Source organism: Zeugodacus cucurbitae, chromosome 2, assembly GCF_028554725.1.
Source record: "Zeugodacus cucurbitae isolate PBARC_wt_2022May chromosome 2, idZeuCucr1.2, whole genome shotgun sequence".
NCBI classification, from domain to species: domain Eukaryota; kingdom Metazoa; phylum Arthropoda; class Insecta; order Diptera; family Tephritidae; genus Zeugodacus; species Zeugodacus cucurbitae.
In genome coordinates, this window is record NC_071667.1 from 963,164 (window position 1) to 1,104,433 (window position 141,270).

At 38.5% G+C, this 141,270-nt stretch overlaps 14 protein-coding genes and 2 long non-coding RNA genes across 31 annotated transcripts; 5 read left to right on the plus strand and 11 right to left on the minus strand.

Annotated features, from left to right (window-relative positions):
* Positions 1-215: 215 nt before the first annotated feature.
* Positions 216-2,291, minus strand: LOC105208356 (uncharacterized). Its single transcript, XM_011178115.3, has 3 exons — positions 1,569-2,291; positions 1,344-1,504; positions 216-732 (listed from the first exon to the last, which is right to left on the minus strand). Exons 1-3 carry the CDS (start codon positions 2,117-2,119, stop codon positions 575-577), a joined length of 870 nt encoding a protein of 289 aa, XP_011176417.2. The 5' UTR covers positions 2,120-2,291; the 3' UTR covers positions 216-574.
* A 424-nt stretch (positions 2,292-2,715) lies between these two features.
* LOC105208357 (protein D3) lies at positions 2,716-3,627 on the plus strand. Its single transcript, XM_011178116.3, has 3 exons — positions 2,716-2,874; positions 2,937-3,274; positions 3,393-3,627. Exons 1-3 carry the CDS (start codon positions 2,827-2,829, stop codon positions 3,535-3,537), a joined length of 531 nt encoding a protein of 176 aa, XP_011176418.1. The 5' UTR covers positions 2,716-2,826; the 3' UTR covers positions 3,538-3,627.
* Positions 3,628-6,644: 3,017 nt separating this feature from the next.
* On the plus strand, positions 6,645-7,309 carry LOC128924129 (uncharacterized). The gene is made up of 2 exons (XR_008472814.1): positions 6,645-6,928; positions 7,055-7,309. It is a non-coding gene; the product is annotated as an uncharacterized LOC128924129 (long non-coding RNA).
* Positions 7,310-11,411: 4,102 nt separating this feature from the next.
* On the minus strand, positions 11,412-14,691 carry LOC105208358 (sodium-coupled monocarboxylate transporter 1). 2 transcript variants are annotated; one of them, XM_054225405.1, is made up of 9 exons: positions 14,086-14,691; positions 13,396-13,461; positions 13,218-13,337; positions 13,001-13,155; positions 12,693-12,942; positions 12,257-12,637; positions 12,001-12,194; positions 11,757-11,946; positions 11,412-11,682 (listed from the first exon to the last, which is right to left on the minus strand). In XM_054225405.1, exons 1-9 carry the CDS (start codon positions 14,443-14,445, stop codon positions 11,620-11,622), a joined length of 1,779 nt encoding a protein of 592 aa, XP_054081380.1. In that variant the 5' UTR covers positions 14,446-14,691; the 3' UTR covers positions 11,412-11,619. The 2 variants fall into 2 exon arrangements, with proteins under 2 accessions (XP_054081380.1, XP_011176419.2); XM_011178117.3 differs by having other exon boundaries at positions 11,413-11,682; positions 11,757-11,940; positions 14,086-14,688.
* A 1,304-nt stretch (positions 14,692-15,995) lies between these two features.
* LOC105208359 (neither inactivation nor afterpotential protein G) lies at positions 15,996-18,450 on the minus strand. Its single transcript, XM_011178119.3, has 6 exons — positions 18,311-18,450; positions 18,111-18,242; positions 17,844-18,049; positions 16,569-17,782; positions 16,415-16,501; positions 15,996-16,319 (listed from the first exon to the last, which is right to left on the minus strand). Exons 1-6 carry the CDS (start codon positions 18,321-18,323, stop codon positions 16,175-16,177), a joined length of 1,797 nt encoding a protein of 598 aa, XP_011176421.2. The 5' UTR covers positions 18,324-18,450; the 3' UTR covers positions 15,996-16,174.
* Positions 18,451-18,650: 200 nt separating this feature from the next.
* On the minus strand, positions 18,651-19,529 carry LOC105208360 (probable ribosome biogenesis protein RLP24). Its single transcript, XM_011178120.3, has 2 exons — positions 19,351-19,529; positions 18,651-19,248 (listed from the first exon to the last, which is right to left on the minus strand). The coding sequence occupies exons 1-2, from the start codon at positions 19,429-19,431 to the stop codon at positions 18,754-18,756; spliced, it is 576 nt and encodes a 191-aa protein (XP_011176422.1). The 5' UTR covers positions 19,432-19,529; the 3' UTR covers positions 18,651-18,753.
* A 906-nt stretch (positions 19,530-20,435) lies between these two features.
* On the plus strand, positions 20,436-22,343 carry LOC105221692 (apyrase). The gene is made up of 3 exons (XM_011198853.3): positions 20,436-20,602; positions 20,695-21,888; positions 21,950-22,343. The coding sequence occupies exons 2-3, from the start codon at positions 20,816-20,818 to the stop codon at positions 22,245-22,247; spliced, it is 1,371 nt and encodes a 456-aa protein (XP_011197155.2). The 5' UTR covers positions 20,436-20,602; positions 20,695-20,815; the 3' UTR covers positions 22,248-22,343.
* A 201-nt stretch (positions 22,344-22,544) lies between these two features.
* Positions 22,545-25,150, minus strand: LOC105221693 (exonuclease 3'-5' domain-containing protein 2). Its single transcript, XM_011178114.3, is given in 8 exon segments — positions 22,545-22,864; positions 22,925-23,092; positions 23,152-23,301; positions 23,370-23,538; positions 23,774-24,214; positions 24,217-24,245; positions 24,307-24,783; positions 24,843-25,150. Coding segments are annotated over 8 exon segments (1,743 nt in total). The 5' UTR covers positions 25,052-25,150; the 3' UTR covers positions 22,545-22,764.
* On the plus strand, positions 25,151-26,279 carry LOC128919868 (uncharacterized). Its single transcript, XR_008470004.1, has 2 exons — positions 25,151-25,402; positions 26,014-26,279. It is a non-coding gene; the product is annotated as an uncharacterized LOC128919868 (long non-coding RNA).
* LOC105221691 (solute carrier family 35 member G1) lies at positions 25,837-27,711 on the minus strand. 2 transcript variants are annotated; one of them, XM_029037902.2, is made up of 4 exons: positions 27,279-27,711; positions 26,901-27,216; positions 26,570-26,816; positions 25,837-26,485 (listed from the first exon to the last, which is right to left on the minus strand). In XM_029037902.2, the coding sequence occupies exons 2-4, from the start codon at positions 27,107-27,109 to the stop codon at positions 25,979-25,981; spliced, it is 963 nt and encodes a 320-aa protein (XP_028893735.1). In that variant the 5' UTR covers positions 27,110-27,216; positions 27,279-27,711; the 3' UTR covers positions 25,837-25,978. The 2 variants fall into 2 exon arrangements, with proteins under 2 accessions (XP_028893735.1, XP_011197152.1); XM_011198850.3 differs by having other exon boundaries at positions 25,837-26,816; positions 27,279-27,706.
* A 500-nt stretch (positions 27,712-28,211) lies between these two features.
* Positions 28,212-92,607, plus strand: LOC105221690 (trichoplein keratin filament-binding protein). 3 transcript variants are annotated; one of them, XM_029037848.2, is made up of 4 exons: positions 28,503-28,518; positions 28,656-28,769; positions 63,095-63,156; positions 90,764-92,607. In XM_029037848.2, the coding sequence occupies exon 4, from the start codon at positions 90,815-90,817 to the stop codon at positions 92,444-92,446; it is 1,632 nt and encodes a 543-aa protein (XP_028893681.1). In that variant the 5' UTR covers positions 28,503-28,518; positions 28,656-28,769; positions 63,095-63,156; positions 90,764-90,814; the 3' UTR covers positions 92,447-92,607. The 3 variants fall into 3 exon arrangements, with proteins under 3 accessions (XP_054081381.1, XP_028893681.1, XP_054081382.1); XM_054225406.1 differs by lacking the exon at positions 63,095-63,156 and having other exon boundaries at positions 28,212-28,769; XM_054225407.1 differs by lacking the exons at positions 28,503-28,518; positions 28,656-28,769; positions 63,095-63,156 and adding an exon at positions 90,539-90,652.
* Positions 28,732-46,682, minus strand: LOC105221685 (glutamic acid-rich protein). Of its 11 annotated transcripts, none has more exons than XM_011198834.3 (11): positions 44,396-44,515; positions 40,758-42,062; positions 31,279-31,405; positions 31,094-31,183; positions 30,741-30,984; positions 30,171-30,680; positions 29,860-29,994; positions 29,522-29,784; positions 29,358-29,457; positions 29,185-29,298; positions 28,732-29,119 (listed from the first exon to the last, which is right to left on the minus strand). In XM_011198834.3, the coding sequence occupies exons 2-11, from the start codon at positions 41,854-41,856 to the stop codon at positions 28,919-28,921; spliced, it is 2,883 nt and encodes a 960-aa protein (XP_011197136.2). In that variant the 5' UTR covers positions 41,857-42,062; positions 44,396-44,515; the 3' UTR covers positions 28,732-28,918. The 11 variants fall into 11 exon arrangements, with proteins under 11 accessions (XP_011197136.2, XP_054081377.1, XP_011197135.2 ...); XM_054225402.1 differs by having other exon boundaries at positions 44,382-44,512; XM_011198833.3 differs by having other exon boundaries at positions 44,365-44,503.
* On the minus strand, positions 53,098-67,195 carry LOC105221686 (peptidoglycan-recognition protein LB). Of its 2 annotated transcripts, none has more exons than XM_011198842.3 (3): positions 66,626-67,195; positions 53,968-54,315; positions 53,098-53,870 (listed from the first exon to the last, which is right to left on the minus strand). In XM_011198842.3, exons 1-3 carry the CDS (start codon positions 66,660-66,662, stop codon positions 53,659-53,661), a joined length of 597 nt encoding a protein of 198 aa, XP_011197144.1. In that variant the 5' UTR covers positions 66,663-67,195; the 3' UTR covers positions 53,098-53,658. The 2 variants fall into 2 exon arrangements, with proteins under 2 accessions (XP_011197144.1, XP_011197143.2); XM_011198841.3 differs by lacking the exon at positions 66,626-67,195 and adding an exon at positions 57,137-57,440.
* Positions 70,791-72,154, minus strand: LOC105221687 (peptidoglycan-recognition protein LB). The gene is made up of 3 exons (XM_011198843.3): positions 71,854-72,154; positions 71,167-71,571; positions 70,791-71,090 (listed from the first exon to the last, which is right to left on the minus strand). The coding sequence occupies exons 1-3, from the start codon at positions 71,951-71,953 to the stop codon at positions 70,906-70,908; spliced, it is 690 nt and encodes a 229-aa protein (XP_011197145.2). The 5' UTR covers positions 71,954-72,154; the 3' UTR covers positions 70,791-70,905.
* LOC105221688 (peptidoglycan-recognition protein LB-like) lies at positions 72,847-73,907 on the minus strand. Its single transcript, XM_029037849.2, has 3 exons — positions 73,734-73,907; positions 73,252-73,596; positions 72,847-73,168 (listed from the first exon to the last, which is right to left on the minus strand). The coding sequence occupies exons 1-3, from the start codon at positions 73,816-73,818 to the stop codon at positions 72,963-72,965; spliced, it is 636 nt and encodes a 211-aa protein (XP_028893682.2). The 5' UTR covers positions 73,819-73,907; the 3' UTR covers positions 72,847-72,962.
* Positions 84,154-86,497, minus strand: LOC105221689 (peptidoglycan-recognition protein LB-like). Its single transcript, XM_011198846.3, has 3 exons — positions 86,326-86,497; positions 84,930-85,385; positions 84,154-84,605 (listed from the first exon to the last, which is right to left on the minus strand). The coding sequence occupies exons 1-3, from the start codon at positions 86,405-86,407 to the stop codon at positions 84,418-84,420; spliced, it is 726 nt and encodes a 241-aa protein (XP_011197148.2). The 5' UTR covers positions 86,408-86,497; the 3' UTR covers positions 84,154-84,417.
* Positions 92,608-141,270: the final 48,663 nt, after the last annotated feature.

Consider the following 141,270-nt stretch of genomic DNA (forward strand, 5'->3'; position numbering starts at 1 on the left):
CAACGATCGGCTGTGCGTGAGATGCTGCACAAAGCTCGTTCTCTACTTATTTATGACAGATAATTGCTGATATTAATCATAACCGCTTAACGAATATTGTTTTCATGTAGAGTTGCTGAATCGTGCTAAATGCATTCGAATTTATTGGAGTCATCAATGCAAAATTATTTGAAATACTTCAGTAGTTCATGTAAAAAACTGAAAATACATATGGCTTTGTTTGAATTTTTGCAATTTTTATTTTTCCAACAGAAATTTTAAACAATTTATCCGTTTCAGTGTCCATACTTGCATACTCTTTAGGAAAATGCATATGGCAACTGAATTAGCATAAAGTTTTAAGAAATAAATTCAAAGCACAAAAAATACAAAATCGCTTGATGATTTAAAAAAAATGTCAAAATAATAAAGAACTAAGATTTGGACTCATCAGATCCGCCACTAATTCATCGTGCTTCCACCAGATATGATTTCACTGACTTTTCAATTGTACAAAAAAGTTTACACTGCATGGGTGTCTGATTATTTTCTGGCATTCTTGAAATGACTTCGCTTCCACAATCGCTGGGCGCCATTAGTTGCGTGTTTCTTGAGCGGACGCCGCTTGTTGCTGAAACTCGTTGAGTATGCGACTCTGTGGGATGTCCGTCTCGACGCGACTGCCTACTACGTCGGTGGCGGATACTGGCTGGTGCTCCTGATCGAAAAATATATCGATTATAATGCGGACACCTGTAACGAGACATTTTTGGAACAGTAAACCTTGGTATTTTATGATTCTTTCAAGGTAGTTTATGGGAGATGAGGTAGAGTCGCAATATATATACTAGAGGGAAGGCAACAAATTATGGTTGAACCGTTATACGCTTATCTGTCGTCATGCTTGCTTGCAAATATTACTAGAAATTTTATCTATTTATTAGCAATAAATTTCGGCAAATAAAAATCAAACTCATTTATAGCCAGGAGATAATAGATTGTGCATTTATTTCCAGAAAGTGTTTAAATAGCTATTATTATTATTATCTTTTCAGATAGCAAGCGGCAACGTTAGAAAGCATCATATGGTAATATCACACTGGTTCGCTCAAAGGTCAACTATTCAGAGCACTACGCTGAATCATAATCAATGACATAATATTGAAATCAAAGGTTTGTCACTCATTATCGGCATACAGTGCTTTTAGAAATTGTGGGCTTAACAATATGTGTTAATATTATTATTATTGCTGATTATTTAGTAATTAATTTTTGCCAAAAAATTTTCTTAATTCCTGAATGTAATTAGTCAAAATCGTCATGGGTATGAGCAAATTATGTATATACAAATTGGAACCACTCACCACCGGCAGTCTTTGCAATTGTCGTTTTACTCTGATAAGAAGTCTCCATCGGCTGAAAATTCGCCTCCTCAATACTTTCAGTGACAACCGGTCTATCCTTGGCATCTGTCGCAATCTCCTCTAAACCGACTGAAGTATCATTGATTTCGCGAACCGGTGACCTTTTGAATTTGATATTCATGCTAATATATGTGCCATAAATGTACTCAATATCCCCGTACTAACCTTGAAGTACGCCTGGTGTGATCGGCAACATAGATAGTCTCGCCATCGCTCAAAGAGACGTGCCGTTCTCGAACGAAACAAGAGTCATCCATTGCATCCGTATTATTCTTGTTAGGCTCACGTATGTTTTTATTTTTGGGGCTGTAACTGTCGTCAATACCACGGTTTGTTTGCGTCGATTTACTGCCCTTATCCTCATCTTTCTTATGTGTCACAAAGTGGCGCGACGGATACCGATGCGAAAGCTTATGGGTGCCGAAATTGTTCACACCGAAATATGCGGACTTCATGGCAGGCAAACTGTATTGCTGCTGCTGCAGACCGCGTCCACCACCTTTGGTGCCCAACTTGGCCACCGTGTCGTATCGTTTAATCATGTCTCGCACGCTGACCGGAGAATGCGATTCCGAGTCGGAGGCGGCCGTTAGCAGCACGTTGAAGGAGCTCAAGGAGTTGTTGCTCACATTGTCGTCATCGTCGACGCTCGCCGAACGCCTCTGCGGCGTGCGACTTTGCAGCGAATTTCGCTTCGAGTTGTTGGTCAGATCCATGTTTCGGGAATCGCTCGTAACAAATGTGCAGATTAAATATGAATATAAAAATATTAAAATTTTTCTACAAAATTAAATGATAATTTTTTTTAACAAAATTTTCTAATTTCCAATGAAAATCGGTGCGACACTATGTACACTCTATGTAAAATAATTGTTTATTTTGCGTTTGTGTTTTTTTTTCGTTTTCTAAAGTGTCATTGTAGAATACGTTTGCTTTCTATACTATCTTCTTCGAATATCTCAATATTTTCATTCGATATTTTGAGTTAAGTTTTTTCATTGCTTTATTTTTTCTTAGCGAAATAAAAAATACCCATTGGGTCCTGAACAGTTCAATTTGAGTATATATTATATTTATACATATAGTATTCTATATGGTACTTATGTAACAGTACAACATACAAGTCCCACAATTTTCAGTGTCATTATTGTTAGTAAATGCATTCTACGGCTTACTTGCTTCAGTCTTCATATAAATGTTGCTTATCACATTTATCACACTACTTTGTTGAATCATTGATAATGCCAAAAAATATAGATAAAATACTAAATCGCCAAATCATATACAGATATCAAATGTCTGTGAGGTAAGTCTGGTAGTATAAAAAGCATGGTTCTTATCAAATGCAAGTCAGTTTTGCTTGCAACTGTAAGTACGCCGTACGTCCCGGTATATCACTTTGACATAGAAATAATTACAAAAGATGGCTGAAACATTGGAACAACTCATGGAAGTCACGCCTGCTATTGAAGTACAAAAAAAGATATTCGAGGGACAAGAGAAAGTATCATTATGTTTTCCGTTTACTTGAAGGTTGTTTATGCAGCGGGTGCGAAAGTGGAAAGAGGCAATGAACTCACACCAACGCAGGTCAAGGAGCAGCCCACCAGTGTCAGCTGGCCGGTAGAAGACGGTGCATTCTACACGCTCCTGTTTCTCTGCCCCGACTCGCCGACGAGGACTGACCGCCAATATGCCGATGTGTGGCACTGGCTGGTGGTGAACATCCCCGGCAACAATCTGGCGGAAGGTCACACGGTTGCCGAGTACGTGGGCGCGGCACCAGCTGAGGACGCAGGGTTGAAACGTTACATATACCTCGTCTTCAAACAGCAGGGAAAATCCGAAACCGACAAAGTTATTTCAAAATCGTAAGTAAGCAAAATCGCAAAGCGCGATGTGCAAGAAAATTAAGTCGAGGGTTAGATTAAGATTTTATTCCAGGAATGATACGTATTTTTTGTTAATGTATACTTCTTCACATTACAGTAACATGGACGGTCGCATAAAGCGTAAAACCAAGGAAGTAGTGGAAAAATATAATTTAGGAAAACCGGTTGCTGCTGGCTATTTTCAGGCTAAATATGATGACTATGTGGCCCAACTGAGAGCGCAGCTGCCAAAACCGGAATGAGAAACATAATTGAAAAATGTATCTTCTAAAATAATGTAAAGAACTATGTGCTATTTTGAAAATAAAAAGAACAATTACATCAAACTTAAATATTTCTTTGCTTGAAATCTTATATTATAACGTTATCAATGCAAAAACAATTTGAAGTTCGAAGAAATGTTCCCCCTCTATTTTTGATAGTTACCTTGACTTTGCAATTTCGCTACTCTGCATGTGAAGATAAGCCGGCAGATAACGTTCCTTATCTAACTTCATTCCACTATCTTTGATTAATCATTACTGGTTCTAAGTTCGCATAAAACTCACCGCCGTAATCTACGATAATTTTTTTTATAATCATTACTTTCACAAAATCGCGTATAAAAGCGAGCACATAAGCCGATATTCTCGGCAATAACATGGTCGCACTATCGCGGAATATTTTAACGCTGCTCCAGCCGGATGCGGGGCTGAACGACTATATATACTGCGGAGGGTCACATCAAGCTCAATACCAGAGGAATTGTGGAGAAATGCAGTCTAGGCAAGCTATGTTGCTGCCGGTTACTTCCGATCAAAATATGATGACCATGTGCCAGTACTCCGAGCGCAGTTTTCAAAACCGCAGTAAGGAATGACACGGCAACTGTGAATCAAAAATTATTCAGTTTTAAAAGGGCGTTTGAACATTAACATAAGAAGCCATACAGAAGCATCATTTTATCATTTGAGGAGGATACTATATACAAATGGGCAGCCATAAGTAACTCACATGAATTGAGATTTCTTGACATCTAGACTACGCAGAATCGGAATCAAAAAACTTTTCTTAAATTTTGGAAATGCTCTTACGTTCGACCGTGAAACTAAAAACAAATTCAAATTTAAATATCAATAACTCGGGCCAGAGACAAGCAATACAACCTAACCATTAACACGCTCAAGTAGTAAACAAATATTTCAAAAACGCTACGCGTATGCGTTACAAATTCAAATTAAATATGTTTTTCACCAATGTATACAAACGTACATGTATTTGGCACTTGGTCTAAGTATACACCATCGATACATGTAGGCCGGCGTCTTGCCGATTGAAGGTGATATTTTGGCCTGTGGAGCATCCAAATGAATATCTGAGTATGAGTACGAGTGTCTAAGTACTTTGTCGATGAAAAAATAAACCACAAAAATCAAATTAATAACAATAATGCCATGGAAATAACAACAACGCATTTTACGCCAAATTATTTTGCATGCAACTGAAACCGTCGAGGCTCATCAACGGGATGACTTGCGGTTTGTGCGATCTTGTACTTGTAGAAAAATACAAGAACTCGTTTTTGCGGTTAAATGATGCTGATACCAATGCTTAAGCGACCATGCCCACATCCTATATAGACTGAAGGATTTGCTAGTAAATAGTTTGATAAATCCCTCCTAGAATGAACTTTACAGCTGAATATGTATTAATATTCGAAATAACCATCATTTGACAATCGCAACAACAGCTTCACTTATTTCTCAACCGAATAATCGCGAGTCAAGCAAGATGCCGCGTTCGTTTCGGTCACACCGAGCGAAGTAATGACTATATAAGTACACACATGGGTCTCACTGCTGCTGCACGGTTGTAATGCGAGGTATCTTATGTCACTGCGGTGGGATGGTGCTATTTTCAGAAGCCAGACTCGTTTGTTTGAAGCTTGCTTGCCACCCGCATAAACTCTCACACCCTAATATTATTACCTCCGCTTTTCTTATTGTTATGTGTCTGTTAAATGCATTATTAAGGAATTACAATTACAATTAGATTTCACAAGCACTTAAGTGAGGGTTTCCATTTAATCTTGGCATTCAATTTGAGCGTAAAGTGCTAAGATTCACACACCAGAAGCCGGCAGTCGTACCAACTACATAATATAAGAAAACCAATGTGATCTCTCAGTTAGTCTGTGCATGTTTGGTATTAGAATGTCCGACAACAGAGAAAAGTCTGGGCAAATCGCTCGCTTTGGTTGTGTTGTGACTGCAGTCAAGTGACCTTGAACTGCTAGTGCGCTGCAAGAAGTAATTTACATCTATTTAGTGTGGACTGGTTTGTTTAATCGACAAAAGTTCTATACATGTTCACTTTATATCTTATATACCATCTAATAAATAGCCATTCTGCGAATGGTTAACAATAATACATCCGTTCCCACGATAGTCGGGCCTACGTAACCAGAACGGAGCCGGACTTTCCTTCGCACGTATACTTTAATCTTATGGACAAACAAATTTAACTCCCCTTACTTATACTATATTAGTTTCTCTTCTGATTTTATTTCGTTGCACCAGCAATGCATTTGCACAACTAAATGACTTTGAGCATTGAAATAATGATGGCAAGACGAGATCATAGTACAAGTATACAATACATATGTGCGTTTTATTATGGGTACTGCATTTGGGGTCACTAGATATTAATGCGTCAAGTTGTCGTCATTAACTCCACCAACGAATTCAATCTGCATACAAATATACAAACATTTACAAACGCATCTGTATGCTTAGGAGCTTAGGAGCTTAGGAGCTTAGGAATATGTAATAGGCAAACTGTGAATAAATGTTATATAAAAACAAGTACCATATGTGATGAGACTGCGAACAATTGAGGCGGCTTAAAGATGCGAAACTAATCAAAGCACTCGCAGACACTTGATCGAGCATAGATATACGTAGAGCTCTTCGCGCTCTTATGGAAAAGACAAAGATGGAAGGCAAACAGCATTGCAATTGAACAGACGCGGGCAGCGTGTGCGGCCCATTGCCGCACGGGGGCAGCAATAGCAGCAGCAATGCGACATCCAAGAGCCCATAGCTACGTGCTTGCACTGTTCTTTGTTTCGGCGTTACGTGCTTAGGTGCGCCTGTGAAGCGGCGGAGCGTCGCAACGGTGAACCGCGAACCGCACAGCATCGCAACGAAGGTCGATTTTCATGTGACTTGCTGCCGCATCGGTATGCCGCTCTTGATGTCGTCGTGCAATATTACACATGTACGAATGTATTACAAATTCTGTGTGACACGGGGTTTTTCTCATTAAGACAACTACGCTACTATTGCACTTGATAGCGTTCGTGGGTAAATGGATCAGGTTTGGTATAAACACATGAACATGCATAAAAGTTGTTTACGATGAAATAGAATCGGGCGCAGTTACATCAGAGTATTTAGATGATATTGAATGACTCTGTACAATTCTAATTGCCGCCGCATCTTTGATACGTTCCTATAGGGAAATGAAATAAATATTATTAAAAAATATTTTTTACAGGAATTTTTCGATCCGAAACACCGAAACATTGACACAAAGTCAAAAGAAATCTGCCCGCACGTCTCTCCACAAAATTTAAACACACCTGACGTCAAGGTACTACTTATATTGTAAACAGATTTGTTATGAGAGGAATCATGCAGAGGGGGGATGCATGATCCCTCTCATTACAAATCTGGCCAAGGTTAATGACCTTTGGCTGAGCTTTGTTTATTTTTGAAGGATTCACATATGTTTTTCGAAGTCAAAGCGGAGATCGGGAATAGTCAAGATGTAAGCTGGAAGGTGAATGTAAGGTTCAGGATTGATGAGGCTAGTTATCAAGGGAGGATATATGTTTAAGCCGTTTTATAATGTCAAGGGAGAGCGGATTGTAAGCTGGCAATATCTAAAATGACTCGTTATTCGAGCCGCTAATGGATTGCAATCATATTTGATTCATGTTAACTTATAATAAATTCACTTAGTTTCAACCGATATGTGAACAAAACTATTATACTCAGAGCAACATATTGCAATAGTACAAAACACTTAAGAAAATGTTTACAAATTTCTCACAGTGAATTAAGCGTCACTTCCTCTTACCAGCTATGCTACCTACCGCAATCCGAAATTTTGGCACAGTTTAAATGACATTAAATGTAAATTAAAAGTATTAAGACACCACCGATAAAACAACGTTGAAGGTCGCTAGGCAGGTTAATTCTTAATGTATCTTCATTCAAAAATAATCTCTAGAATAGATCTGCGAATGTCTTCAGGAACAAATGGGTGCAGATGTGCTGGGTTGAGCGGCATACACCAGACTGTGGCTTGGATGACACGCCACATAGCAGAGCACAAATGCCGATTGTTTATATGCATCGATCGACGATCCCCATAAATCACGGTTTGCAAATGCAACGGTCGCTAAAGTCGAATGCATGAGTGCGTGACTAACACTAAATGCGTCGTGGTTTCGAATCCAATTCAATTACCAACAATATCAATCAGGATATCGCAAATAGGACAATAGGCTCTGCCAAACAGTTAGAAGCAGTGTAAGCGCCTATCACGAATAAAAAGTATTGAAGAGGCAGACATTGAAGCTACGCATAATTATAAATTAATTAATTTGCGTTTAATAATTGCGATAAGGCGTTTGTGAAACGAAACTAACGAGGCAACAACGAACGTTTGCGAAATGCGTTTAATTTACAAATTAAGAGAGTGTTGAAAAAAATAAAAATTATGTTCATATTATTTATTAACCGATGTGTGAGAGAATTCGCACACGTTTTCAATGCTTCTGTTCTTGAATCTTATCTATAAATGATAAATAATTACTCTTCAAACTAAAAGAAACACTGATCAGTTGATGCATTAATAATAGCTTTAAGGTTGTAATAAACAAAAAAAACATAGGAAATTTTATGTTTTAAGGCTGCCACATAAAAGTTATTGAATGACTTTGTCGAAAACTTTTACTACTTCCATGCAATATATGGGTACATCCAATAATTCGCCTCCGATTTTGAAATTCGCTCTAATCTACGGATTGAAGCTGACCACTGTCTTCGCGACCTTTGGGGCTGCTTTGTTGGCAGAGTCCGCGCTGGTTGATCTCGTGATTAATGCCGCCGCAAGTGCCACTGTGCTCCAGGTAATATTTACGGTTAACAGTTGCGCTTGAATTGGAGTAGCGAGAGCGTAAAACAAAAACCAAAACAAATACATCTTTCTTAGCAAAAATTTGTTTGAAATGTAAACAAATCAAAACATGAGCTCGCAAGGTCAACAGAGAGGCATTGAATGTGCAACTACTCCACATATAATACATGCGTGCGGCCACTGAAGTGGGCCATTGTTTGTGTGAGTGTGGTGTCCACACTAGGCGTCCGTGAGTGTGAAGATCAAAGCAAACAAATATGCGTCAGGAATTAGCGCTGGCTCATCCGCAACCGCAACAATGGCCAACACGCTCCGCTGCGATGACACTGAACTGTTTTTTTTTTCACTTGCATATGAAATACCCGAGACATAAATCGTGCGCTCCGTAGACCGTAAAAGCAGCGTCCATGCACTTGTAAATTATTTGCTCAATAAGATATTAATGACCACTTTGCATGTAAAACAATTGTCATTTGCCCGCATTCATGCCGTCGCCAGTCGTCGCTTTGGTGCCGGGTGTGTGCGACAAGGCGAAGTGCGGCTCATGCACTGTAAGTGGCATCGCCAAAGGTTAAAGCTATAAATTTATGCTTACATTAATTTTCAGCTAGCTCGAGTTCGAGTATTGTATTGTCACTTGGCAGCGGCAAAGCTGTGGAAGAGAGGAGAACCCGAGAATTCTTGTGCACGATAAAGAACCACGCGCTGGCTGAGGTGAATCATCGGTGTTGGTTTAAGTGGCTTTAAAAGGGTAATGAGGTTAATGCGGAATAACGAAATCAAATAAGGGAAACTAGACTAAATCGCCAAGCGCTCAAGCGAAATTGATGCAGCGCTGATAAAGCGTTTTGAGTGACAATTGTTAAGTGATCGGGATTGATAAGCTACTAGCGCTGGAATGACCTCAACTTGCAAGTTTAGACCAGGTACACTAACGACCGGAGTTTGACATAATTCACACTCCAACACAAATCAATTAAATTCGGTATTTCAGCCATTTACAATGTGAAATTTCTGGTAATTTATGTCATCACGCGATAATCCGTGGCAGCGACCTTCAGCGGTCTTGAAATTCCAACAATGATATCTTGACACATCGGGAATTCCAACCTGGGCGAATCATTCTCTTGCTGATGAGTACTTGTAATCGCTTAATAAGGCAAACACAGAACAGTCAATCAACAATTGGTGTGGCAAACAAAGCGTATTCAACACAACCGCATCAACGGAGAAGTTCGTGGCTTGAGTCTTTCGTTTAATGTTACAACAACATTGCGAGGCTCGAATGCACTCAAAGGTGCATATGTGTGTGCTTCATTGTTTATTGTGTTGTGTTGTTGTGGTGGAAAACGCCTTGAAATCGTGATTAAATCATGTTCGCACAATCCGAAGTCGCTACGCATGCAGTCGATAATTTCGGTTTCGGTTTGTTCGTTCGCACAAGTTCACAAGCTTCGTGTTTCCAGTGCAAAACAATATCAACTCTTCGCTTCATCCGCACAATGCATTCCTATTTCAGGCGTATGCTTCTTAAACGCTTTATTCGCCCGCTTTTAGTTGCGTGATTTGCTTTGATCACCGGAGGATTAACACATCATTTGCTAATGAGTTCATTATACTTTAAGTACGAGAAATCAAAGTTGTTTCGCTTTGCCTGCACTGTACACATAATGAAGTTTTTCCCGACTTATCGTGTTGTCTTTGTTTTCATTTAATCAGCTTTGCCTTTTGTTCTACCAACAAAATAGATGTTGCCTTTTGTGTTGTCCGCGGAAGCAATTTTTCCAAACCCACTGTAGAGTAGCGAAGCAGGGCGGGAGAGGTTTAAACACTGTTGTGTGTTCGAATTGGTGGAATTTGAAACTGACAGCAAATATGTAGTATGACATGACCGTGAGAAAAAAATAATGTTTGTGATGCTACGAAATAAAAGGGAGGAATATTAATCAGAAACATTTGATGAAACTATTGAAGCTTTTATGTGAGCCCTCAGTTGTTTATAGAGCCCCTTATATAATAGCTCAAAAATACTTGGTACTGACCTACCCGTATGTATGTATGTACATATGTATATATTCAAATATTTCCTAAGAAATTATTATTTATATGAGTATTATTTACAACAGATGGTTTTTTAATAATAGCTGAAGAAAGATGGACCCAACTATTTCACATCTTCAAACGCTGGGGCATGTCTGAGCAAACAATTATTCACTTATAATATCCACCAAGACATACTATATACGCTTTTAGATACCTGACTGTGTTTGCACAGTTTACATAGAGTTTCGTTCGTACTCTACCATTTGTGAGCATTTCAATTGTAAAACAAAGTCTAAGTGCCAATCAAGCATACCCGCTTAATTATAACATATGCGCATTGCATCAATGACGGCTTGCCACAACAACTGACAACAGCAGATGCCATATGAATAAGAACAACAATGAGCAAGTGTAGCAACAAACGTCAAACGTCACTGACGTCACTAAGGGTACATGAACAGCGTTCCAGTTGGCATTGTCAAATCGCTTTTTTGTTTTTGATTGTCTCCCCACTTTACATCAAATTCCTCTAGTTGTAGTATATGTTGTTGCTGGTATTAATGCATGTTGCAATGTACTATAGTGGCAGCAAGTTGAAGATTATGTCTGAGTTAAGTGTCAACACCCACACCTCATCAAAACGCCCTCCAGCGCAGAACTTGTGCGCAGCTCCACCAATTTAGGTAAATGGTGAACGGCAGTGAGGCTGCGCGCCGTCAGAAGCTGATTAAGTGAATTGTAAAGTGCTGATAATGCAATTGTTGTAGATGTTTTACCAAGATGTTTAATTATAATGCATTTCAAAAATTTACATTTGAATTCACTTTGATTCAGCCCACAGATTTTTTTTTGTAAATTGTAGACAATAACAATAAAAATGCCCAAATATTGTATTATTAACACTTAGGGTATATTTCTGGATTTATTTCTTACTTGACTCTCTTATCCGTTATTTTTTCAAAATCGTGTTGAAACAACCACACACGATATTCTTATTTCACCTCAACTTATAAATTCACCTCAATAAACAGTAATTGATCATTTGATTATTTCTATTCTAAGGATAACACTTTCAAACGGGTTTAAAAATTAACCTATAAGGCCACCTCGTCTGCGGCAAGTCGCACCTTCAACGGGACTTCATTTTTATGTGCGTTCTGAAAATAAGTACCGTTATTATTATTATTATTCGATCAAATCAAATATAAAAACTAGTTCAATCGACACTTGCTTTCATATAATCGCCTCTGTTCCGCATATATTTTCTAATGCAAGGTGTCAAAAGCTCAGGGTCCACCGCCTTGAAGTTGCGACCACCAGCTATGCTCGAATAAAGAACCGCAATGAAAATTGTAATCAAGGCGCCCAGGCAAGTAAACCACATGTAGGAAATCCGGTACAAAGGGAATATTTCGCTGCGACTACAAACATGTGTCAGATAATTGAATTGACCAAGGTGAGAAGTATATATTTACTCTGCCGCCGCATTCAAAGCGGTCATATTGGATGGGCTCAATGATAGGCCGGTTCGTTCAAACTGATAGTCGCATTGATCAACAGTGATGAGCTTCGTTTCATATCTAATGGCGCCCGAAGCTATAGCCCATTGTGCCTTCAAGCTTATCCACGACATGGCAATTACGCCCACCACACCGCCAGTTAAAGCGCTCTGTGGATGTTCCAAAAGCGTATTACTATATATATAAAAATAGTTCTATAATGTTCGCTTACGTTGCCGCTTATCCACGGCATAAAGATGCCAATAGTAAATATTCCGAAGAGCGGTCCATTGGTGATGGCTTCTAAGCTCATAGTCAACTGGAGCACAGTTCCCATGTGTTCAACAACGTAGACCAGGCAGACGCAAAGGACACCCATCCCCACCACAACCGATCTCATTATCCAATTTATCGCCGAGTCGGATAACGGTCGTTTCACAAAGGGTTTGACAAAATCCTCCAGCACCACAGCGGACATTGAGTTCAAGCATGTGGAAAGCGAGCTCAGCGCGGCACTAAAAACTCCAGCAATGAATAGCCCCGTGAGCCCGGGATAATCCCCCAATGTATCCATTACGAATAGAGGCAGTAGTTGATCCCGTGCCTTAGCCAGCTGTAGAGAAATCCATTTAATAATATTGTTACTTATATAAAGCCCAATATCGCACCTTTGTGGTGAGCGGATCACAATTTTTGTACGTAGCGTATATTAGCAAACCATTGTAGCCACAAAGCGCCATCATGATCAGCACGCCAGTGCAGAAGATGAATAAAGCTATGCGAGCGGCACGCAAGGTGGGTAACGAAAGATAGCGCTGAATCATATTCTGTGAAACCGCATTCGTCTGGGTCCAATAGAACACGCCCCCGATGAGTTGGGACCACAGCGTATGGCGCACAGTGGGGTTTATACTCAAGCTGTTACAATGAAAGGATAGTGTTAGTAAATGAATTCTTAAATTGCACATATACGAACTCGGGCCCTTCGATGCGGTCCGTTTCCCAAGCGTTTCTCAGCACCACCCCTGCGCCGCCAATGTCGTGACTTCCTTTGACGGCTACCAGTATTAGAGCGCCCACCATCGACACGGTCTGCACCACATCTGTCCAGACGACAGCTCTAATGCCGCCCTAAAAGAAATGAGCCACTCTTTATCAACATACAAATACTTCGAACTAGTTCTAATGCTCACCAAACTGGTATAGAAGATGCAGATAATGCAAACGATGGGCGTGATGGTGTGCACGGCAACTCCTGTCACCTGATTGAAGGCTAAAGCCGGCACGTAGATTACAATTGGCAAATAAGCGACCTAAGCGAATGAACGAATGTAATTGTTCTTAATTACCTTTAGTGATTACATTACTTACATTCATAATAGCAAACATTACGGATCCATACATTCGTAGACGGCGATCGAAGCGGCTCTCCAGATACTGCAAATTAGAGGTTATGAATATTTTCGAAAAGAAGAATATTTTCGATGAAGATAAATATTTGATGACTTATCAGTCTAGAACGATTCATAACCTTTAGCTTTGGTTTACAATGAAAGAGAGTGCCAAGTGTATAGAGATTATTGTCAGTGATGTATTTGGAGCAAACATGATTTGTCGAGAGAGAGACGAGCATCAAATCTAAGAGAAACATTTACAGAGCTTAGTTGAGATTTGGGGTTGTGATCTATCATAGCGTGTAATACTCATAAATTAGAGTACTTCGTTCTGGGGAGTCAAAAGTTAGCACACGAGAGCTAATATTCGACACACACGTGCTTCAACATGTTGCACTACTTTTCATTCATAAACCGACAAAAGTTCAATTAGCGTTCAGAGCAATTACACTTCGTGTATGCTGAGGTATTTATAGACACTGTACCATTCCTATGACGCACAGATTTATATGATCTTTGTTTACCCAAACACATGCCAAGCCGTGTGTGTCAAATGGTTTAATTGAATTAAATCTCTAGCTCAATGCCTTTCACATACATACATACATATGTGTCGAGAGGGTGTATGTGGAGTAGTCTTCTACGATATTCCAACAAAATCACTCACCTCATATGTCGATGTGATGTTCAACTGATGAAAGACGGGCAGGTAAAATACGCCCATCACTACTCCCATTGCCATTACGCCCAAGGAGACGTACAAATATTGGACGCCGTAGGAGTATACCTCCGTCGGTAAGCCCAGCAAGGTGATGCCGGAAATGAAGCTCGCCACCAGAGAGAGTGCAATGGGCAAGACCAGCATGTTGCGACCGCCCATTAGATAGTCGGACTCTGAAAGGCTGCGATTCATGAAGCCAAAATAGATGCCGATCATTATGCAGATCACAAACATGGCTATGAAGACACCATAGTCCGGCCACGAGAAGCGCTGTAGCTTCGCGATAATATCTTCAATGTCGGTCATTGTGGTTGCACGGAAATTTTGTCAGTTCCACAAGGAGCACTCTTCTTGAAGGATCGAAAAGTAGTTGTCAATCGGTTCAAAGTTTTCGCTTCAAGTTGTGCAATATATCAATTGAAATTATAAATTTGGCCGCGCAACATTACTTCACTCTAAAACCGAACCCTGATTTTAAGCGCACTAATCCGCGTTCGTCCGCACCAATCACAGCTTTAATGCTTACTGAGATTGCCACGGGCGCCTTTCTATTATCATTTAAGCTTCATCATTGATGAGTGAGTGATTTCAGTGAAAATTCCCTTCATCAGCGACATTGTAAGACCAATTTGGATAAATCTCCGTCTCACTACAACGAGTGCGAATGCGCATCCATTAGGGGCGCTCTTCCACACAAGCAGCGTTAGAGCGCAGAATTGCACCCAAATTCATTAAGTTATAGTATAATGTATATATAGGTATGTGCTGCTGTCACTAACACTAACAAAACTAGGTTTATAAATAAATAGCGGAATACTGAAGTCTTTTTTATATGCGACGCCTTTAATATGATCATGATGAGATTTAAGCGCACCGGAGTGATTCAAAAATTTAGGAGCTGTTGTTGTCTTGGTTCCAAATTTGGCAATTTTGTGTAACTACAAAATAGGTGGTTCAATACCGATATTTCCCAGAAAAAGAATTAAATTGTTGAACCGACTCCATGGACCTAATTCCTCCACAGTGACCCTAAAGTTTCCCTAGGATGAGAAGGTTTTCAAACCTGAAAAAAATTGTTAAAAAGCGTTTAAAAACGTTGGCTTCTGTGGGGTCTTTTTTCAAACCCTCCGATATAGCAGCCCACCGGTGGGTAATCTTATATGTAATAGTTGAGGCGTTTTGTGCCTTATTTAACGCTATTTTTCGAGAAATGTTTTTCCTTCACCTAGAACGCAGTGTAAAATTGTCCGTTCACTCTCAGTTCATAAAATGTAAATCGGTGGCGCGTCGCATTACTGCTGCAATGCATGGGCGCATCGTTAATTCGTTGATTGCTTATGATTTGTAGAAATTTACTTGAGCAATAAAAGATTTCTTGAATAAATGGGCTGTCTTTAGTTGCACTTGAACTTTATCCTTCGATCTCAAGGTGAATAAAATGGTGAACGCTCGTACATAAATCTCTTATCCCCACATTAGATTTACATACATATTTATTATGGCTAAGTGAGGACTAGATGCAGTACCCGCTGGTGGAAGCCGAGGAAGAGGGAGACCTCCACTCCGGTGGAAGGACCAGGTGGAGAAGTACCTGTCTTCACTTGGTATTACCAATTGGCGCCAAACCGCCAAAAGGAGAGATGCGTGGCGCACTGTTGTGGACTCGGCTATAACCGCGTAAGCGGTTTCTACGCCAGTTAGGAAGTGAGGACTAGTAAATGAGCCCAATTCAGGCTTATTCTCAGCGGGAAATGAATGATACCGCGCACTTCTACCAAAAGAACATAGAACATTTTACCGAACTGATATTTATATATACCCATGTATGTATCAAGAACAATATGTCATAGTCATTGCGGAACCTATTGAAACCAAAAGAAATACTCAACGGTTAAACAGAAACACGGAAATTCTTCGCTTAAACAATTCAATCCGAACATTTACTATATTTCAGTAACTAAGTTAAATAAGCACTTATTAACAACAAATATTTATTCTTATTGCATTATATGTAAGTGTGGGATGCCACGCATCCTTATTTCTTTTTAATTTTTTCCCTTTGTAGAATTATTGTGGCGCCTCGAATCGCCATGCCAATTATTACGGAATTGGGATTGCCTGAAATGGGCTTGGGCAATACACTTGCATCAATTACACGCAGATTATCGACTCCGTGGACCCTAAAAGAGATGTTCGGATAATCATATAATTCAAATGCTCAAATTGAAAGGCTCAAAACATCGCAAACGTTTATATAATATGTATTAAAACCCACTTGAACTGCGAATTCACGACACTGTTATTTGCTGATGTGCCCATTACACAAGTTCCGCCAGGATGATGAGAGCCCAGTCCCACATGTCTGTGCGAAAGCAAAATAATGTAGGTGATATATCTTTTCATAATGTATTCCACTGTATTCAGGATACCTTATCACACACTCCAAATATCGATCAGCAGGCATATTTTCATCAAAGTCCCTCTCCGTTGGTCCATATTGTTTGCACTCATCAATCTTGGGCCAATGAATGCGCGGATGTAGTGAAGCGAAGCTTTCAGATTTCACGACCTCCACTGCAGCCCGTATAGCCCGGATCGTACAATCAATGTCAGCGGCCTCCCGCAGATAGTTCGGGTCTATAATTGGTTTCCAACGAGTGTTGGGTACCCTGATAGTAACAGTGCCGCGAGATTTGGGCTGAAGACATGTGGATATCAGCACGAACCCCTCCTGTGAACTGTTGTAATAACGCGGGAAGAGCGCGCGAAAATACTCCTGTTTGAAATTGGAGATTGACATTAAAGCGCTTTCATCCACAGCTCCAACACCAAAGAAAGTCAGACCAAAGCTATCTTCGTAGCTGGAATCGATGTGACCCAAAACGCCGAAATTACCTAAGTGACCATAGCCGTTTATCAAATAATTCAATATTTGGATGGGGTTAAGTATGGAGCGTTGATTTAATGTTGGTCCCACAGTGTCAATGGATATGAAGAGTGGTAGATTAAGATGATCGTGTAGATTTTCGCCCACCAATGGCAATTGTAACTGTTGCCGCATGTCTAAATTCTCAAACAGCGTGGCATCGCCAATACCAGACGCCAGTAGTATTTGTGGAGATTGATAAGCGCCAGCGCAAAGTATCACCTCACATCGCACATCCACACTGAAAACGTACTCCTCATGATTTTTCTCATCCATCACACCAACTAAAATAGTCTGCACCTCACTCCTTTCTTCGTCGATGTAATCGAGGTTCAATCGTTTTAGATATGCATTGGTAAGCGTGAAGAGATTGCGGCGCTTGAGTGACGGTAGCAAAAATTGATGGAATACATTGTAACGGAGCCCATTTCTAATTGTATACCGGGCACGACGAAATCGCCAATTTTTTCTCGAAAATTCCTTTTTCAAATTGTGTAAAGCCTCCGTTATTTTCGAATAGTCCGATGATATTTCGAATAGGGAATGAGTCTGTGTACGAACCGCGGTAAGGAAAGGTCGTATGTCCTTCCAACTCCAATCAGTTAAGTTGTGTCTACTTCTCCAACTTTCAAAATCACGAGGTTCGCCGTCGAAATGCAGCATATAATTTAACATGGAAGAACCACCAAGTCCTTTACCACGAGGCAAGTATTGACGCTATGATTGATTCAGTCATGTATATTAAATAATCGACAAAAACAATAATCGTAGCATTTACCTGTTCCCCAAGTCCTCGCGAAGAATAAACCTGTGGTTCGGATAGAAATCCCCAATCGTTGATACCTTTTTGCTGAAATGTGGTCAACAAAGGTATTTTACTTAAAAAACCAAAAGAATCGCCAGCTTCAATGAGGAGCACCGTTGAGGTTGGACTATGCTTGGCAAGCAAGGAAGCTACCACTGAACCAGCGGTTCCAGCACCAACTAATTTTTTTAAACGATTCAATGCTAAGGTATTTTCCTTTTTTTTATGTACAACACTCACCTACTATATAATCGAAGGCGTAGCCCGCCTGAGGGTTAAGCTCATTTGATGCATTATCGCCAAACAACGAGTCAAATACAAACCACAAAAAAGCCAAAAAGGCGATAGCAATGGCACCGAGGAACAATATTTCTTTAAGTAAAACGAAACAATTTTTAATTGAGGCATATATTTTTCTCGAAATAAGTTTTTATACATACGCTGGAAATGCATTTTATGATTTCTGCAATTGTTTACTTCTACCACAAATTTCTATTTTACAACTAATAGAAAACACACCATACATTAAGACTATCGCTGCGAGAACCAGTAGATATGCGAAATGGTTGCGGGGAAAAACTGCTGTAATCCAATTACTAATCGCTTTCTTTTCTTTTTCTTTATAGGGTCGCAATTGAGAATATTTTACTCGCTGGGTCACTACTAAGGGGTGGAAAATGTGTGAATTGATAAAAACTAGCATCTCAGTTTTTAGTTTTAGTTACTTTGAAATCCTCGGTTCTATTCAAATCCATTCCATATATTGAAACTTTTACTCACTTTTGTTATACATTTTAATGAAATCATAGAAATATTCTTAGAAATGAAAACAGGGTAATATACGACTTATAACTAGACCCCCATAACACTCTTTGTCCCCAACTTAAGCTTTCATCATCTCAATATCCTCCATAGTTGCGCCTTCTTCCAGTTTCTTTTCAAGCTCGCGAGCATCAACGTATGTAATTTCTTCTTCGGGCAAATCTTCATCCATAAGTGCAGCTTCTTGTGCTTCTTCCTTCGCGCGACGTTCTTTAAGACCAGCTGCTGGAGAACGAATTAATGATATGTTGCGCTGTACGTCTTTCACGTCCATCTGTATTTCGACTTCACGACCCTTGCGCAAACGTTGCAAGACAAAGTTGTCTTGTCGACGTTCCTTAATTTCAGTAACCTTCTTAATAGCATCGAGTGTTTTCTGCCAGGCCTCGCGACTGTATTTAACTGGGACATTACGGCGTTTCTCAAATTCGAAACTGGGGTCGATGGCAAGCTCCTTACCAGCTGCCTTTCGGTAGGCCTTTGTCCAGCGTACTTTACGTGGGTTCTTCTTTCGTTTGAATGCTCTATGACATTTACTTCTGCAAAATCTGAAAATCTAAAACAAGATTACTGTAGTACACTATATAAATATTTCTTTTATTTTGTGCAAATGTGGCGATGGTTTCAAAACAAAAACAATAACAACAATAACACTTACTTTGCAATCGTTTCGCACAAATTGTATCCCATGTCCAGGATAAATTTTGCTGGAGCAAAAGTAACACGTTTCTATACGCATATTTGCTGAATTTTATCAATATTGTAAAAAATTCAACAAATTTTGAAATTGCGCACACACGTGTTGTTTTTGCCAGGGATAAAGGGATGTCCAACTTATTCCAGTGTGAGAGCACCTCAAAATTTGCGTTTTTTATAACATTTTGCAATATTGCCAGATCAGACAAAATACTAATTTTTGGGCATTTAAATAAAAATACCCAACATTTATTATGGTTAAAAATTATTATATACTGAATGTTTAATATAAAATAACTTATTTCAATTTCATTTAGCGATAAAATGGTATATTAAAATAGCCGGTTTTCGAAGTTTCAGTAATAAATATGGTCAATTATTAAGTGTCAACTGAAAATAAATCAATTTCTTTTATAATTTTCCATGAAAAATTAGTTTCTCGATGCTGCAATTCACAAAAATATTCTTTAACCACTTTTAAATTACGCGTTTTCATTGATATTTATTGTTTTAAGTTCTTATTAGTGATCTTGCAAGGCGGCTAAAAATGTCTCCATCGCATTATTTTTTTGGCAACATTTCAATCTGGCCTTTCCAGTTTCCCAATTGCGAAACGTCAAAACCTCCTCATCTCGACAAACTGTCAAAGTTTAGGTGGTTTTGACGTTTACAATTGCGCTCTCACTTCCAGTGATATGAGAGTTGTACATCTCTTTATCTCTGGTTTTTGCTGGTAGGTAAACTTGGAAAGAAAAGAGAAAAAACAGAGCGAAAAGAAACTGTAAAAATTTCGAAAATCGAATCTCGAACATTATTTGCTTTTCGACCATAGTTGCCACTTACTTTTAATTACTACATTGGATTTCTTAATTTATGTGAACATTTTGTAATGAAAATCACTGAAAATAATATTATACTCAGATTTAAACAAATACTTTTTTTTAATTTTGCATTTTATAAATGTAAGTAATGAGTACAAATATTTGTAAACATATTGGGTCAGAAATTATAAGTTTGAGAGCTACTTCGTTTAACAGCTGATTGTTAATTTCTGAGTGAAGTTTCGTAGAAATGTTGATTAACCAACGTCACTTGTTCATTAAAGTAATTAAGAAAGTAAGAAATGCTGAAAATAATATTTTAACAAATACATTATAAAATTGCCAGTCTCAACACACATCTTTAGCGCCACATCTACATCGCAGCGTACCAAGGTCGGTAGATGGAAAGCGTTTAATATCTGAAGTTCTCTTTCTATGTGAAATGTGCCACATAAGTATAATATCTAAAACCTATCCGATTTTAGTAATGTTTAACACAATTGTATAATTGCTGAGGCGGTTGATTGTACATTTCTGCAATGATGGTGCGCGTTTCTTAATATTTAAGGAAGTAAGCTCGATTTGTAAGCCCAATACAGTGCACAAATGAATTTTCTGGGGCGCACTGACCACACACATTCTAACCCAAGTCACAGTACAGCCACGCCAATCCACAACACGAATTACGAATATCGACAGCTTGAGAGCACCCCGCGCACATCACATCACTCAAATACAACTCATTCAAGATCCGTGATGTATACACGCGATTGGCGTTCGGCGCTACGTACACCACCAACATACAGAATTGGAAATCGCACATTACGATTCAATTATCACTTCGCGCTACTGGTCATCTGCGTAATTGTATTATGCTTCCTATTTGCTTACGTTCGTACGGGATCACAATCTTCTTCGGACGCAGCATGGCTCAAAACTTATAGTAGTTCCACACGCAGTAGCTCATCTGTAAAAACACCAAACAATGGCGATGGTGCTGTTTACAACGCTAAATATCCACTCACCTCACCACTTATTGGACATGCCAGCGAGATAACATATCGGATAGCAATAGTAGCCGACATGGACACCAACTCGAAAGTTATCAAAAAAGATGGAAGTACTGTATGGCAAAGCCACCTGAAAAAGGGATATTTATCATATCGAATGTCAAAGCAAGAAATCACAATTAAATGGGACGTAGGTGCTCCTGTAACATTAGAATCAAGCTTTTCTCTGAAAGGACGTGGCATGGAATTATCGGAGCTCGTAACATTTAATGGAAAATTACTTAGTTTCGACGATCGAACTGGTTTAATTTACGATATTACTAATGATATCCCCATACCATGGATTATATTACTCGATGGAAACGGGAAAAATTCTAAAGGCTTCAAAGCGGAATGGGCTACTGTGAAAGATCAACAGTTATATGTTGGTTCGATGGGCAAAGAATGGACTACAAGTTCAGGAGAATTTGAGAACGAAAATCCAATGTATGTGAAGGTTATATCCCCTAGTGGTGAAGTACATTCGCTGGACTGGGCATTCAATTTTAAAATGTTGCGTCAAGAATCAATGCAAATAAATTGGCCTGGTTATATGATACACGAGAGTGGGGTGTGGTCACCAATCCATAAAAAATGGTATTTCCTTCCGAGGCGCTGTTCACGGGAAAAGTAATTTGCTACATTATTAAAAATAAGAAAATTTCGAAATTAAAGCTCATTTTCTTTCTAGATACAACGAAACGCGGGATGAACATATGGGGTGTAACTTGCTCATATCAGCAGATGAGCACTTTACGAATATCCACACTGTTAGTATGGATGCTAAAACGGCAATTCCAACACATGGATTTTCCAGTTTCAAATTCATGCCAAACACCGATGATAAAATAATAGTAGCCATTAAAAGCGAAGAGTTAGACGGCAAGACATCGACATTTATTACAGCATTTGATATTGAAGGGCACACGATATTACCGGAGCAACGCATCGATACCGATTTGAAGTATGAAGGCATCGAATTTATCTAAATTGTGGAGTGAAAACGTGCTGCTGGATAAAATTGTAATGTTGTAACACACAGCCAAACGTCAAATAAAATACTGCGCCGAAAAATGTATATAACATACGCCCAGCTGTATAAATACTATATTTAAAAAAAATATTTAGATTATTTATTTTAGCTTATACCTTTTGTTTACCTAAGAGAGCACTTAATTTTATTCCTAAGCATTGTACTACGTGTCCCCCTCTTTAAGTCATATCTTTCAATATGACAATTGTTGCTTGTGTGTAAGATTTCTCAGATAAATAAGTAAAAAATGTGATTTATCTTTACCATCTAATGCATTATCTTGTAAATATTACAACTAAGTAAAGCGTTAAGTAAGATCTGAATTGCTTCAATAATACATACAGTGAGCAATTTCGGAAATAGCAAATAGAAAGGGTATATGCAATAACTCTAGGCACAGCGAATTTTAGATACAAATTTTTAAATAAAAAAATAAGCTTTCAAAAATAATCAATCTTATTGAAACGTATTTTTCAACTGTTCACTACACTGTCCGTAACTTCAACTGGATCGAGGCCAGCAACAATCAAATCTTCCTTATCAACACGCCCCTCTTGTGCTCGGATCTCCAACCTAGTTAAGAATAAGGAATACAAAATGTTTAACGTTTTAAAGCATTTGCGTTGCGCTTACCTATTTGCATTGTGGTTGACATTCCAAAGCTCTGGAAGATATTTAGGTTTCATAGAGCTTAGGAAATGTTGGCGCCACAGCTTTTCGAGTTCACAGAGCCCACCGAATTCATTTTGATACATATGCACGACCTGTTCTCCGTGATGACAATAGTTTTCATTGTTTCGGCTAAAAGAGGGAAATTTGACTTCATAAAAGTACTTTTACAAATCTTGTTTGCGAATTACGTTGTATCAATTTTTGCCGCCTCTCTAATTATTTCATTCGTTAGATCTTCCTTGTAATGATTCAATAAAATTCGCATTAGTTCCCCGCGCCGCTCTTCAGGTATTTCATTTTGACTTTGCAACAACGCTCGCGCAGCCGATTTAACTTGCCTATAAACGAACAAAAGGTACATGTGAAATATATAATTTTTTATTTTATTTTTTAGTTTAATAAATACTTTAGCTCTGGTAGCTCGATGTATTTCACAGCCGAGTCTCCTCTAGAGAACGGTGCGTTGCATTGTTCTGCCAGTTTTGTGCGCATTTTCAGGTCGAAAATATTACTTAGCTGATGACATTCAGGGCACAGTAGGAGCACGTCGTGAGATGTATGCGATTTCATAACCACTGAAAATTATATCATAGATTAGTTATAAATACTAAACATTTAATGCTTCACTATTGCTGTATTAAATTAAGTTTCTCATATAAAGCAAATTCATTTCCGTTAAAGATATTTCCCACACATTCTAATATTATAATAATGCTATGTCTCCGTAGGATGTTTTGCAAGCCTTATAGGTTTTATCTACAAGCATTTTTGCCTGAGGAAGAATATAGACAGTATATTTAGAATTATTACCTGGGAAATGTTTTCTATATTCGCGAGGTACAACATTTTTGCGTGATAAGGGATCCCTTCGACCGCATACTACACAACGGTTTTCCTTTGGATTCTGGTAGTATCGCCCCACTTCACCAACGGCTCGTCCCGAAGGCTCGAAATTCAAGCGCACGGTTAATGGTGTTTGCGATATGATTTCGCCCAAACTCTGATCTACATACCATTGAGCCTTCTTCGCATCGATAGTACAGAGCAGTTCACCATCAGGTGCTTGTAAGTTGCAGTTATCATACAATGCTCTAGTGCGTGTGCTGATGCTACGAGTTTGCAGAGGTTTTATTCTTGACTTTCTCCCTGTGGTTGAGATAGCTTTACTCTTGTCGCTGTTCGCAAAGTTGTTTAAAAATCCTTCCCTGAAGCGAAGATCATAAAAAGGTTCTAAGCGCTCTTGAATATTCAACTTTTCAACTTTTTTAGATCCCAAAATGGCCTATAATATAAATTTGCTTTAGTATTATTTTATTTGATAAAGTTTATACAACTGAACCAACTTTGGCTCCAACTTCTTCACGAGCTGGTCAAATATTTTCACTGCTACCAATGCATCGTTAGCTGCGTACTGCAACTGCTTTTCGTTTAGTACTTTGGCTTCCCAATCTGAACATGAGAGCCTCCAATTTTTATCCAGGTGCACATTTAACAGACTCTTTGCCATTTTAGCTAACCCTTCTGGTTTGTGATCAACCAAGGCAGCCAAATATCGTAAGTCTAATGTGCTCGCCACACCCACACCATAGTCAAATGAAAGTTTGTGCGCATCATCTTGTGGAGCTACACCCACCTTTATAACTTTATCATCTTCGAGAATATCACGGAGTCCTTTTGGTATTTGTTGTAAGTTACAAAGGCGGAACAGCGCGCATAGTCCTTTCTGTGAAGATAACTGGAGCAGTGCTACAGGACGTCGCTTACCTCCTACCGTGACCCACTCGCAATCAAAGCCAAGAACTTTATATTCATGACAGTGGCTGGGAAAAATGACATTGAAAGAAATAATAATTGTGGAAGTATTTTTATTAATACCTACCGCTTTAATGTTTCTAAAACATGTTGACATTCATCAAGTGTTTCAATAACGGTTATTTGTTTTTCTCCCAATGGGTTTCTGTAGTTGCGTATGCAGGATATTATACGACTTCTTTGACGAACCACAAAGCAAAGCAAACCAATACCAGCTGCTGTGGCCAGAAAAGCGGTTTTTGTAGTGAATATGCTCCGTTTTTGTAAATCACCCATTATATTTTGTAAAGAGGGCAAATACCTGGAATTTAGAATTTTTTGACGAAACTGTGGGCAGCGTATGCAGAGAACTGTCAAATTGTTTATCTTCTTAACAGCTGATCAACAAGCAAAGTTGTTTCGTTCACAATTTAGAGTTTAATATTTAAAATATAAAGGAATGTTGACTTTTAGGGATATATGTACATATAATAATATACATATCTTGTGGGATATATCAATTATAATATCCGAAGGAAGTAAAGATACATCCTGAATCGAAAAATTCGAGGTGAAAGGTCATTGTATCATTATGCGATTCAAATTATTGGAATAATAATATATAATCCAGTGGGTAGTGATAATCATGTAAGTTTTGTGGCTCCCTCTATATATGTACATAGCTTATAATTAAAATAAAAAAAATATACTAATTATAATCGAAGTTAGTTTAATAAATAATAAATACTCTGAAATAAAATATTATTCGCTTACAAACGCAGTTCGTTCAATAACGGTATTTAATATACTCAACTTATCTGCATTAACGACGAACATTAAACAAAATAATGTATTGTTCATGAACAGGATCAATATTAAACATAACACGCAAAATAATTTATTGATAGAGTTTTTAGTCATGTTATGGTGAGTACATGATTTATGGAGTTTTGAATTTTCAATTTTTGTTTCATATTTTAATGATTTTACTTATATATTTATTTAAATGCCAGCCTCATTTGAATTAATTACAATATAAAGTGTAGTTTCATTAGTTTTTCTAACGTATATTAGTTGATTCGTTTCTTAATTGTTAATTTTAATATATTATTTACTACGAAGATGCAATATTATAATTATCATCCTATGAGAGAAACCACAATGCGCTTCTATTATTAACGTCGTAATATTCGTATGCTCCATTAAGAATAATATTATATGCTCTTAATTTAATAATAAATATCGTAATCGTTTTCTAGCCGTGGATTCCCGTGGGAGAGATAATGCCCATTTTTTAAGGGCTGTCAAGATAACAGAACTTACTACCAATAAGGCGCCCAAGAGGGAAAATCCTGTTGGAGTTTCCCCAAAAAACATGATTTGCCATATAAATGCGAATACAATATCTGCACATCGTGCAATGGCAACTGGTCCAGCTTGTTCCATTTGCAGTGATAATGTGAGTAATATTTGACCCAAAAAACTAAATATACCCAACACCACCACAAGCCAACGATCTCGTCCACATGCTGGCCAGCACAATGCACCAATAGAACCGCACACAATAAATGTATAGACCAAAGCGAAAGCACCAAAATTGGTCATGATGACGGAGAAATGTAGACCTTTAAGTGCTCTAAGCAATATATACACATTGGCACCAAATAATGTGGATGATATGGCAGCAACTGGGCCCCAAATGTCGTAGGTTTTCCCTGAAAAGCGTTCAGTCTCCATTGAAGGGGCATCGTCACCAAAAACAAAAGGTGGTCGGGTTATTAGAACTACGCCAACTAGAGTAAGTAAGATAGTTACGATATTAAAGAGGCTGCAATGCTCCTTGAGAAACACACGCGCAAATATGGCAACAAATACTGGGGTAGAAAAAATTATAACACTAGCATCGGCGAGAGGCATATGACGAAAAGCGTAAAAACTTAACATTAGCCCAGTTGTGCCCATAAAGCAGCGTAGCAGTAATATCACACGTTTGCCCTCGGGAAACACCGGGTGTCGATTGTAGACAACGATGGGTATTGCAGGAAGCAGTACACCAATAAACCTGCGAACGAAAAGTAAGTCTCAATAAAAAGTGAATAATACTCTAAATATGTACATACTGAAGAAATCAGTACATTTTACTCACCGGAATGAAGCAAGCTCCATAGGATTTACGTCCACAAGACCCTTAACTATAACCGAGCATAGCGAGAAAAAAAGCGAGGAGAGAGTAGCTAGTATAATACCCAAATAAGGGCAGTTAAGTGCTGCTTTGAGGCGCGTAAGTAGTCTGTGTGAAGTTTCGCCATGACGAAAACCGTCGACAAACTGATGCAGTTCTAAATTTTCAGGCATCGTTCAATAATTGTGATATTCGCTTAGCAAGCTAAGAGTAGATTTGATGGACTCCAGCAGTGACGTATTAAGAAAGGCATACTAACTTTATGATTTTCACAATTAATCTGTATTTAAAGCACAATGTTTGTTAATTTAATTTATATAAAATGTATCATTAGTACACCACCTGGTTACTTTCAGAAGGGGTTGTTGGTGTAGATGGAAAAATCGATTTCTCTAGTACCGTTCGACTCAGATTTGTAATTGCGCACAGGAACACCTTAGGTTATTTTACTCAATATTGCACCTTCGGTAACAGTAGCAGACAATTTGTGAACTTTATTAAGTTTATTAACATGTTTATAATGTTGTGAATAATATTATCTTTAACACAACATAAATTTGTATGACTTCCGCATCCTTAACTGAATTTGCCATCGAGATGTAAACAATTATGGCTTAAAACCGGTTACAAATTTATAAATAGTGCTGAACCGGTTAATGATTTATTATGATTGCTTGAATTTTGTATTTCCATTGAATATATTTGTAAAAGAATTTCGTCAAAACTTCAAAAAAATATTTTATTATGCAATACTCAACACCAAAATAGTTCATTTTTCTCTATAATTTTAAAAAATAAAGTGATATTCTAAAAAAAATATTTAGATATTTGACGTGATTTGATATATATAGAACATTGACGAACGATATTAATATATATATATATATATATAATATAATAATAAATGTTTAGTTTTAAATTAAAATTAATAAATTTTCAATAATTATTTCGCTATTTGGTATTTCCCGAATATTGAACATTGATATGGTCTCTGCGTTGCCACTCGTGAACAAAATATTAACAAATAAATATAATTAAATAAATAACATATGTAACTATAACCTAAACATTTAAATTTGGGGATTCATAAATACTTTGAACAATATTTTATAATATACGAAAATATGAAAATAAAATGGAGTAAAGAAAGAAAATTTACTTAAAGGGGCAACTTCTCAACGTTCTTCAAACTTTTAGTTCAGTAAGTCTGAGTTTACACGATAAAGCTTTCGTTGTGGCTACCGGCCGTTTTCAAAAAAGGGATCGGCGTAGAAGGGAGCCAGTAAGCCAGTTCAAATAACTTACTTGGGTTCTTGTTCGTGATCCTTATTCGTGAACGGTAACAGTCAAAAACACAAGACATAACGTTCAGAACACACTCCTACACAGAGTACGAGTTGCCGATCTAAAAGTCTTATCGTTTGCACATAGCCTTAAACCTAATGCGTTTGTTAAAGAACAATAGAAACGGAGCAACTCTGTATTTGTTTGCCCTCAGCTGTTTGCTATGGCAACAATTACAATTTGAAAAGCACTGACCACGAAGCATTTAAATTACAAGTTCAAAACAATAGTTAACATAGTAAATATCATAATTACGAGTATTACAATACGAACTTTTCTGTGTTGATAGTCTGACAATAATATCATATAACATCATTAAAGTGTAATTTTACCCATAAATACAATAACAAATAGTTTGCATTGGATTAATTATAGCTAGAAAAGGTGACATAGAAGCAAGTATTCTGACCATGACTTCAATATAGTACCTAAGATTGAAAAAAGAACCACATTTCAAAAAGCGCAAAGCATTCACATTTATTTCATAAGGTAAGTTTTATTAGAAAAAGTTCTAGTTACTCGCAATAAAAGCTATAAATACCGCAATACAATAATGAACGGACGACCAATAACGGAGCTAGCATTCACTTGTATATTTGTATATATTCACTTCTCAATATAATGTATGCTGAAATTGTTTAGAAGCCCAGATCGGCCAATACTGCATCTAATTCGGCTTGTAAATTCGCTGCCTTTGCACGAATTTGTGTAATCTCATCCTGTAAATTGTCAACATTGGCCTGCAATAGCACATTGCATTTCTTCATCGCTAAAAGGCGACTTTCGTGTTTCTTTACTCGAGGTTCTAGATTACTCTTCTTATCGGCATTGCTAGCGTCCTGATACAAAATATGTCGCATTACATTTTCATATATACAGTTTTCGAATATTAGTGATTTATTACCTCGCCTTCGGACTCGCTTTCAGTTTCTGCTTCACTTTCTTCTGATTCTGATTCTTCGGACTCTTCTTCTTCCTCAGACTCGTCTTCATCCTCCTCATCTTCTGCTTCTTCGTCCTGAACAAGCAAATGAATTCACAGTTAATAAAAACGAAAATGTATTTTGTGTATATTACCTTTTCATCATCACCTTCCTCGTCTTCCTCGTCGTCTTTCATGGAAGCAGCCATCTTTTGAACCTCTTTCTCTAATTTTTTAAACTTCTTATTTTCCTCTCTAAAGATATAAAACAGTAAATATTTACTTTGTAGGCTTAGATTGGTTAAATTGTTCTACTTACTTGAGTATGAGATGATTCTTCTTCATAGCTTGCTTCAATGCTAATTTTTCCTTTTTAGCTGCTTCACGTTTAACCTTTACCTTTGTTAGTTTAGTACGAAGCACTTTCACTTCCTTGGCGATGCGACGATCGCGCCGTTCCAATTTCTTCTCTTCCGGTTCATCTGGATCACTCTCGCTCACATCTAATTCTAATTCGGGAGAACTATCGCGTCCACCATGCACGTCGCTCGGACGTCGGGATCCGTTCAAAGAACTACCTCCCTATTAGTTAGAAAATATTTCAGTACATATTTCCACTGCCACATCATTATCATCTTAAGCGTCATGACATGTTACCTTGTTAGTATAGCCGTTAGCAAAATTTTCAAAGCCATAATATGATTCGCCATCATCTGGATCATCATATGAATAAAAATATTTAGCTTGTTGTCTTTTAGCGCATATGGGGCATGGCATGCTTGTTTCTTCAACCTTTTTGCGGTTTTTATGGTATTACGTTAATAGCGATTGGAAATAAAAAGCTTGCAAGTGTTAGAATTCAAGTAAGCGCTTAAAATCTATATTATTTAGCAAAAGCAATTTTTCTTTTATTTTTTAAGTCAGTTTTTGATTATTTTGCTTGCAGAGCCACTGTTCATACAACTCACCTGCAATGCCTGCGCTAATTTTCGCTCTAGCATCTGTATCGTTCGTTTTTGTTCTTCAATCTCACTCTTAGCTTGATCTAATAATTCTCCTGTATCTAGATATTTTGTCTCCAGGTCTTTCGCTGATTTGCGAGCGTCATCTGCTTCTTGTTTAAGTGAATTCAAGTATGCCTCCTCGCTGGCCGGTGTGGGATCCATGGTTGCTACAATAATACGAGAACCATATTCCAGATTCTTTTCGCGTGATTTTTCGCGCTCCAACTCCGCTTCTAGTGTGGCTATTTGTGCAAGCAATTTCTTATTTTCACGGTCCTGCGCTTCACGATTGCGTAGTTCCAGTGCCAACATTTGCTTCGTGCTTTGAAGATCATCACGTATTTTGTCAATGTCGTCAAGTTCATCACCACTAGGATCATCAATCGAGAGGGCAGCCACAATACTATTTGTGATAGCGACCGGGTCAGTGGTGCCGGAAGAGCCTACAGTGGCGCCAACAGCAGCTGTAGCAGCCTATAAGGGACGCCACACGATATATTAGTAACGAAAGAGGTTCAAATGACTCGAATTTACCTCCGCTAACAGGTTAATCTTCGACTGGGACTTCTGTATCTGTTCCTCTATGGTCATCTGCTTGCGGAACTTCCGTAATCCCCCAATGAACGGTTTACTACGATCGTTCGTTTGTGTGGGCTTTAGTTTGATGCCACCCTGAATTTGTTTAAGCAACTTATTGTGTGAGTTATCCTTTTCGGTTTCGTATATAAACTTATTATCCACTTTCGTCATCGATTTGCATGTAAGAATCGGCTGAGATCTGTAAATGGAAGATGTCATAAGTAGTTACACCATGACAGTTGCAAATTAATGATTCTTCTATTGATCTCATTACTCACATTTATTAACATATCTTATTTTCTACTCACCTGTCATTGCATTCCACATGGCGCAATTTCCGGCCGGACTCTACCTCCTTCATCATTTCTGACCAGTCTGGACGCCTGCGCGGCCGCGTCCTAGCAACACATTCAGAAAGAAAAAAATAGTTTTTCACAATTAAGTCATATTTTATGCAAATAAGTAATGCCTTAAGCAAATGTATTCAACTTACTTAAGTTTTTCTAAGGCGGCCTTTTGTGTTTCACTTAGATTTCGTTTCTCGCCGGGAGCGCCCAATGGTGGTGGCGGTGGTGGGGGTGCTTTGGGCACCAGTGAAGGCAGCGGCGGTGGCGCGGGAACTGCACATTAAAGCCATTTTTAGTCCATAAAGGAAGAAACACCGTTGCACAGAGAAAGGACATTAAGAGGATTTTTAATTTATTAAAAAGCATAAGTCGAAAGTAAATTGCGATGGTAAGAAATGAAATATTTAATGAGGTTACGATTTCGTGGTTGCAGTGCAGTAATTTGATTCGGCGCTGGCGTAAGCTAAGGTACGTTTTCCTAACTACTTTCATTGCAATCTACTCCCCTATTTCCAAGCAAATTCCTGCATTTGTGCCAGTGCAACGCTTGCGAGTTAGCTTGACACACAACAAGCAGTGCCATTACTCTGGAGGCAGCAGTGAAGAATGACCGGCACATCCGGTTAGTTAGGGTGGGAGTAGTAATTATGTACTGTGGCTTGAAGTCTTCGCATATTTTGCTTTTGACACGGTATCACCTTGAGTCTATTAGAAGTAGAGAGCGCCATCTTATTCAGTAGCTTGTGCGCAAAAGTTTGTTAGCATGGAGTGAAAGTTTGCAAAGCTAATCAGCTTAAGTTGGTTGACTACTTCTAGTTGGCGAAAACATCTGAATTGTTAATAAAATTCTCAACTATTCTGTACATTTTTTGATCAAATAAAAAATCGCTTACAATAATTGTGTAAACAAATGAAATTAATGGCATCAAACTAAATTAAGCAATAGGACATAATTTCATATTCAACGTATTTCTTCCCATTCTCTCTTCCTCTTTGTAGTCATTATTTATTATATATATTCTTCTTTAGGTTCAAAAGACTTCTGACTTCAATTACTCTGGCACCTTGGCATCATCTGTTGTGATTTGTTTACTTTTATTTCCGGTGGCTTCATGGCACGCGGTAATTAAATTTTTACTATATTGAAATATACTAAAAATAAATAAAAATCGAAAATTCTGCAATTTTATAAATATGAGGGGCAAATATTAGCGATGGAATGCCGAGTCCTTGCCACTTCCTATTATAAAGTGATCAACTTAATGAAGCATATCAGCTCTAATTATGATCAAGGCCATCACATGTTTTAAAAACCATGGCTTCAACATCTTTCTCAACAGAGAAATTGATTTGAAAATAACGGGGATGGGGCCCTGAGATAATTAAATTATCTTTAATTCGTGTCAGTGCGTTCATTCAAGTGTTTATGTTTTTTAGTTGTGTTTACAGCTTTTCATGCTTGCAAAATGTCAATTTCACAGAGAGCGCCTAAAAGGCCGCTAATTAGCCTTATTCGAAAAGCAATCAAACAATGGCAGATTATTCCGTTTTCAACGCTTTCAGTGACTTTCACAATTATTTTGTTATTGTTGCTTTTCGTCTGACAAAATGAGTCATACTTTGTGTATGTTCGTGTTCTTGTGCTGGTGATACGAGTCTTCCAGCGCTCCCGCTGTGAGGCTGCGTTATGACATTAGGCTCAGTTGTGTTTAACTTTACAAAAGTCTTTTGTTGTTGCATAGGCGCCTGTGGCGAAAACAACGCCTTCGTCATCCGCCCCCCAGCTATTGCAATAAGCATCACTTAAGCGAATGCCGCTTTGATCGCTCACATACAGCACAACACTACATGGCGATAGCGACTGCCGACCTTGTTATCTTATGCGGGTTGTGCTAGGCGCATTATTATGTGGTGGGATCTTTGAATTTTTATTTCAAGTTTCCTTAATTTCAGCTAAAGCCAACAAAGTGCGGAAGTTTTTTTTGTTTATTTTGTCGGAAGTTTCTCTCACTGACGTTCTCGTTGGTGTTCACATTTCGAGCTTTTTGTTCAATTCTTTACGATATTTGTGTTGAGGGCGCGCCTTGAACAAGAACAAGTCTTTGCGTTTTTCTTTGTTCGTTTATATTTGTGTACTTTTCTTTTTCGGAGTGGAGTGCAGCTCAAAGCATCTCTTGCGGTCGTGCATTTGCATGGGGTCGACCTTTTCCTTAACCTAACCTTCTAGTCACAACATCGCGAAGTATGTGTCTAGCGCAACTCTCCTCAACTTGTTTTCCGATCAGAGCTTCTAATAATTGGGATTTTCGTATGATCTGAACTTTCACCTTTGTTGTGTGAAAGCTCCTTCCACAATTGGTTGTCTTATCTAGTGCACACGTTAAAAATCTCAAGTTTCGTGTTTACTATTAACCAAAAATGAGAGAATGCTCTTAAGCATTTAAGCGGGAGCAATTTGACTTATTTCCGCACAACTTATTGCACTTATAAAAATGGAGTTTACCACCTCTTTATAAACACTTAGATGAGAAAATCTACTGTTCAGACAAACTGGCGGTGACATGACAGCTTGAAGGCGAATTCATAATGTAATCAAAGTTAAGTTACCGAATGCAAATTACAAATACCGGAAAATTTTACATTTCCAATTTCTCGGCGATACTAAGTGTACCTGTTACACACAGGTCACAGGTACCCGAAAGGACGACGGAATAGACGCCGGCTAATAATAGACTTTTAAGTAATGAAATTCGGCTCACTGCCACTGAGCAAGCAACCGAAAGCATTTTTTATTCATGCAAAATCACCGCAAATCGCCGGAGATTCAAAGCTGAAACCGAGGGGAAGTGAACAAGTGGTGAAGTGAAGCTGTTGCTAAGGTACTTGCGCAAGTGTGTAAGTACGCTTCTATGTAGTGGTGAGTCCTTTGATGAGCATCGTTAGCATAAGTGCATAAAAAGTGGAAGTGGAGTGGAGGGAGCGAGGGCAAGCTGGAAACTTTGGCTCACGCTTGCAAGGAGCGCCGCAACATTTACAAAAAGGAAGTGGAATAAACAAATAAAATTTATGAAATCTCGAAATACATAAATACGTAAGCGTGCGTTAATAAAATTAGAACTAAATTGTGATATATTCCAATTTGTCCATTCCACATTGTCGACTTGAAAGGGACTTAAACGAAATATTACGTTCTATTACGCAACAGCGTCTTAGATGCTTAAATTGAATTAGCTTAAAATATTTGCATTCGACCTTAAGCGCAAATAATTACAATTTTAGAGTGAAGCTCTTCAAGCTATTCAACGTAGACTAAAGGACATGAGCTGTGTGATGCAATGAAAAATTCAACTACTTCTGTGCTGAGGAAAAGAACAGCTCGAAAATTAAGAAAAATCGTTTCCAACGAATTTTAAAGCGTTCAACAGCTCTAATTTAGATTGCTTCCTTATCTGCCACCTTTTGAAGTGCAAATCGGTCGCAATATTTTCCGTGCGATCATCGCCAATATGTGACTGGAGTGTCGAGCTAATTGGCGTGAAAGTACTTATTTTCAATTGACTTTGCTTTATTTTCCGTGGATTTTTATTTTTAAAACACAAACTGTGTATGTATTGCCAATATTTATGACTGTAAGACTGTATGTATATGTGTTTTCAAATGTACATACTTATTACATTTATATTGTACAGTATGAGAAACATCGTTGGCCTTAAAGCATTTCGCCTATTCAATTTGAATTAATGAAAAATAAGCACGACCATGAAAGAAAATAAAAAATAAAAAAATAGCGCACAAAGCCAACAATATTCAGTATAAACGAGTATGTACATATGTATCCGCATATGTCTTCATTTATTTACAATAAATGTTTATTTGTAAGCTGTTCGTACATACATGTGTCATATATATGTACTCGTAAATATTTATCTGTATATACAAAACTGATGGCACGGTGATACAATATTGCGCTGACTCTTATTCGTTTGCGGTCCTCGAAATTTCAAAATTTCAAACGTTCCCGATGTTCCGTTCACAACCAATCGATTGAGAGAAATAATTATTTCAGCTATACCCAATCTCGGATACTAACTGCCACTAGAATCTAGACTCTAGAGATGAAACCAGTCAAATCCTAGAACCCTGTAAAAAGTACATATGTAGATATATTCGTGCATGCACAAGTATCTGGAGCGTCTGGCATGCACACAATAGAATAAATGGAAGAGACAGAATGTTTTTCGCACACACACACACACATATATATATGCAAATGCGTACACGCACTGGTATAAAACGCTTGTGTGCTATTTTATTGGATTTTGGTGCAAAAGGAGACGTTCGGTCACTTGTCGCCCTGCGTTTGTATTCGTTTGGCTCCAAGGCGTCACCTCCACTTACAGAATGCTTTGGAAATGCTATTAAATTTCCATTGATTTACACATTTAAACGCTTTCAAATTCCCAAACATTTACATATATGATCAGTGATGATATTTTCGCCCTGATTTGATTGCCCTGACAAATTCATGGCTTGTCCCCTTTTTGGCCTTTTAGAGAATTTGAATTAATCGTCACTTTGCATTCTATTCGAGTGCTTTGCCTCTGCGTCTCCTTATCGAAATCTTTACTTCAGTAATAGTGTGTGAATGTGTGTGCGTGTGTGTGTGTCTTTCTTCACAATTGCATTTTTATCCCAACGGATGAAACTATCATTTTATTTTATTTGTAATATTTTTAAAAATATCTCCGGGCGTCTTTTGTATATAAATGAGGCACTTAAACAGATCCGACCAGCAGCAAATCCTTGCACTCCACACCCCTCCTTCCGGTAATCTTGCCAACTTGCGCTCTCACTAAGCCCACTTGAGTTACGCCAGCTTTTAGACAACTTTTTCAACTTAGCAGCATGTAGTTGTTGTTGTTTTTGTTGCCTTGGTAAGTTTTGCACTATGCGCATATTTTCATTTTAAAATAATGCCTTTGTTCTTTTTGCCATTCTTCTTGCGTTATTACCAGTGTTTTGTGCGTTCTCAGTCCTGGTTAGCTGCTAGTGGGACGCCATTTAAAACGGCTCATAACAATAAACATTATTACATTACATTCCATTACTGTCGTTGCCTCCTCTGGCAAACAGTGCTCTCAGTGGCCGCTGGCTCCGCGTCTCCTACTGCTGCGCCTGTGTACACAAGGGGTGAGGGGTGGTGCTCTGTGTGTTGACATTCGTGGTCAGCACTAGAAGTACGAGCACAATGGCAGCAGGATTTTCGGGTAACCCAAACACGGTTTCTCCATGCCATTTAATAAATGTCTTTGTTTGTTTTTTATTATTTGAAGATTTTATTTTGAAAATTTCGACAGTCATGTGTTGTCGGCGGATATCTTTGTTGTGTGGACAAGAGAGAGACTGGAATTACACACGTGCTTCTCCTCCTAAGTCATGCACACACTGATTCGTGAAGAGTGCTCATTGTGGCTGTATTTTGACTTTATTTCATGAGCCGCAAAATCGAGAAGATTCTGAAGATCTTCAATAATGTTGCGCTTGGTAAAGATATCCAGGCGAGGGGTTTTATGTTAATATGAAAATAAATATTTATAATCTACAAAACTAAGAACTCTCCTCTCTCAAACTACGTGGCGCTATTGCCTCTTTGCTTTGGACATCGTAGACAACGTTGGAACAGGTGGCTTAATTGATATTGCCCCAAACGTTTGCCCACTTTTCCTCCATAAGGACACTTGCCATGCTTTACACCTATGAACGAGTAATCCCCTAAGCCATACTTTTGAAAAGCATTAAAATTTATTTGAAAAAATAAAAATAAAATAAAAGTAACGAGTTGATCCGAAGTCTCAACTAGAGCGAAAAAACGCATTTTTGATGTCGTCTCGACACTGAATTATGTAATTAACCCTTGGCGGAATGACTAGCTAATTCTAACACAAAGGCTAAGAGGTGTCCGGACCGGTCGGAATTTAATTATTCCACAGCGACCGCCAAGTTGTTGCAGAGTTGCAGAGATTCTTTGAAATAACAGTTGTTATGGTGTGTAGATGGGACAATAACAGAAAATAAAAGCCGTTAGACTGAGTTATCCAGACATATGTACATAATATAGACGCGCAACAATGGCCTTGAAATACCTTGCCTAGTATCTGCTGCAGGTCATTTGGCGAACTTGTTCTTGTCCAAGCGATAAGGCGTAATTATTATTAGCTCATAAATTTAATTTTCATTCATATTTATTTTCGGATATTTCCACTTTACTTCTCTTGAGTATTTGCGGCAAACAACGCAAAATCATCTGCGCTTATTAGACATCGAATTTATTTTTAAATCGAAAATATGGTACATGCATATAGGCAGGCATACGCGTATGTGTGTGTGCATGTGTAGAGTAACAAAAATCATTGGAGCGAATTTTACATTCTCGTTTGCGAATATAAACAAAATGAGCATATTTACGAAAAGTATTTCGACGCTTTGCACTTTGCCAAATGCATAATACGAGCGAAGCATGTGTGTGTGTGGGTGTGTAAATACTGCACAAAAAATAATAAAACCGCCCCGCTTCTGCCGTCATGTCAGCACCGAAAGCAAGGATAAATTCTATTTTGTTTATCAATTTTTGTCGCAAAATTACACAAATGAAATATGCATGTGTATTAGTGGCGAATACTTTTTACGTCAAATTTCCCTCAAATGTTGCTAAATAAATGTTTGTCTGTGTGCATACTGCTCTCACACCCACCTTCGCTTGTCGCACATAACTAACAATTTTCTAAAAAGAATATGTGAAATATTGAAGGGAGGGTGGGAGGTGGCCTTTGCGCTCTCGCCCACATAAAGTTCAATGACAAAGTGCAAAATAAAAGGAATTCCTAGTTGTCTTATCTATCATCTAACACGTTAAAAGTGTGTTCTCTTACGTTCTTCCAAACGCATTGCTATTTATTAAAGATATTTAAATCTCACGACGCTTGGTTTTAGCAACTGACGATTCATTCAGTGCCACCTAGGTTGAGGGGTCTCCCAATAATGATCGTCTGCTTCTGTGTTTGCATGTATTTAATTGTTGAATTTTATAATCGCTTTAGAGAAGCTTTGAAATAGGAATCGCTGTCTTAACTGAGTAATATATATAATATATTTCATGTTATTCGCTGCGTAAATATTTGCAGAAGTAAACTACTGAGTCAAACTGTCCATGCCCCATTATTATGACATTTGTGAGCTTTCCGTCTGTATAAATTCATAAGCATAAAATATTAATCGGAATGCACCCTTTGTTAGATGCTGCGCTGATCTTCTCTACCTATTTGTGTCCTATAAGACCAACTCGTAAAATGGAGTGACACATTTTCATAACATAAAATAGTCTCTATGCTTGTAAAATTTTCGCCTGAAGTATTTTGAACCCATTACTCACCTAGAGGTGATCGTCAAACTCAATGCAAATGAAAGTCCATTTACACATCCTCGTACACACACACACTCATTCGGCATTGAATAGAAATAACTGATATTTATACAATTTTGTAATCAACCTAAGTGCTTCGCATACAAATACTTATTGTTGTTGTACATATTGTTGAATCATTTACGGAGAACCGGAAGAAAATATTAGTTTCGTACTCACATTTTAAGCCGAAGGTGCAAAGTTGAACTCAATACTCGTAACTATACTCCGCTTCCCACCGGATACTCTTACTCTGCACTCTGCCGGTTTAATAATCGAGTCAAAAGCATTCACCAAGGAAAATATTGTGATTGTGCTGCTGATGACAAAATGCAACTGAATTTACAATGAAATTCACAACCTGATGGGCACTCGAAGAGAGAAAGCGCATATAGTAAATGCGGAAAAGTCGGCAAAGTGGAAAACGCCCGCAAGCCGCAAAACTCATTAGCAAAATTATTTTTGATAGAATTTTCGTCCAACCTTAATCATGGACAGAGGTGGTGCAGCGTTCGCAATTTCGCTCATATATAATAAATATACATACATATAGAATATGTAACGGGTGTACGGTGGAGTATGTGGCTGGCGGAGAGCGTTACACCACCCCGAAAACCACAATTAAATCAATGCAACCGCATTTTGTTGTGGGCCTCTGCCGCTGAATCAGCAATTATTTAATATTTCTGGCGGTTGTTTTACCAATCGAAATACATACATGAGTGTGCAAAATGAAATTCATAAATCTACATCTGGTTGTTTTTTATAAATAGTCATACATGTGTAGGTTTACATACTCAGGCTCTAAGGCTTGTTAGAAAGATGTGTGCATTTCAACGTGCTGAGTTCGAGCGATCAGAAATACAATTAAATCTAGTTTTTTTCATTTTGTATTATCCTTTAAATTTGATCTCAACTCTGAAGCGAACAATACATTTTACGGTCAAAAGAAGTTTCAGTATTCTAGCTCTAGAAGGAATCGTACTAGGCTGTCTGAAAAGTTCGAATCGTTGAATGAGGACCGCACGTGAATTTAATTCAAAAGGAACTTAATGTTTTTGTGAAAAAACACTGTATATACCAAAAAGTGCCTTGATGAGATTTGTCCGGCCTCTGCGCAGTGAAGTCTAAGGCATAAGTTGAGGCAAGATATAGATACTACTATGAATATTGTGTCGAAAAGTTGGAACATCGCTAAAATCAGAGTACAGCTCTCGGAAGCAACTAAACTTAATAATATATTTGTATACAAAGTTAAAGCCATGTGATCATTCCAGTCCACATGTTAATCTTCGATAAGTCCTAACTGAAAATGTTATTTCTTAAATTGTGTTTTTCGTTTCAAATTTATTATCAAAACGTTTCGGGCATCGCCAGCTGTCCACACACCTACACAGTGGCACAACATTTTTAGAGTACCGAAGTCTACATAGCATACTAATGAAATGGCAGAAAAAATCCAAAAGTCTCATGAGAGTGGGTGTTAAGCTGTCTGTGAGGAATCCGAATGTTGGCTTTCCAAGTGATTTACGCGTACAAACAGCATGGCAAACATTTCAAACCACTTCAAATTACTGAAGAACGTAATAAATTTGTGTTTGTATAGTTGTCTGTATGTAAGTATGAGAATATCTGTATGTATATGTGAACGATTGCAATGCGTGAGCGATAAGTGTGGAAGTTGCGACCTCTTTTGTAGGCTTCCTCAATGATTTTAAAATTTTAGAAAAAATTTTGATATGAATAGTGTTAGGATGTGGTGAACTCGAGATGAGACGAATGATGGTCAGAAATATAGATAAATTAATAAATAACATGTCACAACACGACGTCCAAGCGGCGACAAGACGGTATACAAAATACTTCCAGTTCTATTTGAAAAGGTTGTACTTACAAAACTCACGCATTTGCGACTTTGCTAAGGGTTAATGAAGCGTTTCATATATTACAGCCGGGTTAAAAGAGCCACTTAAGGGAAGCCCTGCTCCATTTCTACGCATCACTTAGTAAATTCAAATAAAGCCATATCGTGCCTCGCTTGCAACTAAAGCTGACTTCCGCTGGTTAGATTGTTGGTTGAATTGGTTTAATTGCTATTTGTAACACTATATTTGATTTTGTTTTTCTCTTTCCACTTCACATCTCACTGTCTGCACAAACACTCACCGTTTTTCATGCTGGGCTCGCGTTTGATTGACGGTGCCTTACGCAACTGTTTAGTTTTGAATTCGGGTTTAGGCTCTTCTTTGGGCTCTTTGAGTATTTCGTCGATTTTGGAAACCTTTTTCAAAACGGGCCGTATTTTCATAATATCCTCGGTACTCTTACTTGGCAAGGGTTTTTCTTCGCGTTTAACGTGTCGCAATTTCGGTTTCTCTAATTTAAAACGCAACTGACGTTCCCGTTCTTCTTCGTTTTCGTCTTCGTCATCGTCGCTGTCACCTTCAACTTTTTTCATGGACTTGTCGCGCTTAACCATGACCGGTCGTAATTTTGGTTTTTCAATTGAGAAGCGTCTTGATAACTCACTTTCATTCTCCTTCTTTTTGACTTGTGGTGTCTTCTTTAGTTTCACGCCCAGTCTCAGGGATGGTTGTGTAAATTCGTTTTCCGAAAACTCTAAATCGGACAGTCCTTCGAGATCTTCCACTTCGTTCTCATTTGCATCCTCCTCACTTTCTTCCTCTTCTTCTTCGCTCTCTTCTTCTTCGCTCTCTTCTTCCTCAGTCTCTTCTTCCTCTTCTTCAGTCTCCTCTTCTTCTGATGATGATGGAGTTGGTTCTTTCTTCTTTACTGGTGCAGTAGTTGGTTTCGTTGCCGCAGTCGCAGTTGGCTTTTTGGTTACCACGGGCTCTGGCGCCTTCTTAATAGGTGCCACTACTTTCTTAGCAGGCTCTACTACGCGTTTAACCGGTTCAATCACTTTCTTCGCTGGCTCAGCGTTCTTTTTCACAGGCTCTACGACGGCTTTTTTTGTCGGCTCGGCAGGCTTTTTTGCAGCCGCAGTTGTTTCATTTACTTTTTTCGCAATGGAGTTGCTGGTTGCCGGAGCCGTGGACTTCTTGGCTGCCAAGGTAGAAGCCGCTTTTGCACCATTTTCTTTCTCTTTGTCCTTCTCCTTATCGGCTGTTGTGGCAGCTGTCTTTTTCGCCCACGGGACTGAGGGCTTGGCATTGGCGGTCGAATCGTCCTTCACCCATGGCGGCCGAAAAGTGGTGCGTCCGGTGGTGCTGGTGGTAGTGCTCTTCGGCGCAACGAATGGCATTGTGTCGATATAGTTGACAATTTAACTGATTAACGTTTTTCGATTTCCCGGAATTTTCGACGTGATAAATAACAACTAGCGATGTCTCTAGAACATCGCCATTAAACACTTGCTGTGATTACTTTTGAAATTGGCTCTTGTAAGTTCACTCGAAAATCAAAATACTTATTCGCGTTGTGTATCGCTTCAATCACTGTAACCTCAAACTGTATAAACCAAACAAAGTAAACTATTAATTTTTATGTAATTAATAATTCACACAGTCCACTTGGAATTAATTATATGATAGATTTGAGCACGATTATTTCGATTCGACAAATTTGCGCCTACTCGTCCCGTCGAAGCGCAACAGCTGTTTGAGAATTTTCACTTGATTCAGAAAATAGCTCGTTCATGTGTGTATCCATCCACATTTCGTCGAAGTTCAAAAATACATTTGCCAGCAGCGCAAAAATATATAGGCTAGCAGGAACACGGCGCAACTTGTAGAACACAATTCGGACCGATGCTATTGGCGGTGGTGATTTTCATCTTTAAAAATAGGCTAACAATGCTAGCATAGGCGAGCTGGCTGGCTGAGGGGCTATGGCGGCAAAGGGGCTGCTGAGCATTCGTACGAATGTGTTGGACGTTGCTGCATTTGTTTTTCTCACATACAATATTAGTGAAGAGGCGACGTCATTTTTGTGGGGATTTCATAAAATTAAACTAATGAGTAACGGGTGCGGGAAAGGGATTTCCAATATTGTAAAGCTAATTAAACGCATTAATCGCTCATTTGAAATGTTGCCACAATCGCACCAATATAACTGAGAACTCAAGTACAAAGTCGGCGACTGTCCGCGACACCCCTCTTGGTCATAAATGAAAATTGAATACAGTTATAAAATCTCTTTACTTATATGTTGTTGCTATTGTAAAATGAAAATTGTATATTATTATTCCTCGGCCTTCGGTCCGAGCAATGCATTTCGATTGGCAAGATTGTTTAAATTTACAACCAAACAGTTGGTAAATATCCATCGAAGCAAAAAAGTATAAAGAAAAAATTCAGTCGGAAAATGTATGTATGTATGTACGTTTCGTGTCCATATGTATTCAAGTATAATTTGATTAAATGGCCAACAGTTTCTGCCAAAATTGCGGAGAAAAGTCAGCTGAAGCTTAAAAGCGTTGAGAGCGTTTAGCGTTGGCTTTGCACTTCAGCAGAGGCCATCATTGCTCACCACCCTTCGCCCTGCTCTTGGACCATGCTTTTGAGTAAAAGCGAAATTTTCGTTTTTTAGCCACTCGTCAGCCTCGCATTTGCCGCTTTGTTGCTGTTGTTATTTTAGTTGCGGTTGTTGAATGTGCTCCGCCATTTTTCCAACACTTTTCCACACATTTTCTCGCATTTTTTCGATTGCTGTGTTTTAACAAACTTCTATTTTTGTTTCAATTTGCGTTTCGTTTTCAATTCTCCACTGGTTTTGCTCTTTGCTGAAAATATTCTCGCTTTTCGTTTATCTCAGTCGCGTCCCTCTGCTACTACACACACACACACACACATATATATATATATATATTCATACATAAGAGGGTGTGTGTATGTATCTCCAAATGTATTTACATATTATTTGTAAGTTTATGAGAATGGACTCATAAAGAGGAGCAAGTAGCTTTTAATTGTATTCCGTTATTTTTGTTGCTTCGTGAATTTGTATAAAAATAAAACCATGCGGAGGCGTTGCTGACGAAAAGGAAAACCAAAAAAATAAAAAAAAAATAATAATAGATTGTGAAAATGCTGCGAAAGCGAATTGTTTATTTCGCCTCGTTGGCTTTCTCTCGGTTTTCGAAAATTGAATTCGTCGATGCTCTGTCTCTTCACTTTCCCTTGTGTCTACCTCATTAATTTCTTAGATTCTTTCGATTTGCATTTCTGCGATGTCGTTCGTCGTTCATTCCTCCCGTCCCTCCGATTGCGCTGCGCCGCGCGCTTGAAATCTATGCAAATTTGATGGATCATTAATTCGAATCGCAATGCAAAGTTGCATTTGGAAATACGTAAACTTGCAATATCTGCAGCGCAGTTCTTTTTGCATTTTTCAATTATACTAAATGGCCAACGATTTTTAACAGTCGTCGCTATCATCGCTATATTTAAACATTTCGTATGAATTTCTGAAATATACTCGTTCAACATTTGAAGAATGCTTCGCTTTAATCAACGGTATATTTGCGTATTTGAACGTGAACGTTTGTCTGTATTTTCATAATTTTTTTTTTTATCACTTTTAAGCTGTTGCGCTAAGAAGGGACGAATCTGGCAAAACGATTTCAAAAATGATTGTATTTTTGCGCTTTTATTCATTTGGAAGTTTAGTTGAAACAGTTTTTCGAAATTTGTATGCTTTTTTAATCGTTCAAAACTAAACAATTAAACAAATTAACAATCTTCATAAGATTTTCGAGTTATTCTGTGCACTTCCACCAACAATTTTGTTAATTTTCTATTTTAAACTGAACTATTTTTTATATTCAACCAAAAATTAAGCACAATAAATATTTCCCGATACACAGCTGGCCAGCGCTTCCGAAGAACTGAACATTGTGGATTTTCGAATCTGTTGTGTGGCTCACTTTGTCAAAGGCGAGTGCGAGCGAGTCAAAATCTTGCAGGAAAGTGTAATATACTTATGTTCTTATTCCAATCGGCTCAATCTTTCGGTGTTCCACACACAGATTCGCTCATATTGAGATAATTTCAAAATTTGATTTTTAGCATTTTGAGTTTGCTTCCTATTTTTGAAAAATTCCCTCAATTCTCACAATAGCACTCGAACGAAATTAAACGCTGTTCTTTTGTAATAACGATGAAACAAGGGTTTGCGAGTAGTAAGTATTGACCAAGGTGAAATTTTTCTTACGACTCGCATTCTCCATCAGATTTGTATTGTTTTTGTGTTGCGATACATTTCTAGTAATCTTTTGAATGAAGCAGTGAACAACTTTAGTTTTGCCTTCATGTCACCGTTTTTGGAGCTACCATCCATCCTAATGGAATCGCAGTAAACTTACATACGCAGTTAATTCATACCAGGAGAGACCATGTCATAGAACTTGACGAAATGAATGTGATTTGCAGTATGATCTAGTAATAGATTGTCATCCTTAAAAACTTTCCTGCTCTTACTCGTATACTTTGTAGTTATTATTGGGTACTCTCTCATCGCCGCCAGCTGTCAAACGCCAATTATTAGGTCTACAACTTTGCTTCCGCCGTTTTCCAATAGATGTATCTAGGGTCAAGCACTGGTCGATTAAATCGATTTTTTTATATCGATCTTGGATATTTGTGTCAACATTAACCCAACAAAATATTTGTAGAGATCTGTTTGTATCCCAAACTTATTCTCAACTGAAAATGTCACTTATTGAGCCGAATTCTCGACATTTGCGGGAAATTTTGCTTTTATTTTTTAATTTCAAGAAAAGTGCGGCTGAGGCTCATCGATATTTGTAACCGGTTTTATACAAAAAAAAACTGAAATTTACAAAAATAAAATGGCGGAAGCAAGGTTGTAGACCTAATAATTAAGAAAGGAAAAGAAAATTGAAGTGTGATACTGCATCATTTATGTAAACGCTATCGCTTTAAACAGAATTCCTAATATTCTTCACCTTTAAAAGTACAATATACACTTTTATTGAAAACCATGAGCCATGAGCAATGAGCACAAAGAAAGTCAACAAGGAGATATACGTACATATATTCTATATATTTTATATAAAATGTGGTGCCACCCCCACTTCACTACATTTACTTACACTGGATTTCTATGTGATAGGGGCAATCGATATCCATTTTTGATACACAATGCTTGCGTATGCTCACAAAGAAGCTATCCATTTGTGGATATTTTCGTATATACTTATTCACTTTCTATTCAGATGTTTATTTGATGAGCAATGTGTGCTGCTTGAAATCCCTAAAGGGCAATCACATAATCTATTCAAGGCGATGTTAACAAACTTTTACACGATTCTCAGTGTATAACCAACGTTTTTGTTGTCTTCAATAGTTGGCGACGCTTCTACACTTCAATCTCTTTTCATATTCTTGGAAAACTGAGAAACTTTACAAAATGTTAAAGAGTAATTAATAAAAAATGTCCGAGACTGAATTAAATAGCTCCAACAAAATTTTGTGATTTTCGCGAAATGTCAACACGTCGTATGAAAGAGTGAACTTGGACGAGTAATGAAAAGTAAATAAAAAAGTTTAAAGAGGAATGTAAACACACCAAGTCACACAAGCACTGCACAATATGCGCGCGAGAATCAAGAAGTAAATGCCAGCAAAAAAAAAAAAAAAAAAACAAAAAACTTGAAGCAAATTAAAATTACGCAAGTTTTAGGTGTAATTTCGACTGAAGTATTAGGAAAAATCTGTGCAATTGCAGATACTTAACTTGCCGTTTGACTGAGACCCACGGCATTCCTACAAATAATGAGTAATTGGCAGATTTCACTTTCAATATTAACTTCAAATGAAAGTTCGACAGCTACCGTTTACACCGCTTGCTCCCTCACTTTTAGCGCGCGCTTCACTAGCACTCGCAATTGGAACAGGTCAAAACATAACTATTTAACTGTTCCGAGGGCGTGTTTGGGCGAGGGTATAAATGTGGACGGGGGTTTCCTTTACCTTGTGACAAGAACCACTCGTCCAGAAAGTCCATACCGACCGTGGATGCTGATTAATATCTCGGATATGTGTTTCAATTTACCTGCTGCGGTCGGGCAGTGTTATGTTTAGTTGGCGCTTTGCTTAGAACACTTCAATGCACTTCGCACAAATTGCAGATATTTGAGTTTCTTTAGTAAGACGTTGTTAACTACTTCCCCGTGTTCGTTCAATAACATCGTTTACCAGTTCACACGCTTAACAGAATACGATCGGCGCCGTTCTTATTCGCTTAGCGAACGCATTGCCACTGTTTGTCAACGAAAAACCTTCTGAACTCATTATGGGTTTTCGAAAACTCACAGTTGCTTTGGTTTTGCGTACACGCACCGTGGCTGTCCGATCGAATTGCAACAAGTTGACGAATCGATGCTCTGTGCTCTTAATGATGTGTAACATGCATGACAATGCAGTCGGCGGTGCGAGAAAAAGTTCTTCCTATCGATTTCGCCACTACTTCGAGAGGGCAGCGGTCGAGCACTGCGGGGTTTGTGGGATCAACAGACAGTAGTGGCATAGTTTATACTCATAGAAGAGCTTTCAGTGGTAGGATTCTAATCGCGTTTGGTGGGACTCAGTGCGTTGAGCTTTGCGGCATACACTTTCAGTGCAAATAAGTATGGTATCAACGCAATAATACATAGAAGAATAACCAATCCTTAGCTACACGAAAACAATAATAGCAGTTTAGTCGTGTGTATCTACAATCAAAATAGGTGGCAAAGGATTAATGCATGTCATGTGGCGTTCGATGCTCACATGTACATATATTGTGCTGAGTAACTGAGTCAGCTCTCGTTTACAGACACTACGCTCATGCTTCTGGTGATGTGGCTCGGCATTTATATGTGGCTATGTCTCCAATATACCTGCATATATGTACATAGCAAATATGCACTCGCTTGAAAGAAAGGACATCATTTCTACAGAAAGTCAACCGAAGAAGGCAAACCCAAAATGGTTATTTGTTGGCCAAAGAAAAACAAGACAATAAAGCTAGTTTTATTTGCTTAACACAATTTTCATAGGAAAAACAATAGCGACAGTCGAACGGATTGCAGCTATCAACACACAAACATTTCGGAAAACTGTTGACAATTTCAATTTGTCACAATGCGAGTTACTGCAACAAAATTACAATAACACCAATAAAAAGCAAATAGTATAATGGTAGTAAAGTGACGATTGTTGTTGTTATGTGTTGTTAGCAGCAATAAACATTGACGACCATCAATAGCTGCAACAATGGCCGCCAATGCAAGGCAGGGCAACAGCAGCAGCGGCAGACAATAAAAGCGAACGCACCAACAATTGCCGCAAACTGTATTTTACAGCTCAATTGAAAATCACAGCGGAAAAAACAGCAACAATAGGATGGAGTGCATCATCGCATCATCGCTCTTTTTGCAAGCATTGTTGCACGTTCACAACAGAGTCGACGCGAATAAATAAAACACACAAGGCGAGAATAGAACGATAAAAATGGTTGCAACCATAAAAACAATAAAAGCGAATGTAGCGGAGTAAGCTCAATTAAATCGCTTTTTCACCGCTTGTGCTCATTGCATCATTTCTGCATTTACTCTTCACCCGATTAATATATGTATGTATCATCGAGTGTATTTGATTCATTCGCTACAGTTATTCTTTTGTTCACTTTACTGCTCATTCAGGTTTGCCATTGACATTCGCCCTTTGGCGTTACAAGAATTAATTGCTTTTTTCCACAGAACGGAGCGCCAACTGAAGCCAATTTATCTTTCCCCTGTCCTTGGTTAAAGTAAGTGTTTCGTTGTGGGTTTTATATTGAGCTTACATTACATTGAAAATTATACAGATAACTTTTATTTTTACAACTTCACATATTAAACATTTTACTGAGTTATACTGCTGGCGAATATATTCACTTTTTGACATTCACTTCATTTTCGACCGCATTACGTTGGGCGTCACTATGTCTGCTTTAACGAATCGCGGCGTTCACATTTGTCGTTGAAAACTTTGCACAAATATGCGATCCGCCTGTAACCCATCAGTCCAAATATGTTTACCTCAAACAATACAATATTAAAACCTTTCAGAAATGCATAAATACCACGGAGTTCGGAATGAAATGTGAAAATAACAAATGACCCCGCACCGTGGAGGTGGAGCATCCTGAAATATTGACGGTTTCCAAAACAACGTACGAAGTATAAAAAAAAGGGAAATAACAGTATGAATTTTACAAACCTCAGCATCCAATGTTGCAGAAACAAAGTATAAACAATCTGTGCAACCACAACATTTACATAAAAACACGCTGCGGTTTTAGTGTTTCACCGACCAGCGAAAAAGGTACAAATAATAATAAACGGCGTTTCCGGCTGCAATTTGAAATTTATTCACCGCCGCGGTTGGTAGATATAAGTTACAGAGGCGTATTTGTGATCCTAATGATATACATACGCATGTAAGCCCATTTATATGCAACTGTGGAAACTGTAAATATGTATAACACTTTCAGCGGAAATTCACCTCTGAAATGTCTGAAACCGCTATAGTCTTGGACTGAACTAGTTGTGATTTTATATTTTATGTGGTTTAGATCTATTTATTAGAGGATTTTAACTCCTTGGGATTTCGGTAAATTTTGAAGCAGTAAGATAGGTTGAGACGTATAATTGCGATTAGTACATTAAATTATCTGAAGTGCTGTTGCTCTTGCGCTACATTAAGAGTACTAACCAATTTCACGATCTCCTCTTCTACTAGTCATTTGTAGTTTTACTTTACTGTTATGCAATATGTTGGCCAATTCTTCCTTATTTCATTCAAATGCTTTATCTGCTACAATGCAGTCTACTTCCGTTCGGATGAAATTTATCTGAATTCAAATTACGTTTCTATACACAGTAGCGTAGACTTCGGCTTCACCAAAGCCGGAAACGTTTATTGCCAGCTAGCCTAGATTATAATTAGCCAGTAAATAAATAACAAACATACAAGCTGACACCAATTGTTGTATAAAATATTGTTGTAAATAATACCATGGAAACCAGCTAAACAAGTTTGATATTACAATTTTTAAGCAAAACCCGCAAATTTCCTGAAAAAATCATGCATTTTTTGATACTTTACGCCTGCTGCTAAAGTACGTGAGAAAAAAGTGCCAAGCGTTGGTTAGTTGCAGAGATTTGTATAATATTTAAAATGTTTTTTATTACTTATTACGCGGTGTGTATTACACTACTTTTTGTGGAACGCTCTCAAACTTTTTCTATTAAAATCTGCTTACATTTAGAGCGAGTGGCACAGCTTTTAGTGTCCCTCCTGTCTTCCACTCACCTCTTGTATGGGACGGAAGTTGGTCTGCTGGTTGATCGTGTGGTGAGTAACCGCCAAGTGGCAGTTGGAAATTACACACAGTTGTTATACACTCTACTCCACTTATTCCCCGCCACTTTGCCCCTGTTGCTCAGCCATCCGCGCCCGAGTTGAGCAGATATTTGGCGGCGCTAATGCATTCCCTCCGCCCACGCTGAGCTCAGTACTTGTTAAGCGCGAAATGTTAAGTGCATTGGATTTTGCAGCACACCGCCACTTTCTGACCACCGTACCTCCGCCCATTCGCTCTATGCCAGCCGTTGCGCTGCATTAACACCAATGCTCCCTCCTGTGCGTATTTGGTTCGACTTCGACGCTATTTTCACAGTTTGATGGCGTATACTTTGGCGAATATTATGAAATTATAAAAGCCTTCGGGGCAACAATATAGTTCTCTGATTATTTAAAGTTGATTTTGTTGTTACTTTGTGCACGCGGGCATCGCAAAAGCTATCGCGTATTCGCTGCGCTTGCCGCTGTCGTCTCTTCTCCTGTATTTGCTTGTTTGCACTCTGATGCACGCTAAGAGAGAAGATGAATTTAATGGAAGCGTTCAGCTTCCGCTTGCGAGTCGTTAAAAGTATGCTTTTGGGCGAATGCTCACATTTTTCCCACCGCTTCTGGCGTTGAGTTGGAGGAGACGGGGCCTGCGCTAAGTGAAAGCAGCGGGGCAGAGGAAGTGTGCTTTCGTTTCGGCGAGTTATTTTTAGAGCACAATATTTTTCGAAAATTAATTATTTCGTGCTTTGCTATTCAAATGTAAAAGTTTGTTTATTTCTAGTTCTAATGTGCTTCCGCTTTTAATTCATCGAAAATTTCATATATTTGAATTCACTTTATTTTAGAAAAGTTTTCTCTTAAATTTATCTAATCCACTATGTTCGGTTGAAAGTGCGGGTTGCTATGTTAGAAATGCGTATCTGCGTTACAACAGGTGGCATCACACATGCACCACATTTTTGCTTGTGTGCCCAAAAGTATGCTATTGAAGTATGTTTCATTCGGCCCGTGTTGCCGTTGGCTCTGTATAACTGGATGTAGCTCCGTTGTCCTCTGCCGTCTTGTACCATTGCTTAATGCTGAACTGCGCTCATCGCATTTGTTTAGGCCTCCTAGGCGTATGAAGAATTTTAAGAATTTCCCAGAACGCATACTCAACCACCAGGCAGTCACATATATTTGTTGGCACATTTACTTACATAGTTTGTTCACTTTGTTCTAGGCCGCATTAAAAGTTTCCCAGTGCCCTCAAGGATGGCGCTACATTTTCAGCGTTAAGTTCCCTTGCTTACAGAAAGAGCAAATATTAAACAAACGCGGCAAAAAATTTCACAAAAGTAGTAAATATTTTTAATTTTCTCAATTTTTTTTTCAAGTTTTTCTCTCAACAATAGTGACAGCTTGTGAATTTGCTTATTACAGTGGTGTAACTTCCAAAAAAACGGACAAAACACAACTGTTGTTTTTACGAAAATTTGAAAAACTCGAATGTACCTTGTCCACTTTCAGGAAAATTAATTTAAAATTGTCTGCTGAACTATTTTATTAAACTATTTTCATAAAAATACATCGAAAAAAAAAACGCCTACATTGCCATTTTTAGTTAAAAACACAGTGCGGCACTGTGCAATGCAAGATGTTTGGAACTTCTCCACACCCTGTGCGTCGCTCAACTTATAGTACATGACAAGTGGAAAACAAAAGCATCCGAAAGTAAAAAATACATAAGTAAATGAGAAATTGTAAAAATCTTGAGCAGAATAATTTTGCACATCCAACATGAAATGCCGTCGCAACTCTTTTTATTAACAAGCTTTAGACGTACATATGTAGCATGAACAGCAAAAAAGCGGCGACGTCGTGTTTAACTTGAAAGTTTCACAAAACAAAAAATGAAACAATAAAAAATAACGAAAGTACATATTTCTACATGCGAAAGTTACACATTGAACGAAAATATGTATCTACGCATATCCCAAAGTTCGAGCACACTTACACATATACATATGGACCAGTATATGGAATATATAATTTGTACTGCAGCTGAACATATTCACTTGCAGAAGAGCTAGTTTGTTTTGCACCGCAAAAATCTTCAGTTTGTTTCAGTGAACTCTGAAACATATTTTATTTTATATTTTTAACAATTTTCACCGGATTTTTTGTTCAAACTTGTGAAGAATATTGTATCAGACTTCTTTCATTTAACAATTATGGAATGCAGCAAACTGGAGCAAAACCAGTACCGGTGAGTCGGGGTGTGGAATTCTCACAGCTGGGTATTGCATTGCGGTTACTCATACGCCAGCGTGTCTACTTGGAAATGTGTTCGTATATTTTGTTTGGAAACTGCGAAAGTTTCGTCATAACATTCGGTACAATATGTGACATTCTGTGGCCTCGCATTGGTCTGATGCTATGAAAAAAAAAATGGACAGAGTAAATTCCATATGCATATATGCAAATGTTGACTGGTTACTGTAGAGTTTTTCATGGCTCGTTTTTTAATTTCAGCGAAAATCATTTAAATGCTACACAGTTTTTGGCGACCGATCTAACAGGTGCAGAGAGTTTTTGAGAGTTTATAAAGGCCATGCTCTACTAATGCTAATTTTCGGATTTTTTTTAGGTTACTTTTTAATTTCACTCTGTCTGCAGCTGCCACCAAACGCGTGTTTTTGCACGTAAAAATGCACCCCAAGTTAGCGATCAATGTACCTCGTCACAGTGTACTGATTTTATATATTAGCTTAAATAACACAGTTTTTTGAGAATACAAAATTGAATTTTAACCTCAAATGTTCGTTTTGGTTTGTACCTATAATGACATGCATACTTACTTTCTGAGGAAATATATACTTTCTTTATTGAAAATGAAATACTCTCCTTGACACACATACACAATGGATAACTTAAAATCGCACTTTTGTATCTTAGACCTTCAGACATTCTGCTGAAATAACAGGAATGGAAATAAAATGTCTAAGCAAATGTCTCTACAGTGTCAAAGATAGGATTTCTTCTGGATTCACAAAGGCCTCTCCCAAAGGCAAATACTGATTATGTTAGCTCGGGCTGTTGACAAACAATTGGTGCCATTATACACTTTATTAGGGGGGCTCATACAGAAAAATGCTAGAAACTCGTTGTTTTTGTGCATTCTGTTTTATTTGCATACTTTGAAATTTGTTAAGCATACTTCGCAGGCTCTTAATTTACATAATTACTCCTACTTAAAGGTTGCGCACAGACAGACATAGGCTAATGCACAACCGTTTATAAATCATAGATAACATATATTTACATTTTTAATAGGTGGTGGGTAGGAAGAATTACCTTAAAAGACTCGAAAGCATGCAAATACATATGTATGTATGATGGTGGCAGAATCTGTGAATTAATTGACTAAACAAAAGAGTGTCTACTATGACTAAGGATTGGCATGAATGCGGAGAGTTACGTTGAAGGCGTATGAATGAGCCTCTTTCCGCTACATTCTAATATTTTGTTGATTTTACAATTATTTGAAAACAGTTTGGTTATTTCGCTATGCATTGAATAACAGTTGTCTACTTAAAAATATAATTAAAATTAATAACGAACTCTTAAGAGGTGCAACCGCCAAGGGTGCTAAGCGTCGATTACTATAATTGCTGTTGTAGGTGGGGTTGATCAATATCACGCCCTTCGTCCACAATTTCAGATTCTCACTTTGCTATCTCGTTCTCTGTTGCCTTGGGTTTGGGTGCAAAATGCGGCCACGAGGTAATCTCGTCGTACAGTCTCTGGCCGGGGCATTCGGTGTCACGCACTTGTCTGTGTCCGAGCAATTTGTATTCCGGATGAATATAACCCTTTGCCATGCCGAATTCAATCAGAGATTTAGCCGCTGCGAGCATTTGTGGTGGCGGCAGCTCAGCTATAAACAACAAAACAAAATTATTGATTTTTTTCATTCACGTTTGCTAACACATAAATCACATAAATCATGGCGTGTGGCCGCCGCGCACACTTACTTCGCCAATCGCCAATCATGCAGATGCCAACACTTTTGTCATTGTATTTGGGCGCATGCGCGCCAATCACGTTGAAACCGCGTCCCACATAAATCATGCCGTCGCCGCCGATCGCAAAACTATAGCCAATGTCGTTCCAGCCACGTTGCAGCTGATGGTAGTCTTGCATGGAGCGCATCGCTTTGATGCAATCGTCGGGGGTGTAACAGGCGCTGGGCATATACGAATGATGGATGATGACATATGGCGCTGGCCCGTTAAAGTGTTCGACGAGCGTTGATGGACGCGCTCCCCAGTTGGCGCGCGAAATTATTTGCGTGTGCGTCGCGGGCATCTGCTGCCCGAAGCCTGTGGAAAGAAGAGAGAAAAAATTGGAAATTAGTCTCATGAGTGGGCTTAGGCTCTTGATTTAAAATTCAAATTCAGATGTACATCTACCCCACATGTGGATTTGCATGAATTTGCGGAAATAACACTGGTAAACACTGTTTTTGTCACACGAATTTTGTGTGATTTTTGTATACGCTTATTAACTATATGTATATAATGATTGTGTTACAGTCGCTTAGTTTTTTAGGCATCTTATACGTGCCTTTTTTTAATTACTTCATTTATACTACTGTATGCATTCGACAGTTGTTCTTATGTGCGTGGAGAATTAACTTTTGAATATTTAGACTATTTTGGATTTTTTGTAAAGAATTCATATAAATCGTGGGTTCCACGTAAATGTTGTGTAACGTATGTGAGACGGCTAAACAAGAACCCAGCCTGGAAATGTTTTGTGAACGTTGTCCAAAATTTTCTAGGAATCCGCAAATCGGCTATCAAGGGAAATGGAGCGCAGGAATGCTTATTATTTAATGTTGGAGATTTAAAAAATACTAGCCAGAAGCCAAATATTCGCGAAAATCATAAGTCTTTTTTCTATATGAAGCCATAATTTCTGTAAATGTAGCTCATGTTTTTTAAGAAGATATATGTTTTGATGTCACAAGAAATTCTGTTTTCATTTACACATTAATGTTTAGTGGCCCTGGGACATTCACAGTTCATTCAAGTGACAAAAAAAAGTAAAAATTTTGTTCACCAGTTAACCGGAAAAGCGAGGTATTAAAGGCTGTCGGCAATTTTTTGTACTCTTCTCGGGGTTTAGAGCAGACATATTTGATTTTTTTCAAATTTGTGCGCAAATTGATTTTACTGTTACCAAGTGTGTTGTGCTTCATCCTCATTAGTAAGTAGCTAAGTGTTGGTGCAAATGGAAATGCTGAAAAAGTGCTGTCATTTTTTGTCCATTAGTCTATATTTAATTAACTAATTAAAACGCATTTCATATATGTTAATGCATGCAAATGGAAAAGTGTGTCCAAACAAATCTATTTTATACGGTTATTAGTTGCATGACATGGTTTGGCAAATTTATTGCTTTTTTTATGAAATTCCATTTTTTGCACCACAATACAAAGCAAAAATAGGAAAATTTCCATATTAAAATGATTTTTACATTCATTACTCATAAGTCGCGTCATTTTTTGCATTGTAGAGTTTATAAAATTTTAATTAAATTGATATTTAATTTTTGCCCGAATTAACTAATCCTTCCTACGCGGTGTTTTTGCTGCTTGCATAGCTTGCATAAATTGCTTGCCTTTGGCAGCGCTAATCGGTTTGCACGAGTTCACACACAATGGACACATGCATTCACGCCGAATTCAATACATTCGCACTTCCACTGTGCTGTCATAACTCTGTGTTCTGCTGTCAAATCCATTGTTTAGCATATTGTTTTTGTCTAATTTGTCATAATTAATTAAATGCAATTAAAAGTGTCTCTTGGGAAACAAACATAATATGCATTGCAGTGGCCCCTAGCCTCCACACCTCCACCCCTCCAGTGTTGCCAGCTTTTTGCATTTTTCAAGCATGCGCTTAGGGAAATTTTGTAGAGTATTACATGGAACCATAGTATTCCACTATGGGAACTATCGGCCAAAATAGTAAACATTAAGGATACACGCGTAATTTTTGATGAGGTTACTTCGCTGGTCAGTTTTGGAAAGTGGTGAGATACTCGAAGCGATTTGCGACTACAAACTAAATTAATTAGTTGTGCCAGATCGCGGACAACACTTATCGAGCTAATTTTTGGTATCAGCTTTATTCCTTTTTATCCAATTTTGTTTCCAAATATCAAAATGATGAATATTGAAGAATATCAACGTTGGCAACATCGGTTGCAGCCAATTCCTAAAACTGTTTAAACATTTTCCAAGCTGGCATAACGAATTCATTGCATGTTTCGACCGTTAAAGAATTACATACATACGTACACTCGCTCATTGCAAATTCAATTTCGTTTGATTTGTATCGCCATAATTGAATGCCGCTGCACCATATCAAATTCAAATAGTGTGATTAATGTGTGGAAATTAAAAGCCACATATTTGTACACATCTACTTTAGTATTCAAAACGGGGCGACGCGGTTCCACTTCCATATTCGCGCTTGTTTGTATAAATTACGGATATTGACCGTAATTTGTTTACACTATCGTTTATAGGCAGAATCAAACATTTTAAAATTTCACATTTTTGGATGTGCGCTAATATCTAAATTATAATAGAAAATAATATTTTCACACTCTCGCAACATGATGCACGGTTAATGATTGTTTCGTGAACCTAGTCCCAAATCAATATTCATTGATAATAGAGGCCCACAGTGGTCCTGGTGCCAAGCAACACAATATATTTGAATTTTACTGAAACTATCGCTAAAACTGACCGGTGTTATTAAAATGAATTGTTTCTTTATGCTTAAGTGTTTTGTGACTTCCCTAACATTATATTAGTAGAATACTAGAGACATTGGTAAATCAACTAAATTTAGTTTTTATTGCATTTAACATTTTTAATCAAGGCAAAGTGAGCTAAGTGATCAAATAGTTTTAACTCTTTGTATGCCAATGAAAGCAAGCAAACTTTTAGAGATTCCAAAACCTGATAATTTAGTATAATTAATTCAATCGCATGAGCATCTTGATCATTGATGACGTTAGCGAACAAGCTTTTATCTACATACATACATAGTTTATGTATTGTTGTTATTGTTACTTCTCTTTCTTGTGTGGGCGCCTGACTTTTCGGCAACGTCGTTCACTACGCACCTGTTTCACTGTTTACGGGCATTATCACCAAAATCGCTAAGCGCCAATTGAAACACATAACCTGTGGGAACTTGGCGAAATAAAGTGTTTAAAAATGGTTCAAAATTCATTTATCCAACAAAATTTGGCAAATAATAACAATTTGCTTTTTTGCTCTTCGTAGTCGTTCCACTTATTTGTTTACACTTTCGATTTAACAGCAAACAATGTACACAATTTATTTTCGTTTACGTTCCGCTGCGATCACCAGCGTTATGCGATATTTGCACTTCCGTATGCCGCGCGAGTTTTTGTGCTTCTGACGGCAGCTCTCACAAGCTGGGACTGTCACCCAAAGCGGTGGTTTTGCGATCGGTGAGTATGTGCATGCGTGTGTATGCGAAAGAATGAAGAAGTCAATGAAATGTGTCGTGAGCCTCAGCATGAACGGACTACTGAGTAAGGCGGAGAAATACAAGAATTGAGTATACAGTGTAAATGTTGAGTCGCTGGGAGATGGTATTATAAAACTCAACCATTTGCTTGGTGGTTTTGGACACCCAAACTCATTGAAGTTCTACTGAAATAGTATATTTGAATTGAGATCTATTTCAGCTTCTCCGAAATAAACCTTATAAATACATTTCTCTGCATTCCTATAGCTTCTAAATAACTGTAAATTAGATAAATGAAAAAATATTTATTTGGAAACAATTTCAAACGCCTCCAACAGGTTCTAGTAATTTTGAGTTGCGCTGCGAAAAAATCCCCGATATTCCAGTTAATTTCAGTTGTTGGTTAACCATTTCATAAGAACGGGGAGAAATAACTCAGATAAGTGTATTATTTGTGGGAATTAATATATATTATTTATGGATTATTTTATAATATTTCGGATTATTTTATTCCCAGGCGGGAGAGTATCGAAAATCTGGCCGAAAGCGAGAGTAGTACATATGATTACAGGCTGAATTTATTTCCGTCACATTTGCTTATGTCTACATTCATACCATAATTTCGGCTCATTATTTCCGTTAATTAATATCGCTACAGTTTGGTAAATAAATTATGTTCATTGTTTGTTTGTTTTTTTTTTGTGCGTTTTGTTTTCGTTTTTTAATGAACTGAGTTCGAATGTGTATACATGTTGTTGTTGCTTCTGCCTCGTATAACGATTAAAATCCCATTTCAACACTAAATATGTTGTTTTTCTCATTTGAGTGTGATTTTTGCGATAAAATTGTCAGTTGTTTAGCCATTTGTTTGCTCATCGTTAGGGGAATAACAGATGAACTCGTTTTTCCCCCTCCCTCGTTGCGTGTTTATTGTTTTCATTTCTACATTCGCTTTCGATGTTTTCACCGAACAATTCGCATGGTCAACGAAAAATTGATACTGACATTTAATCATTCGGTTGCACAGTTACTTAGTCGCTTTGATATTCTATTCGAATTAGTTTAGCTTCTATGACACATAAACATATTCGCTATTGTGAATTTAATAATTTAATATAGAGGTCAATGCAAGGTTGAAGGTTTTTATTCTTTTTTTTCAATTGTTTTTGTTATTTTTTTTCGAAATTTAAAGCATATTGGGGTCGTGAACGATGTGTTGCTAAGCTTCTAATTGCGGTTTAATTTAATGCGTTTTTGTGCCTAATTTGCAAATGAGTGCCTCGGGAATGAACAGATGTGCAAATGTGTTTCATTTATTTTTGATTTTTTTTGCTCGGCTCTCGCGTGACTTGTGGACATATGTATGTATGTGAGCAAATATATGTATATAAGTATGTATATGTAGGTTTATAGGCTATTTTTATGCGTTCGATTTTATAGCGCCACTTTGGCTTCCAAAAGGCGTCGTCACATCAATAAATGTTGATCGCTTTTTCCAGTTCATTGCCCACAATCATCTGTTTGTAGTCATCTCAGGGATTACTGCATTGCCATCTGCGCTTGCCAGTTAAAACTTTACCCATGTTTACAGTTATTCGCACATATGTATGTATGTATGTAAGCATTCGGCAACATTTTAACTACATCCTTCAATGTCTTAATGCTTCAACACTTCATCATTTCGACGCCCAACGTAGTACTTATGTACACTTTTTTCCCTCACGTCAATCATTCGCTTCATTAACTCTTCCACAGATTCATACTCAGCTACATACATATATACAATTGAGTAAGTTGAAAAATCAATTTATGCTTCAAAATTGATTTGTTAGCATTCTGGAAGAGGATACCGGCAATAACGGTTAAATGCCTTAGTATTTCATTACATGTATTTACCTGCTATTAGGCACTATTGGACCACGAATAGTTTTGAAATGTTTATAGCTAATCATTGTTCATTTTAGCTGCAATCGATTGGTCACTTCTCTGCTCGGTTGTCAAAAATTTTACATGTGTTTTTTAATATTTTAACTATTATAAATTATTATTTATTAAATAAAATGTAAGGCATATACTCTCCTAGAAACGAAGTGAAAAAATATTTTTTTTGCGCAGATTTAAGTTTCATGATTAAGAGAACACTTTAGCTCAGGGTTGCACCACAAGTGCTGCCTGTTTGTTCGAATTACTGGATAGTGTGTTATTTTGGCTTATCTATAACGCTTAGTCAATCGATGGCGGCTTTTATTTCATTAAAAGGCAATGGTTTAAGGTTGGGACAATTGTGAAAATTATAATATATAAATTAATCTGTATAAAAAAGTTGTTTTATAGAAGTTCGAGCTGTGCAATAATTTTTTTCGAAATTAATGGAAGAAGCTTAAAAAAGACTGAGCATAACTTAAAAGTGTCCGTAGATCTACTTGAATAAAAAAAAAGTTCACCGTTCATGCCATGTTTATATATACAGAGATATCTACGTTTCGTCATATTTTCAACCTCTCTCTTTTCTATATTGGGCCCAATCATTGCATCCGCAACGAATTCGATTTCGGTACGATAAAGATTTTCGATCGAAATCATTGATTTCGTCGATAAACTGCTTTACCATAAAGTGAGACCGTAAAAAAAATATTTTCACTATAAAACATAACTAAATGTCTACTCTCCAACTTGTTTGAAAAAATAATTTCTGTATTCTTTTTTATGAAATGTACATTTGTGTTCTTATTTGTAACAATGAATATTGTATGTTACATCTTTTTTTTTGATAAATAAAATACAAAATATGCTGTGTTGAAAACATGAAAAAAGTTCCCTTCTCGAACACCATTTCGCAACAAAAAAACTACATATGTATGTTTACCTCTGTCCATGGAAAGAATAATGTTTCAATTGTGATTTTTTATTGTTTCGCGCTTTGCTTACATTCGCTGCTACAATTATTACAGTTAGTTTATTTATACAATTGCCATACGCAATAAACAATATTTCTATAGCATTTGCATTTGCATTTTCATTGTTGCCATCGCGCTTAAATTGAAATATCATCGACGCAATTAACACGGAAAATGCTGGACAAAGGGCTGGGGCTGGGCTGGCAGTTCAACGCAGTTGTGGCATGATTACTGTTATTTTGCTACAATCAAAACGAGGTGTGAATATATTAAAAAAGGGTAGAGACGCATTCGCAAAAAATGGTATGGCGAGTACAAATTTATTAGGGAAAAGTAGGCGAGCGCACAAAGTTTTGGAAATTACTGCCTGTCTGTTGGATTGCAAATTATTTATTGGCCAATTAAAAATGGCGGGCGTAGAAAGTTTTTTATCACACTTTTTACGAGTTTTTAAAGCATACAATGTAATATACAAAAGGTTGTAAATAAAATAAGCGTTTGGTCTTTCCAAAATTTAAGATGAATTTAATATGCCGCGAAACGGTAAATTTATCTGAGTTTTTACTTTACTGCCTGAAACGAATGATTAGTGGAATGTTTTTCTTTTATTTGGATCCACAAGCATCATTCATACTAAATTTGTTTCAGTTCTTTTGTGTAATAAACAACAAATTTTTCCTGCTAAATTCAATACAAAGCAGTATGTCTTACTAAAATGGTTAAACTTCTGGCTATTCTATTTCAATTTGTTTATACTAGTCTATTTGTTTTAGACCAGTTGTTTGTTTGGTTCAGTTCGGTTAGGTTCGGTTCGCAACTCTCCAAACAATAGACGATTCTATAGAAAAGAAGAAATTTGGTTATACATAGGTAATATTCGTACTCAATCAAAGTGCTACAATTAGTTGGTGTGCATATTTTGTGGCATATGTAGATACATTTACGGTTGGAACCAATTAGCAAGTCAAACACATCGATCGAATTAATTTAAAACAAGCAACTTCCGCTGTGAAATTTAATGTAATCAAATGTAGTAAAAAAACGTCGCTCAACGTGACTGAAATTGTGATTAAAAACCGCGCAAATGGCGACAAAGTAGTAAAAAGTCACACATAACGGCAAATGAATGTTGCCAGCTGTGTGCCTGACAACACAGGGTTGAATGATCGAGCGGTTAACACAGTGGAATCCAAATATATAATAAATTGGTCTCTATTGGAGTGTATTTCATTCAATATACACATTCACCTAACTCATTTCGCCAGCTAAAACTGTCTCTCTCTCTGATCGCGGGATGAAGTGAAGCACTGATACTTATTTCACTCTTAATGAAATCAGCTTAACAGACTATTTTTTGAAGATTTGCGCCCTTTTGCATACTCGATAGCCCCACCCTGCCGCACTCATACATACTCGCACGTGTGTGGTTTATAATAATGTGATAATTTTGGTTGTGCAAACATGCCATGAACGTGTGAACAGGTCATTAGCGAATCGTGTGCACATGTATTACGTTCGAAACACACTTGAGTGTGCCATTTAGGTGTGAATACGTTCGTGTTACTCATACGCCCCAGCAGCGCGCTGCTGTTACCCTGTGGAGGGCGTAGAAATTCCTCAAAAGCCTTCTTGAGCATTTGAGGTGTCGGCCGTGGAAGCCTTGAGTTGAGGAAGAGTCAATCTAAGGACGTGACCATGAATCAGGAGAGGTGAATGCCGGCAAAAACCGATATAATTACATTGAATGCAAATTATATTGTGCGAATGTGTGGGTGTATACACTCGTTTTTGTTACTGTGTATACAACAAAGTGGGCGTGGCGAGTGTGTGTCTGCATTGAATAATTCATACAACAGTTTTATGCAAATTAATATTGAAAGCGCTTTCAGTTTCGTATCATTTCATTATTTACACAAAAATACAAATAATTAATTCCCATTAATTAGTATTTAAATGCTGGTGAATACATGTACACACATACATGCATACATATGTACGCATGTGCCACGTACGCCGTTATATCAGCCCCAAAGTGTGATTGCGAAGTTAGTGGAGCGGCAAATTAAACTAAAATTCCATCAAATAAAATTGCCATGCACCGTTAGGTTATTGGCAGCCTAGGAAGGCGGTGGAAGAGTGCTGTTGTTTGCCGAAATTATGATTTTTGCCCTCGGATATTTGGCAATTCATGAATAATGCGCTTAAAACGATTTGTACCAGCATGAACGTTTACAATTCTAATTGCTTGTTTGCCTGGTGGCGCGGGTGCCTTATCAAATATATTTTAATCTTAAATACATACATATGTATATAAACACGTTTTATTAACGTTTCAATCTTAGCGTGTGCAAATTACACAGTTGAATTATGTACTTTCATACGACACGGCTCAGGTAAAGCGAATTTTCGAGTTTCCATGCCGATGTGACTATAAAATCAATTATCTGTCTGGTGTTCTAGTGTCTCTATATTATTTTTGTTATCTTTTAATCAACGCGACTTGATGTTAATGAGGCAATCGGAATAAGTTGTGTGTTGATGGGCAAATTACAAAGATGGGTGGAAATATTTACCTTTGAACGATATTCCATTTGAAGAGTATATGTAGACAAATAAACTCTAGTTTACTTCTTATAAGTTTTCACACCCATTAAATGTGTACTTAAGTATAATTTATTTTATTTCAGACATATCCCACATACAAAGTAACAGCTTTGCTGTATTTACGTTTCGTTTGGTTCTATAAAAGGTAAGGCACGGTACGTTTATTTGTTAAAATAATTTATTTCAGAAATAATCTGCATCTCTGTTTGTAATTAGAATAATTTTCTAATAACTTGTGTAGTTTAGCATATAACACAAATGAAATTGAATCATGCGATTCCCAGATTTAACGCTATGTACCAGTCTGACATTTTTATTATCGTTTCAAAGAAAAATGAATTTTTAGGAATATTCGATTTTGTTATTCAACAAAGTTCACATCGAGATCGATTTAGAGATTTTAGTCTATAATAGACTTCAGTTTCGGTGGATACTATTCAATGCTGCTAAGTGTTTCTTTCCAGCGTTCATCCTCTTGAGCCTTGATAACAGTAATAAAAATACTGTAGTTTTTGAAGTTATCGAAGGTTCACGAGCTCATGCTCATTTGGACCGATCAGTTCAGTTCAAACGTTCATATGCTTCGAGCATAATGTTTTACATTATCTGTAGCATATTTATCTATAATATTTTTAATAATTTATAAATAGATTTTTCCGTGTTTTCACATTTAATGAAAAGCTGGGTGGTAATAATAGCTGTCATCGATTGGCTAAGCGTTATAGAGCAGACAATTCAAACAGACAGGCTGCACTTATGGTGCAAGTCTGCGCTAAAATGCCCCCTGAATCATGCGAAATACTTAAATCTGTGCAAAAATATTTTTGTATCCTTTTGTATCGAGGTGCGTCTATGCCCTACGTTTTATTTAATGAATTAAAATGTATTTCAAAGTAAAAACAACAAAAATATATATTTATATTGTTATTTTTGTAAAAAATTTTTCCTTTGAGTCGTTTTTACCATTGTGAATAGTCTACATTTGTAAAACAAAATTTGTAGAGAAATATTTAATTTATGCATATTTAATGCATTCCAAATGTCTCATCACTCCTCTGCAAATCTCACATTCAAAAACATTCCATCAACTTTTAGCGTTTTTACTCCCCGCACTTGTACGCAATGTATCGATGCATAATTACATTGTTTAATATTAATTTTTATTTTAATTTTGGTTTTTGTGGAATAATATATTGTGACAACTTGTATTTATTAATGTTTTTTGTCACAACAGTTATAGCGTTTTTTTATGTGAATTGAATTAAAATAAAATTTAAAACCTATCAGAAATCAGTGTGAGCACCTGGATATTAAATATTTATTAGTAAAACAAAATGATTTGCAAAAAATAATTGGGATAATTATTTTAAATTGTGATATGTACTACAAGTATAAGGTGCAAATGTCTGCTTGCCTTAACTCACTTTGGTTCAACAGCGCGTGAGAATTTCAGTGGATAATTATGCAAAATTGAGGTGTATTTGTATTTTTTATGGCGAATTTCATGAATGACCCAGCAGGAATAAAAGCAGGACAGGATCATGCAAACAATATATAAGTATATACACTTTATAAATATACTAAGAGAGCTTTGAGGGTGTGTGTGTGTAGCGTTGGATTCTTTCCAGTACTAATTTTAAGAAATACTGATATATACTATTGAATCCTTTACATACGACATTACAACTGTTATGCTGCGTCCTGTTACTTTTACTGTTACTATTGGCATTGTTTGGTTGAATTTTAAATTAATGAACGAATGTCAATGGAAAATGCGTGTAAATCGAATAATTCAATTAGCAAGGAAACATAACTGTATGAAAACAATAAAATAAACATAGCCAAACTGTAAAAACGCAATTATTATAATATTAATTAATTAAGCGCTTCACTCAAACTTTACTCGCAAAAACAAAGCTTGTTGTTCAAAGAGCATCAATGAGGATTCGAGCCGTGAACCGTCGAAGGCCAACAACGGCAACAAGTGGAAAATTAAATTTAAATATCACAATTAAATAGACACAACACTTCTGCACGCCCGCCACCGACCGCCAACTCAATTTCAAAAAACTACAAGTGTTAATGTGTGGGTTTTCGCATTATTTTTTTTTGGTGTGTTTGCTGACCGATTATTGATTAATAATTCCGATTAATTATCAATTTAAACAAATGAATTTTCACTTTGTAAATATATCCAAAGGTTTTTAAAGCTCATATGTGTATGCAAATAGCAAGCTATGCACACATGACGATGATGAGGATGTAATACGTATAATTAAAGCATTAAGATTGAAATTTTTTTTCACGATAAATGAATATTCATATTTGTGAGGCCAAATATGACAAAGCAGCAATCCAATCGTTAATGCGAAATTTTCATTTCATATATTTAGGTCCACCCTGAAACTTTGATATGTTGGTGATTTTTGTTATATTTGGATGAAAAATGGAAATCACCTCAGCTGATTCATTGCTTTGAGTAGGCGAATTTTTAGTACGAGCTGTAACTCATGGCATTCAAACACAAATTTTCGCAATAATTTCATTGATATGCATACATAGTAGTTTACATAACACTTTCGAATCTTGTTAACATGACACTTTGCGATTACTAAAGCGCATAATTCACAAAACCTACATATTTATAGCAAATTGTGTACAATGTCATTGCTTTTATATTAATGATGTAATGTTGTAATGAATACAAATTAAAATAAACAAAAACGCGCGGGTTGTAATTAATCGGCTTGTCTTAATATTTGACAATTACGGTAGGGAATATTTTTTGTTGGTTATTACAAAATTATTCAGCAGGATTCAAACCCGAAGCGGACACGCACCGAATTGAAGAACTAATCAATGGAAAATACTACAATTTCGCCGCGTTGCTACGGTGTGAATCGAATCTAATTAGCTCAATCAGTCAGTGATGTCACCCCCTGTACTTGAATTGAAGCTTTGAATCGTTGATAAACTAATCTTTCCCGTCATTTGGTGTTCATAAAAGACACATTCGGAAAAGACATTTTACTATAGTAGACTCAGGTCTCATATGGCGTTAGCTTCGTAACATTCATTCACGTAGTTTTTTTTTTACAACGGTAAAATCCGGTATTCTAACAGTAAATAAAAGAAGTAAATAAAAAGCATACTTTTGAGTTGTGTCACTTTTGATATTTGTATTGATATGCTCATGTGTACATGTGTTTTGACTCTATTTCACCTCTGTTGATAAGCAAGTTCGCGCTTAAGAATTCACGCAAAATTATCATTAATGAAACAGTTTATTGTCGAATAATACGCACAACCCAGTAAGTCATTGCAAACGGATTCTTCAAAATAAGAAATTTCTAAAAAAATATTCAACTGAAAGTGTAAAATTAAACGCGAATAGCGCTAGTGAAACTTATGCAAAATTTATAAGTTCTTCTAGCACCTATATGTGTATATGATGGATTTCATCCACTTTCCACCCAAAAATTCCAAAATACAGAGTTTTTAGCGGCGCGATAAGTTTCGTTTGCTGGGTAAAAGTTGAGTTCTCATGTGTGTGTGTGTGTGTGTTTATTATATACACGGGCTTACTAGCGTGACATTTTGTGCTGATAACTTACCCCACATTGATAAGAGGAATAAGCCAAATGCTGTCATATTTATTTTGTTAAACTATTGCACTTCAACTATTTCACTTTTCAAGGACGTGAAAATGTGTGTTTTTTGCTTGCTTTTTGAAGCCTTTTTCTACTCTCTGCAGAGTTTGTGCGTTTTTTCACTGTTTTCACCGGAACTTTTTAATTTAATCACTGCAGCTGAAGAAGAAATCAAAGCAAACAGCTTTTTTGTCGGCAAGAAATGAATTAAGCTTGGTTAGCTTTTACACGGTCGTTGCAAACTTTTCAGCAGCAATCCAACTTCTATTTGCGATTTTGATTTTCTGTTTTTGTTGTGTGGATTTTTCCTGTCTGTCGAGTGCCTGAATTGATTACCGACCCACTCTGGCTTTCTGCGACTGCCTAGCACCTTTTTCCGTATGGACGACTGTTTCCGTTCCGTTTACGCGTCCGTTCGCTTGTTCGTCCCGAGCACCTTTGCAGTGTGCGTCTAACTGTGTAATCGCTATCTCCCAACTAACACGCTCACGCTCCACACTCGCCGTACACACTTAGCTTGAGTGCTTGTGAGCGATGGGCGCACACGTTTATAGACACAAAATCGCAAAGAAAAGCCAACAACAACAAGCGAATGTTGTGACTAGCTGTTGGCTGCAAAACCAATGCAAAGCAATGATGATGAAGTGAGCTCTTCAACAACTCAACAGGTTTTGCAAAAGCCAAAAACACAAACAAAGTGGCCAAGAAAAATGAGGAAAAACTGCTAATGCAATAAGAGCTAAGGCAAATAAACAAAATTAAATTAAATTACATAAAAATCGCCGACATAAACCAAATAAAAGGAAAACAAGTAAGGAAGGGGAAGTACGGTTATAATAGAACTTTTTATATTCTCCCAATTTGAAAGTATGAACACAGAGAACATTTTTGATGTTATAAAATCAAATATATTAGATATATAGCTGGACCAATATCTATACAGAGTTCATTCAAATATCACACATATTGACCGATATACATATATTGGGTATATTTATGCTGGGGAAAGTTAAAACTGATTTCATTTATTTCTGGCACGGAAGTAAATTATTCTGAGAACACCCCAATTTTATCAACATAATTCCCACATTTACCGATGTATTCGGCTTAAGTTCAACTAGAATATCGAAAAGGAGTATAATAGGTGCAGGGACCAACTTCAGGCATTCGCAAGATTTAGATTCAGAAATCCGTTTCATTTTCATTACCATTGAACTCGTCTCATTATCCTGATTATTTTCGCATATTTAATTATACGTATAACCGTTAGGCGAGAGGTTTTATATAACTCGAATTTCTTGAAATCTCTTCTGCTGTGCGAATATCATCTGTTGCCATTATTTTGAGGCTGTCGTTAAAATAGAGGAATTTTTTGTACCAAACATATCAGTTGGCGCTAATACGTCATACAAAAATCATTGTTTTCGTGCTTTTGAAGAGCCGCTTGTATGTGTTTACTTCACAAGAGCGTGCTTCCGCGATCAACAGCAAACACAGTTACTAGAAGTTGCCAAAGCTTTTGCTCTTGCGGTACCTCTTAGCTCACTGTATGCTAAGGTACTGGTTTTAATAATCTCTCTTCGTTCTTGGCGCGAGTGTAAGCTCTCTAACATTACCTTTTGTAAATTGCTGCCATATTTTAACGTCTCTTCTGATTGGTTGCTCCATATATTGACCGTATTAAAACACTTTAAAACACAAACAAAAATTCTAATAAATCACTCTCTACATATAATTCAACTGGTGTGCTGATAGTAACGATATTACACCTGTTATACAAGCGAATCGGTCTTAAGAGCTCTTCATATAGCAATCACAAGTGATTACATTGACATTGAAAAGAATACATATACTTCTACTCGGTATAAACCGGGTGTTAGCACTTTGGACGATGTTTTTGCACGCGAACAAAATATCATTAAAATTCCAACTTTTATCATTTCGGAATATTTCAAAATGTTTATGAGTTTTTTCAGCTGTCCATTGCAGACTTTAATATAATTAATCAGCTACTTTTAATGCAACACTTGAAAGTAGGGGATTTTTCATGTTCAAATAGCAACAACAATGTGTGTACGCCTTTCCATTCCATTTCGAATAGTAGGTAAGTCATGCGTTTGTAAAAGCGCTACTAAGGTCGAAAACGAAATATAAATATAAAACGCATTGCTTGCGGCCGCCAAATGTACAGAGCTGTGCACAAAAATGGCAACCGAAAACAATTTTTAATCTTCAATTATTATATCGAAACATATGTATTGGTCTGTTATTGTTCAACTTCAACAAAGAACAAGTACTAAGCCGGAAATGATTATGGGCGATCCATCTCTTTTAAACATGACTGTTGTTTAGAAGATAAAAATCACCAATTTTTCGGGGATGTACATAAATTCGCCAATAAAAAGTCAGCACCTTGCACTTTGGCCCGAATACTACCGGAACATCATATGGAAAATCGCAGGCGCAAGTGGTCGGCTGTCGCTGCTGGCTTCCACGATGAAAGCCTTGAGTGGAAGAAAACAACAAACCGGTGTGTGCGCGGGAATGTACCGCGTTGCTGCTAAACAAACAACTTGGCTGATGTTTGATGGTCAGCGAGCTCGCTAATCGCTTTTCAGATGAGTGAAGGCAGTGCGCACCAGGTGTATTTAATTGATTCCCCAGCTTTAGTAATTAGCAAATTTTTAACATACTTGTTTATTTTAACGCAACCACAATGTCTTGTCTGCTTGCATAAAACATTGAAAGACAAATTTCGCTGTTTTCATAATTTTCTTGATTTTTATGATTTTTTTACATGTTGTTATCTATGAAATGAAAATATGTAAGTAAAAAATTATTTAGCGCTTAAGAATTGCAGACGTATACCATTTATCACATCATATAATTTACAAAGATCTTTGAATTTGCTTGATGAAAGCTCTTTCTCAGTTATTGATTCAAAACTGTTCATCTATAGGAATCTGGTTGAAAATGGACCGATGTCCACATGATCTGAGATTCTATGAGACGCCGAAATATGGAATGCGGCAAATCGAAAAAACAATTTTTGATTATTTCATTACAAATGTCTTTCGTTACATAAAACAAAAAAATCGGCGAAGAATAACAAAATGTCATTGGAAATCAAACATTCCTTTAAAGTAGTATTGCATTGGACATTTTTTCATAACGCAGACAAGTTTCAAGTTTCAAGTGCTTTTGATTATTGTTTTCTTGTTTTTAAGTCCCTTATCGCTGACTTGCACATCTACATACATACGTACATCTTTGTAGCGGACACATTTTCGTGATATGTTATCGATCACCTGAACTCCAAATCCCATTGTAAGTATACCAATGTTCATAAAGTATACGATGACTTGTTCTTTCCTTTTTGTTTATTTTCGCTTTGTTCTCGTTTATCTCTCGATAGCTTTATACAGTGACTTTTGTTGTGCGCGAAAATATCTTATCGCTACCAATTTAATAGTCGGGGAAAAAAAAATAATCGCCAGCTTTGCTTGAATTCCTAACATTTACTCCGGTTAGTTGTCATGAGCGCCGAATAAGCAATTGCGAAGAAAGAAACAGCAATGCAAGTTCAAGGGTGATTATACGAATATGATGTATTGTTTTATTACCATGCCAGTAGATATGTATGAAAATTGGATCAGTTCTAGTGTATCCAGCACCATTACTAGTTCGCGTCGGCAAGTTTTAACAAATGGGTTTTATGAAACGAACATTGGTATTCTAGAAAATGCCCATTGCCCATACTCTATACAAATCAATGGTACCCAAATGAACGCAGACACAGAAGAATTTTTAGGCAGTCAAAACTATATAATACTTCAAACAGTTGCAGTTGCATTAAGTATGAACTCGTATCTATATTTATGAAATTGTTCTTATCAAATACATATAACGTATGTATGTATACATGTTGCGTATATATTTATTTAACAACGCTTGGGCCCAATCGCACTGATTGTTTTGTTTAGCTTGAGGTCGGGAATCCCCTTCGTTATTAAGTTCTTTGCTGACAGATATCAAAATACAATACACATACACTCAACTCGTAGTAAAGCGTAGATAATAGTTTATAAGCTCTCTTTTTGCGTTTGAAAATCGAATTGAAAGAAATTGTTTCGTAATGTTTAGAGTGTTCATATATTTGATATAATACTAATTGCAATTAAGTTATAAGTTAAAATTTTAATGACCTAACATTTTCGTGCCCTCCGTGGTGGAACTGGCGTCAGTCAATTAAGGTCCTGCCAGTGGGGCCACTTTTTGATCACCGCATACAACGCATCCCCGGGACACTCGGTGTTGCGCACCTGCCGGTGTCCGTGCAAAATGTAATCGTCCCGCAAATGGCCTTCCTCCATCGAGTATTTAATAAAGTCCTGTGCTACTTGCAACATTGGTGCGGGTGGCAGCTCCTCTGTAAAAGGGAAACAACATTGATTGGTGCATTCTGTTACCTTGGCATTGTCGTTCATCACTGTGTCACGGCTTACCCATAAAATTACCAATTAAGAGCAGACCAATACTGCGCGAGTTGTAGTTGGGCGCGTGTGCACCGACCACGTCGTAACCGCGGCCCTCGTACACGTTGCCGTCCCCGCCAACGGCAAAACTGTAGCCAATGTCCGGCCAACCATGGCTGTTCATATGGAAGTTCTGCATGGAGCGCATCGATGCTTTACAGGCATCCTCTGTCCGACAAACGCCGGGCTGATAGGAGTGATGTAGGATAACATATGGTGCGGGGCCGGTGAAGTTGGCGACAGAGGTGGGCGTGCGTGCCCCCCATTCGGCTCGCGTGATTAAGCGCCAGTTACGTGTATATCCTAATATTTGGTCGCCTGTTGCCGCTGTGTCGTTGTGGTCGGGTATAGCGGCAGCTTCGCGCAGCTCTATGGCTACACGAATGCAGAGTGAGTGGGTGTAGAGGGGATGAAAGGCAAACATTTGTGGTCAGTGGTTATGGACTGAAAATAAACAAGCATGCACTCGCTCTCAAAACACGGCAGCCGGCTTTCAACGCCGAGCGAACACCGGCACCTTGTTACGCACTGATAAACACACAAACACACACACACAAACATGTGTATTCAGAAGCCCCGCGGCCCACAGTTATGCGAATCATGAAATTTTGAAATTTTCATAGTTTGCAAATGCAATTTCACTCGCAATTAACTCACAAGTAAACATGTTCCCAGCGCCGAACAACAGCAAGTTAACCAACAATATCAGTTTCTGGGCTGCGGTTGTGTTTCCCACAGATCCGGCTGCATTCACCATTTTCAACAAATGCAAAATAACTATATTTTGGTCGGTGCCTCTCGGTCGGTTTTTGTTGTTTCTGCCGCTTGCTCCTTTCCTGTGATTTGTGGTCAATATGTCTTCTACTGTTTGTGGAAATAATAATTCGTTCGAGTGTATGTCGCTATTTCGCTTTTATTCCGCTATTACGCCACTTGCGCTCATGTCCGCTCTTAATTGATAACTGAGTCCAGCATTTCGATCGGCAGTTATAAGCTTTAATCTGAGCGGCTGGACAATGCATGCCGGTCTCCCATAAACTGGTCGGGGAGGTGACGCCGAGGAGCTGCCGTAATCAACCTAGTTGTTATTGAGTTTCTCCTGCCTTGATGGTACTTCACATTTTGCATGCTGTTGTTGGTGCTTTACTCGCCAAGTTCATGAATAATTAATGCGAACTTTTTAATCTTAATCACAGTTGCACTCTCTCAACTTTAACTTAAGTAAGTTAGTTACTCGCTGCTCGCAGCTCATTCTCTAAACCCGCTAAACCGCTCTGAGATTGTCATCGAGGTCGCGGCTGTGAATAAATATTGCACGTTTATTATTTTGATTTTGAAGCGAATTATTCTCGATTGCACGGAAAGACATAACAGATAATGATAACTTACCTTAGTATAATTTCATTGTTCTTAGTTTTTGATTTTTTTCTCTTATGTACATATGTGTATTGAAATCATTTTTTGGAAAACCATTCACAACGGCTTCACAGCTTCTACAATATGATACATATAAACAAGGTAGAAGGTGAGATTTTAAATTAAAAGAGAAGAGCTGTCCTAAACTTTGAAGGTGCTTGACTTCAAATACCAACAAACTCGTTAAAGGTTGGTTCGAGAGGTTCTGTTTAAAATATTATTATTTTACGAATGTGATTTTTGCAATGATAATATTGCTATTTATTTGTACTGTTTCATTTTAATACTGCAAGTGTTGGTCCCTCAATCCCACTCATCTACTGGCTCGCTTCGTTCCACGCACTCATACTCTACAATTGCGTCATTTCCTTGACATCCTCTTGCCAATGCGGCCACTTCTGCACCTGGGCATACAATGCATCGCCCGGACAGATGGTTCCATTGCGCACTTGGCGATGTCCATATAAAATGTAATCCTCACGCAAATAGCCGCAATCCACAGAGAACTGTATAAAGTCCAGTGCCACCTCCATCATGGGTGACGGTGGCAGCCCTTCTGTAAAATTCATAAAAAACTGCCACTGAGTAACCAATTCAACACATCAGTTTCGTTATTTTATTGCTGTCATCGATTCTTACCGGTAAAATCGCCTATTAGTAGCAATCCAATGCTGCGATTGTTGTAGAGCGGTGCATGGGCTGCGACCACATTGGCACCGCGGCCTTCGTAAACGTTGCCGTCACCGCAGACTGCATAGCTGTAGCCAATGTCGGACCAATGTCGCTCATCCATGTGAAGGTTTTGAATCTGCTGCATGGCCAGCCGGCAATCCGATTCCGTCTGAGCCACGGCGGGCTTATAAGAATGGTGTATGATGACGAACGGCGCGGGACCCACAAATACTTCTCGATCTTTTGGCGGACGTGCACACCAACCGCTGCGCCCTATCAGCCTCCAGTGGTTATAGCCGATCTCCGTTGGAGCTGAAAAAGCGAATTTTTATGCACTGTTTGGGGAAGGGAACATTGAAAGTGTCAGCTTATTTTCGGGTCAGTGAGAGTACACAAAGTGGGCACATACTCAGCATACCGTTCCTGTTCCATAAGCCGTGCATACTCACCGGCAGAGGTGGCAATATCTCGTTCTAGCAGGCAAATGGTCGAAAAGGCTGCAAGAACACTCACTAAAGCATTGCGGAAATCCATTATTGCTGTTAAAGACTTTTTGCTGTCAGCAGATGTGGGCCGTGCTGTTAGTTCGATTGTGCGACTGAATTGGTAATGGACGAGGTGGTGCCGGCTGCTCAAATGTGCTGAGCGTGAAAATTCCGTCAGCTTTTATACGTCAATTTAAGCCATTGTTATTATTATTAGTGTGTGCTTATAATTTGTTGCTGTAAAACTAACAAAATAAATAAAATCGATTTCAGTAGAGTTTTTCAAACGCCTAACCATAACTGTGCGCACCAAACCACCAAAAGCTGTGACAAGACAAATTAGGCTATTAGCCAAAAAACGTTGATGCCATTATTGCGATTGCTAAAAATAGTTATGCCATAAAGAGAAGAGTTGAATAATCTGAAAATCTACTTCTGCTATGCACTCCAACACTATTCTTCTCAAGCGATTAATCGTTTTGCCTACTCTCGGACTGCCGAACTTTTCACATAGTTCGCACGAAGTTTTTAACTTAAACTTTTAACTTTGTTTTCATGTGTTAGAAGCAAATAATTGCTCTTTTCATCGAATTGCATGGGGTCAGTAATTAAATAAGGGTATTCCCAGTTTTTATTTATTTTTATTTTTAACTCAATTGGAGCCGGGCAATTATTAAACGATTATGAAATGGCTTTTTTATTTACTTTTCGATTCATTGTACTACGAACAACTGTTGCGCCGAATCCAACAAACATTTAATGCTATTACATATGCATATGCCTGTGTACACCCAACAGCAAAGCATGGCACAATAGACACCCGTAAATCAAGTGTTTAGCATGAGCTAAAGAAAATCCCCCAGCTGTAGTGGTTGAGCGCAATTGTCGTCGATATTAGAGATGTGAAGCTACATGTAGTTTCGGCATGCCAATAGTCTATTAGCGAGATGCGTCGAAATGGTGTTAACGCCAAACACAAATCCCAAAGATAGTCAACCCGCACCCACATACCAACTAAGAACGTCTTCAGCGCGAACTGCGAACTGCCGGCGAGATTAAGTGAGACTTGACTAACATGTTCGCATGCATACGTCACTAGCTACTTAGTAGTTATGTAATCGATACTCTGGTTTGAACGGGAATTACCCGAAGCGCCAAGCACAGACGCAAAGTTGCACAGTTATTGGCTAAGAAGTGCCGGCAGAACGTTAGTATCTTTGTTAGAGCGCTAGCTGCTTCCGCTAGTGAAACAAAATAAGTTTCTTCTATCGAGCACATTTAATATCTGTGAGTGAGTTTTCCCTTGCTAATGACGCGGAAATGCAACGCTGTGTGACTTACTGATTATTAATGAAAAGCTCAAGTTAATGATGTGGAAACATTTCAATGCGAACTCTGCACTAATTCGAATAATTAACTCGAATTAAATTACTTATTCCATACGAAAGTATAGTGGTAGAAAAGTATATAATTTTATTTGCTTTTCCTAGTTTAGGCTAAAAAAGACACGGCTATATGTTTCAGTTTTACATAATCTGCATTAAAATAAATAAGTCGGTTTGGAGATTCTTAAACCATTGACTTGGTTTGATACTATTTGTTGTGCATCTTTCTTAAGGTTCTTACTAGATTTCAGGCGATCTCAAGCTTGATCAAAGTATATATGAATCTTTATCTAAGACATTTTTCTTCAACAGACGGTGCTACTTAAATAATTCTTCATCTACTTATTTTTCAGTCCATGGAAACATCTATCTAAACATTGAACTCAATTAGAGAGCTAGTGAGTGGACATTCAAGTGACAGTCGATTTAGAGAAAAATGAAAAATCAATGAACGTATAATGTTTATTAGTGGATGATAGTTATTGGGATCATTAGCTCGTACTCCGAATGATTTGTGAACTGATTAATATTTTTGTATTGACCTACATTCCAGATTTTTCGCATATTTTTTCAAGATTCATCTTTGAACCGAATAAACAAATAGGTATAAAAAATAAACCAAATTAAATTGACAATTGAAACATTATTTATTTTCTAGATGATGATCCAAATATTATTCCAGCACACTTTAACGTAAATTAAACTAAAGTTTTTCAACAAATGCTCCATTCACATACTCGTACACATACATATGTAGCTTATCGAATGGTGTGAATAATTTTTTTATGAAAATCACTGTGTTCTGGGAATTTCGTTGTTTACTTCCCTTGGCGTAAATAAAAAAATACAAAAAGTCCCCTTGGAAAATAAGTGGCTGAGCCATGTTTTGCGGTTCACAAGTAAAAAAAAGAAAGAAAAAGTTAAGTTCTTTATAAACTACTTAGTTATTATTGGCAAAGTCGAATAAAGTGATGTGTTCGTCTTGATTTAGGGCTAATAAAATGTGTGAAATTGGTCGCTTTGATAGAATCAAAGACTCATTTCCTAAATCCTGTTCTACTCATAAAATAATTTCTTTTGATCTTGGGTGCGTCGCTCCAACGCTGATGCCTCAGCTGATGGTGTTTAAGGAATCCCTTCTACAGGATACCAATGCTTTAGGGATTAAAATTCCTTGACAGATTAAAGTTTCCGGCTTTTGTTTCCCCTTCAATGTCATAATTCCTTAACAATTTTGGGTAGTTCATAATCTGGTTAATAGACAATGACGAAATGCTCAAACGAAATGAAACGTTGTCGTATGCCCAAATGGCAATATTAAAATCTCTCGCTGAACCTCAAAATCCCTTTATCTGTTTGCTTAAATCAGTTAATCATTTCCCTTCGGCCTCCGCTATTATATTACTCATGGTTAACCTCATTTTCTGCTTGCAACAAACATATTTATTGTTCGTGTTTTCCGTTTATTCCTCATTATACTTTACTTTCTGTTTTGTGCTTTGTCCGCTGGTCGCTTTTCTTTTTTTAATTACAACCGCCAGGGCTAGCGTTTCATTATTTCGCTCAGAGTTCCCTTTGTGGCCTCCTTAAAGCTGTTGCCACCAGCTGTGCGGTGACTGCGACAAAGAGACTGTGAAAAGAACAAAAGGCGAGCGAAAAGAGCGCCACAACCAAATTAAGTTAGTGCATAAAATAAGCTTTTCGGCCCACAAAACTTTTCACGCTGACATCTTCGACGCTGGTAAGTCGTCAAGCGTGGCCTTCTGCCAATATCATTTCAACACATTTTGGAGCTGGATGAGGAGTGGGGACAAGTGCGGATATTCGAAATATAGGTTAAGTATTGTTGTTGCTTTTGCTTATGGCGTGATACAGTGACATTGGTGAAACGAAATTACAGACACGCAATTAATATTTTCGTGCGACACCGACTAGCGCAGACACACACAAACTGATTTGTGCTGCTCCCAATTTTATTTGGGGAAGTCGGGAGCCTCGTCAAATGTGTCGCCTTCTAGTTATTGCAACAACCAGCATAATTTGGTATATGGATTTCCTCGGCGTCAAATGGTATTAAAACGCGCACGTGCACACAAACATATCAATAATTATGTACAATGAAGGTTTTCAATGTGTTTATGTGCCCCGAACATGCAGCAGCAACTCATTGCCGTCACAGCCCCAGATGCCGTCCAGGCCGGTCTGTCACCGTCCCTCAATATGACTTGCTTCCACTGGTGCGGCAGGGCGGCGAACGTGTCAACAATCAACACTGATGGCAGCGATTTGGGGAAGTTACCAAAACTTTTACTCTCACTTAATATGTACATATGTCTGCTTTTTTTTACTTTTTGCTTTATAACTATTGTCTTTTGTCCATTAATCGACTCATTTATGTGTTACGGTCGTGCGGGGGGAATATTAACTAAGTAGTTGTGTATACATATCTCTATAGATCCAATATGTAAGTGTGTATTTATGGGAGAAAGTTAGTTCTCTTTCATGGCTTGTAAAGTTGACACTTGACCTTCAACTTTTCCATACTTCTGGGCCTCTCCCAGCGCTGCGGATTCAATCATTCGTTTCTGGTAAAAGTTTCATTATGCCGCTTAAAATGACAAAAGTTTTGAACTCCACCCCGAGCTGAGTGAAATACCATTTTCGGACATCAATATCTTATTACTTTGACGCATTTAAAGTGTGGCATAATTGAAATTGTTCACACAGCAGTTAAATTACTTAAAAATTACAAGTGGGACACTTGGTGTGAAGAATTCGACAAGGTTTTTTGCTTAGCGTGACTAAGAATTAATCACTTCACGAATAAGCATTAAAATTTATATTTACATAGAAAAATAATGAGTGTACAAGAAGAAATATAATTTTTTCGAATCGATTTTGAGTTTTGCGTTTCAAATGTTCCAATTGCACATTTAATGGAAACAACTTTCTTGCTTTCACTTCGATTCGTTCAGTGCTTCAATGTCCTCAATTTCAATTCGTAATTCGCACATTTCTACTTTGAACAATTTTTAACAAAGAAATGCTCGAAATTTCTTACCCTTTTATGACTTTTCGAATTTCTCCCTCCACTTTAGAGTTTTTCATTTTGCTTTGCAAGTTTCATTCGTCTGTTTGCTTCATTGTTGTTGAAGGCGTGATATCCAGCGAATATTAAGGATTATTTGACAACATAAATAAATGTCAAAAAGAAATTGCAATCAAATTGTAAGCATTCTTCCTCCGCTGGCATAACGCTTTTTTCCAACTTTCTACGCTCACTTACTTACAGTCATTTATAATATATATATATTGTACATATGTATAAAGTCACATTCTTCTAAAAGTACATAAATTGCTTTGCCTATGCGTGTTTCTGCCCCATTGAACTTGCCACGCGCCACAGTAATTTCAATTTTAGAAAGGAGGTGACAAAGTTTTGACTTTTTAGTGAATTTTCTAAAAGGCGGATTTGTAGAGAAGCGCTCGTTTCATTGTATTGACATCAACCGGTTTTATAAGATATGCTTCTAGGTGAGGACATACATAAATATGTATATATGTATATCAACCGTCAGCTGGATGCCTCAATGGTGTTAATTGTTTGTGTTTGTTTGCAAAAACTCCCGCCTCTTTTGATAGTATATAGACTACCATTAAAGTATACGGCATCTTCTGCAGTTTTTGAAAATTATTGACCTTTATTTCCTTCGTCATGAAAATTACACCTGACAGCAACTATTCCCGTTAACACAACTGGCAATGTTCACAAACGACATTCTCATAGGCGTGGGGGTGGTGTAATAAAATTGTAATATTTATTCTAGTAAAGAAATATTTGATTGGTGCTCGCCTCTCTTCTCCTTGCATTTTGTTTTCTTTGAGAGCTTTCTTTTGTCAAAAATGAAAATTCTTCTCACTCATATGCAAATAGAATGCAGTTTCCTAATTTGAAAATGGAAGCACCTTGGAATGCTGTGTCGCTTTTGTTTTCCAACTCTGTGGATGCTGCTCGTGCGCCTGTTGCACGTTGCGCTCTGTTGGCGCTGGAATTTCACTTGCAAATTGCTATGCTGTGCGTATTTTGTTGTTATTATAGCACTTTACTGTTATTAGAGTGAATACGGTTTTTGATTTCAAGTTGCACCAAGATGCTTTGTTGCCACATTTGCGGCAACTACTGCCACTTTTGCAATTTGCGCCACGTAGTCGTCGCCTTCGTTCAATTTATTCCATTTTCCCCGACCTCTCCTGCGCTTGTGTTCGTTTGTACACTTGTGTACTTTCGTTACAGCGTATGTGGTTACGGCCACAGCTCGGCAGAGTTGCCAGCAAGTCTAGAGCGTGTACTAAGTGTGTGTGAATAACTTAAGAATACTTGAACGCTCCACAACAAAGTCTGTGTGGTAGACGCTTTATTTACATTGTATGGCAACTCTTGAGATGCTCATGCATAACGTGACATTACATTATCTCTGCCAATAACGAAGTTTTGATAACTCAGTTTGTGTTTGTGGATTACGTAGTTCTCGTTCTAACATAGCAAACAAACTAAAAAAAAAAAAAACAAAACACGAAAAACCCAGTTGTGGGAGAGAAGATGAATTCAAGTGACAAACGGAAATGTGTGATTCAATGGAATTGAAAGCAGTAAACAACAAAAAGCTTGGCAACTTAGTCATTTGCCAGCATCGAGCGGACCTCCCCGGCAAAGTCATCCACATGCCACTGCACAAATGTATGAAAATGTGCACAATCGCCAGAGATGTTGCCATAGCAATCCACTCAAGTGGCGCCTGGAAGCACACTACTAAATGCTTGTATTATGTATACCTGTGTGTGAGTGCAGCTGCTTTTGCAGAGCGAATCTCTTATCAAAATGTTGTATTGTGTCATAAGAAAAATATGAAAGTGCACATTCACGAAAACCTTGCACCTCAGAAGTAGCACACACACACACTACTCCTCCCCTCCACACAGGCCTTACACTGCTGCCTTAGAGTCGTATTAATTTCAACTATGTCTTGCTATGGCTTGCGCAATTTACAACTGAATATGCAATATTACGACATTGGTTGGTGTTGGTGCTGCTGTTTTGGCGTCTGTAGCGAGGCAGGCACCGTAACCGTAGAATCCAAGGAGGAGGCAGGTTTGCAGTCACGCACATCGGTTTGTGGTAGTTCGCTGCAGCAACGCACGCTCTCGGATCTTCATGTATGTAGATGTAGATGCAGCCTAGGCATTTTAGTTGTCTCCTTGTGTGTGTGTGTGTGTAAGATGCTTGATAATGCCAAAGGTTTCGTGTATATAAAACAATTTAATTTAATTGAGTTGTGGCTGCGGTATGGTGTGCAATTTTATGTGTCACGAAAGTGAGAACGCAGGCATTGGCATACATTTCTGGGTCACCGAAAATTGAATGGAGGCTAAATAATATTCGTATTGAAAGCGGAGTATGAAGTTGCAAAAAATAGAACGATCAAAGTCGAAGCGACTTATTCTAGTTTTGCATTTCAGATAATTTTTACCAACTTTAATAGGGTTGCCACTTTATTAGATACTAGCAGGCCCGGCCACACGTTTTGTGGCAAGGTATACATTAAATTAAGTTGGTCAAATCTTGGCTTCGGCGACGATATTGATTACTCGAAGTCGATTTATGTTACGCAGCAGGATGACAACTCACACTTCTTTCAATTGTAAAGTGAGTGTTGATAGTTCAGGCAATTTTAAATAGTTTGGGATAATTGACAGCTGGTTTGTAGCTGTGTCAACTCTCTTGGACCGAAATTATAAACTGCGACCCTACGATTTGCAACTGCTTCTACAATCGTTATTGGCGATTCTTTATGTGTCGCCACATATTAAATGATTTTAGGCGTGCGATTAGCCAGTCAGTAACAGTTGATCCAGGAATAATTGGAAGAGCCTGGCGTAAATCACCTGCTAACAGTGCAGTACCTCCTGCGACTTCTTGAATATTTGGAAAATCTTCGTTATAGCGCTGTTTTTGGCGATTTTTCCGACTGGTGTTTCGTTCATTTGCAATTTAGGAGTAATTTCAAGGCCGGCACGTTCGTTGCCTACTAACAGGTGCCAAGATGCCCCTATTCCCGAAAATGAGTGAAATTGGTTCTGGAATTACATCAGCCCTCATATACTATATATGATGATTTTCTCTTGGACTTTATGCCGAATATATAGGTCACATTGTGTGTTATCTTAATAGAATTACATCAATAAATTGCGAGAGTATAAAATATTCGGTTGCACTCGAACTTAGCCTTTCCTTATTTGTTTCAAATTGTTTTGGGCTATCGACACAACCTTATACAATTGAACAATAACAAAAATATTTTAACGAAGCAACAATGACAACCTTCAAAATATTATTTTTTGGTTTTCTCTTTTTATATTTTTCTTGTCAACTCGAATAAAATTCTCCTATTATTATCTTCCTCGCAATTTTTCCATATTTACTCACTCTCTAATCTTTTCCTGGCCTTCCAGGAATATTTCAAGACTAAAATTAGCCAGATCTGTTTGGCCGTTCTCGACTTTTTGCGAGACTAACGAACAGCAATTCATTTTTATATTATATTTATGTAACTGTATATAAGAAGTAAAACAAAATTTTAATTATTAATATCTCCTAATTAAATTTCATCAAAATCCGTTCAGCCGTTTAGGCATGATAGCGCAAAACACCCAGCAAAAACCATAAAAAAATCACTAACTCAATTCAGTTTTCTGCCTAATTCCTACCCCCTAAGTACGATGACGTGATCATTTTGATCTTATATCCGTTTTTAGGTAACCATCTATTACCTTACTAAATTTCATCAAAATCCGTTCAGCCATTTAGACAGAAAGAGCAATAGTCCCAACAAAAACGACTAAAAATCACTAACTCAATTTAGTTATCTGCCTACTGCCTACCCCCTAAGAACGATGGCGTGATTATTTATAGCCTATGACCATTTCTAGGTTATTATCTATCATCATACCAAATTTCATCAGAATCCGTTCAGTCGTTTAGGCGTGAAAGGGTAACAGACAGACAGAGTTACTTTCGCATTTATAATATTAATATGGATTTACAACAACTTTAATATGACGTTCTTTCGATTTGTGAATTTTGCCGCTTGGCTACATTTAAGCATATGTTTTCCTTGAAATTTAACAGTTCCTCCCTCATCTCGCGTTGAGTCATGTCAACAAAGCTTAAGTAATCAAATAGAAGCAATTTAGTTGAAGATCTCTTGAGAGCAAAAGACGCACGCAATTACTTTCACCAAAACAACCTCTTCAACCCGAAAGGTCCAATTCACGCACACATTTCCTCATCAAATCAATTTTATTGTAATTAAACTTGAGCGAAATTAGGACTGCCTCGACGTGCGAGTATGTCGCTTAAGTATTTATTTTTATTCGCTCGCTTTTCTATCGCTGTTGGCAACACGAGTTCGCCTCACTTGATTTGCCTAGGCACATAAAACACAAGTAAGTGTGTGTGAGTGTTTCGATCCCAATAACTTTCCAGCGTGATGATGATTGCAAATTGCTTTTGGTTTCTATTTCTGTTGCTCATGTTGTCCCAAACAAGTCATGCATGAGCATATGCCAATAGATACACCTGAACATGCACACACATTCACACTTGTTTCCATGAATTGATTGTTCGATCCTTAAGCCAAAAAGTGCCGATGCACTGTGAGTAAGTGCTAGTTGTTGGCTTTTATGGCCACTTGTTCCCGAGTTGTGCATATAGCTCTCAACGAGATAAATATAAATATGTAATTACGCTTGAGGATGGTTTTCTCACCTAGGCAGATGAACGAATTTGCTTCAAGTACTGACAACAAAAGTGAAGTCCACTCAGTAATCACCATGTAAAGCCTGTAGAAAAACGGCAAGTTATTCCCTAAGTTCAGGTTTAAACAACATGCAAAGGAAGATCTTACTATACAAGGATTTAATTTCCAAATTTTCTGTTTTATAAACTCTGATTTCGCGCTTAAAACATATTTTGGTTGTTGTTTACCTTCAATCAATGTGTCTTCACCAGTATCGAACTTCATATTAGGCTTTACCAAACGTAAAATTTCTAAGAATACTCGAGGGTCTTTCTTTTTTTGGAACTCCATTTCTGTGCTGCGTTTTTGTTTGTTGCACTGCGTTGTGCCGTCAGATAAAAATGCCACACGAAAAATTGAATATCGAATTTATAATGCCCACAGGATACACGCACACACGCGTACATTCACGCATGCATCCACACAATGCGTCCGACTGGCACATTTTGTTTTGAATTTCAGAATTTTGCAACGTAAATTGAAATGGCTTAGGTGAATACCCATGCACATGTGTGTGTGTGTGCTGCGATGTAAAAATTGGAATACATATGTCAGATTTATAAAGTTAGCCCTGGGCGCAAAATATCGCGCGCACCCCGCGCATCACGCCCCTCCACGCGTTTGATTGCTTAGTTAGTTCGGCGGTTGGAGATTCGATCGCTGTGCTGTCAACCGCACAATTTGTGATAGGCTTTCGCCATAAGCTGGTTCGATGTACAGTGCGCTGGCGAGCCGGTTTCCGAGTAGCGTATGTCAAATGCCACAAATTCGCTTGTTTTTGATTTAGTGTCCCACTGGGTATGGCGCAGGGAATCACAGTTGAGTAAACGCCAAATTGCAGGTGGTGGGATAAATCATTGCAGCTTTTGCTTGAGTTTAAGCATGAAAGGGAAGTGTCAGTCCATAGTTTTCGGATGGTCATTCAACTATAGTTACAGCTCGGCTTAAAACCATTTGAGTGGATTAAGCTGCTGTATTGTTATATAATTGTCATTGTTGATATCGTAAGCTCTCGAACCGATTTCACACGAATTTCACACATCCACATCGTCAACAAAACAAACATTTAGTATTAATCTGTATTATTAATCTGTATTATATTATACGTCTTATAAGGTATATAATATGCCTTTCACTCTTCGATATTAACACAAAATAAATTAACACAAAATAAATTAACACACAATTGTTAGCTGAGTTTCTGCCGCAAATACTGAAAAACTAATTGCCTTACATTATCGACACAATAAACAACCGAGAAATGTGTAAACAAAGTTAAAGTTAATAATATAAATTAAATCCCACTCGACGAAATACGCAATTTTCTGCCCATAATTTACATATTCGCGCTCATTTGCGACTTCGCCAGTCTTACAGCTTTCTGTGATCTCCCATGTGCCAGCATCCTTATGCGGCGTGCTGTTCGAAGTGCGGCCATTCCTTGAGCGCATTGTACAGCCGGTTGCCCGGGCAGTCGGTGGCCTTCACTTGCCGATGACCGAGCAGTGCGTAGTTCCGTTGTATGTGCCCCATTTGCATGCCGTAAGTTATGAGCTGTTGCAGTTTATCCAGCACAGGACGGGGCGGTAGATCGGCTGATTGACGGGATGCGAAAAGCAGGAAGAAGACAGCAAATGAAACAAGAAAAGTAATAAAGCATAAATTAGTGTTAATTTTCACAATATCTGTGTTGCTTAATATCTATTTATTTATTATATCTATATGCTTTTCAATTTTCATTATCACTGCCCTCAATGCATTCATTCTCTCACAACCATCCATGACAGAATAGTCTTTGCGTATGATGGCTCATAACAGTCACTCCTATATCTGTTTCCCAAATAAATTTGACTGAACCACTGACGACAAATAGCCGTTTTTACAGTTCTACTAGTTTTTTCTCCCTTTTGGTCACTCACCTGTCCAATCGCCGATTAGCGCGATGCCAACGCTGCGCGCATTGTAGCCGACCGCATGAGCACCCACCACATCGAAGCCGCGCCCTTCATAAATCTCGGCGCGTTCGTCACTGCCACCGATTAGGAAATTGTAACCGATGTCATCCCAGCCGCGCTGCTGCTGGTGGTTGTGCTGTATGGCGCGAACGGTGGCGGCGCAGGCACTGGGGTTGCGTCGACAAGCGCCCGCTGGTGTTGCGGTGTGATGAATGATCACATGTGAAACGCCGCCCGTGGCTGATATGTGGGTCGGTGCGTGTAGTGGTGGGGCGGCCTGCCAAGCGCTGCGTGACGTCCATTTCAAATTGGAGTTTGCTTTGTTGCTGCTGTCGGCGTTACCCACGCTCATCCTTGTATCTTCTCTATTGCGGTTAGGTACGGTGGAGGATGGCTTCGTGTTAGCGGTTGCGGTTGGAGCTGTCAAAAATGACGAGAGAAAGTTAGTCGGTGGGAGCAGGTGTGGAGAGTTTTAAATTGATTCATGTGGGTAATAAGATTGATGATTGCGGTTTAAATGATTTTGACATGCTGCGAAAACTAGACTGATTTGAGATTTAAAAACTGAAAAGTTACCACGATAACTTGTTTAATAAATGGAATTTTAATAATACCAAGATTTTCTGAGAGAACCATGAAAAAATGTCGTATAATTTCATTTGCTTTTCTATTTTGGCTAAGTGATTTAATTATCTTTTCTTGCATTAACTGCAATATTCGACTGTCCCGATCCCAAAGAGGTTAAAGCTACTGCAAAATTCCTAATATCTACAAGTGTGTATTTAGCCTCCTTTCTCAGGAAGATAAAAAATCAATTACACCGCAGCCATGAAACCAAAAATTCCAAATTTTAGCGAAGATTGATGGACACGGCCTGACACCCGGTAAATTGTTCATTTTGAAATGGAAAATTTTGCAACAAAGCCCATATGTTGCAAGTGCCGCAGCGAATTCAGCAGCACGCAATCGCTGAAGTTTTGCAAAAGCGCCTGTCGTCTGTCGCCTCGAGCATTTGGCTTGTAAGAAACCAATGGTTGGCTGTGGGTGACGATTCTGGTAAGCGCTGATAGAATTTGGATATGCCAAAGTATATTGTTTGGCGCACAGATATCTCACACATACATAGGCACGTGTATGTGTGCCACCTGTGGTTTTGTAGAAATCTCTAAATTCTTATACAGTTATGCGAGCGGGTATACTGTGTATGAGTATGTATGCAGTATTTTTGACCCTTTCGAGATAAAGTCAAAGCACATATTTGTAAAATTTGTATTTTGGAATGCAACTTGTGCGCTTTTTAGTTGAATTTTAATAACTAGGACCTAACTATTTTCATACTTGCTCCAAATACTTGAAATACCTGCTTGCGCACCATCCAGAAATACCAGGTACACCAGCATCAGCGGCATCAACAACTTGGATGGTAGAGAAATGTTTGGCATTCTGAATACTTCTGAGTCTTCAATTCTGCTTTGACAAATATTTCTGAATTTCACTCGTTGTCTTCTAATGAACTCTGCGGTTGTTGCGATTCACTTGATCTCTCTATTTTGGAGGTTGGGCTACTGACCGTTATGCCGTCAATGTTCTGGCATTTATAGCCGCTTATCTGTCCACTATTGTTTGCGACGCTTTTGTGATAGGCGGCGATTGTGATTTTTCGTTTATTTTAGGGACTTTCCTCCGCTTTCCCAACGACGCGAAATTCAGCGCTACATACATACATGGCTTTTTTGTTTGTGTACATACGTACATATCTCTTTGAAATAACAATGGGGAATAAAATCGCCTAGTACGCTTATTGACTGGGCGTTTGTCCAATTTCGTCATGTTCACTACGATCGCAATTATAATCAGCGCCATCATCAAAGCCGCAATCTATGTCGTAGCCACAGATTCGCCGTTAGTTGCTCTAGTCTCCACCCTCCACTTTCACTAACCGTCAAGCCCGAACAAATGCTTATCAGCATCTGTGCGTTTCAGAACCTCACATAACCGCGACCGCCTCGTCGTTTGCGCCATTGTTATTGCTGCTGCGATGCAGTGTTTGTCTTATCAGCGCAACGACTGCGGGAATCACTGTTTGAAATTTCGTCGTGCGAGTTACGCGCAACTACATACTTATTTACTCTGTGTTAGCAGGCATTGTTTTTATTATTGAGCTACTACGCTGGGCTCCATTTAGTCCGATTGCTCGCCGTTCGTCCGTCCGTCCTGTTAAGCAATGAGCATTCATTAGATGCTTCCTCTGACAGCGCGTGCCATCCGATTCACTCTGCGACGCAGTTGGTGAGGCTTCCGTCGCCATTCGTTCCAGTGGAAGCGTGTACGGAGTAGAGGGATTTTTATTTTATGTTTTTTTTTGGCTACGAGATAAAAAATTCCCAACTTGCTCATCATTATCGTCGCGTCTCTTTGTTCTTGGTGACTTACTTTAATTGTCTGCGATGAGCTATATTTGTCCATCGCATTTGGCACTACTCCATATAACGACGGCAATTTTGTGCGTTTGTTTTCCTTTTTATGATTTCCGAGCCGTCTGCGTTGTCTCATTTCACTTAAACATTTTCCGCTTGATTACCATCGGCGTTCTTAAGTATACTGATTTTGTAAATTTTATAGTCCGCCTTCCTGTCATTCTCCCCCGGAGTTTCTTCCGCAGGCCATTACGATAGAACTACTATATATCTGCAGCCATCACTTTGACACTTTTAAGCTTATTAGCTAGCCTTCGCTCACAATCAGCAACAACAGTAACAATAAGCGTCGCAGTTTTCTTGACAGCGGCAGTTGGCGTGCCTCAAATGAGTTAGTTGCCATTCCTCATTGTGGTGATTTTATGGAGATTGTAAGTTGTAGCGAAGCAAGTGGCATTCGAACGACTCATAAAGACTTCCCGTTATCCGTAAAACTTGCGGATTCTTACGTGATTGCCTGTTTCCAATTTCTATTTCCGCTTCCTGCTTCCTTTGTAGGCGTCGGTACTACAAATCTTTCGCCAATTTGGCGGTTTTATCGGTCTGATTTCGCCCTTTCGGCGCTGCTCATTGTTTCTATTTCGCGTTGAGTTTCGCTTCATTTCCAAGCAGCAGGAAAGTACTATAACAATACTCTGCTTTCTCTGTTTGTAGTCAGTGAGCATACCGTTGTGATTGCCTAACAATCGCCTATCGACGCAAAGGCGTGAGAGCCGAGAGCGTCATTATGTCGCCGTCGATTGCTACAATTCCAACGAATATTCTGTCGGTGCAGCAGAAACCGCGGATTTTTTCGCTTCAAAGTGGCCGATTAGAATAATGATAGCATCCAGTTGGCGTATGTAAGCAATATTGAGTTTATCCAACGTTTGTTGGGGACATTTTGTGGAAGAATATTGCCGATTGTGTTTATTCTGTGCCTTTGGTTATTTTACGTGTGATAATAAAAGGGTATGGTGTCGTAGTAGTTGGCTTATTATATGAGAAAACACGTGTGTTTTTAGCATTAGAATTGCTAGATTTCCCATTTGAAATATAAATTAGAATTGGGAGTGAAGAGTGCGCCTGGTTTGTGGAACTTTCACTAGAAAACAAATCCAACAAATTTTTGTTCGATAAATAAAAAACTATTGTTAAATCATCCCACGTCAACGAGATTCACACCTCGTAAAATCTCAACGTACTTTACGATTTCCACATTTAACTTCTCTACTTTGCTAATACATACGCTGCTCCCTCCTGCTCCATTCAAATCATTTTATCTAATGGCTTCCTTGCATATTCATTTTCCAACAATAAAATACCAGTTAACCAGTTACAAACAAATTGGTACGAGCATCAGCCCACACACTCATCCAATTAAGTGTTATTCCTTAATTATCACGCACATGAAATCCATTTAAATTGCCATTAAAGCCTCTAAATAAAATTACCCATTAAATGGACGACTGTGCGTGAGGGCGTGTGGGAATTCGAAAAAAAATTGAGCAACTTTTGGATGGAGAGAACCGACTTGCTGGCATATTTGTATGGATTGCCTGGAGGGCAGATACTGTGCTGCGCGCTTCGACGCTTGGCAGTCACATGCCCGTGAAGTTGTGAAGCCACTAAGGCACAGGCCATGTCAAATGTGAGTAAATAATCTCGGTGAACAAAATCATTAGCACCACATTCGAGACCGAGGCGTGAAAACACAACTCCCAATCGACCTCTCTAAGTAAGCCTCTATGCGTATGTATGTGTGTATTGGCCGGTGCGGTGGGGTGAGACGCCACGATTGACACGCGTACAGGGAAGCCCGCAAAGGTGGATGTTTAGCTTCCAACGTAGGAAGTTGCTTGTTTATATGCTGCGACTTGTACACAGTTATTCTGCTCGGGGCTTTGGTGGAGCGCGAGTGGGGAGATGAAAACATAACAAAGCCTGTGAAATTAATTAGCAAAAGAAAATAAAAAAGCAAGTATTAAGCGTGAAAGCGCTGAGATGATGATGTTCGCATGCCGACGGGTCTATTTTGCTGAACGCCATAACTGTTTGCGACTGATAGCATCACAGTGAGTTGGCAGTCCGCGAGTGGCGCATTATTGGCAACACACAATGCTCCGTCGCTTCAGGCCGCAATCAGTTAACGTGATTAGCAATATCGCATTATTTCCTCTCGTAACGGGGCTATATATTACACATAAATATACGAATGCTACTTCCAGTTAGCAATGAAAATCTCGGTAAAGTTTTTGCCACCTTATGGCGTACATTTCTAGTATACGGCTCATCATCGCCTTCTAACAGGCCGACTGCCTCGGGAAGATGCGACAGATTTATAGTTTTGTTTCTATCTTCCATGAATATTCTCTATTCACAAACCAATTTGTGTGAATACATCCTATCAGGGTAATTAAATTGTTAGCAATTACCCAGGCGTATTAAACGTGGGCGTTATCATTATTTTCGAGCAATATTTTGGTATGAAAATTTCTGCCTTCCATACTTTAGCATAACCTCAGTTATCTTCTGCAGTGCTGAGAGGGAAGCAAGCGATATCATTATATCTCACTCTCTTTTTACTTATTCCCTTCGTTAAGCCAAGTTTTGTTAAGGATCTTGTTGAGTGTCGGTGGTTCTAAGTACCTCCCAATACTGATTAAGTCATTCAATGTTCCGCATTGCTTGCTTCATGTGGTAGCTTTTGGAAAGAAGATCTACTTCAATACTAAAAAAATGAGTGAAAATGAAGAGAATGCCAGCTAATAGCTACTAGAAATATTTCTAATGAGGCAAACATATTTATGCATATATGTTTTATATATTATATGAGCGAAACCCCTGTAAGGAGAGCTGGAACTGAAAGTAGTAGTTCAGAATATCTTATCTTATCTGCAATTTTATTTTAGTTGCCTCCAATTTGTTCTTAGTAGAGCAGAGAGTTTTATTACTTAACTTCTGCTCATTGCAACTCATTGGCTAAACAGACTTTATAATATATATGTAAGTATTTTAAGAATTATTTTTTGAGATTATTTTGTATGCATTATTTTATTTCCATGGCAATGGACTCTAGTCAAGACGTGGCAAGTCAGTGGTTTCGTTACCTCTTTCAGATTTGTTTAGTTTTCTTTAGATACACTTCGCACTGCATGAACTACTTCATGGCAGTTACTGTCAGACGATATTATTTAAATGACAATTTCGTCAAGAATACAATTCTTGAAAGTCGGTGATTGTTGACACACATATAAATTTCATTTTAACCAATAAATGTTTATACACAACTGTTTGGATACATATATTCTATTAAAGGCTATTTTTCTCAATATCTTTCAGGCCCCTTTTTCAATACACTGCCGTACGAGAGAATATTCCACTGCGTGTTAAATGTCCGTACGGTCCCACCAAATTCAGGCGCTCTTTGCACGTCGTCGAGAAATTGAGCACGATCGCATTGAGCGCACAGCTGCAGTTAATCGTTACTACGACCATTGGGGCAAGGTGACAACCCGCTTCGAGAACTGGACCAAGCCGGAGTACTACAAAAATGCGGAAGAGCAGCTGAAGCAGCGCCGTGAAAAGCGTGAGAAGGAGCTCCAGCAGTATGAACGTCGTGAACGTCTGCGCGAGCTGTTCGAAAAAGAGAAAATGATGTACGAAAAGGAAACCCTAGATCGCGAGAGGCCACGATCTCGCAAGATTGCTGCTACCACCGAACAACTTGAGAAGATTGAACAAAGTGCTAAGGAGCGTGAGAACATCAAGCGGAAACTGGATTTAGAGGCTAAATTGTACGGACGGTGGCGACATGGTGTGGATGATGATAATATGTTGTTTGAATCGAAGTCTAGCAATGAGACGCTGGCCAAACTCAATTGGTTGGACAAGAAAATCGAAGAGCAATACGATCGCGAACGTGAAGAAGCACAGTCAATGGACCGAAATTTGCGATTGCAGGAGGAGATCAGTCGTACAGAGCAGGTTCAAAGAGATCGACAACTAATTCGCGAAAAGGAGATTAAAGAGATACGTGAACTGCAGGAGAAGCATATGGAAGAACTGAAGATGCGTCAGGCTGAGGCAGATGGTTTAAAAGAGGAGGAGAAGCATTTGCGTACCTGTTTAAGTGATTTGGATAAGGAGCTGGAGTTGTTAGAGGAGAGCTGCTCGTTGGTAATGGAAGCCACAGATGCATCTCAGGCCTTCAATTTGAAAAAAATTAAGGTTTTCATACGAAAACGGTCCGAGTCATTCTGCAACCAAATCAAGCTCTGCATAAATATACTGGAACGCTTGAGTGCCTACACCACATGTGCCGATATCGTAAAGAGGCTACTGAACAAATACAGAGGGCATCTAGAGGCGGAAACAATTAATCTCTCGCAAGTTGAGGCAATGTACGAATCAGAGGCGAAGTACAACATGCAGCGCTTTGAGTCGATGTGGCAACAACAACATTTGGAGCGTTACCATGAAATAAAACAACTTCTAACAGAAGAGCGTTGTACATTTGGTTCGCGCATTAGCGAGAACCTTCGACGCCAAAGCGATGCTTACGAAGTGCGCTCCACACACCTCACAGCTCTTGAGAATTCTAATGAGAAGCTGAAGCAATTGGTAGCTGAGGAACAACAATCACCACGCAGTGCGCTTCCTGTAGCTGGTAATGATTTCGCTACACCATGCCCTGGTACAGGGTACAACGGTGATGTCGGTAATCAGGCTTCGGTGGCAGAAGACAACATAAGTATTGCACAGCTGATGCCGAGTGGCGTGTCGCATTTAGAAAGCGCACCTACGTCCGGCACACATTTCGGACGACGCAGACCCCCGACTTCCGAGCTGCCTAAAGTGACCAACTCATTTACGAATTTGAATTTGGATGTTTGGAAGGATCTACCAGCTGCACGCCATGACATCGACTCGCCACGCATGCTGACTCAGCGTTCAACGAGCATTGTCACATCGGAATCAGCGTCGCGCCCGAAATTCGCTCGTAAGCGCGTAGCTTGGACATAATATATGTATATGATACAGCTTTAATCTCGACTGACTGTTTGCATTAGACTAGTTTGTTCTAGATTTTTATAGTGAATTTTGATAAATCGGAGTTGAAAATATTTTGATATTCGTTTAAACTAAATTTTTCATACAAAATAAAAAATTAAACTCAAATTGTACTCGTATAAGTTTTCCAACCAGTTCAGCAAATATTTATGCACATTAAGTGCGTGAATTTGCTTTTTTTATAATTTAAGTAATTCGTTACGTGAACCACTACGAACTTTCTCTCCCACAGCTATAATTAAAAGGCACTCACATTAAATGGGCTGCCACACAGCAACACCGTGGGGTGCTGCACTTATGCAGTTACACACATGCACGAGCTTACGCGCTCCGCTGAGTAAAGCTCTGCAAGGTGTGCTTCAAATGTGATTACAGAGTGCAAGAACACTGTTGGGTTAAAAAAGCATAAGCGGTGTGCCGAGTGGTGGATTGGTTGGGTCTATGAGCTACATGGAGGAGGTCTTTGCACAAGACTAGAAGTGACAGTGTTTGCCCGATTTCTGAGTGGTGGAAGTATTTAAAATATATATCACTAGTATTTAAAAAGATATTTTCAAGAAATTAATGACAGTCTAACTCTTTCTTCCATATTAGACTAATTTAAGTAATTATAGACCTACATATATCTATAAGTGCATATCTACCTAGTATGCATAATAAGCTAATTGCTTATTAAGAATATAGTGATTGTGGCGACGAACTCTACGATAATTGAGCAGTCGTCTGCGAACTCACACTAAATGAAGAAAACATCACATGAGCAGCTAGAGGCAAAACTTAACAAGTATGCAGAAGTTGAAAGTTTCTTCGAGAGGAGTTCTTACAGGCTTTCATATGCTGCATATATTTGTCATTAATGCTATTATAACGAACACCCCTTCTTACAAAATATACACTGCGCTCCCTTGCCTCTGGATCAGTTCAACAGCACTCGACTCACCGTCGCCCCAGATGCTTAGCTAACGGGGTCCATGAAGTAGCAGAAAGTAGTTTACGCAACCATTTGACTGCAACAACATTTTGTGGCACAGCCGCAAGCATGAGTTAGGTAAGCTGTAAGCGAAACTCCGTAATTCTCACTTCCTGCCGCTTGTTTTTGTTTTGCTGGTTGTACACATGTAAAGCGGCGGTTGCAGGTGAGCTCTGCAGGTGGCCGCAGCACGCTTAACTTAACTTTTATAACTTTGTTAATGTGATGTATTACTGACTACAGACGGGAGGAGAGAAACCTAATACATAGCTTTGTCCGCGCAAATTGCCGAGAAGAAAAGTTCTGCATTGGTAAACGAATTTTTTGAGTTCGTGGTTTTGTTTTATTTTGTTCGTGTTTCCAGTATGTTAATTGTAATTGCAATTTGCAGTAGCGATTTTGAGCGCGTGTTTGCTCAAAACCCGCCTATACTTTTTAATTCGTTTTTATTCACCAAAAGTTAAGTTTTCATTTACTTTTGGCACTAAAGGGCTAGCCCTGGGGAAAGGCGGGTAGCTCGTCTAACACAAATCTTAAATAGGACAGTTCACTATATATGCAACTGCACCTTTGTGGCACTGGGTCCATTTCAATCGGTCCCACTGACCACTGTAGAAGAAATTCACACCTCGAACCTCCGCGGAAAACTTTCCGTTTTTGCTTTTTCGGTTAGATGACAACAGCAAACTACTCTGTAGCGCTTGCAACGTTCGTGCTTCTTTCAGCGAGGCAAATGTAATTAACATATTTCGCTTTTAAGAAAATTAAAATTTCTTCGCCTGCTGCTCAAACAAAGACGTCGGCTTTTATTTAAATTAAACTTCGTGTGCTTGTGAAAGAGGCGAAATAAAAATGGAATGAAATTAAAACAAAATATGTGTAACGGAAATGAAGCCCAGTAGCGCCGCTAATTCATTATACGCACACACACACACACACACAAACTTCCGCGGATGTTTACGCCAAGAAAGTGGAGCGGAAAGTAAGCGCAAAAAGTCAACATTCACAGTGGCGCGTTCGTGTGCAAGGGAACGAGTAATTGTGAAGAATTGCGCGTTGATATATACCAGTTTCTCCTTTCCTCGCGTTTAATTTCATTTTAACGCCTCGCTCTCATATTGCGAGCGGTCCGTTGCTGTCCGCTGGCTGAGTAGTATACTGCCATGCTTGCCAGGTCATGCAAAGTTTACTCGAGTTAGCCGAAGTGCCGCCGGCGGTTATGGGGTATAAAATGCATTTCCCGTAGGCTTTCCTTGTGTGTTGTCCATTGCAATATTCCTTACTTTGCCGCCGCACCCCCACGCGCCTCTGCTCCAATTTTTTTCTATCTTGTATGGGTAACGCACTGCTGCGAGCGAGTCGACGGCGCGATGGTCACGCAGGACCCCATCGTTGCCATGCACAAAATTAAATTCGTGTTCGCTGTGCAACACAACGACCGCAAGCTCTTTGGCTTGACTGGTGCTTTTTATTGTGGCAGCCGCATCTGCTTCTTTTGATAAGTTCTTTTCTTTTGCCTGTTATTCTTACCACACATTTGCATCATCTTTGGCAAGTGAGAACAGTTGCGCTTTTTGCAGCTGCATGTAAACGTGTTGCATACTTTTGGGCTTTAACAAATTCATTTTTGCAAATGCACTGAGCGAAAAAGCGCTAAGATAATACGCGCTGCATGCATAAGTAGAACGAAACGGGCAGATGTCACGTACTGCGGTGAAGTGCCGTGTGCAAGGCTCCTGCTGGAGCTGGCACAATGGCTCTTGCTTTGCTCGCCACTCGCTTTGGATACGTCAAGAAAGGGCTGCAGTGGCGACGTATTGTTTGTATGATCAGCCCTTTGCTTGCTTTGCAATTGTTCCTTTCAATTCTTACAGAAATTGTTTCACAAGCTTTGTTATTTTTCGACTTGTTTTCGTTCGCGTTTCTCAGTCCGGTTATTCGCATTTTTTGGGCGCTTGTTTTCTTTGGTAAGAAAATATAATTTGCTCACTGCACCGTTCTGTTGGCTGCTAGCGCCTTGCAATATGTTTCGCACGACTCTGGCAAGCGGACAGGATGTAAAATAAAAGCCAGAAGGAGTGTTGGCATAAAGTAGCTCTTTTCACCTTAACGTCGCCGGACAAGTCTTTCGAATAAGCGCCAAAGGTGCAGCCAATTTAAGCGGCTTGAATAATGGCGCTTTTACACGATATCATTTTGGCATTTTAGTTCGTTTTTCACTGGCAATGCTAAGCACTTGGTTTACATTTTTTCGACTTGCTGTGTCCACTACACTCCGAAGTGAAAGTTTTTTAAGCTGTTTCGGATTTGCTGAGGCGATTTGCGCCAAAGATCCTTTCATCCAGTGAATAGCCTGCAAATTTGAGCTCAACTGCTGTGGGTTCTTTATATCGAAAACATTTGATGTTATTTAAAGTCTACTCTATTTACTTGGCAATGGTAAATATGTTCAAGAGGTGACTCGAAGTGATTTTTTCATCTCATTAGAAAAGAATAGAATTTCCTTCATATGAATATTGGGTCTGTTAAATTAAATTCTGCGAGCCCAGCGCTGCTCAAATCACAGAACGCATAGCCGCTTTGCTGTTAGTCGAAACTACATTTTACTTTAATTAATCAATTCTAAATAAACAAACTATCTACTGAACATTTCATAAAAAGCACTGACAGCGCTCAATACTTGCAAATTATGAAAACAAAACGGTCGGAGCTCTATACAAAATGTGTACTCGTGCCACCTCTGATTTGATTTCATATGTGTGTGTGTGCGCAAATGTAGGTGTATGTATATTTGAGTTTCCCGTTACTGAGTCCTTGGTTAACAGTTTTAAACAATTTAAGGCACCGTGAGGTTCAGTGAGCGCTGTTCATGATCCTGCCACACACCACCATACAAAAACTGGAAAACAAATTGCAACGCTGCAACCTCAGCCATGTGGTGCCTTTTTATTGCTGCAACAGCAAAAATGTTGCTGAGTTTCTGTGAATTGCCAACAATGTTTTGTTTTTGCTTTTGTTTTTCCTTTCATATTTATTTTTTAACACCTGTGTGTGCACCAGGAAGCCGAGCGTTGTGTACCTGAAGCCAGCTGAGCATCTGCGCACCAAATGCATCGCCGCACAGGCAGCTGCAATGAGTCAAGGATTTGTGGTATCGCATGCCAAACTGAATACCGCCACGCACACATAGTTGCTTGAATGAGAGTGGATATTTTAAAAATTGTTGCATGTTTAACTGTTGTAAATTCAGTCTGCAAAGCTTTTCTCGGCGAGGCATCAGAGCTCAAATCAGAAGCGATGAGAGAAGCTGGTGTAAAGTGGATTGACCGGGTGTGGCACACAGGCAGAGTTGGACATTTTGAGATTGCTGAAATGGAAACTATATGTGCAACAAATAGCAACAGTATACTGCTGCAAACATCACCATGGACCAGTTGTAACTGTATAGAGGTGTAGTAATGATATTCCAAGGAAATATTGCAACCAATACACTTCACAGAATCGCTATTTTTACTGGTTTGGCTGGCAGATGTGTGAAATTCTGAGTTTAGACCTTCATCTCACCTGATCTAATTTTGAGGGAGTCGTCTCGATTGATAGGTCGAATGGCGTGGCACAAAACTAAAGTTTTCAGTTTGAGTTTGTTTACTAATTGTTAGAGAGGAAGATAGTTCTGCCACAACGAGCGACCTCTATGCCAAGAATTTGAAAAGTAGCTCAATAATTAAAATTCGATTTTTTACCCCACATCTCCACTAGAGCAGACTTTATTGATATTTACCTTTATCTCCTCTTTGCTCTGTCGTCTTGCAAGAGAATTCCACGGAGCAGATTTCTTAGTAGTTCGCTCAACTGGCTGGCTAACGCCACATCCTTACTAGCTGATCACCATTTGGATGCAATGACTCTATCTGTGTTGCAAGAATAATTGTGTGAGGAGGACTACGTCTCTGTATTTGAATGTTTGTCGCATTGTAGGTGTGTACTGTTGTTGTTTACGTGTATTTATTAAGGCCAGATTGCAGTTATATCTTGTGCAAGTGTGTCGTTTATAGCAAAGAGTGACGTACAAATATTGACAGTTAGAGTTGCAACTGGCAGACATTGTTAGCTGCCAATGGCATTGCTGCTGCAATTCTAGTTCAACAATAAATTGTTATGTTTTGTGGCAAGTGGCAAGCGACAAGTGACAAGAGGCGTGTGGCGTGTGGCAAGAGGCATGTGGCAAGTGTGCAAAATATTACAAGTGGCATTTAGGAACATTTTAATTAAATTTAAGTGTCTCCGTTATATCCAGTTAATGGATTTATTTCGAAGAATGTGTGAGTAAAGCAAACTACAATGACGCGCTAAATAACAACTGATTCAATTTGGAGGAGTTTAACAACGACAGGAGCAACAACAATGCTCTGGTTTTTCAATTATTTTCGAAAATGGCAGAAAAACAAATCTGCAACAAAATCTTTTGAGTGCCAGTGCTGGGGCATGAAGAACACGAGGAGGACACAAGGAGGGCGAACCGTTATGCACAATGTGTGGCAATTTCGAGAAAGTTGCACGGCATTACCCGCATAAGCCACATTGCTCGTCGCCGATCGTTCTATTTTGCAAAATCCCAAATGCACCAACAATATATACATACTTTGTTGTGCAAGTTTGTTGTTTTCGTTGTTGTAAACTCAAATGCATCCGCAAATGCTGGCTTCGTTGCAGCTTATGTGGCATAATAATGCTTTTTTTGTTGAAGTTGCAATAATGCATTTTTGTTGCTGCGCTCTGCATATTTGGGGGAAGCTGCAGCACTGCATGTCGTTGTTGCTGCAGCACGCGTTGTTGTTGGTAATATGCTGCATTGAAAGAGCATACACAGCGAGACAGCTCCTCACCTTCTCTTCCTTTCTGGGTTGTGAGTTTTCTTTTCCCTTTGATGTTCCCCCTTTGTAGCCCCCCACTGCGCCCGTTGCCTCGTGGCACACTAGTCTTTTCCAGTTTTGCTTGGTCATACAATTTAATTTTATTAAAAGTCAAGTGCGCTTTGCTTTGTGTGCTCGCCTTATTTACGATGCTAATTACGCTTCTAATGGGGTGCAAATCCGGTGTTGCTGCACTCTCGCAGATGCGACGCCCTCTTCGCTACGCTGCTCTTTGCATTGGCGTTGTTTTTTTGTTCGGTTAGGATGTCGCTTTCGGGTCATTTATTAGGGTTGCTGCGGCACTTTTGCCACAAAAGATATTAATTTTTATGCACAAAGCTGTGAAAACAAATGCGAAACGGAGTAAAAGCTAATTGAATTTGGGTAACGAGAATTGATCCTCAAGGATTGAAGGAGTCACATGTGCACGAGTGCACTTGAACCACTACCAATTTAAATAGTTTTCAATTTCTGTTTTCGTCAGCACATTCATTTAGAATGCGGCCTCTCTAATCTTTTCAGATAGACCACGAAATACGGTGCAAAGGCGGTCGGAGGTTATTATCAAAATAAATTGGTGTCTGTGCTGTTTATAAGTGTGATTGGCTAATGCTCTTCTAGAAGGACCCATATTAACTCACCAAAAAATGATGTTGTTCTTCATAGATATCTATAAGGTGAGCAAGCATTGAAACTGGGCATAGATCCATAGATAAGATATGATATCTAAGATGCTCAACCTTTTACAATGTCTTCGCTCGTGTGGCGATTTGACAATGTTCTGCTAAAACTGCTAAATTTTGTGATCGCAAGTTGTCGACCGGCGCTCCGCGTGCTCATTCGAAGAAGCCGTGTAGCATCAGCCTGCGAGCGAGCAGAGAAGCTCCAGTTCCTAGTCTTCCTATATCGGGAATGCCAATTTGTTGTTTCTCTCTTTTTAATAACTGCCACATTGTATCAGGACTTACGAGTTATTTCGACTGTTTCAATTCCTTCTACTTATTCCCATCTTCAATGTATAACATGGTGCATTATGATCCACTTGCTATTATGTAACCAAATATTATTTCAATAGATGACAGTTACTTATATTCCAGCAGGGCCCACAAGTAGCTATATGCGCTCTCACCGCCAATACATAAATAGCCTCGTATATGCAGACCAACTTGCTTATCATAAGTGCAGTGCATTAGCACCACGTAAGCATTATTTTCGTTGTTTTCAGCTCTTTTATTTTCAAAATTTCTAGTTTATATTTGCTGCCACACGGTAAGCTTGAGTGTGGAGTACAATGTTTGTTGTAGTGAAGATGTGGCCCCATTGACCGTTATGTCCGTTTGGTGTTTGGTCGTTGCATGGTTTTCAATTTTCTCAATAGTTGCTATTCTAGTGCAACACCCACAACCTCCAACCTGCTGTTGGAAATGTATACGGCAATCAATTGTGTGGAGTGAGTAGCTTTGGTACAGCAATGGTGAGCACTGTCACTTCCGCCGGATGGCCCCAATGCAACACCGGTGTGCCTCAGTTTATTAGTCGAGCTGTGTGAGGCCCAGAATAGTTCGACTCCAGCACCACAATTCAATTATTTATTTTTTACCAACAGTTCAGAGTGAATATTGCAATATACCGGCCAATAATTAAGGTGCTTGCTTTGATGGCACAACCACACACAGCGGTTCAACAGGCCGCCCTTCTAATAATTTAATTTTTACATTTGCATTGGCCAACGCATCGTGGCTCTTATGTACGCAACACTTCAAACACGTCGGTAAAGTGCACAGGATATTACGTAACAAGATACAGTTAGAGAAAGTTCACTCAACAAATTGAGTTCAGTTCGTGTCAGTGGATCAAACATAGATCCATCTCTATACATTATTATATATTCCAAGTCAGTGACTATAACAGTCTCCACTGAAGCTTTGTAAAGTACACGGTCTCACTCACTTCGATCGCTAATAAAATGGTTCGATATTATTATACTCGTTCCCAGAATGTTTAAGAACTTAGATAGAGTTTCAGTTAACCAATCTCATATTTCTTGACTGTTCATAGCATGGTGCCCTTAACTTTTATCTATATGTTTCTGGCCGCATTAAGATTAAAAATGAAAATCCATTTTCCCATCTACGGTTCCCAGTTTCTAACTTCCAGCGATTGACTGGTTTTGTTCAATGCATTCCGCGCGCTAAGCCGACACTTCGCGCTAATAAAATATGAGCGAAAGCCCCAAAATAAGCGCTAAAACACCCACAGCCGCAAAATAAACGTAGTTGTACTCGTACATGTTGATGGTGATGTATATACCGTAATGCGTGTAAACAGCTTTCATGTTATCCTTCATTATCCTGTGCGCCATGATATCCTTTTACTTAGACATACATTATTCATGCTTATCAAGTTTATCGAACCCGTCGGCCGCGCTCGGGCACCGCCACCGGCACACCATAGCGAAGTGAGTGAAATTTGTTTGCGAGTGGCTGTGTGTGTGTGTGCATTTGCAGTGCTTGGGAAAGGTTATCTGTGTGAATGAGTGGCTGGTTGACCGAGCGCTTAGCTGTGCGGCTAGACGAACGTCTAGATAAAGCGGTAAATATTTTTTGCACGACTTTGCCATGAAATATATTTATGTACATTTCGCGTGCAATTATTTGTTGCATCCCGGGGTTGTGTGGCTGGCAGGAAGTCAAACAAAGCACTGGTGGAGCGCCGAAAATGGCGTCTGTACAAAAATTATTATTAATGACTGAAGGATAGCAACAGCGTCAGTGCGAATAATGAACTGCAGTAGACTAGAGAAAAATTATTTGAGCGATAATGTCATGGGCATAGAGCACAACTCCTGTAAACAGTTTTGGCACCCTCGAAATATCCAATAAATAACAATGTGAACAAAACGTAGAAGAACAAGTCTGAGTTGCATGAGCGACTGCCTGTCTGTCTGGTAGCAGTGCAGATTTTGCTCAGATAAATGTTGCTGCAGTCATGTCAATCACGTCGCGAACGCCGTCTAACTGTTGTTTGTGTGTAAATTGAAGTACTTTGCCTTCGTTTCCTTCCAATTAATGTCATAATACAAATTTATATCTGAAGATGCCTTAACTGAGGGATATTCGTTACAAGGTGCACCATATCGAAATATTATATTTGTGGAATGTCCTGAAGATCACGATTCAAATGGCTCGGATGTATTAGAGTACGAATTTTTCGGTTCCACCGCGGTGCAATTTCCTGAGCGAAATAAAGCAAACTATAGAAATGGATTGCCTTGTGGCTTACCTTCTACAAATGCTGTTGTTTAACTTGTTATTAATTTCCCCCCAGGTGTCGTGTGTGTGTATGTGTGTGATGGTGTCTGTGAGTCATGATCGATGTCATTCAATTACGCATTCACATTCACAAGACAAATGACATCAATCAAGAAGTCACTGAAAATGTCAAGTTAGGCGATAAATTTCTTGGCAACACACACACTCACGCAGGCGAAAGAAGAGTTATGCACTCACTATTAATGATGGCAAAAGCAAACACGCAAATAGTGCAAGCAAGTGTGAGAGTGTGAACACATTCATAACACTAACGAATGCACCAACACCACATCAACATGCTTGGAAGGCATATTATTTATCATGCTTACCGCATGTATATATATACATATACTATATACGAGTATGTTCAAGTGTGTGCATGTGTATGCAATGTGTGCGTGCAAGAATGTTAGCTCGACGTTCATCGTGGCTTTCGCAGTGCTTACGTTCTCACTGCTCTATGTGTGCCATTTTTATTTGTATTTATGCTTTCTAGGATGTATCGTTCGGTGCTGAAATATTAATGAATATAAAGGATCCGCTAACGCCACACTCGTCCACAGTTCATCAAACCCTTTCATCACGCACACTTTTATTTGTATTTATGATCCATCAGATATGATGAAGGTGCCCACATGTGAGTGTGCGTGTACTGATAAAAGCTTGCCCTTGCCAGAGACGGGAATTGGGTCAAGACGAGTAGCTGATGCAAGAGAAAACTGAAAATATTGCAAAGTGCTTTCAGTGTTCACTGACTCAGATAAAGAGAGCTTTAAAAATTCATATTTAATATTCAAATAGACTTACGCATAGTTTAAATAACAGCAGTTAGCTTGATTATTATCATTTTTACCAGTACGAAGTATGAGAACTTGAAAGAGTGCTGTTGAAATAACAATCAACTCCCTAATAACAACAATGATATCAAATAGCAAACTCGCAACACAAAGATCTATTTTCACTTCTACCTTATTGTTACATACGAAGAACCATTGATACTAGCAATGGATATTGCTTCTATGGATGCACCAACTACAATAGCAAATGCTTGAATCTCGTTGCCTAGTTACCAGTATCCATTTCGAAATTCGAAATTTCTACTAATCTACCTTTTACCAATAACAACAAAAACGGTATAAAATTTTCAAAAATCATTTCGAATATCAAACCATCTTCTGAGTCAAAGGAAAACTGGATTATAGCTCTTCCCGACAACTATTAAACAAATTCAACTACTCAATTGTTCTCTCATAACCTTATCCAGTATAGTGAGTGCTTTCTACACAAACTGAGTATACTAATCCAAACTCCGTACTTTCTCCTCTATTTTAAAATACGTTTCAATAGATGCAACGTTTTAATAGAACCGACATCGTCCACGTTGAACTAGAGCTTGTCTTCCAAAGTTAATATGCACAAAGCCAAATTGGTAGCAGAAGATGCTTTTAACTCCATACAGGAAGAGCAAGTTACATATGAGCATATATCGATTCGGTAGCAAGTACTCGGTAAGCCAGGGAAATTATAGCAGACATGTAGTGGCAAATAACGAGGATTTCGAGAATTCAGCCATTAAGTGTGTGCATACAGTTGGAGTAATTAAATGGGAAATTAAAATCACAAACAAGCCAGCGCGCACTGCACAAAGGATGTCGAATTCTCAGCCTCAGCAAACATTTGAGTGGCGTCATTGGCGCTCATCACTTGTTAGCATTTTAATTAAAATGAACGGCGCAAATGACTTTCAATCAAAATTGCTGGCCTAACATATAAAATAAATAAATACATAGGGAAAACGCTGTGTATGCGGGCATTTGCAAGCTTGCATGTGTGCGCCGCCATTTTGTACGTTTTTCTGAATGAAATACCATATTCAGTATAAATAAAATAAAGGTTCGTGGGCTTTAAAAGCGCGCTGCTTCGTATCCATCTCAGCTGCCTAATGGCATTTGTGTTATTTCCGCTTGGCTGCCACGCTTTGGCGTTCGCGCTGCCGCTGATAAATATACACAAAGTGCCGAAATGTGATAAAAATGAAAACAGAATTGCAAAAAAAAAAATAAATGAAAAGTGAAAATGGGAAAAATGAGAAGAGTCGGTAATGCAAAAAACTGCAGTGGCAGTGAAAAAGATCGTTAAATTGCATTAAATGCGCTTTTGAAAAATGAGCAAAAATGCGGAAATAGATTTTTTCATCAAATGAAAAGAAAAAAACAGATAACAGTATCAAAAGTGCAGCGCTTGAAAAAATGAAATTCATGCATGAATGCGCTCCAAAGCATTGCGAAGCAAGCGAAGGCACAATAAATGAGAATACACCAAAACACAGATCGGAGGCACAGCCAAACAATTTCACTGCCACTTTTTCCATGGCCATACCGAACAAAGTGCTTTTGTCATAAACGAAAACAATCAGGGAAACAAATAATTTTACAAATAATGCAACTCAACTGGCGGCTGAGGGGCTGAGGGGCTGAGTGTGCGTGCGTGAGCGCAATTGCTAGGCGCCTGCCTTTGTACATACTACATTCCAGCATACATGCTACAATCAACTACAACAAACTTGAACAAATTCAACAAATTCAACAATCCGGCAATTCACAAATTCGCAAATCCAACAACGTCACGTACACGCCCCATATAACCAATTCATAAATTGCTATGGCGCACTAATAATTTTCTAAATGCAGCTTTGTTAAAATGTATACAAGAGAAGCAAGCAATTTGGAGCTTTTACTGGCTCGTTACTGCAGCGGACGTGCCTTCCACACGCGCGTGTGCCGTCCTGGGTGGCACGGGGGACGGCGAAGGACGTGCCGCTGCCGCTGCCAGAGCGGATGCCACGCATGCATAGCTAAGCAGGCAAACAAAGGGCGCACTGCGGAAACTACTACGACTTGGGGAATGACAAGTGCCACAGACAGGCGCGCATACAAAGCTCCGCAAATTGTTAGTGTCTACGAAAGCAAATGTCTATGTGTGTGTGTGTGTGTGTTGCTCCAATGTGGCACGGCAGAGCATCTAGGCACTGAATGTGTACCTCCTGGACGGACTTGGATTAAAAGCTTGGCTTCTGCACGGAAACACTTTCTCTACGTCCAGAAGTCTATTCTAATTGTGCGACATTTAACATGCAATTCGAAATTTGATGGCACAACACAAAGCGCGTCAATCGCATTCCGACTTCAAACAGGTGAAAGTACTACACATAAATCACATTCAAGGCAACAACAACACGTACGTTGAACATGCAGCCTACCACACTCTTGCCACACAATAATTAACTTCCCTGGCACTTTACTCTGTGCGTCGAATGCACAGGCTGCAGTGGCTCCGCATGGTAGTCATTTGAGTCGTGATTTGCTGTTGTTTCTGCTCTTTCCATAGCATTTCGTGTCACGGAAATGGTAGTTACTGCTCTGTCGCTGCCACGCACTCGACTGCAGTCATCGGCAATAAAAGCAACAGCGTCCAAAGGCAGCCGGCAGCATGCACCGAGCATTCAGGCCGCTCGCACAATAGCCAGGCAATGCAATCAATTTGCAACGGTGGGAGCCACTCTCCATTGATGGTGCTGTTGACCCAACAACAACAACACGTACGTATGAATGTAGTGTGTTGCCTGCAATAAAGCCTCATCTGTCAGAGTCAGTGCACAATGCTTTAACGGCGACACCGCTCGAACTATTATTAGCATTAAGGCCCTGCAAATGCTTGTCTCCATGGGCCATTTTTGCCGCCCATTATGCATGCAGGAGTCCATTTCATGTTTGTTTTCGTAGGTAAGCAGAAGTAGATGCTGTTCTAAAACAATGAAAACTGTGGCTCTGATCTCCGATTCTTGAATGAAGTACCGAAATTTGTTAAATTGTCTCGAGTGTGTGCGACGAAAACACGTAACTCCCCCAATAGCTTTTCCGAACACCAGACTCTTTCATAAATATGTACTTATTTTATATTGCATTTAGCAATCTGAAAATATTTTCATATTTTTGCGCATCGAGTTCCGTAGGACATTTGCAATGGAAATAAATTATTTATGCCTCAATGAGATTCAATGAACGAGCGCAATAATATTGCATATTTACATTTACAAACATAATGTTTTGGAATTGCCTTTCATTGCCATTGTTATTTCATCTCTCGTGTAGTACCACTGGTAAAAATTGATTGGGTACATTTTTTCGATGGCAAAGCTTATAGAAGTTGTGCAAATTCATCATTATACTCTCGCAACAAAGTTGCTACGAGAGTATTATAGTTTTGTCCACATAACGGTTGGTTGTAAGTCCTAAAACTAAACGAGTTAGATATAGGGTTGTATATATCAAAATGATCAGGGTGACGAAAAAAGTTCAAATCCGGATGTCTGTCCGTCCGTCCGTGCAAGCTGTAACTAGAGTAAAAATTGAGATATCTTGATGAAACTTGGAAGACGTATTTCTTGGCACCATAAGAAGGTTAAGTTCGAAAATGGGCGTAATCGGACCACTGCCACGCCCACAAAATGGCGACAACCGAAAACACTCAAAGTGCCATAACTATGCTATAAATAAAGCTATGGAAGTAAAATTTGGTACGCACTATGAAGAGGCATATGTGGATGTAATTTTTTGGGGATGTGGGCGTGGTCCCGCCTCCTACTAAGTTTTTTGTACATATCTCGCAAACCAATAGAGTTAAATAAACCAAACTTTCTGCAGTCGTTTTTTTTAGCCACTTCCTAATACAGTCCAAAAATGAAATAAATCGGATCATAACCACGCCCACCTCCCATACAAAAGTTAGGTTGAAAATTACTAAAAGTGGGTTAACTCAGACTTTTTTACAAAATGGAAAATGGGCGTGGCATCGCCCACTTATGGGTCAAAAACCATATCTCAGGAACTACTCGACCGATTTCAATGAAACTTGGTTTGTAAAAGTTTCCTTACATCCCAATGATGTGTTGTGAAAATAGGCCAAATCGGTTGACAACCACGCCTCCTTCCTATATAGCAGAACTTTGATTTGAATCGTTTACTTTACAATATATAAAGTAAGCACTAGTGAAGATATCGGTGCAGAACTTTGCACAAATACTACGTTTATAGTGTGGCAGCCCCATTCTAAAAATCGCCGAAATCGGACCATAGGTTTTCAAGGCATCATATATCGAACATTAGAACCTCGGTGCTTCTAACCTAATATTAGGGTTTCCAACTTTCAATGGACTTTATACAATATATATGACGAATATGTGGTTCAAATTGTGTATTATATTAATAAAGTTAAATAAATAAATTGCGAGAGTATAAAATGTTCGGTTACACCCGAACTTAGCCCTTCCTTACTTGTTTCATTTTAAGTTCATTAATATATATATTTACATAAATAATCAGCGGAGACTTTCTCTACATTGTCGTTTTAAGGCAGGTGCATGATATTTGCAGTAAGATCAACAATAGGTGGCCTAAATCGTTCAGTTTCTCCTAATTACTTTCCAAAGTGGTTAACGGCAACTGTCTGATCAATTGGGGATTGTGTTTAAAGTAGTGCGTAAGGTTCATGCCTGAAACCTGGACTGTCTCTTCGTGTCTGTTTTTGGTGGCTGTTTCATTTCACTTTATTTCAATCTTTATATTATTTTTTTGCTTTACTCATTCAGTTATCTATAGTAGATATTTTCTCGGTATTTTAAAATCCACACTTTCGAATTTATACGGACCACTCTCTGAGGTTTTGCGTTTATTTTGCACACTAAATAGCAGAGCCTCCGCCAGCCTTGCCCACTTTGGTAGTTTTTCTCGTTTGTGCAAATATTTTAGCATTTTCCGATTGAATCTCACAGTAGCAGCCATGTACACATAGCCCCACGCAGATGGGAGCTGTGTAAACACCGTTCAACCACTGCTGCCTGAAGTGCTTTAAAATAGCAAATAACATTTTGCCAACGTCAGTGAACAGCTTTTTGGCCGCACAATCTGCTCATATTATGCTTGCTAACGCACACTACTGTACCTACACTAACATATAAACTACATAAATACCAACTTTTTGTGCGTGTAAAATGCAGCCATGAGCTCATGCAGTCGGTGTGTACGTACGTGGCCGAGCTTAAAATAACAAATACGCAGGGCTTGCATAGAAATCAGAATGGCAAATATTGGCCGCTTTTGTCGGCAGTTTTGTCGCTGTGGCATTCGAGAGTCCGAAAATTAAGCCCGGCATTTTTTTGGTAAACAATTACAATTACGCTGAAATTAGTGTACGCAAGGATGAAGTAGCCTATTGAATTTACATTAATTCAAGCGGGTGTAAGCATTAACCAGTGCATATACGAATATATACATGGGTGTGTGTGTGTTTATTGGGTTGGAACTTTAATTGAATTCGCTCAGTTTTCATTTATGCAACAAATCGTATGGCTCATTTACTTGAATAGTGTCACAACGCAAAAAAATCGAATTTTCAGCGATTTAAAATGTTAAATTGTCTTTTATTTAGCAAATATAGTTTATTGACAAATCTAGCGAAAAAATACTCAAATTAACTGAAATTCTGAAATCGAAAAAAATGGCTCAATTATATATCGGTTCATAGAGGTTTCCGGAGAGCCTCGACGCCCATATTTTAACAGACTAGATAATAATATTTAACAGACTAATACATAATCGGCAACTATTTGACGTCGGTCTTTCTGACGCGTTCACCACTTGCGGGGGACTACGCCTAGCTGTGAACAGATAGCGCAGTTATCATTCACCGATAACTGTTAAAAAGGCATTACTTGCGCAGCGGATGCATGTAACGTTTGAATTGAGTTTACCAACGCAGGTTTCCCTTTAAAAGGACAAATATATTGTAGTAATGATGTTTGAGTAATTACGCTAATAACGGGATAATTGAATTAACTTAATTGAGAACTGGGTCAGTTGCCATAGTTCGTTTCTCAAGCTTTGTCAAAACATATATAATGTAACCGGAAATGTAGCCGAGAGTAAATACCATTTCCTGTTCGCTAATTAAAGAATTATTCCAGATTCAGGTTGCGGAAGAGTTGAAAAAAAAAGAAATTTTCTTGTACACTTGCTGTTTGTCAGCTGTGCTGTGTTGTTGTTCTACGAACGCTTTGCTTACTCGCTGGTCGCTAGTTAATAGAATTGTGCCGTGGTCAACTTTGACTTATTAATTTGATATTTTTATAAGGGATTATAATATTCGTGCATACAATGCTTGAGCACAAGTTTGCACCTGAAATATGCTTTTGTGTGTTGCTATGGACACGTAAACTGAAAAATTAAAAATAGAAATTTGAATAAAAAGTAACAAAAAGCAAAAAAAAAAAATTATGAAAAAACAGAAAATAGAAACAAAAATATTTTAGTTGGCAACTTAAGCTCCTCTGAGTGACAACGAGATTCCGCGATGCATTCAAATAAAACGACTGCGAACAATGCCACAGCTGAATAATGGAATTCAGTGGAAAACACCTGCAGCACGTTGGGAAAAGTTGGCACTAATTAAAAGAAGCTCATTGCAACAAAGTGCGCACCACAACTGAATGAGCTCTGCGGCTGTGGCTTGCGATGAAGCTGGCTAAAAACGGTGAAGGAGACATGGAATGTGACAAAATGTCACGAGGTGCATTTTGCACAATATTTTGTTGAGTTATTCATCTTCCAGTTGGAGCGCCCTAAGCGATTATGGGTTAGTTTGTGTCGAGGTCGAATCAAAGCGCGACTGTAATAAATATGGCGTAGGGAGAGAGAGAGACATTCTGTAGTAGTAATACTTTGAGACTTGGCGGGGATTCTACTTGGTGATTTATGGTATATTATCCAAATTAAAATATATCGACTTATCAAATCGTGTATGACTAAGACTATTAATAACACCATCTTAAGTTGATATCTGTCGTTTGACCTCCGATGACTAAGCATCATTGTCGAAATATAACTCAGTTGATAGAGACCAAATAATCTGTATGTCCGAACATTTATATACCACCGCACATTATCTTTGCTTCGCTAGTAAATAAAATTATCTTATTATGCTGACAATTGCACTGATTATTTTCTTATCAGTCGCCACGCAGTCTTCACCTCGCAATCATGTCGTGCGGTCTAATGACAGGGCAAATATAGTACACCAGTGTCATATTCATACTCATCGATAAATGTATTTTCCCTATGCATGGCCAATAATCTCAACATGAAGTGATTTCTTTTACCCAGTCAATTTGCCATGATTGTTGCCGCAAGCAAACAAATAAACAGAAGCTGCTCTGCGTTGTATGCGTAAGAAGGAGAAAGCATAAATAGTATGATGACTTCCACAGAGGACCACCCAGTTAGATGAAGAAATAAAATACGAAATGTTGTGTCCACACATTTGCGTATGTATTTGTAAGACATTGAAAATCCTTCTCCCACTTCTGTGGAAGAGTTCTCAACTGGAACAGTTGTTAAATAACACTTCATGAATGTTGTAAATGTTATGTCTTAAACCACATGTTATGAACCAACACGCAATCGCTATACACAATAGAATACTATGTTTGTATTACTACCACATCAAATTTGGTAACATATGTGGCTTATTTACATTGCCCAGTCGAAATATGTCCAGTTGCGCTTGACGAATAAACACCAAATTAAGTATTAATAAATCATATTTTAACATTTGTTTTTATTTGCCACTTGGGGTTTTGCAGAGCACGTTCTGATCGTTTCGATTTTGTAGTCGATTGGCAGAAGTTGTCTGTCGGCACATACTTGTAGCAGCCTAAATCAAGTGTTTCAGTTTGTTATTTCCGAAGGTTTAGCTTTGAACCGAACTGATATGTCGTCCAACAAACACGGAATTTGTAATTCGAAACTTGTAAAATGAAGAGAATTCCCAACAGTTGTGCACTAGTTTAATCCGAATTTAGTTTGGAGCCTCTGTCTGTATAATGAGTCGCCAATATAATTGGATCGTTTCTTAATAATACATATACCTCGAGGTCAAGATTTTCTAGTAGTATGATATCTTAACCATCTTATGACATCATTAACCATCTATAGCCGCTTTACACTACATGTGGTTAAGCTCCGCTAACGTCAATCTAAATTGCGTGTGAACCAGACTACCCATAACCCGGCATTGTTCCGTGAGATGAGGGTGCGATGTGGAGGCGCAAGTGGTGGTGAAATGAATGTTGTCTAGCAAATTGTCAGTTTATTAACGCCTAACATGCATGTATCATACGCTTTACTGTTCATAAGTCACATATTTGTGCTAATATCGCTGCCAATAAGCTGGAGTTGCTGGAATGGAATGCTTAATAGTTGTGGCAGCTGTTGAGTGCGTGCTTCAATTGGAAGAACCGCTGAGGCCAGTATTCACATTTGGCATAGAAGCAGGCAGCTCGAGTTGTAGTCTTGGCATTCATATATTTAAATTTGCTGCGTTTGTGAGAGTAATCTCTTGAAGTAATCTTCTTGAATTTAATTAACTAAATCAATTAAAATTTCACAAAAATGATACGCCCTGGTAGACTAACAAGTGAAATTGGATTAAACCAGAAGATGGACAAACAATGCCACTGAAGTCATTCAATACAACAATGTGCGTATTACTGAAGATAGGTGAATGCATTGTGATGTTTCGTAGAGCTAGAACTGCGCTTTTGTGATAAGCAGGTCGCAGTGCAAAATCCTTTAATTAACTGGTTTCAATGCAATTAATATATATACATACATGCTTCATAACAAAGGCAAATCGAGTATCGATCGGGGTGAGAAAGCAAATCAAGTGTAATCTTTAGTAATTCTGATTGCACTCAAGGGACGTTGTCTTCACGGCATAGCGAACTCATTAGTTCACTGTTGGCTTCGTGTGATCGATTTATAATTAGAATGTGTTTCATGCCCTTCATGCCGCATATTTACTAACATATGCACAAATATATTTATAAGAACCCTCAACTAAACTAAACTAAACTAATCGACCTGATTTCGCCACCATTGCATATTTCAGCAAATCAGCGGAGAGCTCTCGAATGCAAGTGTGTGCGTGAGCAAGCTTGTCGATCAATGGCTTCAATGCATAAGCACACACTCACACACACACCTAGGTGCATTGAAATTCGCACCAATTTATCATGTTAACGCACATGTGTTACTGCTTATGCAAACAAATCAATGTGATTATTTCATTGCAAATGTCGCTGTGTGCCCGGGCGTATGCGTAACATTCAATGGAAGTGGGTGTTTGCAGCGGCTGCATGCAATTATCAGTGCAATTTGTTGTAATGGCAAAAAACGTTGCATTTGCACACAATCACCTGCTTTTTGTGTGCATCGGAAATAGTTGAATGACGCGAAATTCAATTTCACTTATCAACACGGTTTAATTGAAAATTATTTACGCGGCTCGTGCCTCCCAGCAAATCGTATTTTTTAAGTACAGCTTTTATGAATGCTTTTTGTTTAATTTGAAACTAGTTTTATTTTCAGCTGATTTTTGTTTCTTTTATTTTTCGAATATCACTTTTTCATGCCAACCGCAAATGTAACATGTAAATGCAATCTTTGTTTTATCCATTGTTGTATATTCAAATAACGGCTTTGAGAGGAAACACCAAATGAATTGTTAATCTTATCCAGGGAGTCATTTCGAAACCGATTCAGAAAACACAAACATTTACGATACTCGACGGCTTTTTCAACCGAGTGGTAGATGGTTTTCTTTAAACAAACGCTGCTTTATGTTAGTAATCAATTCTTTGCGAAAAATGTCTGCTGGAATGTCCAAGTGCTTTTGTAATTAAATTCATCTGTCTCCGGCACAATTTATTTTGTTTCTCGCTAAAAGATCGTTAACGAGTTCGAGCAACGGCATTCCGGCATAGACAACGAGACTATTTTGTTTGTTCCCCTCTCCTTTTGTGGACCGTGATTTTAATTTGGCAAATTAAATTTATTATTGTTCACGGTAGCACAAAGTAAACAAATTAAATCGACACACAGGCTCTCTCACGTAGATACGAGTACATACCCAGAGCAAACAACCGGACCACACAAAATGCATACAAATGGTCACTTAAGATAATGACCGGGCGGCATGCGCGGATTCTGGAATTCATGAAATGCGCACCGAATTGTGAAGAGGACTGCAGTGGAGTTCCAGTGCCAGCTGAGAGAGTGCCGCTACTGGCAACGGGTGTGGGCAGCGCTGAGTATTAATGATTTTCAAGGTGTGAGAAAGTGGTAGTCATTATGCATCATGATCAATGCTGCCACCGGCTGCACGAGTACCAGCAGAAGTAAGGCGGCACGCAAAAAGCGCTGACAGCAACACGCGCGGGCAGAGCCGGCATGCGGCAATGCCACATTTAACCAAAATGAAACACAATTATGGCGAGTAATTAATGTAAGCACATATTTTAATTAGCAAAATAAAATATGCAGCAGCAACAACAACAAGAATGAGGCCAGGAGCAGCACCGCAACCGCTTACGAGTCATTACAGACATAATATGCTCATATACACTCCCACAAACAAACACATACACACACACAGAATCAACCAGTTTATTGCTTGCATCATTTCCGTGTGATTTACATGAGCCACGTGCCACAGCGGTGGCGCAGCACAACATCGGCGCTGAGTTGCTGATAATGGGATTCCAAGCGCTTACATCTACACATATATAATACATACAAACTCACACTGTGCATACTGAAATATGGTCACCGCTTGTGGATTTTAACATTCCGCCTTTGAGTTGAAAGCAAAAATATTTGCATTTGTAATCTGTAGTTGTTGTTGTTGTTTTAATTTTTCTGCAAAGCATTTTAATAGCGTTAATTACAAATGATTAATGCTAGCGTCCGCGCAATCAGAATCTGTTTTAATAGTTTGTTGTTCAAAGGCGTATTGTCGACGAATAACTGTAAAAATATTTGCTGGAAAAGTCAGTGTCGTTATGGAAATTAAAACTTGGAAAGAACTGGCTGGTTGCGTGCATTCGCGAAAAAATAGTGGAATTTCGAATAACTTCGTTTGAGAGAAGCACTTTTCCACATTTAAAATGTAATTTTTCATTATTACACAATGTCCACATCTTTCCATATGTTGGTAGTCTCTTTAAATTTAGGCAAGTCGTAGTCAGGAGAGTTCTCGAAGTAGAACGTTAGTTTCATGAAGGTGAAGAGAATGTCGAGTTGTGACAGATCTAGAGGACGGAAGAACATAGTGGACGAAAGAATATGTTTGAGATGACGAGTGGTGTGCAACATTAAGTGAAAAATTCCTTTATCTGACACAGAAGCGAACTTAGATAGCAGAATTAGCTCAAGTAAGTCACTTTCATTGATCAAGCCATAGGCTCCACGCGGCCATAAAATACTCTCAATTACTTAGTTTATATGTATTTGCAGTCGTTTACCCAAACATATAAATATGCATGTACTTTGACCCAAGCAATATTCGTCCAGCCGAGGCTGTGGCTTTTGCGATTTGATAAATTGGCAATAATTCATTAGCTAAAGTTCGGTCAAATGGTACATTTGCAGGCGTTTATGGTTGCTGTGGGTACAGCGCCGGTGTCACATTAATAAACACATTTAAGGACCTCACGCACACGCACACACACACACACACACACACATGGTTACATGCACTAAAGTAGAGAGTCTCGCATGACCTTTGTTTACAGCTCATTGTGAGTGTGTTGTTTGGGGCAGGTACGAGCCGGATTCTCTTACATTTTGCTGTGTTTGCGATTCTTCGCGCATTTCGGGACAACCGGCTTCATTGTCTTTCGGTGCCATTGAATTATTACTAGCAGAAGCCATTAATTTCGTACACGGCGCAATCGAAAATTATTAAGTGCTGATATTAATTTTTGCTTAATTGAAAGATTTCTGTTAGTAAATAAGTGAATGAATTCGAAAAGTTGCTTTTGCCTTATTGAATATAAGTACATCGCAAAATGCCCCATAAAATTTTTTTGCAAATTCTGGTAGAAGATATGTATTTGGTATACTCAAATAACCATCCTATTTATTAGTTCTACGGTTTTTATTTTTATTTTCCGTTTAGTTATACTGTTATATTTTCAATACTCTGTAGATATTGATTCGTCTCTTGTAGTTAATTAAATATTCTGTGCTGTTGAAAATATGAATTCAGCTCAATGCGCACCAGTATTTTTAGTAATCCCAATCTTCTCAAATCATTTTATTCAAGATATGAACTCCTTATTAGTTTGAGTGTGTATTGAATCAATCACATTTCCAAATACACAGCTGAAAGCTTCTTTATTAAAATTCCACAATTTGTATTTATTTTCAAACTTACTTCTCGGTGCTACTCAACAATTTTGTTGTGATAATAAATAATACAAACTATGTATGTGTGAGTGTGTAGAAAAATCGATGAACTTACTTATATACATATGTATGTGTAATGAAGCGTATTTGATCCAATAAATAACAACAACACATTACTTAGTACATAAGCGTCTATATTCAATTTCAAGTGGTTGGCAATTTTCGATGAAAACTTCATCGCGGACATAAGATAGTGACTCTGCTCTAGTCAGAAGTGCAAGACACACATTCACACTTTTCTACAGGTATTTACAAGTGTATTCACTGCTTTCTTAGCCAACACAAATATTTCACGGTCTTCGCAATTGAAAGTCTCGAGCCTCTAAGCGCGCTAGTCGAGCTATTGGGGGTCCCTTAGATACCAGATGAAAGCATTTTTATTAAAATATATTGTAGCCTATTTGACATGCGAATAATGGGAAGCGCTATTCGTTTGATAATGCCATTTGAGTTCACGCTGGCGTCTATAAATATGTTATTCATGAAGGTGTGTGTGTTTAAAGCCTTAGCATGTGTTTACGCATAATATTGGCATAAATACTTTTGCTGTCATATAATACAATACATGTGTGAGAGCATGAGCGTTGGTCGTAAAAATTATTCAAATTCACATATATATACATATACATACTATATCTACAAAGCTTTAAGAGTAATCTGTTTATTTCCTTGTAAAATATTATTTTTAAAGTCGACTTTACTAGTTGACAGCTTTTCATCGAAAAAATACAGAAAAGTTTGGCTTTTATATGGAAGTTACAGTAAAAGGATAACTTCATCAATGTTTTGGAATGGTCACCATCTTATTTTGAACACGTGACGTGGCGTTTATAAGCCTTCAGCGGCAAATAATGTCCCAAATATTGATATAATTTATGATGAAATAAGAACGACATGGACATCAGGATCACTGTTGGAATATTATTACATCGAGCAGTGTTGAAAGAATTTGCGTTATTCCAATCTATTATATTATCTGAAAATATATTATATCTTCGATTTTAATTAGAAAAAAGGGTGAACATTTTTAAGTGTTTTATAGGAAAAATTTCATTTCATTTATGTTCAAATAAGCGTAAATAAGTAAAATATAAATAAAAGAGAAAAAGTTGACTTTCTCTTCCTTCTCAATCTACCAGTGATCAAAACCCAGAATTTGTATTCTCAAAATTTTTCACGAAAAACCATTTTTTATATATTTTAGAGTAATCTTATTTTTAAGTTAGTTTAACGTACACATACACACATACATATTAGTATATGTATTTATTTTTTGCAACTCGTTTTTATGTGAAATAAGGAATAATATTTTGCCAGTTTTAGTTAGTTTGTTTATTCAGAATACTATTTTGAATAACATACTCATAATCGTTTGCTTTTAGAACGACATTATATGTTTTGAAATAAAACTATTTAAATTCGCGCTTGACTCTTTCTCATTCATTTCATTTTCTTTCCTTTATTTTCGAAAAGCTCAAGAAATATGTTGAATTATTCCTTCAACAGTAGGCGTAAACAATAATTTAATGATCGCCTACAAGCGTCAAATTCCTACTCAGCTTCTAACAGTTTACGATAAATGCTCCAATTACATTGCTTATTACTTTCAACATTCAGATATGCAATATTTTAATATTCTGCGCTCACTAAATTGAATCTAAGTGCCAAAGGCTTTTCAGCGGAACGGCGAACTCTAAAATTTTCATTATTCACAAAAAGTTTGGGGAAATTCAAAATTGCTATTTATTTAGCCTCGTTGCATAGCATTACTTTGTTTTTTTTTGGGAATTGTTATGGAAAATAGTTCACAGTTCATATTTATTATATTTCACTATAATTGGTTGCACTCATCGTTCACTAATTTTGCAGCGCATTGCAATTGGATGAAATACTGGGAATTTGTTCGAATCCAGCGAAATGTTGCTGCTCTCAACAAGTCACTGTTTTTCCTTCAGCGCCCTGTAAATATACCATATAGCCAAATTTTTCCGTTCCCAATTTGCATATATGTATTTTTTTTATTTTTTTTTTAATAAACGCCTTGACATTTCCATTATGAAGACGAGTTGATTTATATATTTGAGAAATTGTGACTGCTGAGAATTTGTACTTATTAGATGACATATGAAGATGTGCAAGTGTGTAAATTCATGGATACAAATACATTTGTAAAATGCCTTGGCGAAATTTGTCAGTTCCCTCTGCTGCTCTTCCACTCGAGATTGCACAGCCGTCTTCACTTCCGTCACTTTAACAAGCGCTGGCATTCATTTGTGTTGGGAAAAATGAAAAATTGTCCTAATTTCGTACATTTCATTTCCTCCACGGCAGGGCTAAAAAGTAGCAAAAATGCTAGGCAAAAGACAACAACAGCAACAGTATATTCACGCACTGCCACTTTGTCCAGCACACACTCGCAGCAACAACTGATGAATATAAAGGCAAAAAGGCACTTCGCTATTCGACCGTCACTTTTATTGTACTCACCCAGTGTTGAATTTGAGAGTAACGGAACACTCTCAGAGAATAGATTATATGCGTTTTAACTGGACATTATTTAGAAAAATGACACTGAATTGAAGGAACAACCAAACTCTTGTCTTAGCAACTATAAATCGGGGTTTAATGCCTCTCTACTTATTTGCATATTATCTAACCAAAAATTCCTCTATTTGAAAGGTATTTGGCGGTTCCATAGGAAATATTCAAGCGAGAATTCTGTTATAATTCTTATACGATTTACCTCCATCTTTTGGTTTCTCCCTTTCAAATTATTCAAAACTGGCATTTTTTACTGAAATCCGATTATTACATTGCCCGTTGAAAGACCGTCCGTTGAGCGTTTGTGCTGGCTGTTACGTGATTGGCAACTAGTTCTCTATACTACATGGTAGTCTTTCACGAGTGTCTGAAGGGCAATAAAACAGCCTGTCAGTACTATGCAAATATTCGAGTGACTTTTATGTATGATGATAAAACATATGTTAAGGGCAAGGGCACGACATGCTCATGTCAACGACAAGAGAGGTTGCCGCCGAGTGGGGGGCTGTGGAGAAAGCGCCAAAGCGAAAAGAGTGGCAATGTTGTTCTGCATGAATCGAGGGACGAGGAGCTACTGGATCAGAAACACTTAAGTTGCGTCCATTTTATAAGATGGTTCTGTGAACTGTAGACATAGGATTTTTTCCACCATCTTCACCATCTTTTTAGGACTTGCATACTAAATTAGCAAAGTAATTTATTTATAATTGTGGAGTTTGAGATATGAATGTCGAATGTTTATATGCAAATGCATTGATCTTGGTTTCGGTCCTTCACGTGTAGTTGACTCATGGTATATTAAGTACTAACAGTGTGGCAGAAGGCCTGGAGCAAGTCAAGTCAAAAACTTATATTCTAAATATAAAACCACTACTAATATTTAATTCCTATATAAAGGAGCTTTTCTGTAAAACATTGAAATCAAAGGAAATCAGCAGTGGCGGATATTAGTTGAAATCACAGCCCAGTTGCTCAAAGATTGCCGACTTTTTTCCGTTTTTTTTTCATTTCATCGGGACAAAGCGCGCTATTCTAAAATTACTAGCATTCTCATGCAGATTTCGGCTTTCACAGCACTAAGTACACTGATGGCAAATGCGCACCATTGTAGCCATTGTTGTTGTTGTAGCTATTTTTTTGCTTTTACATCGCGTTGCTGTTAGTTGGCCACCTTCATTGCGGTTTAGCACACTTTCGGCTTTTCAGCTTTTGGTCGCATTCGCTCTGTGGTTTCGCCTTTGTTTTCATAGCTGTTCATTGTGCCGTTGCATGCAACATGTAGATTGTTAGTGCCTGCTGGCGTATGTGTTATCTGTCGCGCACCAAATTGTGATTGCGCTGCGTTGCACCTCAGTCGGCGTTACCAGTTGCAATTAGCCGAAACTAACCCACACACTCTTACGCCCACACTTTACCACCCTGTGCCTTCGCAAGTTTATATGCGGGAGCATGCGAGAAACTGTGCCACAGTAAACTGATTTTAGGGTTGGGGTATTAGCGGAGGAGTGCAGCGCACACATAACTTCGTCTGAAGTAACTCACATAGAGCGCATTTCTTATGCGCCACAACAGCTGTATCGCATCCAAAGCTCACTCTCTAAACGCTTTTATGCGCACCTGCAAAAAGCTTTGTAGACACACAGACGCGCTTAGATAAATGCGCTGGCATGCATGCAGATGTAGAGCCGCGCACGACATTTCGCCCATGAATCCTGCATTTGCATAGACACATTGTTTGCCCCTCATATGCGAGTGTGCATGTAAATGCGAGTGGTTGCGTGCTGGCTTCCAAGTGCATGCGCTTATTTACATTTAGCGAGTGCTTTTTAATGGCGCACATTTGCACTTTTCGCTGCCGTCGCGCTCGTATTTTTAAGCCGTCGCGACATTGTTATGTAGTCAATGACATACCGTCTGGCGATAAGTAGTCGTTTACTATTACAGTTACATACGAATGAAACGAACAATGCTCAAATGCGACATGGGAATGCTAATTGACTGGAATTCGACATTACACAAACAGTTTAAATAGGGGTTTGACTAAGCGTATGAGCAACATTTCATATCAGTTGAGATTCTAATTGGAAAATGTCTCAAAATATATTTCATACATCAAAGGACTTTGAGTTTATTATGAGTTCGCAGAAGCTACTCGTCTAGAGAGAGACAAATAAAATGGGAATACTTTTAATGAAATTTTTAACTTACAGTGAAACCGACACTAACATTTGAAATCCAACACCTTTTATCGTTGACAGTCAATGACAATGTCTCTGGTTTACAATCAGAAATCATTTCCAGGCTTAGGCAACTGAACCAAACTTTTAATCGAAAAATATTATGACTGTAGAATTCGTCTCGAGGAACGAAGCTTGACATACAGTATTGCTCTGTAAACTAAATTCTATTCAAAGCTGGTTAAAGAGTTAAATTTCCTGCTGCAAATGCTTAATGTAGCTGCAAAAGTTATTTTCAACTCTCTCATATTTGTTTGAACAACGATCATAACGAGCAGAGCATTTAATTATCCTTGTAGCTTGGGACTGTACTCTCTGGTGTGCTGTATTAACTGCCACCTTGTCACTGCGGAATAGTAGTTTGCAAAATGCAAAATCACTTTCACCTGCCAACGTATTAGCACTGCCCGACCACTCTTTGCCCGCTTCGAAAGACACACACCAACCCATCGACCTGTCAACATTCAGCGCACTAAAGTCTGCCGCAGCTGCGAAAAACTCATTTTAACTACTCTACAGCTTGACAAATGATGATGCCACCAAGACTGGCGGCTTGTTGTCCACTCGTTGCTGGCAAAAAATGAAATATGACTTTCCGTATCAACGTACTCGTATCTTGTCTCGGCATCAGCGTCATGAGGATGGTGCACGAACCAGCAACACCCATGCAATCGAAAAGCATACTTAGTCATACGTTTTTCTAAACACAACAAGAGAAAAGCAAAAACTACAATGATTGTTGGGAAGAAAGTAAGTATGACGCGATGATCTTGTTATGAAACTAAGCCAGATGCTTTGTATGCCACGAAGACAAAAGAAAGGCAGCACACAATTAATCACAGCCGAAGCACTCATGCATCCGGTGAAACCAGGTTGATGGAGATGACAGGAACTGCAGCGGGAGATGACGATAAGATGTCTGCTGAGTATACCGAACGGAGAGAACAAATAAGATTGGTTATTAGCTAGGTATGCCGTTATATAATACCAGCAATACAGTGCTGACAGCTGATTTGGTCATTGTCGATGGTTTAGGATTTAGTAAAAGCCGTTGAAGAGTCATTGAAATGATTGTTGGAGATAAGCTCCTAGGTAACCAATATCTTTTGAACCCTCTTGTCTTAAAGAACATATTTTCTGCAATAATTGGTGCAAAGTGCCACGTAAGGTTTGGAAATAATCAGTTAATTAGAGCATCTTTTATCAAACTAAAAAATATATTTATTTGAATGAATTTCAGCACACAAAACCCATTGTAATAATACAATAGCTAAATGGTTTTATAAATATTTAGTGTTTCCATCAATTTCGAATCGGTTTATTCTTTATTAGTCGCCATTCTCCATTATACTCGTTCCATTGTTCTCCATATTATTCAAAGCATGAAGTAAACACACATTTCCGTGTTTATTTTGCACACATGATTAAGCTTCTTACTGATAATTGAGTCGCAACAAGAGAACTAAGTGAATAAGCGTATTCCATGCAGGTTGCAGGTCAGACCTATTTGCAACCCTCGTACTTGGATGAGGTCGTGCGATAAGCAGACCAGCATGCAGTGTTGTTGAAATGGGCTTATTCACGACTCACTCTGCGCCTCTTTGGCAACGCGCACTCTTTGCACAGGTGTTGCAAGTTTAACAGAGTTTTCAGTGTTGGCGGGTCGTTTGGTGGCTTGCGCGGCTGGTCTGCCGACATCGTGCCTGGCAGCTCACCAACACGTTAGCCAATTTGAAGAAATTAATTAAAGCTGCTGACGCCAGACAAAGGCAAGTAAAGCGCCAAGAAAAAGTGAAGCGAAAAGTAATAAAACGAAAGTAAAAGCTTTGCGAATGGTCTGCACAAAGAAGTGCTGGCGATAGCAGAAAGAAACAAGTGAAGTGGAAGTAGTGCAGTGCCGAGCTTCGAAAAAAGGAATATTACTAGGTGAGTTGGCTGTTGTTATGTTCGCTTGTGAAACAGCTTGCTGCAACTAAATATTACTTGACCCGGATTTACAAGAAAAACGGGAGAAATATTAAAATAAAGGCAACTGCTCTTACAGAAACCTGCATTAAAAGCGATTGAAAGTTCTTTTTAATGTTTGCGTTGCGATCGTCGGCGTGAAATTCGTCTTATATTTTTCCAACAATCATGATTATGCGCTTTTTTTGCGCCTCCATCAGTGCCCCTATTACAAAAATACCAAGGACTTTGCTGCGAAGCTTAGTAACGGGTGATTTTTTTGAGGTTAGGATTTTCATGCATTAGTATTTGACAGATCACGTGGGATTTCAGACATGGTGTCAAAGAGAAAGATGCTCAGTATGCTTTGACATTTCATCATGAATAGACTTACTAACGAGCAACGCTTGCAAATCATTGAATTTTATTACCAAAATCAGTGTTCGGTTCGAAATGTGAAAATCCGCTTTTTTATCGACAAATTTTGTTCAGCGATGAGGCTCATTTCTGGTTGAATGGCTACGTAAATAAGCAAAATTGCCGCATTTGGGGTGAAGAGCAACCAGAAGCCGTTCAAGAACTGCCCATGCATCCCGAAAAATGCACTGTTTGGTGTGGTTTGTACGCTGGTGGAATCATTGGACCGTATTTTTTCAAAGATGCTGTTGGACGCAACGTTACGGTGAATGGCGATCGCTATCGTTCGATGCTAACAAACTTTTTGTTGCCAAAAATGGAAGAACTGAACTTGGTTGACATGTGGTTTCAACAAGATGGCGCTACATGCCACACAGCTCGCGATTCTATGGCCATTTTGAGGGAAAACTTCGGAGAACAATTCATCTCAAGAAATGGACCCGTAAGTTGGCCACCAAGATCATGCGATTTAACGCCTTTAGACTATTTTTTGTGGGGCTACGTCAAGTCTAAAGTCTACAGAAATAAGCCAGCAACTATTCCAGCTTTGGAAGACAACATTTCCGAAGAAATTCGGGCTATTCCGGCCGAAATGCTCGAAAAAGTTGCCCAAAATTGGACTTTCCGAATGGACCACCTAAGACGCAGCCGCGGTCAACATTTAAATGAAATTATCAAAAAGTAAATGTCATGAACCAATCTAACGTTTCAAATAAAGAACCGATGAGATTTTGCAAATTTTATGCGTTTTTTTTTTAAAAAAAGTTATCAAGCTCTTAAAAAAATCACCCTTTAGATGCGAGCAAATTTGCATCGCAAAACATGATGGTATGCCGAGCGCAGAGAGTTCCTTTGAATGTTTTTATGCATGAGCCAATACTCGTACAAACAAAATGTGCTCTAGAAGAGACGGGCCCCTTATGTACACCTGGAGTGGCTTGGGCGTTTTGACGTTGCACAAGTGTCTGTGATATTAAAGCGCAACATATTGACAAAAGTCCAATCCTTATGCAAAATTCAAACGCCTACATACATACGTACACCAAGAAATTACTTGACAGTGACTAAGACTGGCTAAAGCTTTGTTGTTGTTTGTATAACCACACTTTAATGGCTTCGTGTAGCAGTAGATAGTTCAGATGGGGGTATCATCGACAGCAGCAGTGGTTGACTGTGCTGGCATTTCATGTTGGTAAACAATGGGAATCCTTTATTGCTTATCGTCAACGATTTTGCCATTTCAGTGTTGACGTTCGTTGATTTGCATTTTCTCCTCCCGACACCCAATCTCCAAGGCAGTCTATGCCATTGCTCATTTCAGCGGACCGAGCGCGGATTACTCCAGTACAGGACACACAATGCAGAGGCCCTTACATAGCGCGAATACCTATGGAGACGCGAGGGCGGATAGTTTGACACAATGCCTTGGATACAACGAGTGCGCGCTCGTGCGTTACTCTTTGACTTTTCCGCTGAACGATTACTGCGAGTGCACACAATTGTATGTGAGTATATATACTAGCATTTAGCATTTCCTTTTCCACTTATTCCTTCATTCCATCTTAGTGAAGCGGCAGTTGACAAGCTCGGAAACTTGATGATATGCAAGGAGTTTACCGGCTCGTCATTCCGTATCACCAGCGATCCTTTAAGTACACTTGCCACACTTCCTTCATATATTCACATCTCCGTTGCCTGGCTTCCTTGTCTGTCTCCGCCGATTCGCTGGTTGACTCGTCAGGTAGGCAGCCTGTTGATTGTTATCGACACCGTTAACTGAATGCTATGGAGTGCTCGTGGAATGTCTGCTTTTGCTTTTCGCAAAATATACACTCGACAAGTTACTTTCGTTTGCTTAGTTGTCCTGCTCTTTCTTTGTTGTTGTTGTTATTGTTGTTATTGCTTAATATCATTCATTTATTCAACGATTTGTGGCAGCAGATATGCATAAATGTCACTTTTATGGTAATAAAACCCCGAGGAATTGAGTTGAGTGCGGAAAGGCGTGTCGGCCACCAAATTAAATTAAGACAAATTCTCGGAATTTCTTCTATTCAACGGTGTCTTCGCAACTCGGCAAATGTCTTCTGCATAGTTTTGCGTCTGAAATGTGATGCGAGTCAATTGGCGCAGAATATACGAGTATGTATGTATGTAAAGGTCGTCGGTTGGTTGGATGTCAGTATGATTAGGAGAAGATGAGCGTGAGAAAGCAAAAGAGGGAACCAGTTGCTGTGAACGATAAGAAGAAACTAGAGTGAGAAGGTAAACAACTCTTGAACACTTCTGCAATAAACGGAAATTTAGGAAATGCTGATCTCTTATAATAAAGTCCAGAGTTAGTAATGCATTGTTTAAAAATTGGACTTCTTTTTATTTGCATATTTTATTTGTTCTATTGTAATACTTGTAATTCAGCATTATGGAAATGGAAGCCAAGTGATGTACTCCATTATGTACTCGTTGTTCTTCCAAACAAATATATCTTTCCAAATAATACTCTGCCTGCTGCCAAATGTAGCTATTTTTATTTATTTAGAAATATGCGCACACAAGTCAGCCAGAACCGGAGTTGGTCTGAGTGTTGGCCAAATACTCGCTGAGTTGTCCAACCGTGTTTCCACACTCGCACTAGCAGTAATGTTCGCCTCTTTATGACAGGATGTGTGTCGATGAGACTGTTCGATGCACGGCTACTCCAAGTTCTGTTTGCCCTTTGCATTTTCTATTGTATTCCATTTGCCGTGCCGTTATACTTGTGGTTCGCCAGCCAAGTTGAGCGCCGTTGGCCAACGTTGAATTATTTATATCATTGTCTGGTGTAGTTATGCTTGAATGGTCAAATGATTAAGTGAATGCGATTGTGAGGAGTACAATAAAAATGCTCGGTTAAAAAGCAGCTAGCGTTTGCGTGTACGGTAAGTTCCCGAAACTGGAACGTTTTCGAATTCACCTCGAAAATGTGAGCTTATATAGAGAGGGGCGAAAGGTTCATCCATGCGTGTGGCATCTTCATTTGGCTCGCGGCCAATTAAAGTCTATTGCGTGGCGCTTAAATTACTCTTCAACTTAGCTAATATTTGTGCATATGCCAGACAGGCTGCTCCAATTTGTACTAATTCCTAGTACGAGTATATGCCGTCGAGTAGAGCCCCACATAAAACCTACATTTTCGCTGTCATTCGAAGTCCGATAAAAAGGGCGCCACATTGCACATTGGTCGCACGCCAGTTTTATTTGGTTCATTTGTATTTGTATATTTACTCTCATTGTTATTTGTTTTGGCGTAACTCGGCTACTGCGACCTGCGACCTTCATGCTGCGCGCATGATTTCGTGCTTACACTTAAGCATTGGGCTTCGTTCACCGGTGGAGCAAATATGAACTCTGGATATGATATTTGCATTTTCGGTAAACAAACGCATATCAGTCATGCAACTGCAGCGTCGTCTGAGTGAATTTGATTTCTGGTGAACCGAACACGTCAATGAGGACATAACAATCATGCGCTATGTTAAATACATATAGGAGCTCTTACATGCACTTTAATTAAAAATTTCAACTCGCGGCGCTTGGTTGTTTTCTTCATGAGGAGGAAATCGAAGGAATATGCTTCTCTATTAATTAAAGTTTTCTCTGGCGGCGTATCTTTAAAACACAAAAACAGATGGGTTGAAAGTCAAAGCGTAAATACCGTTTTTTTTGCTTATATGAAGGACTCCGTGTGTTCCACTGTCTCAAGTAAAAAACTGGCTTTGACTTCCATGAAAAATATGATTCGGGTGACGCTGCTGCCATGAGCATCGAAGCGCATTAACACTTACAGCTCTCTTTTTAGATTTCGACTTTGGTCGTCTCTTTATTTGGTTGATTAAATTTATTTGGCAGTTATTACGTGAGACACTGCGCAATTAAAGGATTATTTTTTAAACGTATTATAGATTTCTGGAATGTAGCTTTTTATCCCTCACAGTAGATAAAATGTGAAAAATTTTACAGCTACAACAAATGCTTTTTCAGTGGTATTTACGTAAAAAAATTCCGGGTGACTGTTTTTACTTCTCAATCGCTTTTTAGACGACAAAGTGATTTTTAATTTTGCAACAACTGGTCTGTGCACATTGGCATGTGTATTGAAGCCAACGTGGAGTTTTTGTGCATTTGGTTATTGATTGAATTGCCACATAAAAGCGGCCACAACAAACACTAGCCGCATAAAGAGAGGAGCTGCATATGGCCCAAAAGGCAAGTAAAAAACGTGCAACCAAAAGGTTTTTGCAACACCAACAAAAACTAGTACAAAGCTCAAGCTGTATGGCACGCATTTACATATATACATTACACATATATGTATATGTATGTATGTATGTATATATATGTGTGAATGAATAGACATATTGCAGTGCTGGCCATCTCCAATACATATGCATATATGTAAGTTTGTGTGATCGATTTGGGTTAATGCTGTCGTGCTGCGAGAAGTGAAGTGTCAAGTCTGCCGTCTAAGCCGCTCAACTCAACTGGATTTCAAAAACACAAAGCACCAACAAAAACGAAAACGAAAACTGTAAAAGTTGTGGACCTGCATTGCTGCACACGAAAGTGAAATTACTCTGTAGAAGCAGGCCACCAGTACACCACCCACCGCCAGTTGCTGCTGCATGTTGCATGCCACAACCTAATTCGCATCGCATTGCAGCACCATGAGCTGCCCATTTCGTTTTCCCTATCCTCGTATTTTCTTCTGTACAGTTTATGCTTCAGCTGTGTGCACGTGTATGGGAACTAGCTGCTTAGCCCTAGTTGAGGTGTGTTTTTGCCGCATTTCCATTCAGCTGGCGTAGCTTGTTGGACAGTCAGCCTGACATTTTAATTACTGGGCACACATCAGCACTGTCTTCTGCCCCCAGCAAATTATGTGACAAAAACGCAGGGGTTTACCGAAAAGTAGATCGTGCCCGGTGTGTGCTTCGTCGCACACTTGCGGCTTTGTCGGAGTTTCACGTTGCTTACTTGCTTTCTACAAAAATTCCTCGTCTCAAGCACATATTATAGATATGTTTATGTTTGTGTGTGTGTGTGGGCATGGTGTTTGGGCACTCATGGCAAAACAATCACATAATACTTTGGCCAACTGGCAACAGCTTGCTCGGTACGTGCCGCATAACTGTATGCGTTACAGCTTTGTTCACAACCCAATCCTCTCTGAAAAGATAGTTGTTTTGTGGTAATGCGGTTGTGCTTAGTGGAATTACTGGCAGCTCCACAAATGAAATACAATAATAAGACATTTGTTCCGTTGCGGTTGTCTGTGGTTGCCAATGAGGGGAGTAATAAACTCGTGCTTGATCTCAAATTAAACAGCCGGTGGTCCTAGTTAGAGAGCCTTAAGTAGTTATCAGATTTAAAGCGCTTTGCGTCATTCAAGTACCTAATTGTCCTGCGTTACAATGCAGTTGTGCATTGAGATAGCGGTACTTTAAAGCGTATTACAAGTGTTCGTACTTCTAAAGTGTTCACTGCTGCTGCTCGTGGATAGATGCTACTTGAAATATCATGAACGGGGATTGGTTTAATTAACGGCTTTTATTTTCATTTAATATTTGGTTACAAGTGTAGCAATTTCGGTGATTCCACTAACAATAACAACAACATTATTAGCCTTCAATACCCAATTTCTAAGCAAATATTTATTTTTGGAATTATGCGCTGTTAAGGAATGTCCCACGTCGGAAATTTCCAATCGCTTTGTTAAGTATAAGAATGCCTTATTCAGTCACGATCAAGAAAGGTGAGAATGAAGACAGCTATTAGTCAATGAAGATGCCGCCCACTCGTGAAATAACGAAATTTAATTATAAGAAAACAATAAATGCAAAATTAGGAAAACTACGCTTCGAGCTAAGGGCAAGTAATGAATGGTTGATGCCTTAGACATTCCACTTTATTTGTGGCAGGCCGTCGCGGCTATCAACGAAGGTGTGCGAGTGTGACACTCAATTTCAAATTTTATATAGCTGAATTCAAAGAGAGTCGGCATTTGTAGCGGTTATTTAGCCTCAACGAACACGCGTACACTGACCCACTGACTTACTAACTGAATTTACAGTTAACCGTGTGAACCGAAACACTAGCGGTACTAGCGGTGTGACAGCATGAGTGAGGTGTACAGAGAGTATCCAGCTCAATTCGATTGCGTGGCACACTTTCGGGCGTGCAACATAAGTTTTGTGTAAAGAGCGCGTACATTTTTATCGAGAGCAGATAGAGAGCGAGCGAAATGTGAAGAGCTCTCTCAATAAATTTTATGAGTTCACTCTTTCGGAATGTGAGCGCGGTGCTCGCTGTGGAGTTGCTTTGAGCGAAAGAACAACCACTTGCGTTCGAGTTGCAGACACATTGTTGCCGAAACATGTTGCAAATCACTATTTAGAGCGTAATCGTGCAATCGAAGATGCAACCTCACATTTCAAAGGCAATATTTGCAAATTAAAAAAAAATAAACTGTTATATATGATACAGAAAAACAACAAATTTATAGTTTCTGATGGTATAATCTTCATCAGCACAATTCTATTTAAATATTTCTTGTAAAATATAATAGATATAATGCAAGCGGAAAATGGTAGAAATCTGAAAACTTAAAAGTAATATTCGCGCAAAAGCAATTTAAATATTAAATCCAAGGACCATATAAAATAGTGCTCAAGTGTGTCCCCATCCGTGCTCTATACATATGTATATTGTTGGTTGGCAATTCAATACTCTCTTGCCATTAAAATTCAAAATATAGTAATATGATTCGCTTCGCTTTTATCCCGTTGCATTTAAATTTCCATTTCTATCAGCTGTGCACTTGGCTGGTACAAATGAAACTACGGTTAGAGATTGTCTCTAGTGGTATGTGCATACAAATGTACACGCATGTGCTCTTATTGAAAATATCAAATTTATACCGACATTTTTGTCTGTCATCATAAAACGGAACGAGTAAAGCGAAATTTCAAAGAATATCCACAATGTGAGCTCACTTCAAATTCAGCACGTAATGGTGCGTCTTTATATTTCTTCCATGCGAAGACAGTGAAGCACCGATTCAGACGGACGCCTCAACCCACTTGAATTCCCCTGGTTGCATCAATATAGTATCAAAGAAATTTTGCTGTATTTTGAAGGTTTTATTGCAAAAGAAGAAAAATAAAGTCTGCAGTCTCCAGCACATCCATACTCACATAGGAACCACACACACATGCACACAACCCACTTTGGGATCGCTCTGCTTTTGATTTTATGGCTGCTGCTGTTGTTGTACGTTTTGGCGTACATGCGAACAATTTTTATTATCTCCTCGCGTATTAATATAAGCCAGGCCAATTCAAAAAGCGAATACAAAAGCATCGAAGCTTCGCTATTCGCATTAGACACGGCATAAACGAACTCACACACACGCGTACGCACATAAGCGCTTGGGAGTTAGGTGTGGATAATTTTGTATTATGCGTGCAAGCATTCGCAAGTAATCACCAGGGAATACTTAGAGATCAAAAGTGAAAAATCGTGGAAAAATCCGGTGAAAATCTGAAAGTTGTCAAAAATTTACAAAATTGAGAATAAACGTTTAACGGCTTCATAATAGCGATTTATTAAATTCGGCAACATGCTGAGTGACTGTCGCTTTATGCTCGAGCGAGCTGACGCGCGTGTGCATGTGTGAACAGACGCGTGTGGCTTAGATGTGCCAAAGGCCAAATTTTCCACTTGGCGAATATGAAAGTTTCATTATGCACCACGCGTGTGACCGCAAGTTGAATGACGTTAAAGGAAAATAATTCATAATCTGTCTTGCGCCTGTTCTAAGTGCTGTGGAAATCTCCAAAACAAAATTAAAACTTGAAATATGATTAATTCTTAAAAATCTGGGCAGGAATGACTACTAGAATGACCAACTAGACATAAGTAAAGTTCTGAATATGTTCAGTGAATCTGCCATCAATCATGAAAACTGCATTATTCAAAATGTACTATTTACTAAAATCATAATTTCTCATATGCAGTATCCTCAAATAATAGCTTCTACTGCTTCCACTCGCATTACTTCAAAGAATTGTGAAATTAACTTTATAGATAAACATTTTTGAAACAAATTCAGTTCAGTCTATCGAAGAATATTCGAGGATTATTGTATGTACTAGAGAAATCTTCAAATTTATTCCTCAGAGAAGAAAATAACAAATCTATAAAAGTATTTCTATTCGATTTAATGTGTATAATATTATTGTTTTATTGTTTGTTTGTAGTCGAGAAATGCCATGCCACTTAATGCCAAACTCAAACTAATAAATCAATTATTGATATGCCTACGAAAGATATTTACTGCCTTCTTACAATTTATCAATATTAATAGTTTGTGTGTGGAATGTGCGAACAGACACCTACCCAATAGGAAAGTCAATGCACAATAAAAATGCGATTAGCAACGAAAGGGAAAAAGCGAAAGAAATTTGAATGCTACGTATAATGAAATAAATTTAAAAAATATGAACTTATGAAACGGAATTGAATGCTCGATACATAGTTGTGAACGAAAGATATAACCTTTAATTTAAACTATAGAATTTATATACGCTTCCCTATCTACAACGTTCGTTTAGTGAAAAGTTCAGATTTTTAGTAGACAATTCTAATTCAGTTCACTGGTAAGCTGCTAAGCCATCGTCCAACAGATGCCGGTGCCCAGCGGATCAAAGCATTCGCACCGTGAGGGAATACCTCCATTTGGCACAGCAGTAATTCAGTCATTGAACAAACCGCTGCCAAATTTGCGGTTAACCTAAGTGTGAAAGAAAATCTGTAGCGTAAACCCAAACAGCGATTGTCGGCGGTGGGCAGACGGCGCTCCGGCACGCCTCTGCCAGAGTAAATAAACGCAGCTGTTACTACTATTATGTCTAATATTGCTACTGTACACACAACACGCGTCGATATGAGGCCAGCTGTTGATAAGGCCTGCGTGTGTTTTGTGGATTTACGGAGACGGCGCCAGTGGTGGCGAGCTTGACCGATTGGTGAGCGAGTGGAAGGAGCCACCGACACGCACACACACTCTTTCGCACCTATATATCTGACAGCATTAACCTTTTCAGACACACTCGTTTGCACGCAAGCGCCTGTGTGTGTGTGTGCCCTAATGTGGTAGTGAGTAATGTCCGTAAATCTGATTATTTATTGATAAGCGCGCGCCAGCAAAATAGACGAAGAAATATAGAGGGATCATAGCATTTAAAAAAGCAAAATGGAAAAAGCCGCCGTGTGAAGGAATTCACGAGGGCGATGGGAGAAGTATTAGCAGTAAATATGTGTCTATAAGCATGCGGAAGTGTGAAATAGGGCACTGGGACTCACACCCAAATGGCTTCTTGTTATTGCGACTGACTGAAAGGTCGACGTGGATGATACATGCGGTTTTCTATCGACTATGCTTTTGTGGCTGGGTGTGGGCAGGATTTATAAAAATGATGGTGGGATTGTCAATGGAATTATGTATCCACAAACATATGTGTACCCACATATAATATTTAAAAATACAAAAGTAATGTTGTTTTTCCCCCTTTGTTATCGAATTATCTTTCTTTATGATGTTTCTCTTTATTTCGCAGCGCGTAATCTTCTCGTCTTACGAACTCTGTTTGTGTGTGTTTCTTTTTATTTTTTATACACTCTTTTATATTGTTTTTGTTTTCAAGATCAAGATTTATTCTCATTATTACACCTGAGTGATTGCTTTGTGATTTCATCATGCTTCAGGGCCATCGGCGCTCTTGTCATAAATAAAAATTTAAGAATGAAAATTAAAAATAGTTTAACAGAGGGAAGAGATCAATTGGCGAAAGACATTTAATTTGTAAATAAAAAAACTAAGAAAGAGTAGCTGTGCTGGGCTATAATGGTCTCTATTATATTTTAATTCTTTAGTTCCTTATATGTATGTTTATATAGGAAATTTGCAGTGTAGTGTAATCTCAATGGCGGTCATTATTAAACAATGAATACCATCTTTGATTACTAACCTCGCCAAGGCCCAGCTTGAGCAAATAAAAATATGGGTCACACAATTCTAGGGTGGCGAGGTAATAAGTCGTCCGCCGAAAAGTGAAATGTTGCTGGAGACGGGATTCTTCTTTAAACAGGATTGCGGTAGGAACCGATCCTACAGGTAGATTTTCTTAGATATATTTCTGCATATGGACAAAACGGTTTGGAAAGTGAATTTTTCGAAAATGTGTACTAAGTGCAGGACTTAGTACACTTTGAATTGATATAGAAAGATAATTTCTTTAGACTAGTCGCGGAGCTTCTCATGAGGCTGTCTTCGCTGTGTTCATCAAGAAAGCACAAGGTGAGGATTTAGAGACGAACTTGATAGTAGTTCAATGCGCATGAAGTCCAAACTCAATCTTTAAATAATTGCCTACTTTCATTGAATATTCCATTAAACACGAAGCTGAGCCATCGATTGCCAAATTAGTTCATTGAATTACAAAAAAGCCAAATCACTTTGCACATCTTAAAATATCAAAAAGCTTTTAATGAACCCTTCAGATCCAAGTGCACAGAATGTTCGCTAATCTCTCCCATTTCAATGTAAATCACGTAAAAATTGACTTTAATTCTCTTTCTCAACAAATTTGCATTTGGGGCAACCTTTTTTCTTTGCTTTGCTGTCATTCTTCGTCGGGCAGCACCTCTTGATATGGGTATTTGTACATATCCTTTCCCAAAATAAATCTTTTGTAAACCCTCAACTGCGCCGTTTCTAGACCAGCGCAATTTCTTTGTTACAACCCTGGTGAGGAGTAGACGGCACCGAAGAAAAAATGGCCCGATGCTAATCTTGATGGTGTGAAAATGTTGTCCAATGCTTGCCTCTTCCACTACACAACACTCAACAGCGGTCCGCAATTTGTAGTTGCTCGCCATGTGGTCATTGTTGTTAATTCTGGGCGAGAGTGTTCGTGCGCTTGTTTGTTCGGTGTTTGCCTGCCGTTTCGCTTAGCTGATAAATGATGCGTGTAATTGCACTACTAGACTGCACATGCGGCGGATTAAGAGGGGCATGAGTGGAGTAATTGAATGTAATTTGAAATTTTGTAACTGCGTGTAAGAAATCAATGCCCACAGCAGAGCTCTCGCCGCGGCACAGAGGAAGTAAGTGAATGAAGTGTGAATGAGCGAAAGCTTATTGCGGCTTACTGAAAGCACAGAGGAAAAACGAATGCACCTTTTTATGTGCAACCGCAGATGCAGCCTTAAATTTTACTTTCAGTTTCGAGTTTAAAGTGATCCCATTGTGCAAAGCCTGCTATCGAGGTAGCGAAGCGCCTTTTATTCGTGTACTTGTGTACTTCTGCGCCAATTGGGCACACCTTGGGTAACCACTTAGCGTTACCTGTGATAAATGAGCACGCTACCAAAGCACTTATCCGCGTTGCCCTTCAATGCATTGCCCACGAATTCATTGCTACTCAATCGGTTGGCGGAAGAGCCCCACTCTGGCCGATAGTTCTTCAACCTTTTCGTTCGTTTTCAACGTTCAATTCCATTTCGCAGTTGCCTTTATGTGCACTTTCACCATTCACACATAATATATACTCGCCTATATAAATGATTTATATATAAATGTTTGATAAAGTGTACACACATATTGGCTCATATATTTATATATATATTATATAATATGTATATGTATTCAACTTGTCTGCGTTGCTGACTCGTGCGAATTTCACTTCAAACGTGATTTATGACTTCAACCATTTCCGGTATTTTCCCTAGACTTCTGAATCATTCAGCACGCTTCTGAAGTTGGCTTTTATTTCGCTTTCGACAGTCGTCTGACAGCAAATTCCACAGCGAGTGGGGCGCGCACCGTTCGCAGGGTAGTTTGACTGGGGAGCGTGATATTTTGATTACGTGCCGATGGACGGCGGGGCAGTAAATTAACAGCGGCAATTGCTTTCTATATTTTCGATTGAGAGTTTTTGTCTGTTAAAAGTGTGTGCGTGCCTTGTTCTTGTTCTCGTTTTGTACAAACGACTAACTGGATATTAAGCATTAAAGAAATGAATATTTTCCAGCTTTAACTTTAATTAAAGCAGTAGTATTTGTACATGGTACCTATACAAACAGATACGAGTAAATCCACGAGCAAAATGATTGCGCATAAAAAAGTAAATGGACAAAGTTAGCAAAATATTAACGAATTTATTGATTGATTGATTGATTTTTGTGTTGAATGATTTAAATATTTAAACTTTTCCGAAGTATTCTCATCAGATGCTATTTGTATTGCCAACTTAATAAAAAAGGTTAGAAATGGACGCAGGGTGGATGGATGGATGGTCCGTGAGGGACATATATAATTTCAGTAAACAGTCAACAGTTCGACAGTACTGAGGGAAGGAAAGAATAGTTCTTCGTATACTTACTGTGGAAGACTTGCCTGGTAATTCCTAATAAAATCTCTTTAAAAATGGTGCTGCCATTTGGCTAATATTGGTTGGTATAATACAAGAGACAGGGTTTTGAAAATATCGCAAGCTATATATTATATAATTTGAATTTTCATTTGCGCTCGGATATCATTGTTTTCACTCGCAGAGTTTTGTGACAGTGATTCCAATTAGTAAATACTTAGCCGAGTGAATGTTTTCCCCTTTCATCGCTAACAAATGAAAATCTCCATTTTAATCAAATTTTAATCATATCGATGCTCCAGCAAACACATTCTCCCCTATTTGCTCTTGTCACTGTTGTTGCAAAAAACATTCGTCTGGCATATTTTTTAAATTTCAATTAATTTCCAAGCCAAACGCATTGAGTTGTAATTGAATAGAACTTTGATAAAGGTAAATATGGCAGTGAGGCTCACAAAAATAAAGAGGAGCGAAGGTAGAAAGCTCTTAGCACGGCAGCTGAGTTTGCCAGTGAAATTCGCAGCACGCCGCTTAATTGAAAATAAATCACAACAAATGTAAGCAGAACAGTCGAAGAGCTGCGCTATACTTATTAGGAACACGCATTGAAATCGGTTGCTATGGAGAGTGAACAGATAATTCAATTAATTAATTAATGCTTATGATTTAAAAAATCTATCAAAAATATGTGCTCAGTTGATAATAAGAGTTTAGCACTGTTCGAGAAAAAGCCGAGAGAAAGTTCGTATAATAAAACTTGAGCGTGATGTATATGTAAATAAATCAGAGAGGTTATTTTTTACTATTGCATATTTTCGCTATTCTGTGCTTAAAATAAAATATTCATGACTGTATGTGTATTGTATCCTTTAATTACATTCTTTCTCTCGTGTCAACGCATTTTAAACCGCGAGCTGGCTTGGGGGAAATGCTTAATGACTGCTTGCTCAGTGCGCGCTGTTTATGCATGAACGTAAGTGCCAAGCAGTGGCTATATGTACATACATACGAGTGTGTAAGAATCAGATGGTTATGCCGAACCGACTGAGGAATGGCATTCGATGAAAGGTAAGGGGGTGAAAGGGGTGGAAAGCAGTGCTGCTCATTTTGTATTGGCAATATAATTACACTGACGCTAATAACCGCATTAATTACCTTATTTGCGCCCCCACTCCGTCCGACCTGCTTTTGCATTGGACGCCGATGTCTGCAGTATCCCCCGTTGCTTCACACCACAGTTAATGTTCATTTAATCGCTTATAAATGTTTAATAAAGCAGCTAGTTTATCATACGCCCTGTCGGACTCGGTTAACTTTGGTCGTTCCGGGTATTTAATGCTCGTTCGTGTATTCGTCGCTTGAGTTGATGTTCGAGCGCTGTTCGTGCAAGCCTTCCATTCGGGAGGTGAATGTGCGAATTTGAATGTGTTTGTGCATGGTATATAACTGTGAGCGTGTATGCACACTTAACTCAAGATGCTGTTGTGATTAGTAACTGTCCAATTGCGTGATTGTGGTACGTTCGGTCAATATTGTAAATAATCCATCTCAACGGTAATTAGGAATTCGCGATGTGTCACGTAACAATGTTGCTCAATTTCAAAGTAGAATACCTTTGATGCTTTACTTGTCTAAGCTGCTTTTGTGAGCTCCTTTAATTATCTATGGAATCTCTATTTCAGCTACTTCAGTCCAATTTGCGTTGTAACTTTTGAATATGGGTCGGATGTGGTAAACTATCAAACTGCAAGGTGAATTTCTCGAATTTAGTTTGAATTCAATTATTTCTGGCCAGAATTTCAATAACAAATTATTTATTAATAATTAATTAATTAAGGGGTTATATACAGTTAGACGGCCGAAAAAAAGTGAATTTTCCAGAATTTTTTCTGAGAAAACTTTTTAATTTATTGATCCAAAAATGTATACACATATTATGGTATCTTTTAACTGAATTTTAAGACTTAGTACTAGTAAAAATATTTATTTGAAAAAGAGCTACAGCTGATCTCCAGGAGCTCCTCTCAAAAAAGACGTTTTGCGGTGACTAACCACTATATCTCGGAACTGGATCATTTGAAATTAAAAAACCAAACAGATTTCTTTAAAATAATGTTAAATCTAGTAATTAATCGAAGGATAAGCAAAATAAAATTTTTTGACAAAATGGCGGTTTCTCAAAAAAAAAACAAAATCGATTCTTCACCGAAATTTCGGCCTTAAATTGTTTATTAAAAAAAAAAAATATTTATCGGAGAAAAAAAATCTTCGATTAATTACTAAAAAATATATTTAAGAAGGTCGTGTTAAAATTTGAAACTAATCGGTCTAGCCGTTTTCGAGTAATGTTGGTCACCGACTTTGAAAACACCATTTTGAGAAAAACGCGCTGCCGCTCGGACCTTGTACTTCCAAGCACTCTGAAACGCCTTTCCAAATTTGCTTGTAACTTTGAAAATATTCACCGGAACGATATGAAATTTTCTGTGTGTATTCTTAAATATATGTACACTAGCTGACTCCGCAGTCGTTGCACTGCGTGAAATTATTTGTTTTGAAAACAAAGTTGAATTTGTATAGTGTTGGAAAACATTTATTCGCGATTTTTCTAATTTTTTTTTCAATGTAACGCAGTTTAATAAACAACATTTTTTGTTTTCTGTTCCGGTGCGTAAATGTACAGATGATGATTTTTCAACTCGTGAATGAAATTTATGCCACACACCTCCAGCGACTGTCTTTGAGACCTGTTGATTGTCATCCCAAATGCAAGTCTCATTGGAAACTAATACGTTTGAACTGAAATGGCAAATCGTTGGAACTCAAAGACATTCGTGGAATCAAGCATTCTGCCCCCTTGCTTCCCTCCCTCCCTTTAAAAAATTCTTGCAACTATTACATTATTCGATAGCTGCTTGAATATTGCGAAGCATAATAAATGACAAAGCATTATAATGACAAAGAATTTAGAAATTTCACTGGATAATTCACAGCTTCGTCTTCATTTTCAACATGATCGATCGATCTGTATGAACACAAATATCCCGGAAGTTGACTTTAAGTCGTATAGGTTAAGTCATCGACATCGGTATTTTTGGCATTTAAAAATCCGCGTGCACTCAACCAATCGTAATTACGATAAATTTGGCTAATGTTCGGATTGATATCAAACCATTAGAAGTATTAACCGGAATTTGCCCAGTTCTTTGCAGATCTTCGGCGGTGCTATCCTGTTGCAGGAACACACGCACATTCATGGTCAATCATATTGTTTTCGCGTGCCGCCACAAGTACGATGACTTGAGACATGCGTTCAATTCCTCCGCCGCTGTTGATTTCGAAATAACAGAATGTGTTTATCAATAACAGTATCATTACGCCACCAAAGCGATGATTATTATTCCACAGATCTTTCATTGTTCTGTCAAGTGCTTCTAGAAAATTGCGCTCATGTCATATATGTTTCATAGATTTGCATGTTTAACTGAAGCTACAATGTCGTATGTACCGTTCTTCCAACTTCAAGTAGCGTTGCTGCAATTCCAGTAGATGCGAGAGCCAACGTAATGCCATTTTGAGATCGAATTATTGCCAAAATCCCGTTTTTTACACATTTACCACTGTTTCTTCGCTCCTATTGGTCGTGATGGTATAGAGCCTATAGCCTTCCTCGATAAATGGACTATCCAACACAAAAAGAATTATTCAATTCGAACCAGTAGTTTCGGAGATTAGCGCGTTCAAACAAACAAACAAAAAAACTCTTCAGCTTTATAATATTAGTATAGATTAAGAAAATGAAATAAAAAAAATCGATTTTTTGAAAATTCTAACTGCATATAACCCCTTAATGGGAAGCGGTCCATTGATTTCCGCGATATTTTCAGCTATTATGAATGGACTTTATCTTGTCGAGTTTTCCGAGTGAACAACTTTTGTTGAATCTGACTCATACAGCATGCACAGATTGTTTATTATTTAACTTTTTTTTAATTCTGGTATTTCTTTAAGTATCAAACAAAACAAGAAACATAGCTTAGGCAGTTTGGGTGGTTGATGGAGTGGTAAATGTCAAGCTTTTTTCACATTTAATTTAAATGCCTCACAAGCGACATTTGTAAACTATGTCAGCGGGTGTCGTCATGAAAATCAAAGCTTGAGTAGGCTTCTTAAGCGCCAGTATATGCACACCGGCTTAAAGTGATGACACATCTCTTTCAAGGCCATGCATGTGGAGTGAACGTTTTATCCGCGTCCATAAGTGGGACGCTACCTTCATCCACATCACCCGCAAAATAATGTCAGGCGTTGCAATTCATATAATCCCAACCAGTTCCCCCCACAACCACCTACAAGGGTGTGTATGCACATGACTATGTGAAGCGTCTAAAGTTCTACGTAATAAGTTGTCGCCTACAACGGCAATGACAATGACGTTGCGCTTCAAGTCAAAGTACCCGCTTTGGGACTACCGTTCCTTTTGGATGGTGAGAGTGTTTGTTCGGTGAACATAAGCATATACATATATGTGCATTGAGCGTTGTTCTGATGTTTCATTGACTGACTTCTTGCTCACGCGCACACAGCCACACGGACATACATATATGAAGGCAGTAGCTTTGAGGTATTCGTGTTGATATTTACCCTTTAGATTTTACAAAAACCAACAGACGAAGACGATTTGTTGGTGTGAGCATTTCGGGTCAGTCGAATTTGTCCTCCCTGCTAGACTGAATGTGAACCCACAGGTGTGTGTGTGTAGGCCCGATATGTGGACGTTTGCGTCATTGTATGCACACATGCTCCCCCATTCTCTTGCTCATGTGTATTGTAGTTTGCTTGTTTGCTCGTTTGCTCGACCGCTTACGTTTGTCTTGGCGGTATTATGTACATACTTGTGTATGTATGTAAATGGCACATCAGTCTGTAAGTATGCTGTACATGTGTTTTGAATGTGTCCCTGCGGTGGCATAATATCATCATTTATTGATTAAATTTATGTGACAAGCGAAACTATCTTATTATGTACATTTTGGGCTAACGACACGTCACATTCCCCAAACCAGTATTTCTCACCGAAGTCGCTATTTGAAGAGCGCTTCAACTCCGTCTCATTTCTCCTAAGTACATTGTTCTACTATCCTTGAGCATTCACGCTTGCTATTGTTCGAGTTTGTTGGTGGCACTAAATGAGACAATCAAGATATCAAACAAACATGGAATGCCTTTGATCATACATACACATATTTATAGGTCAGTAGATGTGGAATACTTTGGAAAGCTAACGAAAACAGCAAAGTTAGATTAGAGGCCCTAAATGCTAAATGAGAGTTGAAAATACTTGTGATACTTAAGTACCACAGAACGTTCTTAAAGACTATTTTTTAATAATTCAGTATGACACAACATATACACTGGTCTGCTTGCTTTATATTATTATGTAAATAATACGATATACACGTGCCGGTTATGATTTTATAACCACTGCAATTATATCAACATTATTTTATTCAGTATTACCTACTGTAACCAATACGATTCATTACGATTACTAATAGGTTTATCATTACAATTTCAATTACAATTGCTACTACAACTGTAATAACCATTTATTATCATTACCATTACAATTACCATTACGATTTCTTCTAGCTTTACCATTATCACCACCATTACAACGGACACTTGTACAACTCACCCTAATGTATTTTCGATAATTACTTCTCGCCATGCAAATTTCATTTTATAAGTATCATTGGCGCTACCAATGGCATCCATTTGAAAATAAATGAAATTTACTCAGATCTTCGCTTCATTAAAAAACAGTCCGAACCTAGGAAGTCGTAGGAACGCTAACGAGCGTGCCTGCATTTTGAGTGAACATTTCTGACGCTCCTGCAATAAACTCATCAATGGTGGAAGTGTGAGAATTCGTTACTTTCGGTTGTGAAAACTGCAACTGCAAAGCACCGACTTCTTGCACTTACATATACACACCTACATGAGCGTTTTATTGCTTGTAGGAATGCCAAAAACGCCAGCACTCAGTCTCGAAAGTGTGTGCGACTTCATAAAGAAACAATTTATTTCATTTAATGGTGTGCTAAGGCACCCAACGGCACTGAGTTGTACACTTTTACGGCATTTCCGAAGTGAGTCAGCTGAGGTTGCGGTAATCATGATGCGATGCCCTTAAACCATTTGCAAAAGCGCTTAAGAAACTATAAGTTTACTCTGAGGGTCCCAAGGAAATGTGACAACTTCAGCGTGCCAAAAGGACGAAAAGTAGCGAGTAATAAAAGCAGAGCTTAAGGCGACCACGCGGGCGACAAAGTCGTACTCAACGACAGAAGTCGATAATTATTGAGCTGGTGCTGAAGGCGTTCGTCTGCTTATTCGCTACACAGCTGCAAAGCGTGCACAAACGCACACACACATAAACACATGCATACTCGTGAAGGCGGAGGCGAGAATGTGTGTCGGTTTTAATACGTGAGTTATATGCTAGCTTTAGTATTATGGGGTAATAAAATTCAAGTTGACGCCAGCTCGTAATATATGGCCATAAGGACATTTTTATTGAGCGGTTCTAGCTTTACTCCTTTTTTGACA

Excerpts from the sequence above, each read along its gene's own strand:
- LOC105221690 (XM_054225406.1), top strand. The coding sequence starts at position 90,815 with ATGTCCGTACGGTCCCACCAAATTCAGGCGCTCTTTGCACGTCGTCGA.
- LOC105221689 (XM_011198846.3), bottom strand. The coding sequence starts at position 86,407 with ATGCCAAACATTTCTCTACCATCCAAGTTGTTGATGCCGCTGATGCTG. Across the intron at positions 85,386-86,325 it reads TCTGGATGGTGCGCAAGCAG|CTCCAACCGCAACCGCTAAC; the intron begins GTATTTCAAGTA and ends CATTTTTGACAG. Across the intron at positions 84,606-84,929 it reads GCTAATCGGCGATTGGACAG|CCGATCTACCGCCCCGTCCT; the intron begins GTGAGTGACCAA and ends CCCGTCAATCAG.
- LOC105208358 (XM_054225405.1), bottom strand. The coding sequence starts at position 14,445 with ATGACCGACATTGAAGATATTATCGCGAAGCTACAGCGCTTCTCGTGG. Across the intron at positions 13,156-13,217 it reads GCATCTTCTATACCAGTTTG|GGCGGCATTAGAGCTGTCGT; the intron begins GTGAGCATTAGA and ends CATTTCTTTTAG. Across the intron at positions 12,195-12,256 it reads TGCCGTGGATAAGCGGCAAC|AGCGCTTTAACTGGCGGTGT; the intron begins GTAAGCGAACAT and ends GAACATCCACAG.
- LOC105208360 (XM_011178120.3), bottom strand. The coding sequence starts at position 19,431 with ATGCGTATAGAAACGTGTTACTTTTGCTCCAGCAAAATTTATCCTGGA. Across the intron at positions 19,249-19,350 it reads TTGTGCGAAACGATTGCAAA|ATTTTCAGATTTTGCAGAAG; the intron begins GTAAGTGTTATT and ends ATCTTGTTTTAG.
- LOC105221688 (XM_029037849.2), bottom strand. The coding sequence starts at position 73,818 with ATGGATTTCCGCAATGCTTTAGTGAGTGTTCTTGCAGCCTTTTCGACC. Across the intron at positions 73,597-73,733 it reads AGATATTGCCACCTCTGCCG|CTCCAACGGAGATCGGCTAT; the intron begins GTGAGTATGCAC and ends TCGCTTTTTCAG. Across the intron at positions 73,169-73,251 it reads ACTAATAGGCGATTTTACCG|AAGGGCTGCCACCGTCACCC; the intron begins GTAAGAATCGAT and ends TGAATTTTACAG.
- LOC105221687 (XM_011198843.3), bottom strand. The coding sequence starts at position 71,953 with ATGGTGAATGCAGCCGGATCTGTGGGAAACACAACCGCAGCCCAGAAA. Across the intron at positions 71,572-71,853 it reads CGCTGGGAACATGTTTACTT|CCATAGAGCTGCGCGAAGCT; the intron begins GTGAGTTAATTG and ends GCATTCGTGTAG. Across the intron at positions 71,091-71,166 it reads CTTAATTGGTAATTTTATGG|AGGAGCTGCCACCCGCACCA; the intron begins GTAAGCCGTGAC and ends TCCCTTTTACAG.
- LOC105208359 (XM_011178119.3), bottom strand. Across the intron at positions 18,050-18,110 it reads CGCCTTCGATTATATAGTAG|TTGGTGCTGGAACCGCTGGT; the intron begins GTGAGTGTTGTA and ends TAAAAAAATTAG. Across the intron at positions 17,783-17,843 it reads CGCGAGGACTTGGGGAACAG|CGTCAATACTTGCCTCGTGG; the intron begins GTAAATGCTACG and ends AATCAATCATAG.
- LOC105221686 (XM_011198841.3), bottom strand. The coding sequence starts at position 57,194 with ATGTGTTTCAATTGGCGCTTAGCGATTTTGGTGATAATGCCCGTAAAC. Across the intron at positions 54,316-57,136 it reads GCCCGTAAACAGTGAAACAG|GCTTCGGGCAGCAGATGCCC; the intron begins GTGCGTAGTGAA and ends TTCTTTCCACAG. Across the intron at positions 53,871-53,967 it reads CATGATTGGCGATTGGCGAA|CTGAGCTGCCGCCACCACAA; the intron begins GTAAGTGTGCGC and ends TGTTGTTTATAG.
- LOC105208357 (XM_011178116.3), top strand. The coding sequence starts at position 2,827 with ATGGCTGAAACATTGGAACAACTCATGGAAGTCACGCCTGCTATTGAA. Across the intron at positions 2,875-2,936 it reads AAGTCACGCCTGCTATTGAA|GTTGTTTATGCAGCGGGTGC; the intron begins GTACAAAAAAAG and ends GTTTACTTGAAG. Across the intron at positions 3,275-3,392 it reads GACAAAGTTATTTCAAAATC|TAACATGGACGGTCGCATAA; the intron begins GTAAGTAAGCAA and ends TTCACATTACAG.
- LOC105208356 (XM_011178115.3), bottom strand. The coding sequence starts at position 2,119 with ATGGATCTGACCAACAACTCGAAGCGAAATTCGCTGCAAAGTCGCACG. Across the intron at positions 1,505-1,568 it reads CACACCAGGCGTACTTCAAG|GTCACCGGTTCGCGAAATCA; the intron begins GTTAGTACGGGG and ends CAAATTCAAAAG. Across the intron at positions 733-1,343 it reads AATTGCAAAGACTGCCGGTG|GTGTCCGCATTATAATCGAT; the intron begins GTGAGTGGTTCC and ends GTCTCGTTACAG.
- LOC105221691 (XM_011198850.3), bottom strand. The coding sequence starts at position 27,109 with ATGCCTGAAAATTTAGAACTGCATCAGTTTGTCGACGGTTTTCGTCAT. Across the intron at positions 26,817-26,900 it reads ATGGAGCTTGCTTCATTCCG|GTTTATTGGTGTACTGCTTC; the intron begins GTGAGTAAAATG and ends TTTCGTTCGCAG.
- LOC105221692 (XM_011198853.3), top strand. The coding sequence starts at position 20,816 with ATGAATTTTCTGGGGCGCACTGACCACACACATTCTAACCCAAGTCAC. Across the intron at positions 21,889-21,949 it reads AGGCGCTGTTCACGGGAAAA|ATACAACGAAACGCGGGATG; the intron begins GTAATTTGCTAC and ends TTTTCTTTCTAG.
- LOC105221685 (XM_011198834.3), bottom strand. The coding sequence starts at position 41,856 with ATGCCATTCGTTGCGCCGAAGAGCACTACCACCAGCACCACCGGACGC. Across the intron at positions 30,681-30,740 it reads AGATTAACCTGTTAGCGGAG|GCTGCTACAGCTGCTGTTGG; the intron begins GTAAATTCGAGT and ends CGTCCCTTATAG. Across the intron at positions 29,458-29,521 it reads AAGAATCATCTCATACTCAA|AGAGGAAAATAAGAAGTTTA; the intron begins GTAAGTAGAACA and ends TTATATCTTTAG.